General features: G+C 45.9%; 7 protein-coding genes and 1 pseudogene across 8 annotated transcripts; 4 read left to right on the top strand and 4 right to left on the bottom strand.

The window, feature by feature from the left end:
* Window positions 1-5654: 5654 nt before the first annotated feature.
* LOC123149114 (pentatricopeptide repeat-containing protein At1g71490) lies at window positions 5655-8223 on the bottom strand. The gene has a single exon (XM_044568648.1). The coding sequence runs from the start codon at window positions 8174-8176 to the stop codon at window positions 6092-6094; it is 2085 nt and encodes a 694-aa protein (XP_044424583.1). The 5' UTR covers window positions 8177-8223; the 3' UTR covers window positions 5655-6091.
* Window positions 8224-36855: 28632 nt separating this feature from the next.
* LOC123149113 (twinkle homolog protein, chloroplastic/mitochondrial) lies at window positions 36856-44482 on the top strand. Of its 2 annotated transcripts, XM_044568647.1 has the most exons (22): window positions 36856-37263; window positions 37700-37827; window positions 38265-38320; window positions 38545-38602; window positions 38683-38829; window positions 38976-39059; window positions 39138-39218; window positions 39301-39366; window positions 39480-39593; window positions 39749-39796; window positions 39891-39976; window positions 40085-40145; window positions 40579-40624; window positions 40700-40761; window positions 41297-41428; window positions 41510-41571; window positions 41796-41879; window positions 42965-43096; window positions 43279-43375; window positions 43466-43600; window positions 43691-43758; window positions 43978-44482. In XM_044568647.1, the coding sequence occupies exons 1-22, from the start codon at window positions 36993-36995 to the stop codon at window positions 44072-44074; spliced, it is 2115 nt and encodes a 704-aa protein (XP_044424582.1). In that variant the 5' UTR covers window positions 36856-36992; the 3' UTR covers window positions 44075-44482. The 2 variants fall into 2 exon arrangements, with proteins under 2 accessions (XP_044424582.1, XP_044424581.1); XM_044568646.1 differs by having other exon boundaries at window positions 36857-37263; window positions 40579-40761.
* A 1596-nt stretch (window positions 44483-46078) lies between these two features.
* On the top strand, window positions 46079-48190 carry LOC123149110 (patellin-4). Its single transcript, XM_044568642.1, has 2 exons — window positions 46079-47347; window positions 47444-48190. The coding sequence occupies exons 1-2, from the start codon at window positions 46217-46219 to the stop codon at window positions 47978-47980; spliced, it is 1668 nt and encodes a 555-aa protein (XP_044424577.1). The 5' UTR covers window positions 46079-46216; the 3' UTR covers window positions 47981-48190.
* A 189-nt stretch (window positions 48191-48379) lies between these two features.
* On the top strand, window positions 48380-50681 carry LOC123149112 (dolichyl-diphosphooligosaccharide--protein glycosyltransferase subunit DAD1). The gene is made up of 6 exons (XM_044568645.1): window positions 48380-48551; window positions 49344-49446; window positions 49533-49580; window positions 50113-50200; window positions 50280-50323; window positions 50418-50681. Exons 2-6 carry the CDS (start codon window positions 49366-49368, stop codon window positions 50499-50501), a joined length of 345 nt encoding a protein of 114 aa, XP_044424580.1. The 5' UTR covers window positions 48380-48551; window positions 49344-49365; the 3' UTR covers window positions 50502-50681.
* Window positions 50682-51590: 909 nt separating this feature from the next.
* LOC123149111 (tubulin beta-3 chain-like) lies at window positions 51591-54807 on the bottom strand. Its single transcript, XM_044568643.1, has 3 exons — window positions 54313-54807; window positions 53765-54034; window positions 51591-52570 (listed from the first exon to the last, which is right to left on the bottom strand). The coding sequence occupies exons 1-3, from the start codon at window positions 54704-54706 to the stop codon at window positions 51894-51896; spliced, it is 1341 nt and encodes a 446-aa protein (XP_044424578.1). The 5' UTR covers window positions 54707-54807; the 3' UTR covers window positions 51591-51893.
* Window positions 54808-84264: 29457 nt separating this feature from the next.
* Window positions 84265-130161, top strand: LOC123149107 (polyubiquitin 11-like; annotated as a pseudogene).
* LOC123149108 (agglutinin isolectin 3-like) lies at window positions 88260-89187 on the bottom strand. The gene has a single exon (XM_044568640.1). It carries the CDS (start codon window positions 89157-89159, stop codon window positions 88560-88562), a length of 600 nt encoding a protein of 199 aa, XP_044424575.1. The 5' UTR covers window positions 89160-89187; the 3' UTR covers window positions 88260-88559.
* On the bottom strand, window positions 92365-93229 carry LOC123149109 (agglutinin isolectin 2-like). The gene has a single exon (XM_044568641.1). It carries the CDS (start codon window positions 93186-93188, stop codon window positions 92613-92615), a length of 576 nt encoding a protein of 191 aa, XP_044424576.1. The 5' UTR covers window positions 93189-93229; the 3' UTR covers window positions 92365-92612.
* Window positions 130162-144179: the final 14018 nt, after the last annotated feature.

The following is a 144179-nucleotide window of genomic DNA, read 5'->3' as shown; positions in this document are numbered from 1 at the left end:
GGCCATGTCTGTACATGCTAGGCTCGTCAAGTCAACCTAAGTGTTTGCATGTGTAAATCTGTCTTACACCCGTTGTATGTGAACGTTGGAATCTATCACACCCGATCATCACATGATGCTTAGAAACAAACAAACTGTCGCAACGGTGCACAGTTAGGGGGAACACTTCTTGAAATTATTATGAGGGATCATCTTATTTACTACCGTCGTTCTAAGTAAACAAGATGCAAAAACATGATAAACATCATATGCAATCAAATAATAATAGTGACATGATATGGCCAATATCACATAGCTCCTTTGATCTCCATCTTGGGGCTCCATGATCATCTTGTCACCGGCTTGACACCATGATCTCCATCATCATGATCTCCATCATTGTGTCTCCATGAAGTTGCTCGCCAACTATTACTTCTACTACTATGGCTAACGCGTTTAGCAATAAAGTAAAGTAATTTACATGGCGTTTCTCAATGACACGCAGGTCATACAAAAATAAAGACAACTCCTATGGCTCCTGCCGGTTGTCATACTCATCGACATGCAAGTTGTGATTCCTATTACAATAGCATGAACATCTCATACATCACATATATATCATTCATCATTCATCACAACTTTGGCCATATCATATCACAAAGCACTTGCTGCAAAAACAAGTTAGACGTCCTCTAATTGTTGTTGCAAGTTTTACGTGGCTGAATTAGGGTTCTAGCAAGAACGTTTTCTTACCTACGTGAAAACCACAACGTGATTTATCAACTTCTATTTACCCTTCATAAGGACCATTTTCATCGAATCCGCTCCAACTAAAGTGGGAGAGACAGACACCCGCCAGCCACCTTATGCAACTAGTGCATGTTAGTCGGTGGAACCGGTCTCACGTAAGCGTACGTGTAAGGTTGGTCCGGGCCGCTTCATCCCACAATACCGTTGAAGCAAGATAAGACTAGTAGCGGCAAGAAAGTTGACAACATCTACGCCCACAACAAATTGTGTTCTACTCGCGCAAGAAGAACTACGCATAGACCTAGCTCATGATGCCACTGTTGGGGAACGTTGCAGAAAACAAAAAATTTCCTACGGTTTCACCAAGATCCATCTAGGAGTTCATCTAGCAACGAGTGATTAGATGCATCTACGTACCTTGTAGATCGTGAGCGGAAGCGTTCAAAGAACGGGGATGAGGGAGTCGTACTCGACGTGATTCAAATCACCGAAGATCCTAGCACCGAACGGACGGCACCTCCGCGTTCAACACACGTATGGAACAGCCACGTTTCCTCCTTCTTGATCCAGCAAGGGGGAAGGAGAGGTTGAGGGAGATGGCTCCAGCAGCAGCACGATGGCGTGGTGATGGTGGAGCTGCAGTACTCCGGCAGGGCTTCGCCAAGCACTATGGAGGAGGAGGAGGTGTTGGAGAGGGAGAGGGAGGCACCAAAGATCAAGGTAAGAAGTCCTCCATCTCCCCACTATATATAGGAGGGCCAAGGGGGGGGCGGCCCTAGGAGATCCAATCTCCTAGGGGGGTGCGGCCAAGGGGAGGAATCCCTCCTCCCCAAGGCACCTAGGAGGTGCCTTCCCCTCCTAGGACTCTTCCTTTTAGGGTTTCCCCCACCCTAGGCGCATGGGCCCTAGGGGGAAGTGGCGCCCCAGCCCACTTTGGGCTGGATCCCTTCCCACTTCAGCCCATGGGGCCCTCCAGGATAGGTGGCCCCACCCGGTGGACCCCCGGGACCATTCCGGTGGTCCCAGTACAATACCGGTGACCCCGAAACTTGTCCCGATGCCCGAAATAGCACTTCCCATATATAATTCTTTACCTCCGGACCATTCCGGAACTCCTCATGACGTCCGGGATCTCATCCGGGACTCCAAAAAACATTCGGGTTACTGCATATACATATCCCTACAACCCTAGCGTCACCGAACCTTAAGTGTGTAGACCCTACGGGTTCGGGAGACATGTGGACATGACCGAGATCGCTCTCCGGTCAATAACCAACAGCGGGATCTGGATACCCATGTTGGCTCCCACATGCTCCTCGATGATCTCATCGGATGAACCACGATGTCGAGGATTCAAGCAACCCCGTATACAATTCCCTTTGTCAATCGGTATGTTACTTGCCCGAGATCCGATCGTCGGTATCCCAATACCTCGTTCAATCTCGTTACCGGCAAGTCACTTTACTCGTACCGTAATGCATGATCCCGTGACCAGACACTTGGTCACTTTGAGCTCATTATGATGATGCATTACCGAGTGGGCCCAGTGATACGTCTCCGTCATACGGAGTGACAAATCCCAGTCTTGATCCGTGTCAACCAAACAGACACTTTCGGAGATACCCGTAGTATACCTTTATAGTCACCCAGTTACGTTGTGACGTTTAGTACACCCAAAGCACTCCTACGGTATCCGGGAGTTACACGATCTCATGGTCTAAGGAAAGGATACTTGACATTGGAAAAACTCTAGCAAACGAACTATACGATCTTGTGCTATGTTTAGGATTGGGTCTTGTCCATCACATTATTCTCCTAATGATGTGATCTCGTTATCAATGACATCCAATGTCCATAGTCAGGAAACCATGACTATCTGTTGATCAACGAGCTAGTCAACTAGAGGCTTACTAGGGACATGTTGGTGTCTGTTATTCACACATGTATTACGATTTCCGGATAACACAATTATAGCATGAATAAAGACAATTATCATGAATAAGGAAATATAATAATGATGCTTTTATTATTGCCTCTAGGGCATATTTCCAACACTAATCTCCTTTGGTTGTTCTCCTCCCAGACCACCTAGTACAGACCGATTCTACACCCCATCCTATCATTAGTTTTAGACGCCATTTGCACCACTACTGGCCGAGTCTCTGATAGTTGTGTCCTGCCCTCAGGATCGGCACCAACATTATTGTCTTCCCCTATGTCCTTTCCGCTAGCCACGACTCCACTGCATTGCTTATTCGAGGCTGTAAAGGTCAAACTTTCATGTACTCCTCCCCGTTTACCATTAATTTGTCTCAGAGGCCTTAAGACTCATTTGTCTCTCTCCTCCTCATCTACCATGTCTGCCCAACTCTTGCCTTTCTTCCTCCACGACGAGTCATCGCTCCTTCCTTTATTTCCTTTCCAAGAGCCAAAACTTCTAGATCCGGTGCTCCGACCTCCTGAGTCCACCCTGCCTGCACCCCACCTTCCTCTGCCCTCCACACCCCTACTCTTTTTGATGAACGCCTTGAGCCACGGCCCAAATTGCCGGCGACCACTCTTAGCAGGCTTCTCCCGGCACATCTTATCCACATGTCCAATAATGCCACATATATAGCAGAAATCAGGAAGAAACTCATACTCAAAAGGACGCCAGTTTTCCCTCCTCATCTTCACCATTTGAGATCTCCATCCCCTTGCTACCCTGAACTCCTTCATCCTCATCTTCATCAAGTGTTAAACCCCCTCATCAGCGGCACCTTGATGTTTAACCTCACTTTGACCCGCAGGAACTTCCCAAAAGCCCTCCCATCAGAGCGTGTCTCCACATCCAACACCTCTCCTATCACTGCACCAATGGCCTCTCCAGCTTTTCTGTTCATCTTCCCCAAAGGCAAACGAAGGATACGAACCCAGATTGGAATGGTGTCAAAAACATAGTCCTCGATCCTCTTCTTAGGCACACAGTCCTCAAAAACAAGTAGGTCATTCCCAAACTCCCACGGTCCTCCCTCCAGCGCCATATTCTTGCCTGATTCCTCACCAAAGGTGAAAATAAAGGTGTTCTCCCCAACCTCCTCGCAACCTAGACCGCGAATAGGACACCAGATCTGCCCCAACGTTTCTGCCATGGCATCCACAAACACAGGTTTCTCTGAAAGTAACTTGGCTAGGGCTTGCGGTTCAACAACACCAAACTTTCCAGAGCCTGCCCACCCAATCTTGATGCTCTTCTTCTCCTTCTCCGAGAGCCTCAAGTCCTACAACAATCCTTCCACCTTCTCCATCACCAGATCTACACAAGAAACACGCCCAACTGAATTTGACAGACGATGGACTAGGGACCGGGGTGTTGTACGATCGCACGCCCTAGATCGTGCAAAAGGCTTTTGGTGGATGGGTTGGGGAAGGAAAGAGGGGAGCACAATGGGGAACACACAAGAAGGATTGGCGGCGACAACAAAACCCTAGGTCGCCCACAAGTCGCCCGACGCAAGACCAACCGTCACACACGGGACGGACGCTGAAATTAAAATATGGGAGTGCAGAAGCCGAAGCTAATCGGTCATCATTGGCATAGTTATTGGAGGGTTAGTGGCAATTGAATTCGTATGAGCTTTTCTCTATTATAAATGCATGGGTAGAAATCTAGTTTACATAGATTTCAGTACAACTTACAGGATCTCTCTCGAATCTATCGGAGAGTGAGACTAGCAAGCTAAGTGAGTTCATAGTGGCCTATCAGATTCACTATTATTGTTTAGATTTGTTGTTATTTTAATGCGATGTAGATTTTCTCTCACAAAATTAAGATTAAATTTTACACATGTGTAATAATCTTTTAACTTAATAGATACAATAGTATAGTGGTTAGTACATTGTGGGGCCTAGAGCGGTCGCCCTCTTTGGCCGGCCCTATCTATAGGTTATGTTGTTATAACAATCCATGCATGTATTTCATCGGCGTGAAACTCTACATCAAATCTACCTGAGACATGAGTTTAGTTTCATTGTGCTAGGATCAATGTCTCTTCTCTTCTACTCCCTCCGTCCCATAATATAAGAGCGTTTTTTTACACTCTTATTATGGGACGGAGGGAGTAGTTGACTTATCTTGTGCTAGTTCTTGCTTCTAATATTTATAGTATTGTAGTTTGTTTAAAGTAGTATAAGGTTTTTAAAATCATTTTTCTCACATGTCCAGCGAACTAATGTTAATCAGAGTATCTAAGGACGTATCCATGCATCCTTCTACCCATGTGACTAGTGAGTCTCCAACCAAAGTGACCTTACGAGTTTTCTGTTTTCCATTCAGTGTGTTTGCCTACCACAAGGTAGACTACAACAAATGCATGGGTAGAATAAACCTTGAAATCACAATAAGAAAAAACACACACACATATATATGATATTCGCCTCAAAGATGTTGGTTGGAAATAGGAGAATTCTCCAAAAGTAGTCAAGAGGCGTGCAACTGAGCCCAGGGTTTTGCGGAAGCATTCTGATTTAGAGAAATACTTCCACCTGCATCAGAAGCCACCTGCCTAGTTACTTTGCCCAAATCAAATTATATTTGGACTCCCAGGATCTTGATCTTGCTAGAGAGAGAGAGAGAGGGAGCGGAAGCGGGAGAGAGAGAGAGAGAGAGAGAGAGAGAGAGAGAGAGAGGGGGGGGGGAGAGAGATTTTTATGACTAACAGGGTAGGAAGCATGTCATACATGCTAATGTCGCCCTGACGCCAGTACAGATTTCAGTGGGCACAACAGCTAGCCTTCGGGCCAGCAAATGTTAAAACGGGGTGTAAGAGGAGCAGCTCTTGCTAAAGCACCAGCTAATTCGTGTCTTCCCCAATTACTAGCTTAAATTTCCCTTGCAGCAGACAAGAATTTAGCCAAATCACATCAATATGACCTACAAAAGCACATGTTTCAAACTGAAATTCATTAGTACCATCTTTGGAAAGCCTCTTCTTTTTTGGGAACAGAAGCCTGGAGCAGCCAGACTTGCCTGAAAGTATTCACTGTGACAATGAGGCCATGGATGCAAAATCACGAGTGCTGCGAGAACAATACCTAACAAGCAGCGCTTGTCGAGAGGAAGTAACACTCAGGTGAGCATTGGACATAAGCACACTGCTTTGTAAAGGCCAATGTAGAGAAGACATATCAGTTAGGAACATGTCTTGTTCAGCAAACATTGAGGAGACCTCTTGTAGTGCCTTTCTCCCCAAGATTATCTGTAGATGTATCTGTTGCTTCAGTGTTTCTTCATGTTATCACCTCCATGCTTCAATGTGAAATACCACTAGAGTTAATTAATTAACTCTATTTTACAAGGAATCAAGACCTACCATTGCCTGGTTTACTCTATGAGTCCCTCTACCATTTCTAGATCACTGCAGCTATTTATATCCTTCATTTGCTCCGATAGTTCATCCAAAACTTCATAGATCTCTGGTGCTAGAGGGTTTGACCTATCTCCAACCAAAAAAGGGGTAAACCCATTACCGAGATCAGCCCATGCCAACCCAGGTGCTTTCATGACACCTGAGTCTCGCATCAGCTTCCTGACTTCTGCTAGCTCATCCCAACAACCTGCAGCTGCATACATGTTGGCAATTAGAACATAGTGACCAGCATTCTCTGTCCTCATCTCCAAGAGTCTCCTTGCTGCCCTTTCACCAATTATTATGTTACCCCTGTCATGACAAGCCCCAACTAACGCTGCCCACATCGCGGGGGTTGGAATGAAAGAGCTCCGATTGAGCATCCCTTCTGCCTTTTCTAATAGGCCAGCACGCGCATATAGATCAACCATGCAAGTATAATGCTCTGTCTGGGGCTTTATACCATATGAACTGGTCATCTTGTCAAAAAGCTCTTCTCCTTGAGTCACAAGTCCAGAGTGGCTGCAAGCAGAGAGGACGGTGACCATGATAATGCTGTCTGGCTCAATCCCACTATCAATCATCTGGTCGAAAAGCCTTAGCGCAACTGATCCTTTCCCTTGCATCCCGTATCCTGCTATCATTGAAGTGTAGGATATCATATCACGGTCCTCCATGGTATCAAAGACATTTTGCGCTACAGAGAGCCTGCCTGACTTGGAGTACATGTCAATAAGAGAGTTCCACAGCAATCGATATCCTTTAAACCCATGCTTAACAATGTGGGTGTGAAGCTCCCGCCCATGTTGCAGATTTGCAACACGGGCGCAGAGGGCAAGATAGGTGACAACAGTGACATAATTAGGCTGTACGCCAGTAGATACCATTTCACGAAGAAATCTGGAAGCCTCTTCTGCCCCATCTGACAATGCAAAACTAGCTATCATCGTATTCCATGTCACCACACCAGGGCGGCACCCCAGCATTGTAAACAGCCTGTGAGCGCAATCCATATCCTTGCACCTGGCATACATGGTGATCAAGGCATTGCTGACACTCTGTTCCCCGTCACAGCACATGCGTACTGCCAATCCATGGATCTCCTTCCCGAGCCTCAGCCAGCCAACCCGCGAGCACGCGTTCAGCCCAATCACCACTGTCACGAAATCCACCTCTGCTCCACCCCTTACCATCTCCCTGATCAGCGCAACCGCTGCCTTATGGTCGCGCATCTTAATGTACACCCCAGCGATCGTGTTCCACGTGACCGAGTTCACCTCTGCCTCCTCGTCTCGCATCTTCTGAAACAGCTCCACCGCCTCTTCCCATTGCCCGGCCGTAGCATACGCCGAGATCATCGAGTTCCATGACACGACATCCTTGTGCCCCATTCCGTCGAACACCCTTCGCGCAGCAACCAGGTCCCCGCACTTGGCGTACATGGACACCAGCGCGTTCTGGAAGAACAGGTGCCCGTCCATCCCGGCGGCCGCGGCGTGCGTGTGCACCGCCCGGCCCATCGCGAGGTCCCGGGCCTCGGCGCAGGCGCGGAGGACGGAAGGGTAGGTGAAGGCGTCGGGGGTGACCGCGGCGCTGCCGAGCATCTGCTGGTAGGCGGCGAGGGCCTGGCGCGGGAGGCCGTGGGCGAGGCACGAGGACATGAGGATGTTGTAGGGGACGGGGCAGGCGGAGCCGGCGGCGAGGGAGGCGGCGTCCGGCAGCAGGGAGGGGTGGGAGCAGTAGAGCGAGACGAGGCGGCGGAGGAGGAGCGGGTCCCGGGAGAGGCCGAGGGAGAGGGACAGCGCGTGCAGCTGCAAGCCCAGCCGGGGGCTGGAGCCGTGGAGGTGGAGGAGGGAGATGATGGGGCGGAGGAGGAGGTGGGGAGAGGGGAGGAGGCGGCGGAGCTGGGAGAAGGCGAGGACGGGGCAGGGGAGGAGGCGCGCGGCGGAGGGGGTGGAGAGGGAGCCGAGAAGGGAGGTGAGGGAGTCGGGTCCAGTCGGCGCCGGCGGAGGTGGCGGCGGCGGCCATGGCGATGGCGGGTGCGCCGCCGCGGCGGACATGAGAGCTGAGCTGATGCGGCGCGTTGCCTGGTTGGCTCTCGGTGTTGCCTGATCGGCCCGTACCATCACCGCTACTTGCAAGATCCAACGGCGCCGACGATGCGGTGACATTTTTTTTTCTTTTTGCTGCCCTTTCAAAAAAAATGCGGCCGGAAAATTACAGTTAAACAGATGTCTAATACTCCTTACAACATAAAAAATAAAACATTTTAAAAAAGAATAAAAATATATTGGTGTTTCAACTTTACGACATGAAAAGAGAGAGTATGAATGGAATATTCAAAGCAAGAACCTTTTTCCTACCACTTTGATTGCCTTAGTGCAATCTGATGTAAACCGATTCAGAATTGAATAAAGTGCCTTAGAGGGCGGTTTCTCAAAAAAAAAGCAAGAACCTTTTTCAATTAGCCAATAAATTAGCTATGGTCTTTTCAACATAAATTATTGCAATAATACAAAATATTGCAATAATCACGGCCCGGAAAAAAACACATACTTAATCATGGGGACTATTGGAAAAATCAAGGAGGCATTAGTCCGTACATCCAGCCCGTACCATTTATCCCGTGACTATCATTTTTGGTGCATGAACGGGTAGAGAACTAGAGATGGCACCGGAAGGCGTGGCTTGACATGTAGCACTAGCGGCTTCTCCATGAAGAGACCATGCTTGGACTCGCTGAGATGGATGGCCGAGGTTTGGTCCAGGTGAATCTGTGCAGTAACTTGGCAAAGAGCATGACGCTAATGGTTGTTCCAAGATCTACCGCCGGGCGGCCGCCGCAGCTACATTGACGTCTTCTTCCAGGCGACACGTCTTCTTCTAGACGGCGTTCTGTCCTGAAGCAAAGTGGTTCATCCTAAAATGGTCGGGTTCTGTCCCATGCCGATTCGGGTGAGGGAGGGAGGCATGGCTATCCTTTGTCACGTGGTAGCCAACGACCACGCCACGCCACCGGCTCGCGCAAGAGATTTCTGTCACTGGGTAATAACACCGCAAGATTGAACGCCAAAGCTAAGCACTTCTCCTATGGAAAGAAAGATCAATCTAGTAGGCCAAACCAAACTGATAATTCGAAACATCCGGAGCACCACGAGCTGACGCGCGTGCTCGGGAAGGGCGGCTTCGGCGTCGTCGTCAAGGCGCTAGCTGTTCAATCCGTTCACCCGACGACGGCAGCAGCAAGCAAGAGGAGGCTCCACCGCGGCCTGCTGCGTGAGGCGTGCTACGTCGCGGCAGGTGGTGAGCCTGCTGGCCCCTCCGGTGTCTGCGTGCGCGCCGGCCGCTACGGGCAGCCGAGCCCTCTGCTCATCAACCTGCCTCGCAGCCGGGAGCCGCTGGACGTCGTGATTTTAACCGTCGACTCAAGAGGTCAGTGCACTAATGCTGATTCAGCAATCTTGTTTTTTCTTCTTATTTGCTCTTTTTCTGCTTGTTCGCCATTGTTTCAGTCCGGGTGAAATTTCAGGCACTAATTAAGAAGGCAGTAGATGGTCTGAAATGGACCTTGTTCCGGATAACTTTGTGTTACTCTGCGTTCTTTAATTTCTATATATTACCTATTGTACTTTCCTTTTTGAGGGTTTTTTTTTACCACCTGCTGCTATACCCAGATGTGAATGCAGAGGAGATGACAGGGGCAGCACACCAAGACGACGAAGCACTGCTCTGACGATCGACTGCGCTGCAAATCTGCGTCTTCGAAACCACCATATTGCAGATTTTATAGCAATATATAGGAGGAGATTCGGTGTTTCATCTAGGATTGTATACGTAGTTTCCATGCTGTAGAACGGCAGGAATCAATTTTGTCAGGGTTGCCTGTCTTGCACACGTTGACATTGGCTACAGCTTCTTCCGAGTTATGAATGGACGAAATAGTGGTTACACTTACAATCTTCAGAATGATACCACCACACCGGAATAGAACTTCCACTTGCCTGTCTTGTTTTTACCACTTATCACCTGCGATGGGATAAAAGAATTCCCTGATAGCATTAAGGAATTTCTTATTTTACTGTCAAGATTGATGAAGGTAGCTGCCGGTGTCATGGGCTTCCTATTGTCTCAGTGTTTCATCATCAATCTAATGTCAGATATATATGGGTATGAATATTTTTTATTTTATTTTGGTATTCCTGAGATGATACTCCACATTGCAATCTTCAGAATGATACCACCACATTGGAATAGAACTTCCACTTTCAGTCTGTTTGCCTGTCTTGTTTTTTGTTTTTACCACTTATCACCTGTGCTGGGATAAAAGAATTCCCTGATATTCTACATAGTGTTAAGGAATTTCTTTTTTTACTGTCAAGATTTATGAAGGTAGCAGCCGGTGTCATGGGTTTCCTCTTGTTTTCAGTGATTCATCGATCTAATGTCAGATATGGGTATGAATATTTTTTTTCGGCATCCCTGAAATGATATGAAACACCCTCCATGTGAATGTCACGGTAGAATGGAGGTCTGAATTCAGCTGTTCATTTCGCATTGCTGACGTAAATTTGTTGAATGCTAACGGTCCCCAACTGTTTTTTTTTGTTTTGTTTTAACAACAGATAGAAAAACAGAGTTTATGTTGTTTGCCTCATCCCTTGCTCTGCTCCATCCGTCTCCTCTCCCCTCTCCACTCACAAAATCCTCTCCAAAACTTCAGTGAAGAGGAGCAACTCTCACCTTGTTCGTTGCCATGCCACCATCATCATCATAAGGAAGATCTATGGGGGTGTTTGGTTGCTTGGGTGGCTCTAGGCTGCATCGCATGAGGGATCCTGGGTGAGTCTAGCCTGGTTGAGCTGATGCAAAGATGAGTCGAGATGTATGTTTGGTGGATTGTATGATATAGGCGCACGAGAGATGCAATATATAGCAGACATTGTTTGGTAGGCTGCATTTGACCTTAATTATGTGAATTTTTTCTCTTCCAATAAAAGATGCGTTTAATGAGATGGATTTACACGGACTGCAGGTACTTACAGATCAAGGCTACGGCATGAGCTTACATTAGTTATCAAAAAAATTAAAGACGGCCAAAGACATGCATCCGCCCATAGATGAACATGCGGCTAGATCTACTAGAACATCCTACAAACTACTGACGAAATCGACATGCATCACCGCAAAAAGAGCTAAACCTGGATCTAGTCGCAGACTGCTACTATGGCGGGTGGCGTGGAGAGCTTGTCTGCACGGCCGGATGCGCTAGGCTATGGCAGAGCTCGCCAGCGTTGGGGCGGTGGTGAAACCCGACAAATCTAGGAGGGGAGGCGAGCCGCCAGTTGAAACACTGGGTTTAGGGTTTTGCGTGAGTGGCTAACATCCAGCCTCACGTCTCAATATATAGATGATCAGAATACAATTACATACGTATACAAATACATGTACATGTACAATACGCTAGACCCTATTTTACATGCCCCCTCAATCTGAACTACATACAAAATTCAGATTGGTTCTAAAACGGTCTAGCATCTGTCGAGTAGCGGGTTTAGTAAATACATCCGCTAACTGATCATCAGTTGATATAAACCTGACTTCCAGTTTACCAACAGCTACACGTTCCCTCACAAAATGGAAATCAATCTCAATGTGTTTGGTACGAGCATGAAACACTGGATTCGCCGTCAGGTAAGTTGCGCCTAAGTTATCACACCACAATATGGGTGTGCGCTGCCGTGTGACTCCAAGTGGCTTCAGCCTGCCCAAGTCTTTGATGCTTCCAATCTAAGTGGCTTCAGCAGGCTGTGAGAACTGTGTATATCCAAATGGCTTCAGCCGCGCCATTTGCTAATGCCTTATACTCTGCCTCGATGCTAGACCTCGAGACCGTAGGTTGCTTCTTGGAACTCCAAGATATAAGATTGGGTCCAACAAATACAGCAAAGCCACTAGTAGAACGCCGGTCATCAACACAAACTGCCCAGTCTGCGTCGGTGAATATACTGACTACAGTAAATCTGGACTTACGAATCCGTAGTCCCGTGTCTAGCGTACCTTTGATATATCTCAGAATACGCTTAACTGCTTCCCAATGAACCTGGGTAGGCTGAGACAGGAACTGGCACACTTTGTTCACGGCAAAGGAGATATCTGGACGGGTGAGTGTCAGATACTGCAGTGCTCCAACTACACTGCGGTACCTGAAAGAGTCATCGATACTCAGCAATGCTCCACTGTGACGCGAGAGGCTCTCGGATGTAGCAAGTTGAGTGGAAGTGGACTTGCAGTTCTCCATGTTGACGCGATGAAGAAGATCAAGTGCATACTTCTTCTGTGTCAATGTCATGCCCCCCTGAATGAAAGGATGCTTCCAATCCAAGAAGTACTCCAGCCTGCCCAAGTCTTTGATGGAAAAACTCGCAGACAAGGACTGCACAAGGCGATCCACCACATGAGGTGTAGAACCGGCAATCACAATATCATCAACATACACCAGCATGTAGATCTGAATAGCACCATGTGAAAATATGAACAAGGACGCATCCGCCTTGGAAGGAACAAAGCCAAGCTGTGAGAGACGCTGACTCAACCGAGCATACCAGGCACGCGGCGACTGTTTGAGCCTGTAGATGGACCTCTGGAGTTTGCAGACATGAGAGGGATGATAAGCATCCTCAAAGCCAGGGGGCTGCTGCATGTAGACATCTTCGGCCAAAAATCCGTGAAGAAAAGCATTACTCACATCAATCTGGCGAAGACACCACCCGCGGGAAACGGCGAGAGAGAGGACCAGACGAACCGTGGTAGGCTTCACCACGGGGCTGAAAGTATCTCCATAGTCTATCCCTTGCTGTTGAGTAAAACTGCGAGCAACGAGGCGAGCTTTGTGCTTGTCAACAGAACCATCCGGACGATGTTTGGTCTTAAAGATCCACTTGCAACCCACAATATTAACACCAGGAGGCCGAGGCACCAACACCCATGTGTTTGTGTGACGAAGGGCACCAAATTCCTCAGACATGGCGGCACGCCAAGCCGGTTCATCAAGAGCATCACGATGAGAGGTGGGTGCGGCGAAGAATGCACGCCGACGAGTGTCGTACCGCACCGTACCATCCGTGTATGTCTTGGCCTTACGCGTATGATCGCGGTGACGGGTGACCATAGTGTGCCCGGTAGCTGCATCACCGGTAGAAGGTGGCGGCGACGAAGGAGACCCGGCCGGTGGTGTCGCGGTTGAACGATCATCAGCAACAGGCGACACGGGCCGGGGGGACGCATTGGACTGGGCCGAAACAGGCGACGAGGGAGATCCAGGTGGAGACGGCAGCCCAGAGGATGCGGCTGGCGACTCGACGACAACCGAAGTAGGCGAGGCAGGCTGGGCCGACCCAGGCGAGGCGGGGAACGCAACGGGCAACCCAGTCGTGCCTGCGGTCGCGCCAGCGGGCGAGGCAGACGGGACCACGGACGCGCCAGTGGGCGAGGCCGACAAGGCTGCCTCGCGAGGCGTGACATGCACGTCGGGGCCATGCATGTCGATCGCGTCGGTGGATACAGGTGTGACGACGGGTTCCTGGGAAGAAATTAGAGCAGCATCTGCAGAAAACAAGTCAGGTGACAAATAGGACAGGTCGTATTTCCGCACATGGACATTCGAAACCGGTTCATTAGATGGAAACGTGAGAGCATGCTCAATGGAGGCAATGTCAACCGAGACACCCGGGCTGGAGTAAGGGAAAACTGACTCGTCAAAAACAACATCACGGGAGATGTAGATCCTACACGAGGTGCGATCAAGACACTTATAGCCCTTATGCAGAGGGCTATAGCCAAGGAAGACACACATCTTCGAATGGAACTCCAGCTTGTGAGCATTATACTTGCGGAGACTAGGCCAGCAAGCACACCCAAAAATCCTGAGAGAGGGATAATTGGGTTGAACATGAAACAGGCGGAACAGAGGCGTGTCTTTGTTGAGAACCGGAGTGGGCATACGGTTGATGAGATAACATGCCGTAAGAAAGGCCTCATCCCAAAACCGGAGTGGGAGAGACGAGTGTGCCAGTAAGGCAAGACCGGTCTCGACCAAATGACGGTGTTTGCGCTCGGCAATACCGTTCTGCTGAGATGTATGTGGACACGACACACGGTGAGAGATGCCCGTGCGTTGAAAATAGCGATGGAGCTTGTGGTATTCACCACCCTAGTCGGACTGAACAGCCTTGATTTTGCAATCCAAGAGGCGTTCGACATGAGCCTGAAAGTTATAGAAGACTTGGTCAACATCGGACTTATGTTTAAGCAAATAAATCCAAGTGAAGCGCGTGTAATCATCAACAAAACTGGCATAATACTTGTACCCCCCCCCCCGAAGACGCAATAGCGGGACCCCAAACATCTGAATGTATTAATTCAAGAGGTACAGTAGTGACATGATAAGACGTGGAATACGGTAGCTGATGACTCTTAGCACGCTGACATGCATCACACACTAATGGTGAAGTATTTGAACTAGAGCAGGGAAGATCATGACTCCGAACAATGGAGGTGACCACATTATTTGTAGGGTGACCTAGACGTTGATGCCATTGCGACGACGAAACACGGACACTGGATGAAGCATGGCGAGATGACGAAGCACGAGTAAAGGGAATCGGATAGACCCCCCCTCGACTGCTACCTTGAAGAATGACGCGCATGGTTGCTTTGTCCTTAACAAAGAAAAAACGACAGTGAAATTCAACAAACACGTCATTATCACAAACAAGGCGATAGACAGAAAGAAGATGCTCTCTGATGTGTGGAACATGAAGGATGTTGCGCAGTTTGAGAGATGAACCGGGTAAACGGGAATGACCAATGTGTGAAATAGACAAACCTGCACCATTGGCCACCTGAACCTGGTCCTTTCCATCATAGCGCTCATGAACCTGGAGGCGTTCAAGATCACTCGTCAAGTGATCCGTAGCCCCGGTGTCCAGCACCCAAGGATAGTCGACGGTGTTGGTGGAGGCCGAGTTGGTGGAGCGAGAGTTGTGGTCCTGGTCATAACGCTTGCGGCAATCATCGGCCTCATGCCCCAGTTTTTGCAAATTTGACACCGGGGGCGCCAGCGGTTGTTGCGAGCTGTTGGGGAACGTTGCAGAAAATAAAAAAATTCTACGGTTTCACCAAGATCTATCTATGAGTTCATCTAGCAACTAGTGATCTGAGTGCATCTACATACCCTTGTAGATCGCGAGCGGAAGCGTTCAAGAGAACGGGGATGATGGAGTCGTACTCGCCGTGATCCAAATCACCGATGACCAAGTGCCGAACGGACGGCACCTCCGCGTTCAACACACGTACGGAGCGGATGACGTCTCCTCCTTCTTGATCCAGCAAGGGGGAAGGAGAGGTTGATGAAGATCCAGCAGCACGACGGCGTGGTGGTGGATGCAGCAATGATCGCAGCAGGGCTTCGCGAGCTTCTGCGAGAGGGAGAGGTGTAGCAGGGGAGAGGCAGGCGCCAAGACTTGAGGTGCGGCTGCCCTCCCTCCCCCCTTTATATAGGCCCCCTAGGGGGTGCTCCGGCCCTAGGAGATGGGATCTCCTAGGGGGGCGGCGGCCAAGGGGGAGGAGTGCCCCCCAAGGCAAGTGGAGGCGCCCCCTCCCCTAGGGTTCCCAACCCTAGGCGCATGGGGGGCCCAAGGGGGGGCGCACCAGCCCACTATGGGCTGGTTCCCTCCCCACTTCAGCCCATGGGGCCCTCCGGGATGGGTGGCCCCACCCGGTACCCCCGGGACCCTTCTGGTGGTCCCGGTACAATACCGGTGACCCCCGAAACTCTCCCGATGGCCGAAACTGCACTTCCTATATATAATTCTTCACCTCCCGACCATTCTGGAGCTCCTCGTGACGTCCGGGATCTCATCCGGGACTCTGAACAACTTTCGGGTTACTGCATACTCATATCTCTACAACCCTAGCGTCACCGAACCTTAAGTGTGTAGACCCTACGGGTTCGAGAGACATGTAGACATGACCGAGACGGCTCTCCGTTCAATAACCAACAACGGTATCTAGATACCCATGTTGGCTCCCACATGCTCCTCGATGATCTCATCGGATGAACCACGACGTCGAGGATTCAAGCAACCCCGTATACAATTCCCTTTATCAATCGGTACGTTACTTGCCCGAGACTCAATCATCGGTATCCCAATACCTTGTTCAGTCTCGTTACCGGCAAGTCACTTTACTCGTACCGTAATGCACGATCCCGTGATCAACCACTTGATCACATTGAGCTCATTATGATGATGCATTACCGAGTGGGCCCAGAGATACCTCTCCGTCATACAGAGTGACAAATCCCAGTCTTGATCCGTGTCAACCCAACAGACACTTTCGGAGATACCCGTAGTATACCTTTATTGTCACCCAGTTACGTTGTGACGTTTGGTACACCCAAAGCACTCCTACGGTATCCGGGAGTTACACGATCTCATGGTCTAAGGAAAAAGATACTTGACATTGGAAAAACTCTAGCAAACGAACTATACGATCTTGTGCTATGTTTAGGATTGGGTCTTGTCCATCACATCATTCTTCTAATGATGTGATCTCGTTATCAATGACATCCAATGTCCATAGTCAGGAAACCATGACTATCTGTTGATCAACGAGCTAGTCAACTAGAGGCTTACTAGGGACATGTTGGTGTCTATGTATTCACACATGTATTACGATTTCCGGATAACACAATTATAGCATGAATAAAATACAATTATCATGAACAAGGAAATATAATAATAATCCTTTTATTATTGCCTCTAGGGAATATTTCCAACAGTCTCCCACTTGCACTAGAGTCAATAATCTAGTTACATTGTGATGAATCGAACACCCATAGAGTTCTGGTGTTGATCATGTTTTGCCCTAGGGAGAGGTTTAGTCAACGGATCTGCGACATTCAGATCCGTATGTACTTTACAAATACCTATGTCTCCATCTTGAACATTTTCACGAAGGGAGTTGAAGCGACGCTTGATGTGCCTGGTCTTCTTGTGAAACCTGGGCTCCTTGGCAAGTGCAATAGCTCTAGTGTTGTCACAGAAGAGTTTGATCGGCCCCGACGCATTGGGTATGACTCCTAGATCGGTGATGAACTGAAGGAAATATGCCCTAGAGGCAATAATAAAGTTATTATTTATTTCCTTATATCATGATAAATGTTTATTATTCATGCTAGAATTGTATTAACCGGAAACATAATACATGTGTGAATACATAGACAAACAGAGTGTCACTAGTATGCCTCTACTTGACTAGCTCGTTAGTCAAAGATGGTTATGTTTCCTAACCATGGACAAAGAGTTGTTATTTGATTAACGGGATCACATCATTAGGTGAATGATCTGATTGACATGACCCATTCCATTAGCTTAGCACCCGATCGTTTAGTATGTTGCTATTGCTTTCTTCATGACTTATACATGTTCCTATGACTATGAGATTATGAAACTCCCGTTTGCCGGAGGAACACTTTGTGTGCTACCAAACGTCAAAACGTAACTGGGTGATTATAAAGGAGCTCTACAGGTGTCTCCAAAGGTACATGTTGGGTTGGCGTATTTCGAGATTAGGATTTGTCACTCCGATTGTCGGAGAGGTATCTCTGGGCCCTCTTGGTAATGCACATCACATAAGCCTTGCAAGCATTGCAACTAATGAGTTAGTTGTGAGATGATGTATTACGGAACGAGTAAAGAGACTTGCTGGTAACGAGATTGAACTAGGTATTGGATACCGACGATCGAATCTCGGGCAAGTAACATACCGATGACAAAGGGAACAACGTATGTTGTTATGCGGTCTAACCGATAAAGATCTTCATAGAATATGTAGGAGCCAATATGGGCATCCAGGTCCCGCTATTGGTTATTGACCGGAGATTTGTCTCAGTCATGTCTACATTGTTCTCGAACCGTAGGGTCCGCACGCTTAACGTTACGATGACAATTATTATGAGTTTATGCATTTTGATGTACCGAAGTTAGTTCGGAGTCCCGGATGTGATCACGGACATGACGAGGAGTCTCTAAATGGTCGAGACATAAAGATTGATATATTGGACGACTATATTCGGACACCAGAAGGGTTCCGGGGAAGTTTCGGATAAAACCGGAGCACCGGGGGGTTACCGGAACCCCCCGGGGGGTTAATGGGCCTTATGGGCCTAATGTGGAGAAGAGGAAGGGGCTGCCAGGGTAGGCCGCATGCCCCTTCTCCCCCTAGTCCGAATTGGACAAGGAGGGAGGGGCGGCGCCCCCCCCCCCCTTTCCTTCTCTCCCTCCACCTTTCCTAGTTGGACAAGGAACGGGAGGGGAGTCCTACTCCCGGTAGGAGTAGGACTCCTCCTGCGCGCCTCCTCTAGGCCGGCCGCACCCCCCCCCCTTGGATCCTTTATATACGGAGGCAGGGGGCACCCTAGAACACACAAGTTGATCCACGTGATCTATTCCTTAGCCGTGTGCGGCGCCCCCAGCCACCATAGTCCTCGATAATATTATAGTGGTGCTTAGGCGAAGCCCTGCGACAGTAGTACATCAAGATCGTCACCACGCCGTCGTGCTGACGGAACTCTTCCCCGACACTTTGCTGGATCGGAGTCCGGGGATCGTCATCGAGCTGAACGTGTGCTAAAACTCGGAGGTGCCGTAGTTTCGGTGCTTGATCGGTCGGGCCGTGAAGACGTACGACTACATCAACCAAACGCTTCCGTTATCGATCTACCAAGGGTACATAGATCACACTCTCCCCTCGTTGCTATGCATCACATAATCTTGCCTGTGCGTAGGAATTTTTTTGAAATTACCACGTTACCCAATAGTGGTATCAGAGCCTAGGTTTTATGGTTTGATGTTATATGCACGAGTAGAACACAAGTGAGTTGTGGGCGATATAAGTCATACTGCCTACCAGCATGTCATACTTTGGTTCGGCGGTATTGTTGGACGAGACGACCTGGACCAACATTACGCGTACGCTTACGCGAGACCGGTTCTCCCGACGTGGTTTGCACATAGGTGGCTTGCGGGCGACTGTCTCGCCAACTTTAGTTGAACCAAGTGTGGCTACGCCCGGTCCTTGCGAAGGTTAAAACGGAGTCAAATTGACAAACTATCGTTGTGGTTTTGATGCGTAGGTGAGATTGATTCTTGCTTAAGCCCGTAGCAGCCACGTAAAAACTTGCAACAACAAAGTAGAGGACGTCTAACTTGTTTTTGCAGGGCATGTTGTGATGTGATATGGTCAAGACATGATGCTAAATTTTATTGTATGAGATGATCATGTTTTGTAACCGAGTTATCGGCAACTGGCAGGAGCCATATGGTTGTCGCTTTATTGTATGCAATGCAATCGCGCTGTAATGCTTTACTTTATCACTAAACGGTAGCGATAGTCGTGGAAGCACAAGCTCGGCGAGACGACAACGATGCTACGATGGAGATCAAGGTGTCGCGCCGGTGACGATGGTGATCACAATGGTGCTTCGGAGATAGAGATCACAAGCACAAGATGATGATGGCCATATCATATCACTTATATTGATTGCATGTGATGTTTATCTTTTATGCATCTTATCTTGCTTTGATTGACGGTAGCATTATAAGATGATCTCTCACTAATTATCAAGAAGTGTTCTCCCTGAGTATGCACCGTTGCGAAAGTTCTTCGTGTTGAGACACCACGTGATGATTGGGTGTGATAGGCTCTACGTTCAAATACAATGGGTGCAAAACAGTTGCACATGCGGAATACTCAGGTTATACTTGACGAGCCAAGCATATACAAATATGGCCTCGGAACACGGAGACCGAAAGGTCGAGCGTGAATCATATAGTAGATATGATCAACATAGTGATGTTCACCAATGAAACTACTCCATCTCACGTGATGATCGGACATGGTTTAGTTGATTTGGATCACGTGATCACTTAGAGGATTAGAGGGATGTCTATCTAAGTGGGAGTTCTTAAGTAATATGATTAACATGAACTTAAATTTATCATGAACTTAGTCCTGGTAGTATTTTGCAAATCATGTTGTAGATCAATAGCTCGCGTTGTTGCTTCACTGTGTTTATTTTGATATGTTCCTAGAGAAAATTGTGTTGAAAGATGTTAGTAGCAAAGATGCGGATTGGATCCGTGATCTGAGGTTTATCCTCATTGCTGCACAGAAGAATTATGTCCTTGATGCACCGCTAGGTGACAGACCTATTGCAGGAGCAGATGCGGACATTATGAACGTTTGGCTAGCTCAATATTATGACTACTTGATAGTTTAGTGCACCATGCTTAATGGCTTAGAATCGGGAATTCAAAGACGTTTTGAACGTCACGGACCATATGAGATGTTCCAGGAGTTGAAGTTAATATTTCAAGCAAATACCCGAGTTGAGAGATATGAAGTCTCCAACAAGTTCTATAGCTAAAAGATGGAGGAGAATCGCTCAACTAGTGAGCATGTGCTCAGATTGTCTGGGTACTACAATCTCTTGAATCAAGTGGGAGTTAATCTTCGAGATAAGATAGTGATTGACAGAATTCTCTAGTCACCATCACCAAGTTAGTAGAACTTCGTGATGAACTATAGTATGCAAGGGATGACTTAAACGAATCCCGAGCTTTTCATGATGATGAAATCGATGAAGGTGGAAATCAAAAAAGAGCATCAAGTGTTGATGGTTGACAAGATCACTAGTTTCAAGAAAAGGGCAAAGGGACTAAGTGCTTCTACTGCAAAGGGACTGGTCACTGGAAGCGGAACTGCCCCAAGTATTTGGCGGATAAGAAGGATGGCAAAGTGAACAAAAGTATATTTGATATACATGTTATTGATGTGTACTTTACTAGTGTTTATAGACCCCCTCAGTATTTGATACTGGATCAGTTGCTAAGATTAGTAACTCGAAACGGGAGTTGCAGAATAAACAGAGACTAGTTAAGGGTGAAGTGACGATGTGTGTTGGAAGTGGTTCCAAGATTGATATGATCATCATCGCACACTCCCTATACTTTCGGGATTAGTGTTGAACCTGAATAAGTGTTATTTGGTGTTTGCGTTAAGCATGAATATGATTTGATCATGTTTATTGTAGTACGGTTATTCATTTAAGTAAGAGAATAAATTATTGTTCTGTTTACATGAATAAAACCTTCGATGGTCATACACCCAAGGAAACAAGTTCATTGGATCTCGATCGTAGTGATACACATATTCATAATATTGAAACCAAAAGATGCAAAGTTAATAATGATAGTGCAACTTATTTGTGGCACTGCCGTTTAGGTCATATTGGTGTAAAGCGCATGAAGAAACTCCATGCTGATGGGATTTTGGAATCACTTGATTATGAATCACTTGATGCTTGCGAACCATGCCTTATGGGCAAGATGACTAAAACGCCGTTCTCCGGAACAATGAAGCAAGCAACAGATTTGTTGGAAATCATACATACTAATGTATGTGGTCCGATGAATATTAAGGCTTGCAGCAGGTATCATTATTTTCTGACCTTCACAAATGATTTGAGCAGATATGGGGATATCTACTTGATGAAACATAAGTCTAAAACATTTGAACAGTTCAAAGAATTTCAGAGTGAAGTGGAAAATCATCGTGACAAGAAAATAAGAGTTTCTATGATATGATCGCAGAGGTAAAATATTTGAGTTACGAGTTTGGCCTTCAATTAAAACAATGTGAAATAGTTTCACTACTCACGCCACCTGGAACACCATAGTGTAATGGTGTGTCCGAACGTCATAACCGTACTTTATTAGATATAGTGCGATCTATGATGTCTCTTACCGATCTACCACTATCGTTTTGGGTTATGCATTAGAGACAGCTGCATTCACGTTAAATAGGGCACCATCTAAGTCCGTTGAGACGACACAATCTGAACTGTGGTTTGGCAAGAAACCAAAGTTGTCGTTTCTTAAAGTTTGGGGTTGTGATGCTTATATGAAAAAGTTTCATCCTAATAAGCTCAAACCCAAATCGGAGAAAAATGTCTTCATAGGATACCCAAAGGAGACTGTTGGGTACACCTTCTATCACAAATCCGAAGGCAAGACTTTTGTTGCTAAATTCAGAGTTTTTCTGGAGAAGGAGTTTCTCTCGAAAGAAATGAGTGGGAGGAAAGTAGAACTTGATAAGGTAATTGTACCTTCTCCCTTATTGGAAAGTAGTTCATCACAGAAATCTGTTCCTGTGACTACTACACCAATTAGTGAGGAAGCTAATGATGATGATCATGTAACTTCAGATCAAGTTACTACCGAATCTCGTAGGTAAACCAGAGTGAGATCCACACCAGAGTGGTACGGTAATCTTGTTCTGGAAGTTATGTTACTAGACCATAACGAACCTATGAACTATGAGGAAGCGATGATGAGCCCAGATTCCGCAAAGTGGCTTGAAGCCATGAAATCCGAGATGGGATCCATGTATGAGAACAAAGTATGGACTTTGGTTGACTTGCCCGATGATCGGCAAGCAATTGAGAATAAATGGATCTTCAAGAAGAAGACTGACGCTGACAGTAATATTACTGTCTACAAAGCTCGACTTGTCGCAAAAGGTTTTCGGCAAGTTCAAGGGATTGACTACGATGAGACCTTCTCACCCGTAGCGATGCTTAAGTCTGTCCGAATCATGTTAGCAATTGCCGCATTTTATGATTATGAAATTTGGCAGATGGATGTCAAAACTGCATTCCTAAATGGATTTCTGGAAGAAGAGTTGTATATGATGCAACTAGAAGGTTTTGTCGATCCAAAGGGAGCTAACAAAGTGTGCAAGCTCCAGCGATCCATTTATGGACTGGTGCAAGCCTCTCGGAGTTGGAATAAACGCCTTGATAAGTTGATCAAAGCATATAGTTTTATACAGACTTGCGGTGAAGCCTGTATTTACAAGAAAGTGAGTGGGAGCACTACAGCATTTCTGATAAGTATATGTGAATGACATATTGTTGATCGGAAATAATGTAGAATTATTTTTGCAAAGCATAAAGGAGTGTTTGAAAGGAATTTTCAAAGAAAGACCTCGGTGAAGTTGCTTACATATTGAGCATAAAGATCTATAGAGATAGATTAAGACGCTTGATAAGTTTTTTCAATAAATACATACCTTGACAAGATTTTGAAGTAATTCAAAATGGAACAGTCAAAGAAAGAGTTCTTGCCTGTGTTGCAAGGTGTGAAATTGAGTAAGACTCAAAGCCTGACCATGACAGAAGATAGAAATAGAATGAAAGTCATTCCCTATGCCTCAGCCATAGGTTCTACAAAGTATGCCATGCTGTATACCAGATCTATTGTGTGCCCTACCACTGAGTTTGGCAAGGGAGTACGATAGTGATCTAGGAGTAGATCACTGGACAGCGGTCAAAATTATCCTTATTGGAATAAGGATATGTTTCTCGATTATGGAAGTGAAAAAAGGTTCGTCGTAAAGGGTTACGCCGATGCAAGTTTTGACACTAATCTAGATGACTCTAAGTCTCGTTCTAGATACATATTGAAAGTGGGAGCAATTAGCTAGAGTAGCTCCATGCAGAGCATTGTTGACATAGAAATTTGCAAAATACATGCGGATCTAAATGTGGCAGACCCGTTGACTAAGATTCTCTCACAAGCAAAACATGATCACACCTTAGTACTCTTTGGGTGTTAATCACATAGCGATGTGAACTAGATTACTGAATCTAGTAAACCCTTTGGGTGTTGGTCACATGGCGATGTGAACTATGGGTGTTAATCACATGATGATGTGAACTATCGATGTTAATCACATGGTGATGTGATCTAGATTATTGACTCTAGTGCAAGTGGGAGACTGAAGGAAATATGCCCTAGAGGCAATAATAAAGTTATTATTTATTTCCTTATATCATGATAAATGTTTATTATTCATGCTAGAATTGTATTAACCAGAAACATAATACATGTGTGAATACATAGACAAACAGAGTGTCACTAGTATGCCTCTACTTGACTAGCTCGTTAATCAAAGATGGTTATGTTTCCTAACCATGGACAAAGAGTTGTTATTTGATTAACGGGATCACATCATTAGGTGAATGATCTGATTGACATGACCCATTCCATTAGCTTAGCACCCGATCGTTTAGTATGTTGCTATTGCTTTCTTCATGACTTATACATGTTCCTATGACTATGAGATTATGCAACTCCCGTTTGCCAGAGGAACACTTTGTGTGCTACCAAACGTCACAACGTAACTGGGTGATTATAAAGGAGCTCTACAGGTGTCTCCAAAGGTACATGTTGGGTTGGCGTATTTCGAGATTAGGATTTGTCACTCCGATTGTCGGAGAGGTATCTCTGGGCCCTCTCGGTAATGCACATCACATAAGCCTTGCAAGCATTGCAACTAATGAGTTAGTTGTGAGGTGATGTATTACGGAACGAGTAAAGAGACTTGCCGGTAACGAGATTGAACTAGGTATTGGATACCGACGATCGAATCTCGGGCAAGTAACATACCGATAACAAAGGGAACGACGTATGTTGTTATGCGGTCTGACCGATAAAGATCTTCGTAGAATATGTAGGAGCCAATATGGGCATCCAGGTCCCGCTATTGGTTATTGACTGGAGATTTGTCTCAGTCATGTCTACATTGTTCTCGAACCGTAGGGTCCGCACGCTTAACGTTACGATGACAGTTATTATGAGTTTATGCATTTTGATGTACCGAAGTTAGTTCAGAGTCCCGGATGTGATCACGAACATGACTAAGAGTCTCGAAATGGTCGAGACATAAAGATTGATATATTGGACGACTATATTCGGACACCGGAAGGGTTCCGGGGAAGTTTCGGATAAAACCGGAGCACCGGGGGGTTACCGGAACCCCCCGGGGGGTTAATGGGCCTTATGGGCCTAATGTGGAGAAGAGGAAGGGGCTGCCAGGGCAGGCCGCGCGCCCCCTCTCCCCCTAGTCCGAATTGGACAAGGAGGAAGGGGCGGTGCCCCCCCCCCCCTTTCCTTCTCTCCCTCCACCTCTCCTAGTTGGACAAGGAACGGGAGGGGAGTCCTACTCCCGGTAGGAGTAGGACTCCTCCTGCGCGCCTCCTCTAGGCCGGCCGCACCCCCCCCCCCTTGGATCCTTTATATACGGAGGCAGGGGGCACCCTAGAACACACAAGTTGATCCACGTGATCTGTTCCTTAGCCGTGTGCGGCGCCCCCAGCCACCATAGTCCTCGATAATATTGTAGTGGTGCTTAGGCGAAGCCCTGCGACAGTAGTACATCAAGATCGTCACCACGCCGTCATGCTGACGGAACTCTTCCCCGACACTTTGCTGGATCGGAGTCCGGGGATCGTCATCGAGCTAAACGTGTGCTAAAACTCGGAGGTGCCGTAGTTTCAGTGCTTGATCGGTCGGGCCGTGAAGACGTACGACTACATCAACCAAACGCTTCCGTTGTCGATCTACCAAGGGTACGTAGATCACACTCTCCCCTCGTTGCTATGCATCACATGAACTTGCGTGTGCGTAGGAAATTTTTTGAAATTACCACGTTACCCAACATGAACTCCTTCACCCAAATTGCTTCATGCGCTGCCTCCGAGGCTGCCATGTACTCCGCTTCACATGTAGATCCCGCCACGATGCTCTGCTTGCAGCTGCACCAGCTTACTGCTCCACCATTCAACATATACACGCATCCGGTTTTTGACTTAGAGTCATCCAGATCTGTGTCGAAGCTAGCGTCAACGTAACCCTTTACGACGAGCTCTTCGTCACCTCCATAAACGAGAAACATGTCCTTAGTCCTTTTCAGGTACTTCAGGATATTCTTGACCGCTGTCCAGTGTTCCTTGCCAGGATTACTTTGGTACCTTCCTACCAAACTTACGGCAAGGTTTACATCAGGTCTGGTACATAGCATGGCATACATAATAGACCCTATGACTGAGGCATAGGGGATGACACTCATCTCTTCTATATCTTCTGCTGTGGTCGGACATTGAGCTGAGCTCAATTTCACACCTTGCGACACAGGCAAGAACCCCTTCTTAGACTAATCCATATTGAACTTCTTCAATATCTTATCAAGGTATGTGCTTTGTGAAAGACCTATGAGGCGTCTTGATCTATCTCTATAGATCTTGATGCCTAATATATATGCAGCTTCTCCAAGGTCCTTCATTGAAAAACTCTTATTCAAGTAGGCCTTAATGCTGTCCAAAAGTTCTATATCATTTCCCATCAAAAGTATGTCATCTACATATAATATGAGAAATGCTACAGAGCTCCCACTCACTTTCTTGTAAACGCAGGCTTCTCCATAAGTCTGCATAAACCCAAACGCTTTGATCATCTCATCAAAGCGAATGTTCCAACTCCGAGATGCTTGCACCAGCCCATAAATGAATCGCTGGAGCTTGCATACCTTGTTAGCATTCTTAGGGTCGACAAAACCTTCCGGCTGCATCATATACATTTCTTCCTTAAAATAACCGTTAAGGAATGCCGTTTTGACGTCCATTTGCCATATCTCATAATCATAGTATGCGGCAATTGCTAACATGATTCGGACGGACTTCAGCTTTGCTACGGGAGAGAAAGTCTCATCGTAGTCAACCCCTTGAACTTGTCGATAACCCTTAGCGACAAGCCTAGCTTTATAGATGGTCACATTACCATCCGCGTCTGTCTTCTTCTTAAAGATCCATTTATTTTCTATGGCTCGCCGATCATCGGGCAAGTCAGTCAAAGTCCATACTTCGTTTTCATACATGGATCCTATCTCGGATTTCATGGCTTCCAGCCATTTGTCGGATTTCATGGCTTCCAGCCTCGGTGTCGATGAGAACCTAAATGATGTACGCTTAGGCTTTTAGGGTGCCTCGGCGTCGACAAACCCTAAATGATGAAAGCTTAGGCTTTTAGGGTGCCTCGGTGTCGACAAACCCTAAATGATGAGACCATGATCTTGTTCCTTGACAATAACCAACTTTTTGACCAAACTTTTTTCCTATTTAGAGCGAAACATGGCCCACAACGATGAGGCCGGTGGTTTGGGCGGCAAGCAATTCTGGGAGCTGTCCCAGGATATGTCGTCATCATCATCGGACGACGAAAGTCTCCCGGCGAAGTGCGACTGGTGCCACGACAATCGAGGTCTGTGCGACATGCCTCACCTGGACGATGATCGGCACTTTAGCATTAATTTCGAGGAGACCTTCGAAGTTGAAACGGTACACAACGACGACAAGTGTTATTTTCATAATTAAGCATGACTTCAACTATTTCAACGTGTAATTTTCATCTTTTACAATTCGAGTATAGCTTATCTCATGCCATGCAAGACGCTATGTCTTGGAGAGGATGGATTTTGAAGACCATGAAATTTCTGAAACAAAGAAAATTCACCTAAGGACTCATCACGATGTGGACTTTGAAGTAAATCTATATAATTCTGAGAGCGTAACCCATTTTGGTTGCAAAAATTGGGAAGCATTTTGCAAGATGTATGGTTTTGATGAGGGTATGCTTATCACCATGGATCTTGATAATCCTGACATCAACCAAGACAATATGGACATTTGGGTCCTTGTTGATACGCCTCCAGTTCTACCGCTATGTGAGTTTCTCAAACATAGTTATTAGCTAATTTATATTTTTTATTTCAAAATAGTTGACAGCTTATTTCCATTGACAGCTTATTTTTATTGTTCAAAGAATGTGCGGGAGATGGTAGACAAAACCCACTACACCGATGGCTCCGAATTAACAACTTACAAGGAGAAAAATCATTTGGTCGGATTTTGTACTGACATTGAGAATTACAATATCCACAAACAAACTCCTCAACATTATGGTAAATACGTGCCACTAGTGCATGTGTTCAACTACGGTAACTACTATGAAGATACCCTGGTAAGATTTTTACTATTACGACATCCATGCATCTTTTGCATACTTCTAAAACTAGTATATCATTGCTAACTATGAAGTTATTACTATGTTTTTCAACAGATAATTCCAGAGAATTGTATGCCTCATTTGATGTATCAGAAAGGTAGTCTTAATGTTTTGAACATACAGCCAGGTCATCCTACGAATCTCAACTGTCCATACGAGATTTCTAAAAGAAGTGGAGACATGAAAATCAAAGGATGGAAAAAAGGTATGGACAGTCGTAAGGAGTTTCTTGGAAGCAAAAGGAAGCGAAGCGCAAGAATTGCAGACAAGATGTTCTCCATTCTCCATAATGGAGAGTCAGAGTCTATATTGTTTTATGCTATTTTAGCTTAAATAGGGTATTTAGGTCCTTCCTAATACTGATGATCATGTGCTGATGAACAATTAAGTAGGGTTGGTTCAAAGACTATCAAGATGATGATCGTATGACTTGTTATGAATAACGAGTAGAAGTTGTATGATGATGATTAGGGACTTGTTAGGATTAGTATTACTTCCGACAAACTCGATACTCGCGGTCTTGAGACTTGTAATGTTTTATCTTTGTTCGGTCTTTTGAATTCGGAGACTAATATGATGAATTGTATTCGGAAACTAATCTTCTATTGTATTTGATGAATCTGATGTTGCTGTGTGCTGCTGTCTATATTCTGTCTAATAATATATTTTATATTCTGTCTAATAATATATTTTGTAACCTGCGCAAAAATCAGAAAAAAAAACCAAATATTCATACTAATGGCGCATCACCACCAGGTGCGTCATTAGTATGCCAAAGGATACTAATGGCGCATCAACAGAGAATGCGCCATTAGTATGACAAAGTCATGCTTACGTATGGCCCCCCGGAGGGCACACTAATGACGCATGCTGTTACATACTAATGGCGCACTAGTTGGTGCGCCATTAGTATACCAGATACTAATGGCGCACCTGTGGTGCGCCATTAGTAAGATATACTAGTGGCGTGCTACTAATGGCGCACTGGTAATGCGCCATTAGTAGGCAAAACCAGTGCGTCATTAGTAGGCCTTTTCCTAATAGTGAGAGACGGACAATGCAAGATTTACCATGTGATAGTTTCCTAACTGGAAAAAAGCAATAGGAAACACACATAAAAACTAACGACAGTATTTAAAATGGAAATGTTACACGTGCAGGTGTATATGCTTTCAAGGGAAGCCTAACTATACAAAGATATTGCGACTATTTTTTCTAATCAAATTAGCAGTTTCCACGAAATAACCCATCTTATCCCTCCTGGAGTGATTCCTAATGGTAGTTACACTGCATCATAGGCAACTTGAGGGCAAGGATCTACCGGGGATATTGGTCTAAACCTCATTTTCACAGCTGATAGTTAAAGTAATTTTCTGCTGTGAGGTAATATATAAAGACAGATTGAGTTTATAGTATTGTAGCTCATCCCTTTAAAAAAAGTCTTGTAGCTCATAAACCCCCTGAAATTGGCGAAAAACAGCAAACAAACAACTGAAAGCACATAGATGGCAATCAATATCACCTTCAGGAAATGCATGTTACATGAAGCACATGTAACCAATATGTCAAAACAGATATGCACCGACATTTGTCCCCGAGTCCTTAACACTGAATGGGATACCATGTCTTAAGCTTCAGAATACATGTTTGGATACTTGTTCCGACCAATGAATGCATAAATGAATCGCAAATGGACCATGGAAGTCAAGTAGTACAGAACCTGCAGTATTCCACACTCCGGAAGTTAGGATTATATTCCAAACTTTAATTAAACATTACAATCGCCTAATAGTATGTAACACGACAAAAATAGTCTGACATAACTCCTTTTTTTACTTGATATTACAAACAAAAGATTGATGAAAAACAAACACCATGTGGTGTGTATCACCTACAAATTCAAGATGTTCCTGCGAGAAGGAACATCATAATCAGAACATTATTATTTTATAGAAATATACTCCCTCCGTTCCAAAATAGATGATCCAACTTTATACTAACTTTGTACTAAAGTCAGTACAAAGTTGAGTCATCTATTTTAGAACGGAGGGAGTAGTTCGCAACATTGGAATGCTCTGTACGAAGATTGTCTCTTACCTCCTTTTCTGTTTGATACTGCTGCAACATTGGAATTGTTAGATGAACTACCAACAAAAGCGTTGTCTCTCTTCAGATGAGGCACAGTTTGTAGAATGTAATCATGCTACCAACAGAAAGATTTAACCTGTTGTCAAATGCTCCAACTATTCGACTCTGCTGAAAGTTCTGGAAAAAAAAGATTGCAGAATGAATTGCCATAATATTCCAGCTAGCAAATCCCTACTTGATAAAATTTCCCAAAAGCGAAACCTTGCAGGTGCCACATCCAAACTGTAACATGTCATTGCAGAAATAAGTGTGCTGTAATAAGGAAGAAGAAAAATCAGCAAAACATTATAAGAAATCAATAGTCCAGCTTGCAAAAAAGAAAATTGTGTTCCTGTGAGTTACAATGTGCAAACATAGACGCATGTGAATGGGCTATAGATTTCGTGTGTAAACTAATGGCTGCATGTAGTGTGAATGGAAAACTGAATAAAGGAGCAGAAGTTGAATTTTGGTGCTCACCGGCAGATTGACTTGAATGAGTGATCCTAATTTATCCACAACGTTGACCACTCTACAATTTTAAAATATAGCCCATCAGGTCTCAGAAGCTAGGCAAAGGGGGGGTGAAGCTAGGCAAAGGGGGGGGTGGCATCGCCTCAAATTAATACTGGGAAGACGGGCAGGGATGGTAAGACGACGCACACAGGGAAGACGGGCAGGGCAACAGTATGCGTTTTCCCATCGAGGTCCAGATCCGAATTGCGGAGGATGAAAAGAGGTGCGACCATGAAGGATGGGGGAGGCGTCCAGCCGCGGCCTCTGCTCCTGTGCTCCTCTGGTTCGCTATGGCGGGGGCCCCTGACCACGCAGTGGTACCTGCCGTCGCTGATCGGAGCCTGGTGCCCCGGCAGTACGGGGGCGGTGCAAGCGGTTGGGAACACCCCGCCCGCGATAATTTTCTCACGGGCAAGAGATCCAATGGCGTCTATGGCTTCAGGGTCGGGTGTGCCCGATCTGGAGACCATGATGGAAGAGCTCGGATTGAATGAAGAGAATATTCAAGATGTGATTGTTGAGGATGACGATCTGCCGGAAGAATTTGTCAGATGGATGGCGATTGCTCCGGTACACATGGATAAAACTTACAGTTAGTACTGGTTCTACCGCAATATGAGGGCCGCGTGGGATCTTGCTCGAGAAGTTAAGACCCGCCCGCTGTAAGATAATCTATATACCATGCAGTTCATGTGCCTCGGTGACTGGGAGAGAGTCATGGAGGAGGGACCCTGGCAATACAAAGGAAAAGCAGTGGTGATCGAGCCCTATGATGGATTCACTAGGTCGTCGACGGTCGCGTTGGATAAGATGGAAATCTGGGCCCAAATTCATGATTTTCTTTATGGCTATTTCCCCTGATCAAATCACTTGCGGCAACCATTGGTGAATACATCTACCATGAACCGAGGTCTCAAGACTTCAAGGGGAATTTCGTGCGAGTCGGAGTAAAGATAAATGTTACCGAGCCTCTGAAGAATGCAGTCTCGATCGTCAAGAAGAAGAAACTGGAGATCTTCCGAGTCAAATACGAGAGATTACCGGACTGGTGCGCGGTCTGCGGTCACCTAGGTCACATACACAAAGAATGTGGGGATGGTGTCCATGCCCCCAAAGCCCTGGTTTTCAAACAATCGCGTGCCTCTTGGTTCTGTGGTCCTGGCCAGGGTCCGGGTGAGGGCAAAGCTGGACGTGGAGGCAGAGGTGCAGGTGACAGAGGAGGCCGTTCAAGTGGCCGGTCGAGTGGTCGCTCCGAAGGAGGCCGAGGCAACATGACAGACTCTCTTGGCGCATACCATGTTCAAGTGGACCCAAGCAGGATGGCTAGAGATGCAGACATGGAGGAGGTGAATATAAAGAGGAATGCGGGAGCCGAGCTGGGTGCTAAGGGTGCAATGCCTCAACAAATTTCTGAAACAACAGAGACCAACACGAGCTCACTTGCAATTGTTCCGGTGGGCTTGACGGCTGTGAGTCCACCACCGCGAAGGGACCTGAAGAGAACCAAGAAGACGGGTGAGGACTCCAAGGATGTAATCTTAGCAGTGAAGAATTTGGCGGGCTCCTTCGAGGAGCACCGCCGGGCCCAATGAGTGCGTTTTGTTGGAACTGTCGGGGCATGGGCAGTGCCGCAACAGTTCGAGAGGTTCACGAGTTTGCGAACAAATTTGCCCCTACCCTCTTATGTATTGTCGAAACTCAGCTAGAAGGCACGAGGGTAGAAGCGCTAGCAGGCACCTTTGGGTATGATAATAGTTTTGCGATTGACAGTCGTGGTAGAAGTGGAGGTATTGGAATTTTTTGAAACAATGTAATAAAATTGGAAATTCTTGGTTATTCGGATTACCATGTTGATTGCTCGGTTGAGGAGGTAGGCCATGATCCATGGAGAGTTACAGTAGTTTATGGTGAGGCGCAAACACATCTTCGATATAAAATGTTGGATACCTTGAAAAATATCAATACTTTGAGTAGCCTCCCTTGGCTCTGCATTGGTGATTTTAACGAAGTATTGCGTCCCGATGAACATGAGGGGGTGGGAGAAAGGAGCAACGCACAGATACAACACTTTCATGACACGGTTGACGTCTGCATGTTGCTAGACATAGGCTATTCGGGCCATTTTTGGACTTTTGAAAAGAAAGTAAGGGGATGATCATATACTAAGGTCCGGCTGGATCCTGCACTTGCCAATGCGGACTGGAGAGCAAGGTTTCCTCTTGCTGACTTGACACACCTCACAGCAGCATCTTCTGACCACAGTCCCATTCTAATGCGATTGAACAGAGAGCAGCCCAGCGGCCGACAGCCCAAACCCTTCCGATATGAGGTAATGTGGGAAGGGCATGAGTCGTGGAGCGACACCATTAATTCAGCATGGACAGACGGGGGGATCAGCAATAGAGTGGAGGAGTTGCGGGCTAAACTGCAAGCAATACCTCATGATTTGGGGCGCTGGAACAACGAGACCTTCGGGAACGTTCGGAAAGAGATTAAAAGGCTGAAAACATAGCTGGAGAAGCTTCGCGCTGACCCAAGTCGAACGGCTCCTTCCCATGTTGAGCTGAAGATAAACGAAAATCTAGTTGAACTTTACCATCGGGAGGAGATTCTATGGAGGCAGCGGTCCAGGATAGAGTGGCTAACGTCGGGCGATAAAAATACAAGATTTTTCCACTTGAGAGCAAGCATACGGAGAAAGAAGGATATGATAAAGGCCCTACAAAATTCCCTTGGTGTCATGTCAGATAATCCGAAGGAGCTGAAAGCATTGGTACAGGAATTTTATGAAACTCTGTATACTTCAGAGGGTGTAACAATATGGAAGCGGTCCTCAACTGTGTACCAACCAAAGTTACGATGAGATGAACGAGTTACTCACTGCACCATACAAGGGAGAAGAAGTTAAAGCAACCCTTTTTCAGATGTTTCCCACCAAAGCACCGGGACCCAACGGATTTCTAGCTCATTTCTATCAGCACCATTGGGATCTTTGCGGTGCCGAGGTTACAGAGGCGGTCCTCAGGATAATTTGGGGAGAGGATAGCCCCGAAAGCATAAATGACACGGTCCTGGTCCTTATCCCTAAGGTAATGAACCCTTCCATGCTCACTCAATTCCGACCAATCAGTTTATGTAACGTGTTATATAAGATTGCGTCCAAGGTGTTTGCGAACAGACTGAAGCAAATTCTTCCAGACATTATTTCAGAGGAGCAATCAGCCTTTGTGCCAGGCAGGAATATTACATACAATATCATTAGTGCATACGAGTGTCTTCACTTTATGAAACGCAGCCGGGCCAGGGTCAACTCCTTCTGTGCCCTAAAACTCGATATGATGAAGGCATACGATCGGCTAGAGTGGGAGTATCTACATGCAATGATGATAAAGCTTGGCTTTGCTACATCATGGGTCCAGATAGTAATGAACATGGTGAGGTCAGTTTCTTTTTTAGTGCTCTTTAATGGTGAGAGACTCGACACCTTTTACCCATCCAGAGGTATACGGCAGGGAGATCTGATATCCCCATATCTCTTTTTAATCGCAGCAGAGGGCCTTTCATGCCTACTGAAATCCAGTTCCTCGTCGTCTCAGCTAGAAGGGATCAAGGTGGCAGCCACGGCTCCAGTCGTGAACCACCTCCTTTTGTCGACGATAGCCTGTTGATGTTTAAATCGAGTGTTGAAGGGGCTGTTGCAGCATCAAACTTGTTGGAACGCTACTATATGGCATCAGGTCAGCGCATAAATCATGAGAAGTCTTCTATCTTCTTTAGCAGAGGTTGCCCTCAGGTCATGAGAGACAATATCAAGAACACTATGAACGTGCATAATGAATCTCTCAGTGACAGGTACTTGGGGATGCCTACTGATGTTGGGTATGCAAAGAATGGCACTTTCCGATATTTGAGAGACTGGGTGTGGGAGAAAATTAGAGGGTGGATGGAAAAACTTTTGTCTGCAGCAGGAAAGGAAGTGCTCATTAAGGCGGTGGCGCGATCTATACCGGTTTCTATGTCATGTTTCCGCCTCCCAAGGGGATTATGCGAGAACATCACCTCCCTGATCAGACAATTTTGGCGAGGAAGCGCAAGCCAAGTTGGGTAGCCTGGGACGAGATGACAAAGCCAAAACACCTTGACGGGCTCGGTTTTAGGGACTTGGATATCTTTAACCTTGCCCTACTGTCGAAACGGGCGTGGAAGTTGCTTCAGAACCCCACGTCGCTTAGTGCCCGCATCCTCAAGGGTGTCTATTTCCCGGAAGACTCTCTATTGTAGCTCGGCTGGGCAGTCATCCATCACAAATTTGGCGAGCTATCTTGGATGGCCGTGACATAATGGTGCAAGGACTAGTGAGGAGGATAGGAAACGAGGAAACCATGGATATATGGCATGATAAATGGCTACCCCGCACGGTGATGAAGAGACCGATAACATCTCTGGCCCATGATCCACCTCACCTAGTCTCAGAACTTATTAACCACACCACATGCTCTTGGAATGAACCGCTGGTTCGGGCAACCTTTATTCCAATCGATGCAGAGACAATCTTACAAATTCCTCTTTGCACTAGACAAATTGAGGACTTTTGGGCTTGGAGTGAGGACAGGAGGGGTATCTTCACTGTAAGAACTGCGTACCGTCTGATTCAACAGAAGAAACTAAGCAGAGAAGCCTGGCTGTATGAGCAAGGAGGGCCATCTCATTCACATGGAGATAGTGAGGGCTGGACTAAGCTTTGGGGGATTAGAGTACCCTCGAAGCTGAAGATTTTCCTATGGAGATTTGCAAAGAACACCACCCCGACCGTGGCACTTCTGCATCATCGTAACATGGCGGATACACCTGCGTGCTGCCTTTGCGGAGCTGAAGATACTTGGAGGCATGCTTTTCTTAATTGCACAATATCCCGAAGCACTTGGGCCATGTCTTCTGAGCAGATCATCGATGTGGTGAGCAGGAACGAAGAAACTGATGCAAAGAGCTGGCTTTTTGCCATGCACAATGCTCTACCGCATGAAGAGTTTACTACCCTGGTGGTTACACTTTGGGCATTGTGGGCTGCTCGACGTAAGGCGATCCATGAACACATTTACCAGAGTCCTTTTTCAGTCCATGCTTTTGTCCAGTCTTATATCAATGAGCTCAAGGCTGTTCATCCGGGCACGGCGAGGCAACCTGGCGCTCCTGTGCAGCGACCAACGGGCTGGATCGCTCCACCGGCGGGGCTGACGAAAATAAACGTTGATGCTGCAGTTGGGAGGGGAAGGAAACATGGAGCTGTTGCGGCGAGATCGAGGGATTGCGCTGGCCAGTTTTTGGGGCATCGGCTGTGGTCTTCGGTGGCATATCCGATCCAGCGACACTCGAATGCATGGCGGTCAGGGAGGCACTAGCCCTCGCTGACGATCTGAATGTTACAGACATAAAAGTGGCATCGGACTCGAAGGTGGTGGTTGACGACATCCGAGAGAAGAACCCAACGGAGTATGGAGCGGTTATACATGAAATAATAGAGTATAGTTCATCTTTCCACTTTTGTAATTTTTGTCATGAATTTAGGAGCTCGAATATCGAGGCTCACAAGATCGCGAGGCACGCTTTATCCCTTCCGGCTGGCCGACATGTTTGGTTGGGCCAGCCGGACGGACTCTCTTTCGTCCATGTAAACATTGTGACATCATAAATAAAGCTTCGGAGTTTGTCTAAAAAAAAGGCGGGATTAAGAGTAAATCTGATGGTCAAAAACGTCCTAAATTGATGATCCAAAGGCTGAAAATGTTAATAGCCTGAGAGGGCTGGAAAGGTGCTCAGTTATAATGTATGTAAATGTAGGGTATTCATGTAGGTTGACAATTAATTGCACGTGTATATATATTTAGCTAATGAATCCAAATACTCTCACTATCCTACTATCACCATGTTTCAACACAAAGAAGGAGAAAAGAGTCATTCGGGAAGCTCCCCACGTCCCTGGACAGTGGGACCCATGTGTAAGCACACGCCGGAGAACACGCGGCCGGGCGGCCGGCGCGTAAAACCCTAAACCCTTCCCTCGCCCTCCTCCCCCTCCTATCCAATCCAAAAATCCCCTCCTCTCATCGCCTCTCTTTTCTTCCTCCCCAAGACCTCCGACCCCCCATTCTCCGCTGCCCCCAGCCCATGCCCCGGGCCCCGAAACCCTAGCCCCCGACCCCGCCTCGCCATGCCACCGCGGCCGTCCCTCCAGTCGCTGCTCCTCATGGCCGCCTCCACCTCCACCTCCGCGGGCGCCGGGGGCTCGGGCCTCCTCCTCGCCGCGCGCCGCCGCTTCCCCGCCGCCTTCGCCACCGCGGGCGGCCAGCGCATCCGCCTGCTCCACTCCTTCTCCTCCCGGACCCGCCTCCCCCGGCGGGCCGAGCTCGCCTGCTGCTTCGGGACCGCCCCCGCCGAGGCCGTGCCCGCCGCCGCCCCCGCGACCCCGCGCTCCAGGAATGGTAATGCGACGCGTCCTACCACTCTGAGAGACCCGCTGGTTCTGCTTTGTGGCGCAGGAGTTCCTTCTTCTTCCGGCATCGCCAGGGAGCCCTGGCGCCGAGCGAGCATTGCTGGTTCAGTGCTTAGTGAAATTTCAGTAGCACCTTACATTTCTTATAGTTTTGGCTTGTGAGATTAGATGGTTCTGAAGCCTGCATTCTTATATATATGATATCAAGGGAGATCGTGCTCGAAAAAATCTTGGTTCGTGGCTTAGAAAAAGTGTTTTACTCTGTTTTACGGAATTTGAGCTCTCTCGGTTGTGAATAATCTGGCGTACCTGCTTTTCCCCATAGCTGCTGTTTGTCGCATTTCAGTGCTTTGCTAATGCTTCGTAATAACTGGATGTAGAATCCTTGTTGTTTTCACTGATGTGCTGTCATTTTGGGATAACAGTTCGTTCGATGGAGGAGAGAAGGGCCTGTGAAGAACGACTAGGGCAGGTAGTTGAGAAGATGAAAAAGGAAGGGATAGATATGAGCCAATGGAGGCTTGGCACTTTTCAACGGACGATTTGCCCACAGGTATGCCTTTTTCTGGTACCTAGAATTGTTGTTTCCATTTGCTTTTCTTTTCATGATGTATTTAGTTGGGTAAGCAAATAAGCTAAAAGGGTTATTGTTTCTGGATTGAGAACATCAAGAATTCACAGCTACAGTTACTTTGTGTGGATTGAGTACATCAAGAATTCACAGCCATAATTTGTATTGATCGGTTTAGTTAGCTTATTTCTGTTTCACATATCGTGCACATTGGAAGTATGTATTAACGAGCATGCCTTCCACAAAAAGAGCGTTCTTGAAATGAAGTGGCTGCACATTATGATCAATTTGATGACCAGCTTACAAACATGTTCATCTGTATATAATACAGATTAATATATGCTATTTTGGTGATCCATTGTACTTTATATTCTATCAAACAGCAAATGGTTAAGTATGATTTCCCTTCTGTTAACTAGTGCGAAGGGGGCTCAACCGAGGAACGAAGCCTCAGCGTCTTCATCCGGGAAGATGGGTGAGTTTTTATGTACAGCACACTTTGAGCTTGTTAGTTGGAGTTGTTTCTTAAGGTATACTCCCTCCGTCCCAAAATTCTTGTCTTAAATTTGTCTCAATACGGATGTATCACGTTTCAGTATTAGATACATCCGTATATAGATGAATCTAAGACAAGAATTTTGGGACGGAGGGAGTATGTACTGTAGGTTATCTGATCTCTGTTCTATGCTGTTTCTTCAGTACACATGGAAACTGGACTTGTTTTAGAGCAAATTGTGGATGGAAAGGCTATACCCAGGTGAGTTTACCAACAACTTAAAGAAAACCGAAAGTAATATAGCATCTTGATACCACTATTGTTCTGTCTTGCATCTGCAGCCTGATGGAGTTTCGAAGGCGTACCAAGCAAAGAAGGACCCGGGAAATGAAAATGAAAGTGACCAGGAAGTCAAAGCAAATCAGCCAGTCAAGGTTATCAGAAAACTTCGTGAAGAGGACCTGCGTCTCGAACCTCTTTGTGATGAGGTAATGGAAGTATTATCAAGTAGACGTTTTTGATTGGTATATTCTTCAAATGATACTGAAACCATCTTCATAATTCTCTTTTGCATTCTTTGTTTTATGCTGGCAAAAACTTTTGCACATGCCTGTAAGATGGTTATCTCTTGCAGCTTGTGACATACTTTTCAGAAAGAATGATATCGGCAAAAACACTTCGAAGGAACAACGTATCGCAACGTAAAAGGAATAACAAGGTATGACTGTACTGTTGATGCATTTTTACAATGGAAAAACATGCATTGGGATTCACAAATATGGTATTTCGTTTGCAGATTGTTATTGCTTTTACATATAGACGTGATAAAGTCCTTGTTGGCTGCAAATACAGGGAAGTCTCTAAGAAATTTTCACAGGTTTGTTCTGCTGTTCCTTTTTAGGTTGCATGCTTAATTTATATTTCTATGAATATTGTTCATACTCATTTTTTCTTAACAGGAGGCGAACACAGAGAAAATTTTGTATGGTCTGGATGATATAAAGCAAGCACGCGATATTATCATTGTATGTTCTACGTAAGCCATGCGACATTTTTCTTATTTATTTTTTGTTGCCAATCCATTTGAGCTTGAGTTCACAAAGTATTTACTAGCTTATTGTCCTTTCTGACATTGCAGGTTGAGGGTGAAATTGATAAACTTTCCATGGAGGAGGCTGGCTATCGTAATTGTGTGAGTGTGCCAGATGGTGCACCAGCGCAAGTATCAAACAAACTCCCGGATAAAGATCATGTTTGAACCATTTTCTGATACTGCTGCTAGTTTTTGTCACTAGAGTTTATGTTTGCCACTGTTATTTATTAGTAATAGCTCCTTTAATGTGAGCTGGTCTGTACTGGAAACCTGAACTGTGACCTAACATCTTCTTACATTCCCTGTAAAGCTAGGATAAGAAGTATTCATATCTGTGGAACTGCAAAGAGTATCTTGATCCGGTGCGCATTTTCCTCGTTTCAAAAGTTATTTGCAAACTCTATTGTTAAGATACAAGGTTTGGTGTACTGAATATGTTCGGATATATGGTATTAGGCATCTAGGATAATACTGGCAACGGATGCTGATCCTCCAGGGCAGGCTCTTGCTGAGGAACTTGCTCGACGTCTTGGTAAAGAAAGGTTTGTCTGCCATTGTGTTGCAATCATAAGCCTCCACAATTACTTTAATGACCTATGACTGCAGGTCCTCATTTAACTCGTTTTCCACATTTAATTTGATGCAATCAGGTGTTGGAGGGTCAAATGGCCAAAGAAGAATGAGACGGAATTTTGCAAAGATGCTAACGAGGTTTTTTATGGCATGCATATGCAACTTTGACTAATAAATAATATTGCTATCATTCTTTTGCTTGTCTTTCATGCTGAAAGATTTCTGATGTTAAAGTATGATCAGGGCGTAAGAGGTGTAAAAATGTCCTGCTCCTAATGTGACTCTCTAGCGATAAGCTTATGCTAACTTGTATCGAGAGTCTAAATGTTAACCTCCTCATCCTAGATTGTAGTATTAACGTATTATGATGCTTTCTGAAAGTAATCTACTTGTTGTTCTTAGTTAAAGCCTGTAAGGTTTTGTGTATGCAATTAATCTACATTCTGAAGAACCATCTGAAATATATAGCCACATTTAAGTTCAGTTCCTATTATCTTTAGCTCTGTTTTGGAACTTTGGGTGTTCTTACATGTCCTGTAGTTGATCCTTGTAACTCCCTTTTCAACTACAGGTACTTATGTTCTTAGGACCACAAGCATTGAAAGAGGTTATAGAAGGTGCCGAACTGTATCCTATAAGAGGTCTATTCAACTTCAAAGATTTCTTCCCTGAGATCGACAGTTATTATCTAGGAATTCATGGGGATGAGCTTGGAATTCCTACTGGTTGGAAATGTATGGATGGGCTCTACAAGGTATCTATTAGTTGTGTTTTTTATTTGTTTTTCATCCAATTTTGCTCGGTTCGAGCTGGCTTCGTCCCTTGCCAAGTTAAAGAGCTCCTTTGTTTTCTTTTGCACATAGAAGCTTGTTTTATGACCGCAATGGCTGTTGACATATGCCATGAAATCAGATCATTTAACCAATTTCAGTGAACTTCATACTGTGTAGTCATGTATTCTGACTCCTTAATACTTGTTGAAAACAACTGGGTGATTTCTTCCTGTCAAGAGTTCCTTTTCTTTTCTTTATTTGCACATCGAAGGTCTTTTTCTGACTGCAACATGAAACCAGATTATTTAACCAATTTTGGGAATAGCTGTTGACATGTGGCATGTAGTCATGTTTTCTGACTTGTTCATCTAGCTGAAAGCAATTATATGCTTCCAGCTTCAGTGGCTAGCGTGCTTAAAAAGATGGCCTGAACTGTAGCGCGTTGGAAGCGCTATAGTTGCAGACTTCAATACATTACCCACAATTTCTCATGTGATTTTGTTTATTTTCCTGCAGGTTGTTCCTGGGGAATTGACCATAGTAACAGGAGTACCAAATTCCGGCAAAAGTGAGTGGATCGATGCATTACTGTGTAATATAAACAATCAGGTTGGGTGGAAATTTGTACTATGCTCGATGGAAAACAAGGCAAGCCATTGTTTATTATCAATGCTATCTAGCCTTTCATTTCATTCGACACCTCGAAATAACGATGATTTTGGTGTTTAGGTCAGAGACCATGCCCGGAAACTATTGGAGAAGCACATTAAGAAACCTTTCTTTGATGCCAGGTAAGGATAAGAGTCTGCAAGTGTATCTCTGTTTGTGTCTGATCTCATATATGATACCTAGAATAAGCAACTGCCTTTGAAAGGACAGTTCCTTTTGAGGAAGAGAGTAAGCTCACGTGCTATCAACTGTGAAGTCAACAGAAGATTCTTTTGGAATAGATTCTACTCTGAACTTTGGCTATTTATTCTTGTTGGTTTAGCAATCCTTGTTTTGGTTTCTACAGATATGGGGGTTCTGTGGAACGGATGAATCAAGATGAATTTGAAGAAGGCAAAGAATGGTTGAATGAGTCATTCCATCTGATTAGGTATATACTAAGTTTAGTCACCTTGTTTTAAATAGTGGTAAGTCGTCTGTGTTTTTAAAGACAGTTTGGATCTGCCCATGAAACCCACCTTACGCAAATTTTAGAACTGGAGCTCTTCCTTCTGCCGGTTTTGTCCCGGTTGTCGGTTGATTCCATTCCCGAGACTGAACACACTAAGTAATAGGTCAGCAAGCGACCACCCCACCTTGCATCACTGTTTCAGAAAGCACCCTTGAAAGTGTTTTAACCAATACTGGTTTTAACATTTTAAAAATAAAATTATATATTTGTGAATTGTGATATGAACTATATACCAAACACAGAACAAAATGATCACTTATATAAACTTACCATACATTGTATCATATGTTTGTTCCATATGAGGACGTTGGCAAGGGTCTGGTCGATATTAGCTTGAAATTCCAAATGATGAGAGGAACTAAGCAACAAAGAGCGGCGGCATAAATAGCAAAAAGAAGCATGTAAACACTATAATCCAAATGTACTATATATGGAAAGGAGCAACGCATTGTAGTTATCATTCTCCAATTCCATTTCTAGAAAAAGATAAGCTTGGTTTGTCTGAGTTGCATGCTGTAATCTGTCAATATGAACTTTGGAATTTAAAATATTTTTTAGCGTCAAATTTTCTACTTATCTCGCTTTTTGTAGCAAAATTTATCTCGCTTCATTGGAGTCAAACTCAGTCACTTGTGTTTTGTGCTGCCTATATAGATTGTTGATGAAACGAAACGAAAACCAAAATTGTTTCCTTGTGGCTGCTTGAAAGGTCTCTGTAGCACTTCCAAGGCCTGCTAAACTGCTAAACCAATAACATATTGTCACAAGACTTGTTCTTCATCATCTTCGGCTACATTCGTAGCTGCCACTATTATCAATATTTATTTTCAGTCATCAGGACTGCTCTATTTAGAAGTGTGTGGTAGCATCAGTGTGTGTCTTGGCTTCTCTTCATAGGCACTTTACTCGGAAGGGATAGTAGTTGTATTTCTCTTGGATGATGTGCCTGTATTAAATGGTGGTTCACATTTCAAGTTGACGTTGAATATGTGTTGCTTAATCAGGTGTGAAGATGATTGCCTTCCATCCATCGATTGGGTTCTCAATCTTGCTAAAGCTGCAGTTCTAAGACATGGAGTACGTGGTCTTGTGATTGATCCTTATAATGAGCTTGACCATCAGCGCCCCCCAAATCAGTAAGCATTACCTAAACCTCTCATGAGCATGATTTACCGTTTACTAATAGCGGTTTCATACATTCATTGTAAAAGATAGGTAGCGTTTTTGCAAGTATGTCAACTATAACTTTGCTATTACCCAGCTACATATGTTTCCCTTCTGTTTTGGTGAGTTAAATCCTTTGCTATGTTATTAACAGAACCGAGACAGAATATGTCAGCCAGATCCTTACGAAGATTAAGCGCTTTGCTCAACATCATTCATGTCACGTATGGTTTGTTGCGCACCCTAGGCAGGTAATCAAATTTCACATAATCCCATATTGATCTTTGCCACACAATTGCACTATACAACGGGGTCTCATTTGGTGTTAATGTTTTAAAAAGCTTCACAACTGGACTGGCGCACCGCCTAATATGTACGACATCAGTGGAAGTGCGCATTTCATAAACAAATGTGATAATGGTATCGTCATACACCGGAACAGGGATCCAGATGCTGGCCCTGTGGATGTCGTGCAGGTTGATATTTGCACCTTTTCAACATATGCTTCATTTTAATGACAGTGCCTGACTCTTATCTGTTTTGCCGGGTTGGATGGCGAATCATAGGTCTGTATGAAGAAGGTTCGGAACAAAGTGATTGGGCAAATAGGGGATGCTTTCTTGACCTATGACCGGTATGCTCATCACAAAACTAATTGTTTCCATCATTTTCTAAACTGAGGTTTCTTGATGATCCTTCAGAACCATTTCAACATAATGATTTTTTCCTGCTTTGTTCCATAATTTCTGAAGTGCCTTCGTAAAGGGTCAAATTATGGTTTATGTAGTTTACCTCATCTTCAAACTGCATGGCTAAGTTAATAACCAAATCATCGTCGTATTTCCTGCCACAGGGTTACTGGTGAATACAAGGAAGCCGACGAGGCCATTGTAGCAAAGGTGGTGAAGCAGCAGATTCGTCAGAAATCGACGACAAGTTACCAACGCTGATTTACTTTTACTCGCTCTCCCGGACAGTTGACACGGTTGAGATATCATGGTTGTCGCTTCTGTGGATGGCGCAGTTGGCAGTTTGCCGTGTGATCGCGGCAAATCGGCTAACTTGATCGTTCATGCATTTGAGCTGATTCCTGGTGCGAAAAATGTGGTCGAAGGCTACTAACCTTTACTAAGACAGCCACATGCAGGCATTGCTGGGGTGTGGTGGTGTATAGCAAGCTAGATCATATTATTGTAATTAATCGTCGCACCAGGCGGAGGCCGTGTCGTGTCAGCAGCGAAAGCTCATCTCAACCGCTAGTAGGTTATTCTTTGTATGCCCTTCCGACGGTTGTAGCAGTTGGAGGTCCATGACACATTTATCCTTAGTATCAAGTTTGCATGCATCAGCAGAAGCCATGACTTGCGCATCGGAGGCCCATGTTTTGAATTGTCCTGCCACCCAGCACTTGCGCATCGGAGGCCCATGACAGAATTTCAGTGGCGTCAGGCTGCAAAATGGCCGTCGAAGCGATCAAAAAAGGCACATGTGCACAATATGGGGCCGTGGTGCATGAAATCATAGACCGTTTTAGAGTTTTTTCTTCTTGTTTGATTAATCATGAATAAAGGCTTTGCGAGTTTGTCTAAAAAAAAAACCCAGCACATGCCATCGACCATGTGGTGACCAAATCTATTTGGATCTGAGCTGGGACGACGAATGCTTCCAAAATCTGTGATCATTGGATCGTCGGTAACCAGCACTTCCTTCCCCGCCTAACTTTGCGCCGTTCGTTCGTGCTTCTCCCCCTGTGCCGCTGTCCGGCCCTTCGTTAACGGCCAGCTGGGGCTGGTCTTGCTTGCCAGGTGTTTCTGACGGGCAGCCAGCTGGACCAAAAGCAAGGCTGGTTCTGCCTGCTTGATTGGCAACGGCAATGGCCGTTGCTTTGCTCAACAGTCGGCCGCTTTGCTTCGCTGTACAGCCTACTCTCTTTTTTGGCAAACGGCGGTACACCCTACTGGAGCTGCTGCCGCAGCTGTATCTGTATGGGCCAACCGAAGGCGTACTTGTTCCTTCACCATTTTTTTTATTTTAATGTGTGTCCGTTTGTCCGTATCAAAACAACCACTATTTTATCTCTCCAGCTTGCAAAAGGCCATATGCAATGCACCACCGAATGCACAATAATCTTACACTATGAACATTTCATTTAAAAAATGCGTACTTGTTCCTGCCACCAATTAAAACAAGCACCACCTCTTTGCATGCATTTCATTTCTCCAGCTCACAAACTGGCTGTGACGCCGTAAACAACCCGCCACTAAATGCGATAATAATACAAATTTCATAATTAGTACTCCCTCCGTCCGAAAATACTTGTCATCAAAATGGACAAAAAAAGATGTATCTAGAACTAAAATACATCTAGATACATCCCTTTTTATTCATTTTGATGACAAGTATTTCCGGACGGAGTGAGTAATTAGTGTGTGAACAATATGACTTGGCCTAGAGCAAGAACAAGAGCGCCTGCTGTCAGGTCAAGCGCCAAGCTGTCAGTCAGTCAGATTTAACAACAACAGGTAATAAATAAAAAGTGCTGAAAAAAAGTAGGGGGACGGGCCCAGCAAACAAAAGCGAATCAATCAATGAAACAAGAGCGGACACAGAACAGAAACAGCCTAGCATCTTTCTTCTCATAAAAAAAAGGGGAAAAAAAACGCAGGCTAGCATGGCCTCTCTACTGCCTGCCTGTAGCCAGCAGCGAGGGAGCACTGCCGCGCGGAACAAACAAAAGCGGTTAGCAAGGAGGAGGTAGCCGTTGGCATGGGCCGCGGCCCACCCGGCTCCGCGCCGCAGAAGGAAAAAAGCGTAGACGGACTTCCCTCAAAAAAAAAAAAAAGCGTAGACGGACGACCCAACGGCTCCCCGTCCTACCTGGCGCCACCCCATTGGCCCCCGCCCCGTAGCCGTTGCGACGCCGCGGTGGCCGCTATATAGCGCCCCCTTCTTCCTCCCCGCTCCCCACACCACCGTCCACCAAAGCCACCTTCCCCTCTCCATCGCCTGTCTCTGACACCGCACTGGGAATATCCGGCTTTTGATTTTCTTTTCTAATTGTGTTGTGAAATCCTCTGTTGTTGTTGATCGGCATGGGCGTGGAGGTCGTCTCCGGCGGGGCTGTGGAGGCGGTGGCGCCGGCGAAGGAGGTGCGCGCGAAGGTGGAGGTGGAGGCGGGCGCGGCCGCCGTGGCCGTGGCCAAGAACATGTCGTTCAGGGAGGAGAGCAACCGGCTGGGCGACCTCAAGGATGCTGAGAGGAAGGCGCTCGCTGAGCTCCGGGCTAAGGTCGAGGAGGCCATCGTCGAGGGCAAGCTGTTCGACTTGGAGGAGGGGAGTAGCAAGGTGAAGGTGAAGGTGGAGGCCAAGAAGAAGGAGGGGAAGAAGAAGGAGGGCAAGAAGAAGAAGGCCGAGGAGAAGAAGGAGGGGGAGGAAGCCAAGAAGGAGGATGTGACCGCGCCGGCCGTGGAGAAGAAAGAGGAGGAAGCCAAGGAGGAGGTGGCCGAGCCGGCCGGGGAGAAGAAGGAGGAGGCCGTGGCGGAAGAGGAGAAGAAGGAGGAGCCCGAGCCAGTCAAGGAGAAGGAGGAGCCCGAGCCAGTCAAGGAGAAGGAGGAGACTGCCGCCGCGGAAGAGGAGGCCGTCGAGGGCGAGAAGGCGGCGCCGGCCGCTGCGGTCGTCGTCGTCGACAAGGACGTGGCGCTGTGGGGCGTGCCGCTGCTGCTGAGCAAGGGCGACGAGGCGACGGACGTGGTGCTCCTCAAGTTCCTCCGCGCGCGCGACTTCAAGGCGGGGGCCGCTTTCGAGATGCTCCGCCGCACGCTCCGGTGGCGCCGGGAGTGGAAGAGCCTGGCGGCCACCGCGGCCGACGGCGACGACGAGGAGGGCGACGCGCTCCCGGAGGGCGCGTGCCGCCTGGACGGCACGGACCGCGAGGGCCACCCGGTGTGCTACAACGCGCTGGGCGTGTTCGCGGACGAGGCCGTGTACAGGAGCGCGCTCGGCACCGACGGCGGCAAGAAGCCCGCCCGGTTCCTCCGGTGGCGGGTGCGCGCCATGGAGCGCCACGTGGCCGAGCTCGACTTCCGCCCCGGCGGCGCCGCGTCGCTGCTGCAGGTGACCGACCTCCGCGGCTCCCCCGGCCCCGCCAGGAAGGACCTCCGCGTCGCCATGAAGCAGGTGCTCGACCTCTTCCAGGACAACTACCCCGAGCTCGTCGCCCGGAACGTGAGTGCCCAAAACATTTCGATCTCATCCCCCCCAATCATGCCATGAAATTGCTTCGAGATCTGACTGAATTTTGGTGGCGCCGCCGTGCTGCAGATCCTGATCAACGTGCCGTTCTCCTACTACGCCTTCACCACCGTCTTCTTCCCGTTCCTGACGCAGCGGACCAAGAGCAAGCTGGTCGTCGCCCGGCCCTCCAAGGTCACCGAGACGCTGCTCAAGTACATCCCGATCGAGGCCATCCCGGTGAAGTACGGCGGGCTGAAGCGCGACGGCGACGCCGAGTTCACCGGCGAGCACGACGCCGAGATCGCCGAGGTGGTCGTCAAGGCGGGCGCCACCGAGACCATCGAGATCGAGGCCGCCGAGGGCGACACGACGCTGACCTGGGACGTGACGGTGCTGGGGTGGGAGGTGAGGTACACGGAGGAGTTCGTGCCGGCGGACGAGGGCGCGTACACCATCGTGGTGAGCAAGGGGCGGAAGGTGGGCGCCGGCGAGGAGGCGGTGCGCAACTCGTTCCGGGCCGCGGAGGCCGGCAGGGTGGTGATCACGGTGGAGAACGCGACCCGCGGGAGGAAGCGGGTGCTCTTCCGGCACAAGGCCAAGAGCGCCCTCGCCAAGAAGTGCTAAGAAAGAAAAAATGGAGATGTGCCAGACGTGTGTGTAACGAGGGGGAATTCGAATTCTTTGGGGGCTGAGATTTGTGCATGTCGTGTGTGAGTGTGCGGGATTCTACATTCTTTTGTGCAAGATAGTAGTACTAGTGGTTGTGTTCGGCGATTGTTACCGTGCCGTGGAATTATTTTATCCGAGACATATAAAAAGATTCAGTTCATTTTATCCGTGCTACAGAAGATTTCACCCTTTTTTTAGGAATACTGCAGATTTTACCTCTTTTATTCAGTAAATTTTTTGAGTAAATACTGCAGATTTTACCCCCCCCCCTTTTTAGTACCTGATTCCCTACAAAAAAAAAAGAAGTGTTTGGTGGGCTCGGCCCGCTAACGCATACTGCACTGCGCGAACCGATTACGGCCCAACTCGAGCCTCATCCAGCTCACCCCCACCATCCACCCCCCTACGCTTCTTCTCCACGAGCGCCGGCGGCGGAAACCCCCGATCTGCCTCCCCTTCGCCTTCCTTACCTCGAGGGCAGCTACCGGCGCGCCGCGGCAAGCCAGCCAGACCGTCACTGCTTGAGGTGAGTGGCGCTTCTTCTCCTCCCGTTCTCCGCACCCCACGCCTCTCCCTCCAGATCCCAGGCTGTTCTCCATCACCCTGTGGCCGGGCCCTTTGCGCAAGCTCTTCTTGCCTGCCGCGCTTGCCCTGCTCAGCTTTGAGATCTCTGTCACATGCGCTTATGTAATGACTAATGAGTGCCCTTTAAACTCTGAATGCTGGTTGAGATCTCTGCCTGATGCTGCTGTTTTCAGATTTCTATATTTTCAGATTGTTATGAATATGATGCTCTCTTCAAGGTTTACTATGTACTGCCTGTGTGGGCATGAAGGTTCTTAGCCAGACACCACAATGTAGCGCGGGACGGAGCAAAATTAAGGGGAAATGGCCATGACACCCCAACCAAACCCACAATCACTTGATTCGATTACAATTTGTGTTAACGTCGTTGCAAACCGACACATCTCTTCCGAATTCAACATTTGGTCATAGACTGCAACCACATCTAGATTCAACTACAGATCACCAATTAAAAGGTTTTTGTGATCTGAATTTTTTTTTGTGAGCCCACGAATCGACTCGCACTGAACTCGGGTATTGATTGATGTTACATTTCGTAGCAACCAAACAGATTTTGATTCTTGCCCATTTCATTACGGTAACAGTAGAAATCCATTGTTTGCATTACCATTCTGGAAAGAAATGGGTCCGAATTCCGGATGCATGCTGTCAGCTGCTAGGTTTTGATTAACATTGTTGCAGTGCAAGAGAATCTGATTGTGAATTATTTTTGTTTCTTACTGGTTAACTCCAGGCGTTCTGACGGATTCACGAGGATGCCGAAGGATACGGGTGATGCCAAGCTCCTGATCCAGTCCCTGAACAAGGCCTATGCCGCCACGCCCGCAAATCTCAAGGCAATTGCCATTCTCTCTCGTGTTACTGCCAACCTGTGGCCACTGTCGACTATCCGGTTGCTCATCATATTCTCATTTTTCTGCAGATCATTGATCTGTATGTTGTTTTCGCCATAGTGACTGCCCTTGTTCAGGTAAATTTTGATGCTTTATGTTCTACCGAAGATATATGATTTAGGATGGAGAAGTTAGAATCTTACTTGGACAACTTCGTTTTTTGAAGAAAGCAAGAATATATTCAAATTATGAAATATTTTGTTCTAGTATAGCATGAGGATTTAGGAAGTGTGATATTATTTTTGCTTATTATACCACATTTCTCAATTTTGAATAGGAGCAGGGTATCAGCTTGCAAAAATCTGCTCTACCTTCTACCTAGCCATCTGGTAACTGAATTCGTGTAGGCGTAAATGTCATGGATTGCTAAATGTTTGATTTAGCAGATGAAAGTGTTAGCCGTGGTTGTCTAGGTGTGATATAGGGTGTCTTACCCAGATTATTAATATTCAGTGCAAGTTTCCTTTAATCACGTGTGTTTGCTGACTAAGCAATAAGCATTAGCCTTGTGTTCAACTTATAAGCCATAAGTCTTCTGGTTCACCCATAACTAAAAAAAAGGCAAGCCATTTGAAAGCTATTAAAATGCTCTCTCATGTGGCAAACCAGGTTGCTTACATGGGAGTAGTTGGGTCATTTCCCTTCAACTCGTTCCTCTCAGGTGTCCTGTCATGCATAGGAACTGCAGTGCTTGCTGGTAAGAATTTCTTAACCCCCTCTCGATCCTGGTTACCCTTCCTTGGCTGCATGATATGTAACTGCCTACGTTTTTGCAGTGTGCCTCCGTATTCAAGTCAACAAGGACAACAAGGAATTCAAGGTAACTCTATTTTCACTGTTCGTGTTTTATCTGCTGCGATAGTTTGTTCTTTGGATTTCCAGCATGACGCTGTACGTCAAAACATTATCTGCAGGATCTTCCTCCAGAAAGGGCCTTTGCAGATTTTGTCCTGTGCAATCTGGTGCTCCACCTGGTGATCATGAACTTCCTCGGATAAGCCACTGTCCTACGAGTTTCTGAGATTTTGTAGTGTCCGTCCTAATGTTTGAGACTGTCATCATGTTAGATATTCATGTGGTATCACACAACTGTCGGCGTGATCCGAGAGTTTCTCTGTGAGCTATAATAATTTTGTGGATTTAGTATTAACAATGTATGAAAATGAGAACTTAATTTCTTTTGAGGGGGTGAAACTGGCAAGATCACTTCAATATGATCATTGTTCTTTACTATCCAAGCTGTTGAGGGAAATACTGATTGCCCGGATGGCCACAATACCTTCGAGCTCCAAACCTGAGGTTGCTAACATTGGCACCTGACTTCTGTACTTTGAGTTTCATTTCTGTCGAAGAGTGAAAATATTGTGTGGTACTGGATATCCAAGTTATTCGTTCAGTCCAAGATTACTTCAGTTTTATTACACCAAATTTTGGTATCCAGTTTTGCCTGTGTTGGATCAGTGTGTCTGCTGCTTTCCTGGTACCATGAGCCACCATGGTTGTGGTACAAGATTTCCTCTTCTTGAACAGTTGTGCAACTTCCTCGACCAAGCGCCATGAAGGGATACGTTTCCGGTGCACACTCGAACCAAACAAAGCTGGCATTTTTTTCATTCCCTCCTGTAATCTGATCTCAGTTGTGTTAACAAAGTTCAACCAAACAGAACAGATGCCACTTATAAGAAGGTTCTGTTTGATCGTTTATGCCACGCACCAGTTCTACTTTTGAAATGCCCTTGCATTTTTTTAAAGATTATTCACATGCATAAAGCAAAACAGATTCCACTTTCCTACAAGACCAAAACTACATTGTGAAATCAGATTTGCCAATCCAAAATGGCAGGAGATTCGTATAAGAAACAAAGCCTATTAACCTAAAAAAAGCTTGTTAAGGCAACTTGGCATTAAGAAATAATAACAGCATATATGTATATAATAGCGCTACAAGAACCAACCAAAGCATAATTGACTCGTCAGTTCAACTTTAAGCCTTCATTCCAAGATCAAATGAGCTTGCCTGTAGGTTGGAAGTTCATTCACCCAAAGCATGATAGACTCCAGTTCAAACGCATTGCAAGATCACAAGATGACAGAAGCATATTTGGCAACTTGACCCAAAAATACTGGACACAGAATAGAGGTTTTCAATCTAGTAGCACTACTGAATAACACACCAAGCAGTCACAGTCAAACCTTACACCAAATGCTCATCACGACATGAGCATACACGACGACCACAGGTCCACATAACGAAAAAATAAGTCTGTCTAGGCAACACGACGGACATTCAGAATGGAAAAAAAAATAGCATCTAGCTATCATCAGCTAACAGCACCACGAGCACGAGCGATATAAGGCATATCCATAGGAAGAATGGGAGGAGATATGGCTTAGGCGGCCTCCTCGTCCTCCTGCTCATCCTCATAGTCCTCTTCCTCCTCGACCGTCGCGTCCTGGTACTGCTGGTACTCGGCCACCAGGTCGTTCATGTTGCTCTCGGCCTCGGTGAACTCCATCTCGTCCATGCCCTCGCCCGTGTACCAGTGCAAGAAGGCCTTCCTCCTGAACATGGCGGTGAACTGCTCGCTGACGCGCCGGAACATCTCCTGGATCGATGTGGAGTTGCCGACAAATGTGGAAGACATCTTCAGGCCAGTGGGCGGGATGTCGCAGACACTCGACTTGACGTTGTTGGGGATCCACTCAACGAAGTATGATGAGTTCTTGTTCTGCACGTTCAGCATCTGCTCGTCCACCTCCTTGGTGCTCATCTTCCCACGGAACATGGCTGAGGCGGTGAGGTAGCGGCCGTGCCTTGGGTCAGCGGCGCACATCATGTTCTTTGAGTCCCACATCTGCTGGGTGAGCTCGGGCACAGTGAGGGCACGGTACATCTGTGAACCCCGCGAGGTTAGCGGTGCGAATCCAACCATGAAGAAGTGCAGACGTGGGAATGGGATCAGGTTCACAGCAAGCTTCCGGAGGTCTGAATTCAGCTGACCAGGGAAGCGGAGACAGCAGGTAACACCACTCATGGTTGCAGAGATAAGGTGGTTCAGATCACCGACTGCAATCAATAAAGAAAGATGAGAACCAAGTGAATAAATTTGTGAGCAGAAACAGAACAACAAATTAATTAATGTGGTATAGTACAAATGTTCATCTTTTCAGTCTGCCAATCATGAGCTTAAAAGGCTCCAGGTAACATGTGAAATCAAATACTGACTCTAGTAATACCACCAACAAGGCTAGCACAAGCAACAGCTTATGAACTAACTATCCTTCATGGTGTTAAAGGCAATGAGATTAGTGTATACATGTAGACAATCAGTGGCATAAAACATGTGTACCAGAAGATCGATACAAAACAAAGAGATAAAGGTGTAGTATATTAGCTGGTGCAGTATACTAAGAATGTTAATCTTCAGTTCACCAATCATGAGCTTACATGGACAGTAAACTGATTCAAGTAATACCACCTACAAGACTAACACAAACAACAGCTGAAGAAATAACATCCCTTTGTGCTGTTTGCAGATTGCATTTACAAACATCACGCAGAGTGGTACACAACAATGGAAAAGAAGAATCAGTTGTAGAGTGGTACACAACTTAGAACATAAAGAGGTAAGAACCAAGCAAACAATTTTAGCTAGTGCAGTGTATTAAGAATGTTACTCTTTTCAGTCCAGCAATCATGAGCTTAAAATAAAAGGCTCCATTTTACATGAGCAATCGAATACTGATTCTAGCAATACCACCTACAAAACTAGCACAGCACCAACTTAAGAAATAACTTTCCTTCATGGTGTTGAAGGTACTGAGATCAGTTTTTACATTTAGACAATCAGTGTCATAAAGCATATCTACCAGAAGATCCATACACAACAAACAGGTAACGATGTGTACATGTGCAAATGTATACTGTGACAACAAAATGCTGACAACCATGTTCACAAATTGCATTTAATGCACGCAACAATAGACTCGCATGGTAATCCAAAGACTAACTCATGGAAATGAAGAACTGGCCATACGCTACACAACTCGGAACACTAGCAGAAGTTAACACCTACTGAGCATCATGTGAAAGCAACACGTATGTGAGACTGACCATGAGTGAAGACATAAATGTAAACACTGACAGTGGACAACATAAGTAAGGACAACATAACAGTTCAGAAAGATGTCAATTACTGAGTGCTGATACACAACTTAAGAAAAATGCAGAAATGAACCTGGAGAACATTTCAGCACTTACAGGTGGGAGTGGTAAGCTTGAGCGTCCGGAAGCAGATGTCGTAGAGAGCCTCGTTATCAAGAACCATGCACTCATCCGCATTCTCAACAAGCTGGTGCACAGAGAGGGTAGCATTGTATGGCTCCACAACAGTATCAGACACCTTGGGCGATGGGAACACCGAGAATGTCATCATCATCCGGTCAGGGTACTCCTCCCTGATCTTGGAGATGAGCAGGGTACCCATTCCGGAGCCAGTGCCTCCTCCCAGCGAGTGGCACACCTGGAATCCTGCAGTGAAGAAGAGATGAACAATTACTTACGCATCTAAATCAGTGGCCACTGCTCAAGTAAGCAGAAAGTAGACATTCAGAGAGAAATTAACCGCACAAATTCCTAAATGGACTCGTAAATCCGTCGAATCTACGCCAAACATTTCAGATCTACAAGTTCACGGCGCCAGAAATGCGGAATAAATCACAGATCTACAGGCTAGATGCGTCTAGGCAGAGAGAGAGAGGGGGGAAGCCCTCGCTCAGATCCGGCGGCGGGGGGTGGGGAGCACGTACCCTGGAGGCAGTCGCAGTTCTCGGCCTCCTTGCGGACGACGTCGAGGACGGAGTCGATGAGCTCGGCGCCCTCGGTGTAGTGGCCCTTGGCCCAGTTGTTGCCGGCGCCGGACTGGCCGAAGACGAAGTTGTCGGGGCGGAAGATCTGGCCGTAGGGCCCGGAGCGGAGCGAGTCCATGGTGCCGGGCTCGAGGTCCATGAGCACGGCGCGGGGCACGTAGCGGCCGCCGCTGGCCTCGTTGTAGTAGACGTTGATGCGCTCGAGCTGGAGGTCGGAGTCGCCCGCGTACTTGCCCGTCTGGTCGATGCCGTGCTCGTCGCAGATCACCTCCCAGAACTTGGCCCCGATCTGGTTGCCGCACTGGCCGCCCTGGATGTGGAGGATCTCCCTCATGGCGTCGGGAGGGAGGGGGCGGCGGCGGGGCTAGGGTTAGGGTTCCGGCGAGGCGGGGTGGGGGGTTTTGGAGCGGGGATGGCGGAGTGTTCGAGTGAGGGGAGCGGGGTGGCGACCGGGGGAGTTTTTATCTGAGGACGCGTGGGTGAGGGTAGCAGCGTGGGCGCATTTCGAAATTTGTTCGCGTACGTTTTTTCAGCCTTCTCGTGACAAGCGTCGTCTGTTTGAAACCTTGGATTTCCTTCTATTTTATTTGGGAAAAACATACTTAAAATGTGTACTTTGTGCGCTTACTTTTGGAAAAAAAACGTCCCTCAATTTTGTTTGGGAAAAACATACTCAAAACGTAATAGAAAATACATCGACGTCCCTGGACCAAGCCCTCATCATACCGAAGCCGGCCTGACTTGTCGATGGTAGAAGTCTTCATGCACGTGTCCTCAAGGATCGGCGCCGGAGCCGCAGTCGTTGTCGTTACACACTTGAATCAATCTGAAGAATCTAACACAAATCTGGCTGTCGTGTACGCACGATGAGATACTCTAACCTTGCCGCCCCTGGGAGTTGGCAACAATCTACACCAGAGCTTCATCTAATCGTTGATGGTGGAGGTTGGGCCCTCCCGCATGCCGACGGTGCTGCTGTCCCTAGTCCCGGCTCCTCTTCTTCGTTGAGCAGACCCCTTTTCGCGGTGCCGTGGTGAGACGGCGAGGAAGCTTCAAGATCGTTTTGGCGCAGGGTGGTGGTCTGTTTGATGGCGTGCTCCGGAGCGCCCGTGGTGAAGGTTGGGATCGGGAGAAATCTCTGTCGGTCGAGACGACACAGATACGGTGGTGCGTGAGGGTGCCACCGGACCTTCCTGGAGGGCATCGGGGGCTACCCTTCCTCTCCCCTCGCCGTGTACCGGGGGAAACTCTCGGCAACAGCGTCGTCATCGTCACATCCCTTCCTGGAGGTGTTGATTGGTACCGGCACTTCGGAGTATAGGAGCTTGGTGGAGGTTCCCCGGTGGGCGCGATGGGGGCGAAGCTTCTTCGTTTTTGTTGATCCGCCGGTGTCGGCGTTTATTTCTTTTGTTTTTCTCTTCGTTTCTTTTGGGCGTGCCTGTGCTGCTTCCATCCCAACACCTATCGTTGATTGTATCGTTGACGGTTGCTTTGTAATACAAAGCGGGGAAAAACCCTATTTCGTCAATCCGTCCTGATGGATGAATTTGAGGAGAATCAAAGGTCGAAATAATGACTCGGAGAATAAGCGTCATCATTCGTCTGAGCGCCCCCACCCCCCTGCGAGGACTAACTCTAACGTACCTACTAATCCAAGCAACGGCACCAGGATTCCCTTCCCATTCACCAGCCATCGAAGCGGCGGGCATAAAGGAGGCAAATCCATGGGATCACCGACGGAGGAGATCGAGGGGTCGTTGCCCTAATCACCTAAACCTTCAGCTGGGAGCCATTGGATCTAGATCTTAGATTGAAAGCACACTTAATAAGGCTCCAAAACAGCCTAACAACAAAATATCTGGAGAAAGTGGTCTACAATGTTCTCATCATGACCACATAACATACAATATGTACTTCCTTTCCACCATCTTTTTAGGCCTCCTTTAGTTCATAGGGTAGGAAAATCGTAGGGATAGAAAAGTCATAGAAAATGAGATGACATGTATCTCAAATCCTATGAGTAGGAATATGAAAGAAGATGCCCTTTGATTCACATCATAGGATTTTTTTTTCATTGAGTCTAATGTTTATTTTTCTATGAAATGTGGAGGATAGGAAGAATTCCTTCATAATAATAGGATTCCATTCCTACAAACCAAAGGGCACTAAAAGAATTTTTTTCTATAAAAATTCCATCCTATGAAATTCCTACAAGATTCCTCTAAACCAAATAATAATTTCTGGTTTAGAGGAATCCTTCTGTAAGGCATCAACCACAGAAAATATTGTGATCAAGGATCACAAATCGTTTTCATGAGACCGACGAGGCGGAATACCAACAATCCCTAGACGCCACTAATAGTCTACCCCTCTCGCTGCTACTGATGTCTACTACACAAGGTTCTTCTTGTAGACGTTGTTGGGCCTCCAAGTGAAGAGATTTGTAGGACAATAGCAAATTTCCCTCAAGTGGATGACCTAAGGTTTATCAATCCGTAGGAAGCATAGGATGAAGATGGTCTCTCTCAAGCAACCCTGCAACCAAATAACAAAGAGTCTCTTGTGTCCCCAACACACCCAATACAATGTTAAATTGTATAGGTGCACTAGTTCGGCGAAGAGATGGTGATACAAGTGCAATATGTATAGTAGATATAGGTTTTTGTAATCTGAAAATATAAAAACAGCAAGGTAACTAATGATAAAAGTGAGCACAAACGGTATTGCAATGCGTTGAAACAAGGCCTAGGGTTCATACTTTCACTAGTGCAAGTTTTCTCAACAATAATAACATAATTGGATCACATAACTATCCCTCAACATGCAACAAAGAGTCACTCCAAAGTCACTAATAGCGGAGAACAAACGAAGAGATTATGGTAGGGTACGAAACCACCTCAAAGTTATTCTTTCCAATCAATCCGTTGGGCTATTCCTATAGGTGTCGCAAACAGCCCTAGAGTTCGTACTAGAATAACACCTTAAGAAACAAATCAACCAAAACCCTAATGTCACCTAGATACTCCAATGTTACCTCAAGTATCCGTGGGTTTGATTATACAATATGCATCACACAATTTCAGATTCATCTATTCAACCAACACATAGAACCTCAAAGAGTTCCCTCCTACCTCTTGAGCACTGCGTTGGTTTTCCCCAAGAGGAAGGGATGATGCAGCAAAGTAGCGTAAGTATTTCCCTCAGTTTTTGAGAACCAAGGTATCAATCCAGTAGGAGGCTACGCGCGAGTCCCTTGTACCTGCACAAAACAAGTAAATCCTCGCAACCAACGCGATAAGGGGTTGTCAATCCCTACACGACCACTTACGAGAGTGAGATCTGATAGATATGATAAGATAATATTTTTGGTTTTTTGTGATAAAGATGCAAAGTAAAATAAAGGCAAAGTAAAAAAAGCAAAGGAAATAACTAAGTATTAGGAGATAAATATGATGAAGATAGACCCGGGGGCCATAGGTTTCACTTGTGGCTTCTCTCGAGAGCATAAGTATTCTACGGTGGGTGAACAAATTACTGTTGAGCAATTGACAGAATTGAGCATAGTTATGAAAATATCTAGGTATGATCATGTATATAGGCATCACGTCCGACACAAGTAGACCGACTCCTGCCTGCATTTACTACTATTACTCCACTCATCGACGGCTATCCAGCATGCATCTAGAGTATTAAGTTAATGAAAACAGAGTAACGCCTTAAGCAAGATGACATGATGTAGAGGGATAAACTCATGCAATATGATGAAAACCCCATCTTGTTATCCTCGATGACAACAATACAATACGTGCCTTGCTGCCCCTACTGTCACTGGGAAAGGACACCACAAGATTGAACCCAAAGCTAAGCACTTCTCCCATTGCAAGAAAGATCAATCTAGTAGGCCAAACCAAACTGATAATTCGAAGAGACTTGCAAAGATAACCAATCATACATAAAAGAATTCAGAGAAGATTCAAATATTGTTCATAGTTGTTCATTGCTCGATTGGCGAAGCGTCTGAAGACATCCTGCACTTCAGTCTTGTAAAGGATTATGTGCACCCAAGTATATCTAGAATAATCATCAACAATGACAAAGCCATAGAGACAAGCAGTAGTAGTAAGAGTTGAGTAATGAGTGGGACCGAAAAGATCCATGTGAAGCAGTTCGAAGGGTCGAGTAGTGGTCATGATTGTCTTCGAGGGATGTTTGGCCCTCGTCATCTTTCCTGCCTCACAAGCACCGCATAAGTGATCTTTCTTGAACTTGATGCCCTCGATGCCTATGACATTCTTCTTCTTTGCCAGGGTGTGGAGGTTCCTCATGCCAGCATGCCCAAGCCTCCGATGCCAGAGCCAGCATTCTGAAGCTTTTGCTAGAAGACATACGGCAAGCTGTGGTCCTGCTGAGAAATCTACCACGTACAAATCATCTTTTCGATACCCTTCAAATACTAGAGACTTGTCAGATTCCATTAGAACAAGGCAACGATATTTTCCAAATATTACGATCATGTTTAAATCGCAAAGCATTGAGACAGACATTAAGTTGAAGCTAAGGGATTCAACAAGCATGACTTTATCCATGTGTTGATCCCTTGAGATTGCAACTCTACTTAGACCCAATACCTTACTTTTATCAGTGTCAGCAAATGTGATGTGGCTCTTGTCGGATGGACGTAAGGTTGAGTCCATAAGAAGGCTTCCTTTTCCAGTCATGTGATTTGTACACCCACTATCAATAATCCATTCTGAAGACGCTGGTGTCGTACCCTACAGTGCAGTTAGGGGGATAGGCTTCACGAAGAACATTGTGAAGCAAAAACATTTGACGAACCAGTGGGTTATGAAAGCTTAGATCCAGATTAGGACTAATAGGGAGAGTAGCAAGCGATTCAGGAACGAAGTACATAGTAAGACCATTCGGACATTTGATCTTGCGCCCTACAAGATGTTTAAGGTCCCCAACAATAGCGTCAGACGATTTTGGTTTTCTGCTGGAGACCTTTCCCTGCAAAAGAGAGTTAAGCTTTCTTAGCCACCCACATCTTCAAGGGTGGCTTAGAAGCAATAAGTCTAAGTGCAGCATCTGAGAACTCTGGCTTTGGAGCCCTAGCAAACAGTCTTGCAGGCGGACAATAGTACTCATAAGAATAAGCAGAATAGTTCTTGGTCTTATGAACATGGCGGTTTGATGAACCGCTCTCATATTCATATGCCTGAGTATGGTTTCCCTGCAAAACATTTGCGTTAGTGCGACTTAGGTGAGTCCTCTATCTGTATGAAGCCTTTGTACCATATGAAGCCTTTGGTCTGAGGTTTGTCTTCTTCACGTGAGGTGTCATGATGACATTCACAGGAAGATTCTCCAGACACCTTTTCGAAACCCAGATCTTCTTCATAGGCGGTCCATTCCTGCAGTTAGTACCAATGTACCTGGCAAACACTTCACCATTCTGATTCTTAAACAATTTATAGTTTGCATCAAAGGATTCATCAATGACAATGGGGTTAGCACAAGTGAACCCAGATAGAGTGGATGGATCTGCTGAAAATTCCTTTGCAGCAACCCATGTGGTTTTGGGGTACTGCTCAGGTTTCCAGTAAGAGCCATCAACATTCATTTTCCTTACGAACCCAACACCCTCTTTCCTCGGGTTTCGGTTCAAAATCTGCTTTTTGAGGACATCACATAGTGTTTGATGCCCTTCAAGACTTTTGTACATCCCTGTTTCAAGCAATGTCTTCAACCTAGCATTCTCATCAGCAATAGCAGTGGAATCCTCAGCAGAGGGGTTAGTTCCCACATCAACAGTTGAAGATATTGCAACAGTAGCAGCAGTAGAACATTCAGCAACAGTAGTAGCATTATCACGCTCAATGCATTTAAGACATGGTGGTTCAAATCCTTCCTGAGCGGAGCTGATCTGTTCGGCGCGAAGTGACTTGTTTTCCTTTTGAAGATCTTCATGAGCCGCTCTCAATTTCTCAAGATCTTGCTTCCTTTGAAAACAATCATAGGAAAGCTTTTCATGAGTTGTTGAGAGAGTTTCATGACGACTTTCAAGTTCCTCATACTTAACGTGAAGATTTTTTATGTCTTCAATTAAGGATTCAGATCGAGTCATTTCAGCACCTAACAGATCATCACTTCTGTCTAACAGTTTTTGAATATGTTCCATAGCTTTCTGTTGTTCAGTTGCAATTTTAGCAAGTGTTTTGTAGCTGGGTTTTGAACCACAATTAGAGTCATCGTCACTAGATGTTTGATAGTGAGTAGTGCGTGTGTTTACCTTGGCACCGCGTGCCATGAAGCAGTAGGTAGCAGCGGAGTAGTCCTTGTCATTTGCATCGGTGTCGGTGATGAAGTCATTGTCTTCAGTGTTGAAGATGGACTTGGCAACGTATGCTGTAGCCAGACTTGCGACGCCTGAATCGGACTCCTCCTCAGACTCTACCTCCGCCTCCTCAGAAGCGGACTCCTCCTCTGAATCCATTTCCTTGCCAACAAACGCACGTGCCTTGCCAGATGAGCTCTTCTTGTGTGATGAAGACTTTGAGGAAGACTTGGAAGAAGACTTTGTGTATTTCTTCTTCTTCTTGTCGTCAGAGTCATATTCCTTGCTCTTCTTCTTCTTTTTGTTTTCATTGTCCCACTGTGGACACTCAGAGATGAAGTGGCCAGGTTTCTTGCACTTGTGACATGTTTTCTTCTTGTAGTCGTGAGCAGAAGCTTCATCATTCCTTGAGCTTGATCAGGAAGACTTGCTGAAACCTTTCTTCTTGGTGAATTTTTGGAACTTCTTCACAAGCATAGCAAGTTCCCTTCCAATGTCTTCAGGATCATCCGAACTGCTGTCAGATTCTTCTTCAGATGAGGAGACAGCTTTTGCCTTTAAGGCACGAGTTCGCCCATAGTTTGGACCGTAGATATCTCTTTTCTCAGAAAGCTGAAACTCATGTGTGTTGAGCCTCTCAAGTATGTCAGACGGATTGAGTGTCTTGAAATCAGGACGTTCTTGAATCATCAGGGCTAGGGTGTCAAACGAACTATCAAGTGATCTCAGTAGTGTCTTGACGACTTCATGTTTGGTGATTTCAGTAGCGCCGAGGGCTTGAACCTCATTTGTGATGTCAGTGAGTCGGTCAAATGTGAGCTGGACATTCTCATTGTCATTTCGCTTGAAGCGGTTGAAGAGGTTGCGAAGGACACTGATTCTCTGATCTCTCTGGGTTGAGACGCCTTCATTGACCTTAGAGAGCCAGTCCCAGACCAGCTTAGATGTTTCCAAAGCACTCACACAGCCATACTGTCCTTTGGTCAGATGACCACAGATGATATTCTTGGCAGTAGAGTCCAGTTGAACGAACTTCTTGACATCAGCAGCAGTGACACCTTCTCCAGCCTTGGGAACGCCGTTCTTGATGACATACCATAGGTCGACGTCAATGGCTTCAAGATGCATGCGCATCTTATTCTTCCAGTAGGGATATTCAGTTCCATCGAAGACGGGGCACGCAGCGGAGACTTTAATTATCCCTGCAGTCGACATAGCTAAAACTCCAGGTGGTTAAACCAAATCACACAGAACAAGGGAGCATCTTGCTCTGATACCAATTGAAAGTGCGTTATATCGACTAGAGGGGGGTGAATAGGCGATTTTTATGAAAGTCTTCAAAACATGGAAGTTATGAAGACAAACGATAGAAATAAACCTATTACCCTGCAGTGGAAGGTAGACTACGCTAGGCAAGCCATAGTCAAGTATTCAATAGAGTGAAAGCACAATAACTAATAGCAGCAATGTAGTAAGGATCAGGTAGGACTATATAGTGAAGCCACACAGAACACATAGTCACTCAGTGAAGACAAAAGATAGTGCGAACATACAATGACTTCACAAGGAGTAATAGTAAGTAAAGGGAAGGGAAGATGAAACCAGTGACTCGCTGAAGACTATGATTTGTTGGACCAGTTCCAGTTGCTGTGACAACTGTACGTCTGGTTAGGGCGGCTAGGTATTTAAACCTTAGGACACTGTAACGCCCGGATAATTTGGCTACAGTAAAACTCTCCTAATGATGCCGTGACATCTGCGATTACTGTTACTAATCTCGGGATAATTCGAAACCGCGTCAAATTCTAACTTAAATTTAAAGTCGACAATAAAAGTTTTCAAATATTAAAAATAAAATGTTTGGGCTATGTCTATTATTGCATCGGTAATTATGGTGAAGTAAACGCGTTTTTATAAAAAGCCTAGATGCTTTTAAATGAATTAAAACAGAAAAGAATAGATAAAAAGAAAAAACAAAAGGTAAAACAAAAAGAAAAGACGGAAGGAAACCCCCATCTGGGCCTCGGCCCGACAGGCCGATGGGCCGCCAGACCAGCCCACTCGCCCGGCCGGACCCTCCCACTCAACCTTATCCCCCTGAAACCCTAACCACCACCCGGCCACCGCTCGCCCCGGCCTCCCTCGACTCGCCGCAGACCACACGCCTGACGCCGCCGCCCAGAGCACACGCGCCCGTGCGTGTTCGGGCGGGCACCCACGCCCAAACCCGCTAGGCCTCCTCTGGCCCTATGACAGTGGGGCCCCACCCCCAGAACAAAAATGATAAAAAAGGAGTTTAAAATAAATAAATAAATAAAATAATTAATTACTTAATTAAAGAATTAATTAACTTAATTAATATTGATTAGATTAACCTAATTAACTTAACCTAATTAATCTGTTAATTAAACCAATTAATTAGGTTAGTTAGTTGTCGGTCAATGACATGTGGGCCCCCTGTTCAGTTTGACCAGTCAAACTGTTGACTGGGTTGACCCAGTCCATGACAGGTGGGCCCTGTTAGACCCTGTTGACCAGTCAACAGTTGACTGGTCAAATGCTGACTGGACCACCCCTTGACCCCACCTGCCAGCCACACATACATTCTGTTGGGTACAATTCTGTGTACCCATAGCAATTTAAGATTTAATTTTCGAATTAAAACAATTTAGAAAATAATTTAAAACTTTTAAAATTAATATAAAATAAACCGTAGCTCGGATGGAAAAACCTTGTACATGAAAGTTGCTCAGAACGACAAGACGAATCCGGATACGCAGCTCGTTCGTCCACCACACATCCCTAGCATAGCAAGCACGCAACTTTCCCCCTCCGACTCCTCTGCTCGAAAACGCGAAACACCGGGGATAATTTCCCGGATGTTCCTCCCCTTCACCGGTACCACCTCGTACCGCGTAAGGCCACACCTAGCATCACGCTTTGTCATGTCATGCATCGTCATGCTTTTGTTTGCATTATATTTATTGTTTCTTCCCCCTCTTCTCTCGCTAGACATCGAGACCGACGCCGCTGCTACCCAGTACGACTACGGTGTTGACGACCCCTCTCTCTTGCCAGAGCAACCAGGCAAGCCCCCCCCCTTGATCACCAGATATCGCCTACTCTCCTCTATACTGCTTGCATTAGAGTAGTGTAGCATGTTACTGCTTTCCGTTATTCCTATCCTGATGCATAGCCTGTCCTTGCTACTACTGTTGTTACCATTACCTGCTATCCTATTGCTTAGTATAGGATGCTAGTGTTCCATCAGTGGCCCTACACTCTTGTCCGTCTGCCATGCTATACTACTGGGTCGTGATTACTTCGGGAGGTGATCACGGGCATATACAATATACTTTACACAGTCACCTTACCTGTGATACTGTTCGGAGATGGGGGCTGAAGGGGCAGGTGGCTCCATCCAGGTAGTGGTGGGCCTGGGTTCCCGACGGCCCCCCGACTATTACTTTGAGGCGGAGCGACAGGGCAGGTTGAGACCACCTAGGAGAGAGGTGGGCCTGGCCCTGGTCGGCGTTCGCAGATACTTAACATGTTTAACAAGATCTTGGTATTTGATCTGAGTCTGGCTACTGGCCTATACGCACTAACCATCTACGTGGGGACAGTTATGGGCACTCGACGTCGTGGTATCAGCCAAAGCCTTCGTGACGTCAGCGACTGAGTGGCGCGCGTCGGATTGGACCGTAAGCCTGCTCTTGTATTAAGGGGGCTAGTTCTGCTTCCGGCCGCGTTCGCAACGTGCAGGTGTGCAAAGGGCGATGGGCCCAGACCCCTGCGCCATAGGATTTAGACCGGCATGCTGACCTCTCTGTTGTGCCTAGGTAGGGCTGCGACGTGTTGATCTTCCGAGGCCGGGCATGGCCCAGGAAAGTGTGTCCGGCCAAATGGGATCGAGTGTGTTGGGTTATGTGGTGCACCCCTGCAGGGAAGTTAATCTATTCGAATAGCCGTGATCTTCGGTAACAGGACGACTTGGAGTTGTACCTTGACCTTATGACAACTAGAACCGGATACTTAATAAAACACAACCTTCCAAGTGCCAGATACAACCGGTGATCGCTCTCTTACAGGGCGACGAGGGGAGGATCATCGGTTAGGATTATGCTATACGATGCTACTTGGAGGTCTTCAGTCTACTCTCTTCTACATGCTGCAAGACGAGGCTGCCAGAAGCGTAGTCTTCGATAGGACTAGCTATCCCCCTCTTATTCCGGCTTTCTGCAGTTCAGTCCACATATAATAGCCTTATTCCAGTTGATACCAATGCATACATATGTAGTGTAGCTCCTTGCTTGCGAGTACTTTGGATGAGTACTCACGGTTGCTTTCTCCCTCTTTTCCCCCTATCCCTTCTACCTGGTTGTCGCAACCAGATGTTGGAGCCCAGGAGCCAGACGCCACCGTCGACGACGACTCCTACTACACCGGAGGTGCCTACTACTACATGATGCCCGCTGACGACGACCAGGAGTAGTTAGGAGGATCCCAGGCAGGAGGCCTGCGCCTATTTCGATCTGTATCCCAGTTTGTGCTAGCCTTCTTGTGGCAACTTGTTTAACTTATGTCTGTACTCAGATATTGTCGCTTCCGCTGACTCGTCTATGATCGAGCTCTTGTATTCGAGCCCCCGAGGCCCCTGGCTTGTACTGTGATGCTTGTATGACTTATTTTATTTGTAGAGTTGTGTTGTGATATCTTCCCGTGAGTTCCTGATCTTGATCATACACGTTTGCGTGTATGATTAGTGTACGATTAAATCGGGGGCGTCACAGACACACAGTCCCGGACACCCAGTCCTGAACACGCAGCTCAGGACACCCAGTCCTCACCATATTCCCCTTGAGCTAAGGTCACACAGACCTCTCCCAATCACTCTGGTAAGTCTTCAAGGTAGACTCCCAAACCTTCACAGACTCCGTTCACCGGCAATCCACAATGTCTCTTGGATGCTCAAAACGCGACGCCTAACCGGCTGGAGGATGCACAGTCCTCAAGTGTAATAAGTCTTCAGATCACACAGACAAGAAGACTTAAGTGATGCCTAATTCTCTTTGGCTCTGGGTGGTTAGGGCTTTATCCTCGCAAGGAATTCTCTCTCAAAGTCTTTGAGGTGGGTTGCTCTCAAACGACAAAAGCCGTACTCTGAATCTGAGAAGCCAACCGTTTATGGTTGTAGGGGGTGGGCTATTTATAGCCACTTGGCAACCCGACCTGATTTGTCCGAAATGACCCTGGGTCACTAAGGAACTGACACGTGTTCCAACGGTCAGATTTCAAACTCACACGTCAACTTTACTTGGGCTTCAAGCAAAGCTGACTTGCCTGACTCTGGACAAGATTCGCTCTCAAAGTCTTCACTCGAAGACATAGGTTTTGTTTAAGCATCACTTCAGTCATTCTGACTGGTTCTCTTGGACCCCATTTAACAGTACGGTGGTTCCTATGACTCAACACAGAAGAAAGAAAACTACGAAATTTCTAAGTCTTCGAGATCCATAGGCTTCATGTGGTGTCTTCTCTTGTCATAGTCTTCAATGTGAGTATCTTCATATACCACCTTTGACTTCAATGTCTTCATACATTTTTAGGGGTCATCTCTGTTGGGGAACGTAGCAGAAATTCAAAAAATTTCCTACGTAACACCAAGATCTATCTATGGAGAGACCAGCAACGAGTAGAAAGGGGAGTGCATCTACATACCCTTGTAGATCGCTAAGCGGAAGCGTTCAAGTGAACGGGGTTGATGGAGTCGTACTCGTCGTGATTCAGATCACCGATGATCCTAGTGCCGAACGGACGGCACCTCCGCGTTCAACACACGTACAGCTCGACGATGTCTCCCACGCCTTGATCCAGCAAGGAGAGAGGGAGAGGTTGAGGAAGACTCCATCCAGCAGCAGCACAACGGCGTGGTGGTGATGGAGGAGCGTGGCAATCCTGCAGGGCTTCGCCAAGCACCTACGGGAGAGGAGGAGGTGTCACGGGAGGGAGGGAGGCGCCAAGGGCTCAGGTATAGATGCCCTCCCTCCCCTCCACTATATATAGGGGCAGGGGAGAGGGGGGAGGCGCAGCCTTGCCCCCTACTCCAAGAAAGGGGTGCGGCCAAGGAGGGGGGGAGGAGTCCATCCTCCCCAAGGCACCTCGGAGGTGCCTTCCCCCTTGAGGACTCTTCCCTCTAGGGTTCCCTAGGCGCATGGGCCTCTAGGGGCTGGTGCCCTTGGCCCATGTAGGCCAAGGCGCACCCCCTACAGCCCATGTGGGCCCCCGGGGCAGGTGGCCCCACCCGGTGGGCCCCCGGGACCCTTCCGGTGGTCCCGGTACAATACCGATGACCCCGAAACTTGTCCCGATGGCCGAAACAGGACTTCCTATATATAAATCTTTACCTCCGGACCATTCCGGAACTCCTCGTGACGTCCGGGATCTCATCCGGGACTCCGAACAACATTCGGTAACCACATACAAACTTCCTTTATAACCCTAGCGTCATCGAACCTTAAGTGTGTAGACCCTACGGGTTCGGGAGACATGCAGACATGACCGAGATGTTCTCCGGTCAATAACCAACAGCGGGATCTGGATACCCATGTTGGCTCCCACATGTTCCACGATGATCTCATCGGATGAACCACGATGTCAAGGACTCAATCAATCCCGTATACAATTCCCTTTGTCTAGCGGTATGGTACTTGCCCGAGATTCGATCGTCGGTATACCGATACCTTGTTCAATCTCGTTACCGGCAAGTCTCTTTACTCGTTCCGTAACGCATCATCCCGTGATCAACCCCTTGGTCACATTGTGCACATTATGATGATGTCCTACCGAGTGGGCCCAGAGATACCTCTCCGTTTACACGGAGTGACAAAATCCCAATCTCGATTCGTGCCAACCCAACAGACACTTTCAGAGATACCCGTAGTGTACCTTTATAGCCACCCAGTTACGTTGTGACGTTTGGCACACCCAAAGCACTCCTACGGTATCCGGGAGTTGCACTATCTCATGGTCTAAGGAAATGATACTTGACATTAGAAAAGCTTTAGCATACGAACTACATGATCTTGTGCTAGGCTTAGGATTGGGTCTTGTCCATCACATCATTCTCCTAATGATGTGATCCCGTTATCAACGACATCCAATGTCCATGGTCAGGAAACCGTAACCATCTATTGATTAACGAGCTAGTCAACTAGAGGCTTACTAGGGACATGGTGTTGTCTATGTATCCACACATGTATCTGAGTTTCCTATCAATACAATTCTAGCATGGATAATAAACGATTATCATGAACAAGGAAATATAATAATAATCAATTTATTATTGCCTCTAGGGCATATTTCCAACAGTCTCCCACTTGCACTAGAGTCAATAATCTAGTTCACATCGATATGTGATTAACACTCAAGGTCACATCCCCATGTGACTAACACCCAAAGAGTTTACTAGAGTCAATAATCTAGTTCACATTTACCATGTGATTAACACTCGATGAGTTCTGGTTTTGATCATGTTATGCTTGTGAGAGAGGTTATAGTCAACGGGTCTGAACCTTTCAGATCCGTGTGTGCTTTACAAATCTCTATGTCATCTCCTAGATGCAGCTACCACGTTCTATTTGGAGCTATTCCAAATAACTGTTCTACTTGGAGCTATTCTAAATTGTTGCTCCATTATACGTATCCGGTATCTCTACTCAGAGCTATCCGGATAGGTGTTAAGCTTGCATCGACGTAACCCTTTACGACGAACTCTTTTACCACCTCCATAATTGAGAAAATTTCTTAGTCCACTAGTTACTAAGGATAACTTTGACCGCTGTCCTGTGATCCATTCTTGGATCACTCTTGTACCCCTTGACTGACTCATGGTAAAGCACACTTCAGGTGCGGTACACAGCATAGCATACTGTAGAGCCTATGTCTTAAGCATAGGGGACGACCTTCGTTCCTTTCTCTCTATTCTGCCGTGGTCGAGCTTTAAGTCTTAACTTCATACCTTACAACTCAGGCAAGAACTCCTTCTTTGACTGATCCATCTTGAACACCTTCAAGATCACGTCAAGGCATGTGCTCATTTGAAAGTACTATTAAGCGTTTTGATCTATCCTTATAGATCTTGATGCTCAATGTTCAAGCAGCTTAATCCAGGCTTTCCATTGAAAAACACTTTCAAAATAACCCTATATGCTTTCCAGAAATTCTACGTCATTTCTGAATATGTCAACAACATATACTCATCAGAAATTCTATAGTGCTCCCACTCACTTCTTTGGAAATACAAGTTTCTCATAAACTTTGTATACACCCAAAATCTTTGATCATCATCAAAGCATACATTCCAACTCCGAGATGCTCACTCCAGTCCTCAGAAGGATTGCTGGAGCTTTGCATACTTATTAGCATATTTCAGGATAGACAAAACCTTCCGGTTGTATCACATACAACCTTTCCTCAAGAATCGTCGAGGAAACAATGTTTTGACATCCTATCTGCAAGATTTCATAAATAATGCAGTAATTGCTAATATAATTCCAACAGACTCTTAGCATCATTACGAGTGAGAAAGTCTCACCGCACTCAACTCCTTGAACTTGTCGGGAAACTTCTTAACGACAAGTCGAGCTTTCTTCAATGGTGACACTTACCATCATTGTCTGTCTTCCTTTCAAAATCCATCTGTACTCAACAGCCTTACGACCATCAAGTAGTTCTTCCAAAGTCTACACTTTGTTTTCACATATGGATCCTCTCTCGGATTACATGGCCTCGAGCCATTTATCGGAATCCGGGCCCACCATCGCTTCTCCATAGCTCGTAGGTTCATTGTTTGTCTAGCAACATGACCTTCAAGACAGGATTACTGTACCACTCTGAAGTAGTACGTATCCTTGTCACCCTACGAGGTTCGGTAGTGACTTGATCCGAAACTTCATGATCACTATCATAAGCTTCCACTTCAGTTAGTGTACGTGCCACAGGAACAACTTCCTGTGCCCTGCTACACACTTGTTGAAGTGACGGTTCAATAACCTCATCAAGTCTCCACCATCCTCCCACTCAACTTTTCGAGAGAAACCTTTCCTCGAGAAAGGACCCAATTCTAGAAACAATTCATATTGCTTTCGGATCTGAGACAGGAGGTATACCCAACTGTTTTGGGTGTCCTATGAAGATGTACTTTATCCGCTTTGGGTTCGAGCTTAATCCTGAAACTTTTTCACATAAGCGTCGCAGCCCCAAACTTTTAAGAAACGACAACTTAGGTTTCTCTAAACCATAATTCATACGGTGTCATCTCAACGGAATTACGTGGTGCCCTATTTAAAGTTAATGTGGTTGTCTCTAATGCTTAACCCATGAACGATAGTGGTAATTCGATAAGAGACATCATGGTACGCACCATATCCAATAGGGTGCAACTATGACGTTTGGACACACCATCACACTATGGTGTTCCAGGCTGTATCAGTTGTGAAACAATTTCCACAATGTCTTAATTCTGTGCCAAACTCGTGATTCAGATATTCATCTCTATGATCATATCATAGATCTTTTATCCTCTTGTCACGACGATCTTTCAACTTCACACTGAAATTACTTGAACCTTTCAATAATTCAGACTCGTGATTCATCAAGTAAATATACTCAACATCTACTCGAATCATCTGTGAAGTAAGAACATAACGATATTCACTGCATGCCTCAGCACTCATTGGACTGCACACATCAAAATGTGTTACTTCCAACAAGTTGCTATCTTGTTCCATCTTACTGAAAACGAGGCTTTTCAGTCATCTTGCCCATGTGGTATGATTTGCATGTCCCAAGTGATTCAAAATCAAGTGAGTCAAAACGGTCCGTTTGCATGGAGTTTCTTCATGCATATACACCAATAGACATGGTTCGCATGTCTCAAACTTTTCAAAAACGAGTGAGCCCAAAGATCCATCAATATGGAGCTTCTTCATGCGTTTTATACCGATATGACTTACGTGGCAGTGCCACAAGTAGGTGGTACTATCATTACTATCTTTTGGCATGAACATGTGTATCACTACGATCGAGATTTAATAAACCATTCATTTTAGGTGTAAGACCATTGAAGGTATTATTCAAATAAACAGAGTAACCATTATTCTCCTTAAATGAATAACTGTATTGCGATAGACGTAATCCAATCATGTCTATGCTCAACGCAAACACCAAATAACAATTATTTAGGTTTAACACCAATCTCTTTGGTAGAGGGAGCGTGCGATGCTTGATCATATCAAGCTTGGAAAAACTTCCAACACATATCGTCAGCTCACCTTTAGCTAGTCTCCGTTTATTCCGTAGCCTTTTGTTTCGAGTTACTAACACTTAGCAACCGAACCGGTATCTAATACCCTGGTGCTACTAGGAAAAGTACACATTAACACAATGTATATCCAATATACTTCTATCGACCTTGCCAGCCTTCTTATCTACCAAGTATCTAGGGTAATTCTGCTCTAGTGGTTGTTCCCCTTATTACAGAAGCACTTAGTCTCGGGTTTGGGTTTTACCTTGGGTTTCTTCACTAGAGCAGCAGCTGATTTGCCGTTTCATGAAGTATCCCTTCTTGCCCTTGCCCTTCTTGAAACTAGTGGTTTCACCAACCATCAACAATTGATGCTCCTTCTTGATTTCTACTTTCGCGGTGTCAAACATCGTGAATACCTCAAGGATCATCATATCTATCCCTGATATGTTATAGTTCATCACGAAGCTCTAACAGCTTGGTGGCAATGACTTTGGAGAACCATCACTGTCTTATCTGGAAGATCAACTCCCACTCGATTCAAATGATTGTTGTACTCAGACAATCTAAGCACAAGCTCAACAATTGAGCTTTTCTCCTTAGTTTGCAGGTTAAGAAAGTCATCGGAGGTCTTATACCTCTTGACATGGGCACGAGCCTGAAATCCCAATTTCATCCCTCAAAACATCTCATATGTTTCGCGATGTTTCAAAAACGTCTTTGGTGCCTCAACTCTAAACCGTTTAACTGAACTATCACGTAGTTATCAAAACGTGTATGTCAGATGTTCGCAACAACCACAGACAACGTTCGAGGTTCAGCATACTGAGCGGTGCATTAAGGACATAAGCCTTCTATGAAGCAATGAGGACAATCCTCAGTTTACGGACCTAGTCCGCATAATTGCTACTATCAACTTTCAACTAATTTTTCTCTAAGAACATATCTAAACAGTAGAACTATAGCGTGAGCTACGACATAATTTGCAAAAACCTTTTGACTATGTTCAGGATAATTAAGTTCATCTTATGAACTCCCACTCAGATAGACATCCCTCTAGTCATCTAAGTGATTACATGATCCGAGTCAAACTAGGCCGTGTCCGATCATCACGTGAGACGGACTAGTCATCATCGGTGAACATCTTCATGTTGATCGTATCTTCTATACGACTCATGTTCGACCTTTCGGTCTCCGTGTTCCGAGGCCATGTCTGTACATGCTAGGCTCGTCAAGTTAACCCTAAGTGTTTTGCATGTGTTCCGAGGCCATGTCTGTACATGCTAGGCTCGTCAACAACCGTTGTATTTGAACGTCTGAATAAAACACCCGATCATCACGTGATGTTTTGAAACAGCGAACTGTCGCAACGGTGCACAGTTAGGGGAGAACACTTCTTGAAATTGTTGTAAGGGATCATCTTATTTACTACCGTCGTTCTAAGCAAATAAGATGTATAAACATGATAAACATCACATGCAATCAAATAGTGACATGATATGGCCATCATCACTTTGCTCCTTTTGATCTCCATCTTCGGGGCTCCATGATCATCATCGTCACCGGCATGACACCATGATCTCCATCATCATGATCTCCATCATCGTGTCTTCATGAAGTTGCCTCGCCAATTATTACTTCTACTACTATGGCTAACGGTTAGCAATAAAGTAAAGTAATTACATGACGTTTAAGTTGACACGCAGGTCACAAATAAATAAAGACAACTCCTATGGCTCCTGCCGGTTGTCGCACTCATCGACATGCAAGTCGTGAATCCTATTACAAGAACATGATCAATCTCATACATCACATATATCATTCATCACATCCTTTGGCCATATCACATCACATAGCATACCCTGCAAAAACAAGTTAGACGTCCTCTAATTGTTGTTTGCATGTTTTACGTGGCTGCTATGGGTTTCTAGCAAGAACGTTTCTTACCTACGCATGAACCACAACGTGATATGCCAACTGCTATTTACCCTTCATAAGGACCCTTTTCATCGAATCCGATCCGACTAAAGTGGGAGAGACAGACACCCGCCAGCCACCTTATGCAACTAGTGCATGTTTGTCGGTGGAACCGGTCTCACGTAAGCGTACGTGTAAGGTTGGTCCGGGCCGCTTCATCCCACGATGCCGCCGAATCAAGATAAGACTAGTAACGGCAAGCATATTGAACAATATCGACGCCCACAACTACTTTGTGTTCTACTCGTGCAAAGAATCTACGCAATAGACCTAGCTCATGATGCCACTGTTGGGGAACGTAGCAGAAATTCAAAAAATTTCCTACGTAACACCAAGATCTATCTATGGAGAGACCAGCAACGAGTAGAAAGGGGAGTGCATCTACATACCCTTGTAGATCGCTAAGCGGAAGCGTTCAAGTGAACGGGGTTGATGGAGTCGTACTCGTCGTGATTCAGATCACCGATGATCCTAGTGCCGAACGGACGGCACCTCCGTGTTCAACACACGTACAGCTCGACGATGTCTCCCACGCCTTGATCCAGCAAGGAGAGAGGGAGAGGTTGAGGAAGACTCCATCCAGCAGCAGCACAACGGCGTGGTGGTGATGGAGGAGCGTGGCAATCCTGCAGGGCTTCGCCGAGCACCTACGGGAGAGGAGATGTGTCACGGGAGGGAGAGGGAGGCAACCAAAGGCCTTAGGTCTGATTGCTCCTCCTTTTCCCCACTATATATAGGGCCAAGGGAGAGGGGGAGGGCGCAGCCTTGCCCCCTCCTCCAAGGAAGGGGTGCGGCTAAGGATGGGGAGGAGTCCATCCTCCCCAAGGCACCTCGGAGGTGCCTTCCCCCTTTAGGACTCTTCCCTCTCCAAGTTTCCTTGCGCATGGGCCTCTTGGGGCTGGTGCCCTTGGCCCATGAAGGCCAAGGCGCACCCCCTACAGCCCATGTGGCCCCCCGGGGCAGGTGGCCCCACCCGGTGGGCCCCCGGGACCCTTCCGGTGGTCCCGGTACAATACCGATGACCCCGAAACTTGTCCCGATGGCCGAAACAGGACTTCCTATATATAAATCTTTACCTCCGGACCATTCCGGAACTCCTCGTGACGTCCGGGATCTCATCCGGGACTCCGAACAACATTCGGTAACCACATACAAGCTTCCTTTATAACCCTAGCGTCATCGAACCTTAAGTGTGTAGACCCTACGGGTTCGGGAGACATGTAGTCATGACCGAGATGTTCTCCGGTCAATAACCAACAGCGGGATCTGGATACCCATGTTGGCTCCCACATGTTCCACGATGATCTCATCGGATGAACCACGATGTCAAGGACTCAATCAATCCCGTATACAATTCCCTTTGTCTAGCGGTATGGTACTTGCCCGAGATTCGATCGTCGGTATACCGATACCTTGTTCAATCTCGTTACCGGCAAGTCTCTTTACTCGTTCCATAATACATCATCCCGTGATCAACCCCTTGGTCACATTGTGCACATTATGATGATGTCCTACCGAGTGGGCCCAGAGATACCTCTCCGTTTACACGGAGTGACAAAATCCCAATCTCGATTCGTGCCAACCCAACAGACACTTTCAGAGATACCCGTAGTGTACCTTTATAGCCACCCAGTTACGTTGTGACGTTTGGCACACCCAAAGCACTCCTACGGTATCCGGGAGTTGCACAATCTCATGGTCTAAGGAAATGATACTTGACATTAGAAAAGCTTTAGCATACGAACTACATGATCTTGTGCTAGGCTTAGGATTGGGTCTTGTCCATCACATCATTCTCCTAATGATGTGATCCCGTTATCAACGACATCCAATGTCCATGGTCAGGAAACCGTAACCATCTATTGATTAACGAGCTAGTCAACTAGAGGCTTACTAGGGACATGGTGTTGTCTATGTATCCACACATGTATCTGAGTTTCCTATCAATACAATTCTAGCATGGATAATAAACGATTATCATGAACAAGGAAATATAATAATAATCAATTTATTATTGCCTCTAGGGCATATTTCCAACAATCTCTAGTAGGAAAACCGAATCAATGAAGGACTTCTACCTGTGTTATCCTGCAATTCTCACAAACACATTAGTCCCTCAACTAGGTTTGTCTTCAATACTCCAAAACCAACTGGGGTGGCACTAGATGCACTTACACTTTGGGGGATACCAAACCGTCTTGTGCCTAGCGAAGAAACGTCTGAGAAACTCAAGACACACGATTAGTCCGCAAACGCATTGTCATCAATCACCAAAACACCTTAGGGATAAATATGCCCTTACAGTTGTCAATCCCTACACGGCCACTTACGAGAGTGAGATCTGATAGATATGATAAGATAATATTTTTGGTATTTTTGTGATAAAGATGCAAAGTAAAATAAAGGCAAAGTAAAAAAGCAAAGGAAATAACTAAGTATTAGGAGATTAATATGATGAAGATAGACCCGGGGGCCATAGGTTTCACTTTTGGCTTCTCTCGAGAGCATAAGTATTCTACGATGGGTGAACACATTACTGTTGAGCAATTGACAGAATTGAGCATAGTTATGAGAATATCTAGGTATGATCATGTATATAGGCATCACGTCCGAGACAAGTAGACCGACTCCTGCCTGCATCTACTACTATTACTCCACTCATCGACCGCTATCCAGCATGCATCTAGAGTATTAAGTTAACGAAAATAGAGTAACGCCTTAAGCAAGATGACATGATGTAGAGGGATAAACTCATGCAATATGATGAAAACCCCATCTTGTTATCCTCGATGGTAACAATACAATACGTGCCTTGCTGCCCCTACTGTCACTGGGAAAGGACACCGCAAGATTGAACCCAAAGCTAAGCACTTCTCCCATTGCAAGAAAGATCAATCTAGTAGGCCAAACCAAACTGATAATTCAAAGAGACTTGCAAAGATAACCAATCATACATAAAAGAATTCAGAGAAGATTCAAATATTGTTCATAGATAGACTTGATCATAAACCCACAATTCATCGGTCTCAACAAACACACCGCAAAAAGAAGATTACATATAATAGATCTCCACAAGAGAGGGGAGAACATTGCATTGAGATCCAAAAAGAGAGAAGAAGCCATCTAGCTACTAACCATGGACCCGTAGGTCTGAAGTGAACTACTCACACTTCATCGGAGGGGCTTTGGTGTTGATGTAGAAGCCCTCCGTGATCGATGCCCCCTCTGTCGAATCTCCGGAACAGGCCCCAAGATGGGATCTCGTGGATACAGAAAGTTGCGGCGGTGGAATTAGGGTTTTGGCTCCGTATCTGATTGTTTGGGGGTACGTAGGTATATATAGGAGGAAGGAGTACGTCGGTGGAGCAACAGGGGGGCCACGAGGGTGGAGGGCGCGCCTGGGGGGAGGCGCGCCCCCCTACCTCGTGGCCTCCTCTTTTGTGTCTTGACGTAGGGTCCAAGTCTCCCGGGTCTTGTTCGTTGAGAAAATCACGTTCCCGAAGGTTTCATTCCGTTTGGACTCTGTTTGATATTCCTTTTCTTCGAAACCCTAAAACAGGCAAAAAACAGCAATTCTGGGCTAGGCCTCCGGTTAATAGGTTAGTCCCAAAAATAATATAAAAGTGGATAATAAAGCCCAACAATGTCCAAAACAGTAGATAATATAGCATGGAACAATCAAAAATTATAGATACGTTGGAGACGTATCATGTCCCAAAGTTTCTACCAGAGAGTCAAGACGAAAACGTGTGCCAACCCCTATGCATAGGTTCATGGGCGGAACCCGCAAGTTGATCACGAAAACATATATCAAGTGAATCAATAGAATACCCCATTGTCACCACGGGTATCCCACGCAAGACATACATCAAGTGTTCTCAAATCCTTAAAGACTCAATCCGATAAGATAACTTCAAAGGGAAAACTCAATTCATTACAAGAGAGTAGAGGGGGAGAAACATAATAAGACCCAACTATAATAGCAAAGCTCGCGATACATCAAGATCGTACCACCTCAAGAACACGAGAGAGAGAGAGATCAAATACATAGCTACTGGTACATACCCTCAGCCCCGAGGGAGAACTACTTTAGACTCTTTAGAGTTTTTTCGACCTTTCTTTAGAGTCTTCGTGTTTGTTTTGGGGCGGTGGAGCGGCGACGTAGCCCCAGGGTAGGGATAATGTTCTCCCTATCTTATCTGTGTTCTATTGGTGTGTGTTTCGCTGGCGGAGGGCATATGGAGCCATGTCTCGACAGGTCTTTTTGGTCCCCACTCGGCTTAGGTTTCCGGTGGATTTGTTGGGATTCAACGACGTTGCCTTCAAAGTTTTTACAGGCCCTTACCGACGTTTTTTCCCCCGGGGCGGTGATTTGCTTTGTGGATCGCGGCCACCGGCCTTTCCTGGTCTACATCGACGACTTTCCGCCCACTGCTTCTATGAGCTCCTGGTTTCAAAAAGTCTGCTCCACCGCGGAGGCCCAGATGCGGCAGCAAACTATGCTCATGGTGCGTCGCCGGTGGATGGAGGAGGAAGAAGACTTCGACACCCCCAAGATTTTGGGTATATGTCTTTTTCTTGTAAGGGTGTTGTATGGCCTTAAGCCATTTGAAAAAAAAAGAAAGAAATATTGTGATCAAAGCTCCAGTTATGTAACTTGGCATGTGATATTTTCAGAGGTGATCTACCCAGGTGTGATGCAGCAGCGATTCATATACTCCTACCACCAGGCGCCAACACACATCACGTGTGCCAGCAGCCGTGAGCACCAATCACGGCAATCGGGGCATGTACAATGGGGGCAACACCTTGGTGCTGCCCCAGCTGCCAACGCTGCATCACCGGACCACATTTTTTTTCCTTAGTTCTCTCTCTTACTTTACCAGTGGGCCTTCACACATGCAGTACATTTCTCCCTCTACTTTTGATCAAGGCAGCAGAGTCCTCTGCAAGAGACCGCTTTACTTTGACAACACTACTGTTGAAGGGAGAGAGGGATTGATGGAATAGTTTGTTGTATTGCTTGAGCCTCGTGGGCATATATATAGGAGTACAATCATCTACTTGGAGTACAAGACAAGTTGGAACAAATCCTAGTCTATCTCGTCTTTCCTAATAAACATTATACTCAACACCCCCTGCAGTCACAATGGTAGCGACGCAGACGGTGAGACTGTAGAAGAATTCGAAGACAAGCTGACGGACCCCCCCCCCCCATAGTCGTAACGGTCGATGCATTGCGGAGTCGTGGCTGGAGTGAAAACCGATGAGGTTGCACAAGCAGGCGGTAGCCCTTTGTGTCGTTTGTCAATGTAGCCGAGAGCGTGGGTGGTGGAGCCGTGGTCGAGGTAGCCGTGCAAAGAATGTCGTGGTCGATGTCGAGTCAGGGTGGCCGATGTCGAGGAATTCGCCATGGAGCCGCAGGCGCAAGGGGGCGCCGAGTTAGCATGGGCGCAGTGGTGTCGAAGTAGTGGTGCGCCGGGAAGAATATGTGGTTGACGACGCGTCGCAGCGGGTTTGCCAAGCCCGGGGAAACATCGTGGACGAAGGCACGCACCAGTGTTGCCAGCACCAGGCATGCGTAGACGGACGAAGACAAAGTTGACGAAGCACCGACCAGGCTTGCCAGGCCCGGGGACACATCGTGGATGAAGGCATGCATCGGTGTTGCCAGCACCAGGCATGCATAGACGAGGGACACACACGAGCTGTACGCCATGTCGGAGAATTCGGAGGGGCCAGCAGAGAAGAAGTCGACGACGATTGTGGCGTCCATCGGCGCGGGGTAAATGTCACCAACGGTGGTCGGAGTAGACGAAGTGGTCGGGATAGATGACGGCGACGCTAGCGACGGGCTGGTGCGTGGACAAAGACGAAGGGGGCGGACGAGCGGCGGCAGCTACGAAGGTAGAGGCGGCGGCTACAAAGGTAGCGGCATCGGCAGCCAAAGAAGAGCGGCGGCGGCGGCGAGGTTAGGAGTGCGGCGGCGGTGCTCGAAATAGGCGAAGAACCCTGACAGCGTGACGAAGACCGTCACGGATGGTGGCGTTCCCGCGCTAAGGAAGACGGCGCGACGCATACCATGGGAGGTCGACGCGCTGTGACGGCGGAGCAGACCGCGGGCCGCGGTGCTAAGGCCCGAGGGGGCGACGCAGCGGCACCAGGCGGGTCGGGGTGACGGCGGGGACCGTGGGCCGCAACGCTGCGGCCCGAAGGGGCGACACAATGGCGGTTCGTGAGTCGGTGCAACCACGAGGACGGCCTCGAGGCGGCGGCGGGGACCGCGTATCGCGTCACTATGGCCCGAAGGGGCGACGCAGCGACGACGCACGAGTCGATGCAGCCGCAAGGAAAACCACAGGGCGGCGGCGCTGCGGCCCGACGGGGCGACGCGGCGGCATCCCGATGCTCGATCGGTGGAGAGGCGCGTTGAACTCCGGGACGATCTTCACGGGACCTGCGGAGGCGCGTGTAACCGACGGGCCAGGTCGGTCACGCGGTGGAGATGAGGTGGATCGCGGCGGCGAGCGGGTGATCAAGCCGATCGCGCGCGACGTCGGGGACACCGCTCGGTGGAGGCGTGGTGGCGGCGAAGTCCGAGATGAAGCCGGCGACGACGGACGACGTGTGACATCGTGCGGACGAGCTTGTCATCACCGGCGCCCGGGCAGCGAGGCCCGAGCGACCAACGAAGCAACGACGCATGAGTCGAGGCAGCCGACGAGACTGACACAGCCGTCCCGATGCAGCCGAGGACGAGGCCGGCGAGGTAGACCGTCGGGCCGCCGTGCAGACGCAGCGGAGACGGGTGATGTGGATCGATGGGCGGGCCGACGTGCGAGCGACGACTATGATTGGCCGTCGCATGGCGCGAGGCCGCCGGATCGAGGCGATGCAGGTGTCCCGGTCGGAGTAGGGCGACGGACGGACCGGCGCGTGGACGGCGGCTGGCCCTGACGGGCCGCCGGGTCGGAGGAGAGGTCCGCTGGTCGCGCCCGGGTCGGAGTAGAGGCGCTCGGGGTCGACGATGGCGGTGGGCGACGCAAACCGATCAAGAATAGATCGGAAAACCAAAAAAAAAACCGCGCAATCAAGATGACTGGCGGGAGAGAGAAAACCCTAAAGCAAGGCTCGGGGAAAAGACTCTCTAGGGCAGCAGGTCAACACGACCGGCGGACGGACCCTAGGTACGGGCGGCGCGGCCCCCAGCGGCGGTCATGGAGGCCGACCGCCTTGGGGGTGGCGCGCGGGTGCGGAAGCGGCGACGGCTAGAGTTTAGGATCGACTTGCGATAGATACCATGTTGAAGGAAGAGAGGGATTGATGGAATAGTTTGTTATATTGTTTGAGCCTCGTGGGCATATATATAGCAGTACAATCATCTACTTGAAGTAAAAGACAAGGTGAAACAAATCCTAGTCTATCTCGTCTTTCCTATTCCCTCCATTCCACAATGTAGTGCTTCCTCTATCTTCGTGCTTCAACTTTGACCGTTAATTTAACTACCAAGATCGATTGCGGCGGGAGCAAAAACTATATTAGTGGATTCGTATTTGAAAGAAGTTTTCAATTATATAATTTTTTTCTCCCGCCGCAGTTGGTCTCGTTGGTTAAATTTATGGTCAAAGTTGAACCTTAAAAAGCGTGGGCGTACTATATTTTGGAATGAAGAGAGTAATAAACATTATACTCAACAACTACTTTTCCTCTCTCTCTTCCACATCGGCTGTTTGTCTGACATGAATCGATGAAGCACAACTACTTTTCCTCTCTCTTCCACATCGGCTGTTTGTCTGACATGAATCGGTGGAGCAGCTGTCCACGCTGCCCTCAGGCAGTCACTGAACTGTATCCATCAACCACCTTCCAACGAACAAGGGAACACCGGGTGTGGACATCATCCGTGTCCCCAAGCTTTCTCTCCCATCTGCAACTGCAAGCTAGGCATCGCATCGGACTAGATCAGATCCCACTGTTAATAGCCTATCCTCTCCACTATATTTCCTTTTTGCGGGGCCCGTATCCCCGTTCTGTCGAAAAATGCAGTTGCTTGTAATTCAACGAAAGATATGACCAGGTCTCAGTTGAGTAGGACTTAATCAAGTCTTAGTGTAGTGCTATAACACGTAAGAAAAATAAAGAAAAAAAACTGAAAAGCAACGTAGTAACATCTTATGAATATAGGCGTGCCTGGGTTTATTGATCCAGGCGTTGAAACGCTTGTTCAATGCCACACGGGAACCGCACGGGCCAATTCAGCACTAATTAAAAGCACTTGTTACGCATCGGTTGATCGGTTTCATCTTAACCTGCATATAAAATCGGCTTAATCTCGCCTTGCAGCTCCACACACTCACTCCGTGGTCTCCTGACGATCTCAACCGACCGAACACCCGCAGCGATCAAGCGGTACAGAGGCGTCGGTCCAAGAAAAATGGCGATGGCACGCGCCGTCCTGGTCGCCGCGCTCGTCCTCTGCGCCGCCGCCGCGCTGGCGCACGCCGGCCGCGTCATAGAGGAGGGGGGCCTCGAGGCGGCGTCGTCGTGGCTGCAGGCGCCGGCCGAGGCTCCGTCGGCGTACGCCGGTGGCGTGAAACTGGGAGGCCTCGGAAGCGCCGGAGGGTTCGGTGGCGTCTTTGTCGACTTGCTGTGGTACGTGTTCAAGTGGGCCAAGGACGCCTTCGCCGCCGCCCTCGGATGGAAGGTCTAATGAAGTCGGCCGGCGTTATCGGTCGTGCTCTCCGGCAGCCTGGTCTGTCCCTTGGACGGAGAAGAAAATAATGGCCGTGCACGCATGTGCTGGCCTCCTTGACTTTTTTTTTTTTGAACAAATGGCCTCCTTGACTGATTGTTCCCTTCCACAGTACAGCACCCTCCTTCTCGCTTGCATGCTTTGTCTTTCCGGCGTTGTTGTCACTCGTCAGTGCCGATCATGGATAAGATGATCTCGTTTTTTGTTTTAACGTGCACGGCAAGAGCACCCCTGATTTCGTTAAGATTTCATCGAGAGAAAAACCAAAAACAAAATGACCAGAAAACTTGGCCAAAAATCACACACACCGCACAATTGATCAAGGCAAAATCATAAAAAGAAAAAACGCACGCATGGTGAAGGAACAATCATGTAAAAAAACCCGCAACCATGGCGACATCAGCCAACTCGGACTCCACCGCCAACAATAAGAGGATCATGTAACGCTACGTCCCACTTTGTTCCCAAACTGGTTTCGCGTCAGCTCTGCTGCACTTTGTATGTTGTGAGCTTGAGATGTTGTTCCATCGTGTTGTTTTCTGAAATTTCACTCACGTAACTGAGACGTTACTTACGTAAACGCTAACAAGGTCCACCAAAACCGATATGACAGAATATCTGCATAGGGGCGGTTATTATCCAACCACATACACCAAATGCCCGCTTCTAGTTTTTTTTTCTATAACTGGATTACTCAAAACAGTAGAAGATAAAAAGCACAGTTCTTAAGCAAATGAAAGATAAATATCTGATGCAACAATTTTTAAAAAATATTACTGTACTCATCGTCTGAATCCATCGTGTTTGCTTCAAAGCAAACAATGAGAACATCAATTTTTTTGGGCAATGGCATTTGACCGAACACTTGCCAGATGTGACTTACACCATGGAGGGCGTCAACATATGGCGGAGGATACCTGGGCAGCCGCCAGATCCAGGGTGGAATGGCAACATAGTCGAAGGCAGGAAGGCGTCTGGGTGGAGAGTCGGAGATCCAACACCCTGGGCGGAGGCTGGGGTGGTACAGTGGGGTCGTGGTCGCCAACGGAGCGGATACAGAGGATAGTGAAAAGGGGCAGAATGGGAAAAGGTACTCCAGGTGGGTATTTTGGGATGGGCCCGGCGTGTCGAAATCCGACATTGCGGAGATTTGGCAGTCCACAAACCTCTATACATTTAGTGCTGGTTCGTGGGATTTTAGACATCTGCATCAGTCCAGACATATTTGGTGAACGACGTTGGATAGCAAAAAAAATGTTTGGACAACCCGCGGTCAGGACATTTATGAGCGGTTTGGTGGATCACATGGGAGTTGGCCTTACACAACAGGTCCGTTAATGATGATGCGATGAAGGAGCATATGCGAATTGCCGGTTTGGGCTCGTCATAGCTATACCTCGCGTATTGCAAGATGTAGCTATAGCTCGCCTCTCGCGTCTGCACCGCTCATTGCTTGTTGGCTGACCTAGTAAGGAAGGCGTTGATGAGCGGTGTTCTTCCTCCCCTACCTTCGTTTTCGTCGGTCGGTTCTTCCCTTTTTCCCTTCAATTTTCTTTGTTTCTTTCTCGGTTTTCTTTTGTTCTCCTTTTCTTTCTTTCTCGTTTTCCCTTTTCTTTTCCCTTTTTCCTTTTTAACGCATGTCTATTTTTCACACATATTGCACATCTTTATATAGCAAGACCATTTTCTATACAGATTAACATCTTTTAAATACATAACTAATATTGTTTTAAATATATTTATTGATGTCTAATATTTTTTTCTTACACATTGTACATTTTCATATAAACTAGGAATATTTTACACATTGTATATTTTCATATAAACTAGGAATATTTTTTATATATGTTTAAGATTTTTTATTACAAGATCAACATTTTTTTCAAATATATGTTTGATGTCTACTACTTTTCATACATATTAGACATTTTTATACACTTTTAGTATTTTTCAAATGCAGCTTAACATTTCTTCAAATATAAGTTTTGATGTCTACCTTTTTTCATACGCATTATACATTTTTCTATACACCTGAACATTTTTATAGATGTTTAATAATTTTCAAATACATGTTTTTTTCTTCTAAAACACATGTTTTAAATATTTTCTTGATTACATGATAATTTTCTTTCAAATAAGTGTTGAAACATTTTTTAAATGACACACAGCATTTTTGTTAAACTATATGAACGTTTGTTTACATTGTATAAACATGTTTTCAGGAACATCTTTTTTTTGAAATTTGTGAACTTTTTTTAAGCTACACTAACCAAAGAAATTATACTGCTTTAACTTTTCCTTAAATTCATGGGTTTATTATTATTTTTTGTATATGATGGTTTAAATTTTTGCAACATATGAATTTTACAACATTTTCAAAAATATGAACAAAATAAAAAAACGAATGTAAAAAACAGAGAAGAAATCAAACTCACCTGGGCCGGCCCATAGCGATGGGGCAAGACATAAACGGGCGCGGCCTTATGGAAAGTCCACCTCGGTGCTTGGAGACCCGTCGAGGCGCTTCGAGATACTGCATGGTGGGGACGGACTCCGCAACCGCCTCTCCGGCCCGTTCCGTTCCGTTCAGGCCGAGCCAGACTCCTTTGCCCAACCTATAAATTTCTCCACAGGGATAGGCTCCCTGTATCCCAATCCAATCGCAAACCCCCCCTGATTCCGTCGAGAAAAAAGAATCTTCCGCGGCGCAGGCGATCAATCCCCGTCAAGGTATGCGCCCGTCACCTATTAACACTTCCCCCAATCTATCTGTCTGTTCATGTTGTGTGATTGATTTAGATGAATATATGTGCGATTAGATGACGAGCTCGTGATTTCAATCGGATGCTATTGCTGTGCCGTGATGGTTCATCCAGAGTTGTTGATTAGACTTTTACCGATTAGTGTTAGATCTGCCGTTCTAGATTCTTGTTTGATATGCTGCTTCAGATTTTTTTCTCCTCATCTGGCCCATGGTTTTAAGTTGAATCTCATTAGTATTCATCCATTATTTGCCTTGCTGTTTTACTCTTTCTGCTAATTTGGATTGACGTAGTACTGCGTCTCTATGTTAGCCTTACAGTAGATGCGCTTTAGTCAAACTGGCTTGTTTATTTGAACTGGAAATTGATCCTAACAGTTAGATTATTATCTTCCGACCCCCTTTGATGTACTTGCTCAGTTGCTCTGCTGATGTTATATCTGTTAACATTCAACTCCAGATTTACTATTATTTGTAAGATCATGATTATGTTGATACGTTGATCCCTTCATATACGCCTCTATCATGTTGACTTATCTGCTTTGTAATTTTCCAGCTATAAGAGCCTGCTTAACCTACACTGGAATTAGGTCATAGGAGATGGTTCCAGTTCCGTGTCTTAATATGCTTCTGTTCATGATTATTGCTCCACGGTTTGTCAGATTAACTACTTCCTCCAATTCATAATAAGTGTTGCAAACATTAGCTCAAAACTGAGGCACTTATTTTGGAACGGAGGGAGTAGTAATCTATCAGAAATTTAGATGATCGCAGTCTGTGTTTGTTTCTTTTGTTGATCTGTTCATATATGCCTTCGACTTCTTGTCTGAACTTTTCTGTCTCGTCACTTTGTTGATCTTGTTCGTATATACATATAACTAGGTTACTTATGTTTTTTTTTGGCAATTTTGAACTATGCAGATGCAGATCTTTGTGAAGACCCTCACCGGCAAGACCATCACACTTGAGGTAGAGTCCTCTGACACGATCGACAATGTCAAGGCGAAGATCCAGGATAAGGAGGGTATCCCGCCGGACCAGCAGCGTCTCATCTTCGCTGGCAAGCAGCTTGAAGATGACCGCACCCTAGCTGATTATAACATCCAGAAGGAGTCGACCCTCCACCTGGTGCTCCGCCTCCGTGGTGGCATGCAGATCTTCGTCAAGACCCTTACTGGCAAGACCATCACCCTGGAGGTGGAATCTTCGGACACCATTGACAACGTGAAGGCGAAGATCCAAGACAAAGAGGGCATCCCCCCGGACCAGCAGCGCCTGATCTTTGCTGGCAAGCAGCTCGAGGATGGTCACACTCTTGCGGATTACAACATTCAGAAGGAGTCTACTCTCCACTTGGTGCTCCGCCTTCGTGGTGGCCAGTGAGTTCCTGGCACCCTTTGAGTTTACTATGTGCAAGTCTGTCATGTGTCGTTTGTGAAACTCTTAGTTTGTGAGTACATCTGTTGGCGCCTTATGGCAGTGTGATCTCTGTTATGAATCAAGTGAAACCCGAATCTCGTTAATACGTGATAACACTTACCGTGAGATTACGGTTGCTTTGTTTTTTTCTCTTATCATGTTATAACCCATTTTTGCTCACCATAAATGTTTAGAACTTAGATTCTGTGGCGTTTCCACTGAACTTCTTTGTGTGTGAAATCAAGAGCTTCTTATATTAATAAGAAGCAGGATTACATTCCTGCCTTACACAAGCTGGAAGGAAGTTAGGGATATAGTTTATCCATAAAAAGCGCCTCTCATTAGACTATTTGGAAGTAAATACTAGCCAAGATTCCTTAAAACTCCCGCAAGGCTCTTGAACTTCGGCCCTGTTTGGTTTATAAGTCCTAGGACTTTTTTTAGTCCAACTTATAAGTCTCAAGTCCCTAAAAAGTCCATATCTGTTTGGTTCCTGGGACTTAACATGGACTAAAAGACCATATTACAACTATAAGTCCCTACAAGTCCTTCCTTGAGAGTCTTATTTCATAAGTCTCAAATGCCCACTTAAGTCCCTATAAGTCTCTCCTGTTTGGTTTAGATGGGACTTATAGAAACTTTTTTAAGTCCCTAAACCAATAAGTCCCTGGAAACAAACACTCTCTTCATTCAGAGTGGTAGCAATCTCTGACCGATCGGCATCGGCGGAGTTCCACTCGTTCACCACAAGCTGAGAATCAGTTTACACGATCAATTTCCTGTAACCTAGATCATAGGCCAGTTGCACGCCATCTCTAACAGCATACGCTTCCATAGTAATTGCGTTAATCCTGTTTCATACCAGATTGCCCGAATAAGCTCACCTTGGCTCGATGATTGCGGACACAAGTCCTGTTCCACCTTGATGGGATTCTTCAAGGAACGAGGCATCCACATATATTTTTAGAAAAGGATCATCAGGCGGCTTCCACTTCTGTATCCCCTTCGCAGGCCTCACGGCTTGCTTTTTTCCTGCAACAGAGAGGTCCACTGCTATATCGATTGCGCATTTGACAGACTGCATGATTGAACGTGGTTGTTCTCCATGCGTACGGGCGTTCCCTGAACTTGTCTGTTATCTTTTGTTTGCTGGTCTAGTCCCAAACATCTGAGATTTCTTGTAGATTCAGAGGGAGAGTTCCACTTGCAGATTTACCTGTGCCATAACTTCCTGCGATAATGTCGAGATCTGTCTTCTTGTGATGTCAAAATCTGTTAGATATCAGACTATTCTTTTTTCTTTTTAAAAAGAAGTTCCGGCTGCATATTTATACCTGCAGTGCAATATTGTGCACTTTTGCTGTCTTCTCCAAATGACCAAAAAATGATCATATCGAAGGCGTAAACACCGGATGTTTGTATACACTGCGAAAACACACATAGTGTGCTTGGGATCCAGTGTTCCACGATAGAGAAGAAAAATGTTCCAGTTTTTTTTTGTTCACCATGATCGTTTCCTTCCCTTCATAGTTTTACTGTATTTTTTTCCAGCAAGTTAATAACCATGAGTATAACACATTAATTATTCAATATTCCAGGGTCGCAACAAAATGTACTGGTTGACAAAATGCTGGCTGGTGCTGGTGCATCCATCGTGTTCTCTAGGCATCGACCAAACATCACGTGCAGGTTGCCGTACGTCATAAGTCGCCTCCTCCCGCAAGAAAAGCTTAGGGTTCTTTTGTCTCCCGCCGGCGCTGCCGGTCCGCCTCGTCTCTGGTGGTCTTAGAGCCATGTCGACATGGTGGATTCCGGCCCTTGCCGGCGGGAGGGCTCTGTTTTTAGACGTTCTTTCGAATCTTGTTAGGGTTTGTGTCCTACTCCGAAAGACGAGATGGAGGCGGCTCCCTGAAGATGGAATAAGATTCCCCTCCCCCCCGAGCCCTCATCCCGGTGGTGTGTCTAGCATCGTCGGTGGGCGTGTGGTGGTGTGTCTCTGGCGGATCTGTCCTTGGTGGATTTGCTCGGATCTGGTCGTAGTTCGTCTATGTTTGTGTTTCTTCAGGCTGGGCCATTCCGATCTACGCTACTCTTCATCGGCGGCAGTTGCTGTTCTGGTGCGCTGGTCCTATGGGGCCTTAGCATGACGACTTTCCGACTGTCTACTACAACAAGTTTTGCCCGACAAGCGTCTTCGGCTCGCTTCAGTGCTTGTAGTCGTCGGTAGGTGGTCTATGAATCTGGATGTAATTTTTATTTTTTGCGATGTTCATTATACCGTCATGATTGAAGATGAATAGATCGGAAATTGTATCGCAAAAAAGAAGTAGCAAACTTAAACAAGTGGCAATATATAGTATCACCAGATCATACAATAACATTACACGATGTCAACAAAACATAATACTAGGACAAATGTCGATTATTAGGACAAATGTCCACAACTTGACATACTTAGCAGGTAGAAGTAGAACTTAATTTGGGACAATAATATTAGCTATTGCCACTTATTATTACTCCTCGTTGCAATGCTTATACTTTCTCATTGCAACACTTATACTCCCATGGCAACAATTCAAGGGTAGCACGCACTTGAGTATGTCAACCAGGAAGGAAGGAGCGTACCACAGTAATACTAGTTGCATGCACCGCTCTGGCAGCCGGTACCACAGTAATCCTTGCCAAGCCCACAAGACCCATACAGGCTGCAACAATAGTTGTTGGTGCATGCTGCACCATTGGCCTTGTTGCCACACGGCTTGTCCGTGCTGCAAGCGCCGTTTTGGCAGCCAGTACCACAGAACTCCGGTCCTAGGCCACAATAACCATACCGGCTGCAACAGAGGTTGTTGGGGCATAGCTTACCATTGTCCCGGTGGCCACACTTGAGATCAGCCCAGCAAGGACCGTTCTGGCAGCCGTTGTTGCAGTATTCACTGCCGTAGCCGCAACGACCACCCGAGCTACAACAGTGGTTGTTAGGGCACAATGTGCCATTGGCCTGCGTGCCGCAGATCTTGTTGTCGTAGCAGGCGCCGCTCTGGCAGCCGGCGCCAGCGCTGCAGTAGTCGACGCCTAGGCCGCAGTACCCATCCTTGCTGCAGCAGAGGTTGTTGGGGCACTCCATGCCGTCGGCCTGCTTGCCGCAGCGCGCCGGGCAGGACTGCAGTTGGGCATGGGTGGTCACCGCAGCAAAGGCAAGTGCGAGCACGCACAACAAGAGGAGGCCCTTCATCGCTAGGATGTGTGCTTTACTGGATGTTTTGAGGATGTGTTGATGGAAATGCCAAATGCAAGGCTCCTTTATATAGGAGTCCAAGTCGTTGGGTGGTGAACCAAACCTAGCTAGGCATTGATCCCAGTGTATTCAAATCTTACGATTTTCTTTAACTCACGATGACTTGGAAAATTCAGTGTGTGAACCGTCCAGACGAGCCATGGATTTAACACATGACGTGGAAATCAATTGGTAAATACGTTGTCAGTTTGTGAACGGTCAAGACGAGCCATGGATTAACTCGTGACTTGGAAATCTGCTTGTACAACATGTAGGTACGTGCTCCTACAAACCGAGGTCCGGTTATCGCATGCATGCATCTGAGTGAGTGTACTTGCATAACATTTACTATGGCAAGCCGATACAATGTGTGAAAGATCAAGACGGAGATGCATTCCTGACCGTGAACAAAAAACGAGACTGCGAGGACCTGACGGCTGAAGTCTGTATATCATAAGCATATATTACTTTAAAAAAAATCTCCATGCTATAAGGTAAATCGACTATCATGAACACAAGATTGAACAATCAGCAGCATGAACAAAAAGTACGTATCATATACCCTCCCGATAGCAGTGCAAAGCGCGGGGAACCACTTTCCACCTTCAATCGCCGCTGGCCAGCCTGTGGGACCTTCCTCCCTTCGTCTGTCGCTCCGTCGGCAAGAGGTGCGGGGAACACCGATGCTTCGACGCCGACCCGTTGACAGGTTATTAGGATTAGTTTTCGTGGCGGCAGTTGAATAATTTTTCCTTGACTTCCCCTGTCTCGGCGATGTTCTACATGGAGGCATCGGCGAGTCGGTGCCGCATGTCCCTTGATGGTCATCCGGATCATCGAGGCTAGAATTTCCATGTCTAGGACTGCGGGTGTAGTTCCTTTGAAGCGGACTGTTGGTGTAGTTCCTTGGAAGGGTGATGATGGCGGCCTGAGCAAGAGGATGGATATCTCGGTGTTGGGTTGGCGGATGGCGTCAGGCAGTCTCACTGCTCTTCTTTGAATTCCTCGAGTGAAGACGGCGGTGCGGAAGTCCGGCAGGTGACATGGTGATGTGTCCCGGCTAATGTGTCACATTGGAAATTGTTCTGCGGCGCGGCGAACATGTTATTTGGCTCACAGAGCGGCTACGTGGCAATAGCGCTCCTTTGGATTTGGGTGTGATGTACCTTCATATCCTTCGCCTCTGTAGGTATTTTGTGGGTGGCGGGTGTCGGCAGCAGATAATTTCTTTTCTATGTGCATAGGGATCTCCAAGGACATGATTGCATTTTCTTTTCTTTTGGGGTTCCTTTCTGCAATTTTACTGGGGCAAATGTTCTTCTGACTTTGTCTTGTTGAGGTGCACGTATGCCGTTGTAACCGTAATTTTGTATGGACACGTAGCTACCTTTCTCAACAGGAAGTATCATTCCATGAACAGAAAACAACACTACATAAGTAATAGAAAAAGGAAAAGTAAGAAAATGATGATAATGCTTACCTCTATTTTTGAAAAAACTCATACAAAAAACTACAATGAAAAAACTTCCACTATAAATTATAAAAAAAGTTGAAATAACAAAAATTTAAAATAAGAATCAGATATCACTATAGAGAAGTTAGGCGCAGAGACATTTAGTTCATGGTGAATACCTTATGTGCTAGTGTAACAATAACGTGGAGTTTACTACTCATGTGATTTACCTCTTGTTTTCTACAACGATGATGAGTAGATAGGGGATCTCGGCTGGCAGCCCGAGACCTCTGGGGATGGGAACCGTTTTTCTTTTCCATTCTAGCCTCTACAGGCATTCAATCTAGTTATGCCGAGACTTGTTATGTCATGGATGTATTATGTTATGACTTGGATGTAATATTTTGGAGTTTTTCTCATGTGAGAGTTATTTATATATGCTGCTTCTTCATAGTTATTTCTTTTGCATGATATTTCACCGATGTAAACCTAATATCATATAACCATGCGTTGAGATTATATCATGACTATATATACTGCTTCTTCATAGACCATTGAAGTTATATGGTACGAGGAGGTATCAGATGCACTGATATTCTGGATTTGGCAGTGTCTCATCTTTGCCGGCAAGCAGCTGGAAGATGGCCGTACCCTAGCTGATTATAACATCCAGAAGGAGTCGACCCTCCATCTGGTGCTCCGCCTCCGTGGTGGCATGCAGATCTTCGTCAAGACCCTTACTGGCAAGACCATCACCCTGGAGGTGGAATCTTCGGACACCATTGACAATGTGAAGGCGAAGATCTAGGACAAAGAGGGCATCCCCCTGGACCAGCAGCGCCTGATCTTTGCTGGCAAGCAGCTCGAGGATGGTCGCACTCTTGCGGATTACAACATTCAGAAGGAGTCTACTGTACACTTGGTGCTCTGCCTTCGTGGTGGCCAGTGAGTTCCTCGCACCCTTGGATGTTTGATTCACAAGCCTGTTGCGCCCGGTGGCATCTTGCCTTATCTCTTATGTGCAAGACTGTGTCATGTGTCGTTTGTCAAACTTGTGGTAGTGTGATCTCTGTTATGAATTAAGTGAAACCTGAATCTTGTTAGTACCTAATATGTGATAAAACTTATCCTGTGATTACGGTTGCTTTGTGTTCTTAATCTGAATGTTCTTATCCTGTGATAACCCATTTTTGCTCACCATGAATGTCCGGAACTTAGATTCCGTGGCGTTTGTATTGGGCTTGTATGTTCTCTAAGTTGTTTGAACTTAGATTCAGGGTAAAGAGTTTCACTTGCAGATTTTCCTATTCCATAACTTCCTGCGATGTTATCGAAATCTGTTTAGAGGACCTTGTGGCTGCATATTTAAATCCGGAGTGCAATATTGTGCACTTTTGCTGTCTTCTCCAAATAACCAAAATGATCATATCTAAGGCATAAACACCGGATGTTTGTATACACCGTGACAATGCACATAAAGTGCCCTGGATCCAGTGTTCCATGGTAGTGAAGACGTTCAACTCGTATGTTTACCTTAGAGAAGAAAAATGTTCTGTGAGGTTTTTTTTGTTCACCATGATCCTTTTATTCCCTTAAAAGGTTTATATTGAATTTCTTTCTGCTTTTTCCCAGCAGTTAAACGTGAGTATAACACAATAATTATTCAATATTCCAGCGTCCCAACAAAGAAAACTAAAACAAGTGGCAATATATAGTATCACCAGATTGGCAACAAAACGTAATACTTAATAGAACAAATGTTGACAGCTTGACAACCATACTTAGCTGGTACAAGTAGAACTTAATTTGGGACAATAATATTAGCTATTGCCACTGATTATTACTTGTTTCAATGCTTATACTTCTGCATTGCGACGCTTATACTTCCATGGCAGCAGTTAAAGGTAGTGAGTACTTGAGTATGTCAGCCATGAAGGAAGGAGTGTACCACAATATTACTAGTTGCATGAGCCATTCTGGCAGCCGGCACCACAGTAATCCTGGCCGAGTCCACAAGATCCATACTGGCTGCAACAATAGTTGTTGTTGCATGGTGCACCATTAGCTTTGTTGCCACACGGCTTGTCAGTGCTGCAGGCGCCGTTTTGGCAGCCAGCACCGCAGTACTCCGGTCCTAGGCCACATGTACCATTTGGGCTGCAGCAGAGGTTGTTGGGGCAGGGCCTGCCATTGGCCAGGTGGCCACACTTGAGATCCCAGCAAGGACCGCTCTGGCAGTCGTTGCTGCAATATTCCCTGCCGTAGCCGCAACGACCACCTGAGCTACAACAGTGGTTGCTAGGGCACAATGCGCCACCGGCCTGCGCGCCACAGATCTTGTTGTCATAACAGGCGCCGCTCTGGCAGCCGGCGCCAGCATTGCAGTAGGTGACGCCCAGGCCGCAGTACCCATCCTTGTTGCAGCAGAGGTTGTTGGGGCACTCCATGCCATCGCCCTGCTTGCCGCAGCGCTGGGCGTCGGTGGTCACCACAGCAAACGCAAGTGCGAGCGCACACAGTAAGAGGCCCTTCATCGCTAGGACGTGTGCTTTACTGGATGTGTTGAGGATGAGGTGTTGATGGAAATGCCGAATGCAAGGCTCCTTTATATAGGAGTCCCAAGTCGTTCGGCGGTGAACCAAACCTAGCTAGGCATTGATCCTAGTGTACCCAAATCTCACGATTGTTTTGAACTCATGGCTTGGAAATCGGTTGGTATATACGGTGTCAGTGTGTGAACCATCAAGACAAGCCATGGATTTAACACATCACGTGGAAATCAATTAGTAAATACGTTGTCAGTTTGTGAACGGTCAAGACGAGCCATGGGTTAACTCATGACTTGGAAATCTGCTTGTACAACATGTAGGTACGTGCTCCTACAAGCCGAGGTCCGGTTATCGCATGCATGCATCTGAGTGAGTGTACTAGCATAACATTTACTCTGGCAAACCGATACAATGTGTGAAAGATCAAGACGGACATGCATTCCTGACCGTGAACAACTACAGAGATGGCGAGGATCTGACTCGGTGAAGTCTGCATTGCATCAGCATATATTACATTTTAAAAAAATTATCCATACTATAATGCAAATCGACTATCATGAACACAAGATTGAACAATCAGCAGCATGAAAAGAAGTACTCCCTCCGTTTCTTTTTAGTCTGCATATAAGATTTGATCAAAGTCAAACTTTCTTAACTTTGACTAAGTATATAGAAAAAAATAGTAAGATTCATAATATGAAATCAATATTGTTAGATGCATCATGAAATAAACTTTCATACCATATAGCTTTAGTATTGTAGATGTTAGTATTTTTTCTATAAAGTTAGTCAAACTTTACAAAGTTTGACTTTGACCAAATTTTATATGCAGACTAAAAAGAAACAGAGGGAGTATCATATACCCTCCCGATAGCTGTGCAGAGCGCAGAGAACCACTTTCCACCTTCAAACCCTAATGGCCAGCCCGTGGGATCTTCCTCCCTTCGTCTGCCGCTCCATTGGCGAGAGGTGTGGGGAACACTGATGCTTCGGCGCCGACATGTAGATAGGCTAGGATTAGTTTTTTGTGGCGCCAGTGGCTCTAAGGTGAATAAAGTTTCCTCAACTTCCCCCGTTGGCGCTGCTCTACATGGAAGCATCGGCGAGTCGGTGCCGCGTGTCCCTTGCTGGTCATCCCGATCGTCGTCGAGGCAAGGTTTTCCATGGTTGGGCCAGCGGGTGCAGTTCCTTTCAAAGGTGACGATGGCGGCCTGAGCGAGAGGATGGATATCTCGGTGCTGGGTTGGCGGATGGCGCTAGGCAACCTCACTTAGGGGTGGAAAGTGGTAGTGGATAATCCGAAATATCTGATATTCGTATTCGAGAAAATGCCTATTCGTATCCGAAACATCCGCATCCGAACCAAAATGGAAATGGAAATTGTCCGTATCCGAATTTATTAAACAAATATAAAATAAAATATGGTAGGAGATTTTGACACAAATATGGATATGGAAGTGGATATATCCGTATCCGAAGAAGATTATGGGAGGTATTTTTTTAAATTCTAGGCCCAATATTCCAATTATCCAACATAAAAGCCAAATAAGTAGTTAAATTTTACTCTTTATATGATTAAACTTATAAATTATTATGCATTACAATAGTATTTATTCATAAACCTATTTATCATTGACTTATTGTATGTCGCAAGTTGATTATTTTAGGTCACATAGCTATCGACTAATTTACTTAAGCAACATGTTGATATTATTCATATCCGTTCCGAATCAAGAAAATATCCGATACGTATCAGTATTCAAATAATATCCGAACCGCATCCGTATCCGAGAACATCCGTATTCAGATTCATATTCGTTTTGAAAATACGAAAATGGAAGTGGTAAGAGCACTATCCGATCCGCATCCGATCCGTTTCCACCCCTAACCTCACTACTCTTCTTTTCATGCTGGAGCCAGAGCTCCGATCCGCCTCAGGCCCCAAAGGCCCAAACCAACTATGCTACACTTACGGACATATCCCACGGAAAGCAAGTTACGGACTGATTTGGCAATGGTTAATTGTAAAACAAAGGGCGGCAGGGCCCACACTATAAATCAGGGGGGGGGGGGGGAAGGGATTGGTTAGGAGGTACTCCCTCCGTATGGAAATACTTGTCATCAAAATGAATAAAAGGGGATGTATCTAGATGTATTTTAGTTCTAGATACACCCCTTTTTATCTATTTTGATGACAAGTATTTTCGGACGGAGGGAGTAGTCCGTAAGCTAATTTTCCTGTGTGCTGCCCGTAAGTGTAGCATTTTTGGGCCCCAAACCGATCCGCCCGAGCATGAGCTCTAGGTTCGGCCATCTCCGCAACGCGCACAACCGTCCCTGCAGTGGAATTGTCACGGCAGATGTCCTAGCAGAAGGACTTAGTCGCAGGGCCATCACAACTAGGAAGCTTAAAGGGGTTAATCGGGACAAAGGACACGAGAGGTTTTATACTAGTTCGGCCTCTTACGATGAAGGTAAAAGCCTACGTCTAGTTGTGTTGGTATTGCTGGGGTTTCGATCACCAAGAGGCTAGTTCATAAAATGTGTCCGGCTCGGCGACTTCTTTTACATGCCTTTCCTTACAAGTCTTTCCTTACATATGACGGTTTACAATATTGGGCCTTAAGCCACCTCCGGGCCTTTAGGCCTTCTATAAGGTTTAATAAACTATCACCTTGAGTGTTTACTGGGCTTCCTTGGTGACCCGCCATTGGGGCTGACCCGACCCCTATTGGGCGGGTCATAACTGATAGTTATATCCCCAATATTAGGCCCCAGGTTGACTTTGAACTTTGTTCCTTGTCAATCTTCAATACTTAGACAAAATCCATCTTCTTATCCTCGCAGAGGTTTTTGTAACCCGCCATGACATCATCTCTGGAAAACCCAAAAAACTTTTATGATGTCATCTTCCAACGGATCTTCATCTTTAGTGCCTTCCGAGAATCGAGGCGTCCATCCAGTTAGATAACCATTATTTTGGGCCTTCCTCGATTTTTGCGCCCGCCTGTTCGCTTTTTTCCTTATAAATAGGCATGCGGCCGGTTTTTCTCATTCTCCTCTCTTCTTCATCTTCTTCCTCTCGCAACCTCCGCTGCTGCTCGAGCTCCGCCGCCGCCGCAGTGCTCATCGTCGTCCTCAAGCTTGGCCGCTACATCACCCTGAACTGTCCAGAGAAACGGCGACGACCCTCCGCAACAGATCTGCATCCGTAATTCTTGCCTTCTCAAACTTCTTAGATATGCATTAGGGTTTGCGAGTTCATCGGTGTTCTTCACTGTTCATCATGAACTTATCTAGTAGTTCTTCCTCCACAGCCTCTCTTGATTGAAAAGGAACACTTAGCTCGTGTGGCAGTGGTTTTACACCCATTTTAGATGTTAGTAGATCCCTTTCCTTTGCACAGACACCTTTCTTAGAGCTGATGAACTCATCTGGGCTACAATTTTAGTTCTAGGAAGTTCTTCATTTTGAACAGCCATTTGATCTGGAATAATATCAAGCAGTTTGGGAAACTTGTTTATCTCAACACTTAGCTGAATCTGCCTTCTGAAAAAATCTATAGTCATGGCGGCTTACTGTCCCGGCTTACTTTTCCTTATATGTCATTAGCCCTTATTTAAGCCGCCATTACTCCCCTGTACCATTATCACTTAATTTTCAACTTTATCATTGAATTGAGCCGACATGTTGCTGTCCTTTCAGCTCGTTTGAACATCATGCCATCCAAAGTGCCGACTGTTTGCAACTGGGTTCCCTCAACCATGACTGAGGACAACTTGAAGGAGTTTTTCTCCATAGGATTTTTGCCAGGAAAAGATGTCATGTCTTATCGTGCACCTGACCCGGAGGAGGATCGGCCTAATCCAAAACATGGTGAAGTTATCGTCTTTTCTGATCACATGAACCGTGGATTTTTCCCACCCGGCTCAAAGTTCTTCAGAGATGTCCTTCACTTTTTCAAACTCCATCCTCAAGATATCGGGCCCAATTCTATATCCAATATCTGCAACTTCCAAGTGCTCTGTGAGGTGTATCTTCAGGAAGAGTCGACAGTAGAACTCTTCAGAGAGTATTTTTATCTGAACTGCCAGAACAAGTACACCAATGGCTCTAGCTTGGAACTTGGAGGCATCTCGATTCAACGCCGACAGGTGATACGTCTCCAACGTATCTATAATTTTTGATTACTCCATGCTATATTATCTACTGTTTTAGACATTATTGGGCTTTATTATCCACTTTTATATTATTTTTGGGACTAACCTATTAACCGGGGGCCCAACCCAGAATTGTTGTTTTTGCCTGTTTTAGGGTTTCGAAGAAAAGGAATATCAAACGGAGTCCAAACGGAATGAAACCTTCGGAAACGTGACTTTCTCATCAGATAAGATCTAGGAGACTTGGACCCTCCGTCAAGAAAGCCACGAGGCGGTCACGAGAGTGGAGGGCGCCCCCCTAGGGCACGCCCCCTGCCTCGTGGGCCCCTCGAAGCTCCACCGACGTACTTCTTCCTCCTATATATATATCCACGTACCCCCAAACGATCAGATACGGAGCCAAAAACCTAATTCCACCGCCGCAACTTTCTTTATCCACGAGATCCCATCTTGGGCGCTGTTCCGGAGCTCCGCCGGAGGGGGCATCGATCACGGAGGGCTTCTACATCATCATCCAAGCCCCTCTGATGAAGTGTGAGTAGTTTACTTCAGACCTACGGGTCCATAGTTAGTAGCTAGATGGCTTCTTCTCTCTTTTTGGATCTCAATACAATGTTCTCCCCCTCTCTCATGGAGATCTATTCGATGTAATCTTCTTTTTGTGGTGTATTTGTTGAGAACGATGAATTGTGGGTTTATGATAAAGTCTATCTATGAATAATATTTGAATCTTCTCTGAATTCTTTTATGTATGATTGGTTATCTTTGCAAGTCTCTTCGAATTATCAGTTTGGTTTGGCCTACTAGATTGGTTGTTCTTGCCATGGGAGAGGTGCTTAGCTTTGGGTTCGATCTTGCGGTGTCCTTTCCCAGTGACAGAAGGGGCAGCAAGGCACGTATTGTATCGTTGCCATCGAGGATAACAAGATGGGGTTTTTATCATATTGCATGAAACTATCCCTCTACATCATGTCATCTTGCTTAAGGCGTTACTCTGTTTTTAACTTAATACTCTAGATGCATGCTGGATAGCGGTCGATGAGTGGAGTAATAGTAGTAGATGAAGGCAGGAGTCGGTCTACTTGTCTCTGACGTGATGCCTATATACATGATCATACCTAGATATTCTCGTAACTATGCTCAATTCTGTCAATTGCTCAACAGTAATTTGTTCACCCACCGTAGAATACTTATGCTCTTGAGAGAAGCCACTAGTGAAACCTATGGCCCCCGGGTCTCTTTCTCATCATATCAATCTCCATCACTTTATTATTGCTTTGCTTTTTACTTTATACTTTGCATCTCTATACCAAAAATACAAAAAATATTATTTATCATCTCTATCAGGTCTCACTTTCGTAAGTGACCGTGAAGGGATTGACAACCCCTAAGCGCGTTGGCTCCATTGAGCTATTGTTTTTGTGTAGGCACGAGGGACTCGAGTGTAGCCTCCTACTGGATTGATACCTTGGTTCTCAAAAACTGAGGGAGATACTTACGCTACTTTGCTGCATCATCCTCTCCTCTTCGGGGAAATCCAACGCAGTGCTCAAGAGGTAGCAAGAAGAATTTGTGGCGCCGTTGTCGGGGAGTCTACGCAAAAGTCAACATACCAAGTACCCATCACAATCCCTATCTCCCGCATTACATTATTTGCCATTTGCCTCTCGTTTTCCTCTCCCCCAATTCACTATTGCCGTTTTATTCGCCCTCTCTCTCTATCCTCCTCCTCCCTCTCTATTTGCCTCTTTTTGCCCGTTTGCTTTCTGTTTGCTTGTGTGTTAGTTTGCTTGTTTGTCACGATGGCTCAAGATAATACTAAATTGTGTGACTTCACCAATACCAACAATAATGATTTCCTTAGCACTCCGATTGCTCCTCTTACCGATGCTGAATCTTGTGAAATTAATACTGCTTTGCTGAATATTGTCATGAAAGATCCGTTCTCCTGCCTTCCTAGTGAAGATGCCGCTACCCATCTTAATAGCTTCGTTGATTTGTGTGACATGCAAAAGAAGAAAGATGTCGATAATGATATTGTTAAATTGAAGCTATTTCCTTTTTTGCTTAGAGATCGTGCTAAAGCTTGGTTTTCGTCTTTGCCTAAAAATAGTATTGATTCATGAAACAAGTGCAAAGATGCTTTTATCTCTAAGTATTTTCCTCTCGCTAAGATCATCTCTCTTAGAAATGATATTATGAATTTTAAGCAACTGGATCATGAACATGTTGCACAAGCTTGTGTGAGAATGAAATTAATGATACATAATTGCCCTACTCATGGTTTAAATTTGTGGATGATTATACAAAATTTTTATGCTGGATTGAATTTTGCTTCTAGAAATCTTTTAGATTCGGCCGCGGGAGGCACTTTTATGGAAATCACTTTAGGAGAAGCTACTAAACTCCTAGATAATATTATGGTTAATTATTCTCAATGGCACACTGAAAGATCTACTAACAAAAAGGTGCATGCGATAGAAGAAATTAATGTTTTGAGTGGAAAGATGGATGAACTTATGAAATTATTTGCTAATAAGAGTGTTTCTTCTGATCCTAATGATGTGCCCTTGTCTACTTTGATTGGGAATAGTAATGAATCTATGGATGTGAATTTTGTTGGTAGGAACAATTTTGGTAACAACGCGTATAGAGAAAATTTCAATCCTAGGCCTTATCCTAGTAATCCCTCTAATAATTATGGTAATTCCTACAACAATTCTTATGGAAATTATAATAAGATGCCCTCTGATTTTGAGTCTAATATTAAATAATTTATTACTTCGCAAAAGAATTTTAATGCTATGATTGAAGAAAAATTGCTTAAGATTGATGATTTGGCTAGGAACGTTGATAGAATTGCTCTTGATGTTGATTCTTTGAAACTTAGATCTAATCCATCTAAGCATAATATCAATGAGTCTCTCAAAGCCATGAGAATTTCCATTGACGAGTGCAAAGAAAGAACCGCTAGGACGCGTGCTATGAAAGATGCCTTTATTAAAGCGTGTTCTTCTAGTTCCTATGAAAATAATGATGAAGATCTAAAAGTTATTGATGTGTCCCCTATTAAATCTTTGTTTTGCAATATGAATCGTGATAATGATGGGACTGAATATGATCCACCTTTACCTAGAAGGCGTTCTAAGAATTCAGAATTTGTTGATCTTGATGCTAAATTTGATAAAAGTGGGATTGAAGAAATTAAAACCCTAGATGTTGCTAAACCCACTATTATGGATTTCAAGGAATTTAACTATGAAAATTTCTCTTTGATTGATTGTATTTCCTTGTTGCAATCCGTGCTAAATTCTCCTCACGCTTATAGTCAAAATAAAGCGTTTACTAAACATATCGTTGATGCCTTGATGCAATCTTATGAAGAAAAACTTGAATTGGAAGTTTCTATCCCTAGAAAACTTTATGATGAGTGGGAACCTACTATTAAAATTAAAATTAAAGATTATGAGTTTTATGCTTTGTGTGATTTGGGTGCTAGTGTCTCTACTATTCCCAAAACTTTGTGTGATTTGCTAGATTTTCGTGATTTTGATGATTGCTCTCTAAACTTGCATCTTGCGGATTCCACTATTAAGAAACCTATGGGAAGAATTAATGATGTTATTATTGTTGCAAATAGGACTTATGTGCCCGTAGATTTTATCGTTCTTGATATAGATTGCAATCCTTCTTGCCCTATTATTCTCGGTAGACCTTTCCTTAGAATGGTTGGTGCAATTATTGATATGAAGGAAGGAAATATTAGATTCCAATTTCCATTAAAAAAGGGCATGGAACACCTTCCTAGAAAGAAAATTAAATTACCTTATGAATCTATTATGAGAGCCACTTATGGATTGCCTACCAAAGATGGCAATACCTAGATCTATTATTGCTTGTTATGCCTAGCAAGGGGCGTTAAACAATAGCCCTTGTTGGGAGGCAACCCAATTTTATTTTTATTCCTTGCTTTTTTATCCTGTTTAGTAATAAATAAATTATTTAGCCTTTGTTTTTTTTGTGTTTTTGTGTTTAATTAGTGTTTGTGCCAAGTAGAACCGTTGGGAAGACTTGGGGAAAGTCTTGTTGAACTTGCTGTAAAAAAACAGAAACTTTAGTGCTCGCGAGAACTGCTGTAATTTTTATTGAAGAGTGATATTTAGTTAATTCTTTTTGAAGATTATTAATAGATAAATTACTCACGTCCAGCAATTTATTTTAGAATTTTTGGGGTACCATATCTTGCGCTAGCTACAGATTACTACAGACTGTTCTGTTTTTGACAGATTCTGTTTTTCGTGTGTTGTTTGCTTATTTTGATGAATCTATGGCTAGTAAAATAGTTTATAATCCATAGAGAAGTTGGAATACAGTAGGTTTAACACCCATATAAATAAATAATGAGTTCATTACAGTACCTTGTATTGGTCTTTTGTTTTCTTTCGCTAACGGAGCTCACGAGATTTTCTACTTTAAGTTTTGTGTTGTGAAGTTTTCATGTTTTGGGTAAAGATTTGATGGATTACGGAACAAGGAGTGGCAAGAGCCTAAGCTTGGTGATGCACATGGCACCCCCAAGATAATCTAAGGACACCTAAAAGCCAAAGCTTGGGGATGCCCCGGAAGGCATCCCCTCTTTCGTCTACTTCTATCGGTAACTTTACTTGGAGCTATATTTTTATTCACCACATGATATGTGTTTTGCTTGGAGTGTATTTTATGATTTGAGTCTTTGCTTATTAGTTTACCACAATCATCCTTGCTGTACACACCTTTTGAGAGATCCATACATAATTTGGAATTTGATAGAATACTCTATGTGCTTCACTTATATCTTTTGAGTTATATAATTTTGCTCTAGTGCTTCACTTATATCTTTTAGAGCACGGTGATGGATTTGTTTTATAGGAACTATTGATCTCTCATGCTTCACTTAGATTATTTTGAGAGTCTTAATAGCATGGTAATTTGCTTAATAATAATATGCTTGGTATTCAAGATTTGTAAAACTTTCTTTTGAGTGCGTTGAATACTAAGAAAAAAATTGATGCTTGATAATTGTTTTGAGATATGAGGATGGTGATATTAGAGTCATGCTAGTTGAGTAATTGTGAATTTGAGAAATGCTTGTGTTAAAGTTTGTGATTCCCGTAGCATGCACGTATGGTGAACCGTTATGTGATGAAGTGGGAGCATGATTTATTTATTGGTTGTCTTCCTTATGAGTGGCGGTCGGGGACGAGCAATGGTCTTTTCCGACCAATCTATCCCCCTAGGAGCATGCGCGTAATACTTTGCTTTGATAACTTCTAGATTTTTGCAATAAGTATATGAGTTCTTTATGACTAATGTTGAGTCCATGGATTATACGCACTTTCCTCCTTCCACCATTGCTAGCCTCTCTAATACCGCGCACTTTTCGCCGGTATCATACACCCACCAAATACCTTCCTCAAAACAGCCACCATACCTACCTATCATGGCATTTCCATAGCCATTCCGAGATATATTGCCATGCAACTTTCCACCGTTCCGTTCATTATGACATGCTCCATCATTGTCATATTGCCAGCATGATCATGTAGTTGACATCGTATTTGTGGCAAAGCCACCGTTCATAATTCTTTCATACATGTCACTCTTGATTCATTGCATATCCCGGTACACCGTCGGAGGCATTCATATAGAGTCATATTTTGTTCTAAGTATTGAGTTGTAATTGTTGAGTTGTAAGAAAAATAAAAAGTGTGATGATCATCATTTTTATAGCATTGTCCCAAGTGAGGAAAGGATGATGGAGACTATGATTCCCCCACAAGTCGGGATGAGACTCTGGACGAAAAAAAGAGGCCATAAAAAAGAGAAGGCCCAAAAAAATGAGAGAAAAGGAGAGAAGGGACAATGTTACTATCCTTTTACCACACTTGTGCTTCAAAGTAGGACCATGATCTTCATGATAGAGAGTCTCTCATTCTGTCACTTTCATATACTAGTGGGAATTTTTCATTATAGAACTTGGCTTGTATATTCCAATGATGGGCTTCCTCAAAATGCCCTAGGTCTTCGTGAGGAAGCAAGTTGGATGCACACCCACTTAGTTTCTTTTGTTGAGCTTTCATATACTTATAGCTCTAGTGTATCCGTTGCATGGCAATCCCTACTCACTCACATTGATATCTATTGATGGGCATCTCCATAGCCCGTTGATACGCCTAGTTGATGTGAGACTATCTTCTCCCTTTTTGTCTTCTCCACAACCACCATTCTATTCCACATATAGTGATATATCCATGGCTCACGCTCATGTATTGCGTGAAGATCGAAAAAGTTTTGAAAATGTCAAAAGTATGAAACAATTGCTTGGCTTGTCATCGGGGTTGTGCATGATTTAAATACTTTGTGTGGTGAAGATAGAGCATAGCCAGACTATATGATTTTGTAGGGATAGCTTTCTTTGGCCATGTTATTTTGAGAAGAAATAATTTCTTTGTTAGTATGCTTGAAGTATTATTATTTTTATGTCAACATGAACTTTTGTCATGAATCTTTTGAATCTGAATATTCATACCACAATTAAGAAGATTTACATTGAAATTATGCCAAGTAGCACTCCGCATCAAAAATTCTATTTTTATCATTTACCTACTCGAGGACGAGCAGGAATTAAGCTTGGGGATGCTTGATACGTCTCCAACGTATCTATAATTTCTGATTGCTCCATGCTATATTATCTACTGTTTTAGACATTATTGGGCTTTATTATCCACTTTTATATTATTTTTGGGACTAACCTATTAACCGGAGGCCCAGCCCAGAATTGTTGTTTTTTGCCTGTTTTAGGGTTTCAAAGAAAAGGAATATCAAATGGAGTCCAAACGGAATGAAACCTTCGGAAACGTGACTTTCTCATTAGATAAGATCTAGGAGACTTGGACCCTCCGTCAAGAAAGCCACGAGGCGGTCACGAGGGTGGAGGACGCCCCCCTAGGGCATGCCCCCTGCCTCGTGGGCCCCTCGAAGCTCCACCGACGTACTTCTTCCTCCTATATATATATATATCCACGTACCCCCAAACGATTAGATACGGAGCCAAAAACCTAATTCCACCGCCGCAACTTTCTGTATCCACGAGATCCCATCTTGGGGCCTGTTCCGGAGCTCCGCCGGAGGGGGCATCGATCACGGAGGGCTTCTACATCATCATCCAAGCCCCTCCGATGAAGTGTGAGTAGTTTACTTCAGACCTACGGGTCCATAGTTAGTAGCTAGATGGCTTCTTCTTTCTTTTTGGATCTCAATACAATGTTCTCCCCCTCTCTCGTGGAGATCTATTTGATGTAATCTTCTTTTTGCGGTGTGTTTGTTGAGACCGATGAATTGTGGGTTTATGATCAAGTCTATCTATGAATAATATTTGAATCTTCTCCGAATTCTTTTATGTATGATTGGTTATCTTTGAAAGTCTTTTCGAATTATCAGTTTGGTCTACTTGTCTCGGACGTGATGCCTATATACATGATCATACCTAGATATTCTCATAACTATGCTCAATTCTGTCAATTGCTCAACAGTAATTTGTTCACCCACCGTAGAATACTTATGCTCTTGAGAGAAGCCACTAGTGAAACCTATGGCCCCTAGGTCTCTTTCCCATCATATCAATCTCCATCACTTTATTATTGCTTTTCTTTTACTTTGCTTTTACTTTATACTTTGCATCTATATACCAAAAATACCAAAAATATTATTTATCATCTCTATCAGATCTCACTTTCGTAAGTGAACGTGAAGGGATTGACAACCCCTAAGTGCGTTGGTTGCGTTGAGCTATTGTTTTTGTGTATCTACGAGGGACTCGAGCATAGCCTCCTACTGGATTGATACCTTGGTTCTCAAAAACTGAGGGAAATACTTACGCGACTTTGCTGCATCATCCTCTCCTCTTCGGGGAAATCCAACGCAGTGCTCAAGAGGTAGCAACAGGGCGCTGTCTTCCCCCTAATAGTCTTGCCGAGTCATCCTAAAGACTAGAATCAGACTTGGTTCTATTGTCAAGACACCTCACCAGCGAATGAAAAGCCACTGCCGGGTTACCGTGCCGAGCGTCTTGACTCCAAATTCGCGCTCCCTGACAAGCTTACTGCTGCTGAACGCAAGAAGCTGATCCCCTCAATCAAAAGGATTAATGCCTTATTGGGGAACAACTTAACCGGTATTGATTTGACCCGCTGCTGGGTCGCATGGTGGGTCATCCCTCTAAGTCATCGGTCAAAACTGATGTGTGAATATGGTGGAGGTCCAAATGATTCTCTTCGTTATAGCTCCGTCCCATCACCCAAAGAAGATATTGTTGCAATGTCAACCCTTCTGGTAAACGGAAAATATGAAGACTGCAGTAAGGTTGGGTTAAACCCCTTCTGCAAACTTAACCCGGCGCCAGAGGTAAAGAACCGCCGATCTCTTTCTTTGTATTTTTCTCAACTGTGTTAAGTATCTGCATGGCCTTTCATCTTGCTTATTTATGTACATGCCAGATCTGATTTCTGGAAAGCCAAATATGACCACGAAGCCGCCAAGAAGGCTAGAGCTGCTGCTATAAACACCAAGAAACCCACCCGGAGGGCCAATAAGAAGAAAAGCACTGCTGAGGACCTGATGAGGCTTGATGACACTTCTGAGTCGGAGGTAGCCATTGACTCCCTTGGCCAACTTTTTAATAATCTTATTAACACTGATCATTACCAGGATGACACAGGGGCTAGTCAGGCCGTGGAAGAAGAGGTAACTATTTCCTCTGACTCAGCCCATTTGCCAAGACAAAAACTTCGAGTCGTAACCCAGAAAGTAAGGTTTTCACACCCTTTGGCTTATCTGGACCCTCATTTTCTTTTGAAAAAACAGCAACATGAGAGCCGCCATCAGGCCCGGAATGATGATGATTCGCCTGCTGTCCTTCCACAGACCCCTCAAAAACGCCCGAATGAGGTTTATTTCATTGTCTTTGAATTTCTGTTAATGGATCCTTTCCGTTGCATTACCTAGCTTTGTTTTATCTTTGCAGGAGGTGTCTTGTTCTTCTGGCGACTCGTCTCAGACCCAATTTCCGGCCTTTAAGACTGCCCCTGGGTGGAAAAATCCTCTTTCTTCCGTGTTTTTCAAACTGTCTCTTTATACTGACGGTCCTATAATATTTCTCTTAGTGGTCAAGCTAAGTCTAAGAAGGCCAAGGTAACTAAGCCGGTGGAAGACCCGCCAGTCCTTGCACCTGAACTGGCAAGGCCACCTTCTCCTCCATTAACTGAAGCTCCAGAAGACCCGCCTGTCAATGATGAAGTAAATCCTCCTAAGCCGTCAGTTGATGATACCACCGTGAATCCTTCTGCAACCGGACCATCCAGCTCGGCCAACCTGCCATCACCGTCTGCATAAGACGTTCTGATCACCGGGAGCCGCTTTGTTGAACCGGGAAATCCCACCGTGTTGGCTCGCCACACGGCGAAACAAGAGGCGTTGGAGAAACAGAAAGTGTGTTTTGACATTTCACACTATGATCATCTGAATGCCAACGACATATTATCTGGTTATCTCAGCCATGTGCACTCCAGCCGTGACTCAGAGATCAAAATGGTCAAGTAGTTGTAGCTGAAATATGAGGTATGTTCTTTCGGCTTACTTATATTCTGCCAGCCCCCAAGTCTTCAGATTATGAGAGAACCGGAATGATCTGTAGACTTTATGATATAGGCTAAGACTTTTTCCTTTTAGATTTTCCTGGAGTTCAATAAAATAGAACAAAGCTTCATCCGTAGTCCCCAAGGGCCGGTTCATTTGACCATAAATGAGCCGGTACTTTGATTTTTCATAATTGTCTTGTACCGTATCCAAAAAACATTGTAATCCGGCTTAACCTTGAGAAACTTGCTGAATAGCATGCATTAGCCCCCAAGTGCCAAGTGTTGTTACTTTGTAAAGTACTTGGGACTCAAAGTATGTTTTAGAGTCATAAGAAATTGTTTTGGCATACATTAGCCCCCAAGTGTCAAGTGGTTTTGCAATGCAAAGTACTTGAGACTTGAATCTTGAATCTTGACTTTTGAACTTTAACTGAAATCTTGACTCATCTGGGTATGTTTTATAGAATGCCTTATCTAGATTAAGCTCGTAATTAACTGATGCGAAGACCCGGCTGGCGGATTAGGAGGCAGAGATCAAGTCTGCTGACTCCAGACTGCAAGTAAGTCTCTCTGAGACGGAAAAATTAAAAACCAGCTTTACTGCCAAGAAGAAAACCTGGGCTGAATAAAAAACGCTTCTGACACAACGTGTTGAGAAGGCTGAAGCAGCCCTTGAAAAGGTTACGACGGAGCTGACCGGTTTAAAGAACCGGGTGTCACAAATGGTGTCCGCCATCTTTGGTAAGCCATCTGTATTGACCTTTTTACCTTCTTTTGACCCGGACTGCAAGCCGCTAGCTGACCCTTCGCGTTCAAAACATAAGCAGGCCCTCGAAGCAAGAATCTGAATCAAGACCACGTGATTAAGCTGAAGGCGGTCTATACCTTAGTAGAGCAGTTGTACATTGGCGCACAATGAGCACTCGCCGCTATCTCTCCTGCCAATCAAGGACCCAACCGGCTCAACGATGTTTTAAAGAAGCTGTCAATCTTGCCCGCCGGGTTCCAAGAAGTCAAGCGCTCTTGTGCTAGAGCTGGAGCTTTGACTGCCCTAAGCCGCCCCAAGGCTTGGGTGTCAGATCTAGACCCAGCGGATGTAGCCAGAGGGTATCCTACCGTGAAGGAAGACAGATCTCCCTTTGAACAAGACGACTTCATGGCTTGCGTGCGCGGAGTTCGACCTCAGGCGACTATTCTTGAAGATGAAACCAATATCGACAAATATCAGCCGGGTTTTGATGTGGAAAATAAGAAGATGGCAACTCCCTCGTACAAGGTGACAGATTTGATCCCGCTTGTTCGTGAACATACATTTGCTCTAGAAGTTGATCCGGCCGGCCTGATTGACGAAGATGCATAATTTATTGCCGTGAACGGTTTTGATTGGTCAAAACCAAGCTTCCAATCAGCAGAGGGCGGTGAACCGGCGAGGGAGGAGTGATGACCATCTTCATGGGCTTGTAAAAGCCTTGTAATAGATTAGTTTTGAAAACACTGCATATTCTGCGTATGCCATCGCGCATAAGACACGTGTGTTACTCTGTGCTTGCTGATGTTAATATATATACATCATATTTATGATTGTCCCTGCAATACTTCAACTCTGTTCCTGCAGATAAAAAGGAAAAATTGGCTTGGCGGCTTAGTACCAAACGGGCCAGAACACCCGGTTTATAGCCAATATTTTTATCATAGTAAAAAGCAGAACCAGATGTAAGAAGAAAACAAGACTGAAATAACCTTTGATTAATACAGAAAGCAACTGTTCATAAACAATAGCCACACCTGTACCTTCGATCTCCGGACCACCGGTTTAAATGACTGGGTGAAGTTGATAATCCAGTCTTTTTTGAGAAGTCAATCCTTCTGAATACTTAATGAGTATTATGCCCTGGCGTCTTGTTGTCAAATAGTCCAGCCGGTGAAAAGACCATGCTGATTATTTGCAAAATTGAGACAACTAAAAACCAATAAAGCAAAAACAGGTGGTAACCAAAATTAACCTTGTAATTAAAGGTTGGGGGTTTTTGATTCGAATACGATCAGCAAACCAGACCAAAGGAGTTAAGCTAAGGTTCGAATACGACCATATAGCCCCCAGTAGCTTTGGCGTTGCACCGATCAAGAGGGTACCGACAACTATGTTCTCTTTGGTTCGAATACGACCTATGTTTGAACAGGAAGCCCCCAAATGACCTTGAGAGGTTTTTAACGACCCTGATTCGAATACGATCCAAGTCGGACCCAAAAGGGGTTAAGCTGTGATTCGGATACGATCAAGAAGCCCCCTAGTGAGTTTGGCTTTGAGCCGATCAAAAGGGTTACGACAACTATGTTCTCTTTGGTTCGAATACGACCTATGTTTGAACAGGAAGCCCCCAAGTGACCATGATAGTTGCAGCTAGATTCAAATACGACCGTAAGCTAGGCCAAAAAGGTTAGACTTGATTCAAATATGATCAGCTCCTTAACAGTCATTGGAAAATAGTAAAAAACAACAAAGATGCGTAATCTTTAAAAGAAAAGAGACCGATGGTCCTGCTTTATTACTTATCATAGTATATACAACGTTAAAGTATGTACATGATGAGAGCCAGTGGCTCATGTGTAGTATGGCCGAAGTTGAGCAATGTTCCATGGCCGGCGGGTCTCCTCTTCCAACTTACGTGAGTCTTTGTGCTCTCGAACGTCAATGAGGTAATATGACCCGTTGTTTAAGTTCTTGCTGACCACAAAGGGTCCTTCCCAAGGCGGGGATAACTTGTGTGCATCTGACAGATCCTGGATGAGCCGGAGCACCAGGTCGCCTTCTTGAAAGGCCCTGGACTTAACCCGGCGGCTGTGATAACGGCGCAGGTCCTATTGATAAATTGTTGATCGAGCTGCTGCTAAGTCTCTTTCCTCATCCAACAAGTCAAGTGCATCCTGTCTGTCTTGTTCATTATTAGCTTCAACATAAGCCGCCACACGGGGCGAGTCATGACGGATGTCACTAGGCAACACTGCTTCTACTCCATACACCATGAAGAAAGGTGTGTAACCTGTAAACCTGTTAGGTGTGGTGTTGATACTCCATAGTACCGAGGGTAATTCCTCTACCCAACAACCCGGCGTTCGCTGCAAGGGGACCATAAGCCGGGGCTTGAGACCTTTTAAGATTTCCTTATTTGCTCTCTCAGCTTGACCATTGGATTGAGGATGAGCTACAGAAGAAACATCAAGCCGAATATGCTCACGTTGACAAAACTCCTCCATAGCCCCTTGAGATAGATTAGTGCCATTGTCAGTGATAATGCTATGTGGAAAACCAAAACGTAAGATCACCTTTTTCATGAACTGAACCGTCGTGGCCGCATCACACTTACTCACCGACTCCGCCTCAACCCACTTTGTGAATTTGTCAACTGCCACTAAAAGATGTGTCTTTTTTATCCTTAGACCTTTTGAAAGGTCCAACCATGTCAAGCCCCAGACCGCAGACGGCCAAGTGATCGGAATCATCCGTAGCTCTTGAGCCGGCACATGTGCTCGTCGTGCGAATTTTTGACATCTGTCACATCTACTGACCAGATCTTCTGCATCAGCGTGAGCCGTCAACCAGTAAAAACCATGACGAAAAGCCTTAGCCACCAGAGACTTTGACCCGGCGTGATGACCACAATCGCCTTCATGGATCTCACGAAGTATTTCTTGGCCTTCTTCAGGGGAAACACACCGCTGAAACGCTCCAGAGATGCTGCGATGGTATAGTTCTCCGTTAGAAATCGTCATTGACTTAGACCGCCGGGTTATCTGTCGGGCCAGGGTCTCATCTGCTGGCAGCTCGCCCCGGGTCATATAATCCAAGAACGACACTGTCCAATCTGGGATGACATGAAGAGTCGCCACCAACTGTGCCTCTGGGTCAGGAACAACTAGATCTTCTTCTGCAAAACATCCAAAAAGGTGTTAAGTGGCACCGGCTTACGCTGAGATCCCAGCCGGCTTAGAGCATCGGCTGCTTCGTTCTTCCTACGGTCAATGTGTTCCACCTGATATCCTTTAAAATGTCCTGCAACAACATCAACTTCACGACGATAAGCCGCCATGAGAGGGTCTTTGAAATCCCACTTGCCTAATACCTGTTGAGCCACTAAATCTGAGTCGCCAAGACTCCGGACCCGGCTCAGGCTCATCTCTTTGGCCACTCGAAGACCATGGAGCAAGACTTCATATTCCGCTGCGTTGTTAGTGCAAGGAAACATCAGCCGCAACACATAACAAAATTTGTCACCTCGAGGGGAGGTTAAAACAACTCCAGCCCCCGAGCCTTCCAACTGTCTGGACCCATCAAAGTGAATAGTCCAATATGTGTTGTCTGGTTTCTCCTCCAGCGTCTGCATCTTTGTCCAGTCATTAATAAAGTCAACCAGCACCTGAGACTTGATCGCAGTACGTGGCACATACTTCAACCCATGAGATCCAAGTTCAATGGCCCACTTGGCGACTCGTCCAGTAGCCTCTCTATTCTGGATGATGTCCCCAAAGGCGCAGAGCTAACCACAGTGATCGGGTGACCCTGAAAGTAATGCTTGAACTTCCGGCTTGCCATGAACACCCCATACACGAGCTTCTGCCAATGTGGATATCTTTGTTTAGATTCAATTAGTACCTCACTGACATAATAAACCGGCCGTTGAACCGGATGTTCCTTGCCAACCTCTTTGCGCTCCACCACAATTGCCACACTAACAGCCCGTGAGTTAGCGGCTACATATAACAATAGCGGCTCTTTCTCCATTGGAGCAGCAAGAACAGGTGGCTCAGCAAGCTGTTTCTTCAGATCCTCAAAAGCAGAGTTCGCGGCATCACTCCAAACAAAATCATCTGTTTTCTTCATCATTTGATACAAAGGCATCGCCTTCTCCCCTAACCGGCTTATGAACCGGCTTAAAGCAGCCACACGACCCGCCAGCCGTTGAACGTCATTGATGCATGTTGGTTTGGCCAGGGATGTGATTGCCTTAATCTTCTCTAGGTTAGCTTCAATACCTCGGTTGGACACCAAAAAACCCAAGAGCTTGCCGGCTGGGACTCCAAAAACACACTTAGCTGGGTTAAGCATCATTTTGTAGACCCGGAGGTTATCGAAGGTCTCTTTCAGATCTGTGACCAAGGTTTCCTCTTTCCTGGACTTTAACACTATATCATCCACATAAGCATGAACATTACGCCCAATCTGATTATGAAGACAATTCTGCACACACCGTTGATAAGTCGCCTGGGCACTCTTAAGCCCAAAAGGCATAGACACAGAGCAGAAAGCTCCAAACGAAGTGATAAAAGCTGTCTTCTCCTGATCTATGACTGCCATCTTGATCTGATGATAACCTGAATAAGCATCCCAAAAACTCAAACGTGCGCAACCCGCCATAGCATCGATGATCTGATCAATAAGGGGGGGAGCAAAAGGGTCATCCGGACAAGCCTTGTTTAAATCAGTGTAATCCACACACATACGCCAGGTGTCGTTCTTTTTGAGTACAAGCACCGGGTTGGCTAACCACTCTGGGTGAAAGACTTCCACCTCTTCTCCAATGGCCTTGTGCCTTTCCTCGTTGAACCGTCAGAGAAATTGTCTAACCGGTTTAAACTTTGGATCAATATTGAGAGTGTGCTCTGCGATTTCCCTCGGGACACCCGGCATGTCGGAAGGTTTCCATGCAAAGATGTCCCGGTTCTCACGGATGAACTCGATGAGCGCACTTTCCTATTTCGGATCCAAGTTTGCACTGATGATGAACTGCTTGGATGAGTCGCCAGGCACAAAGTCAACCATCTTGGTGTCATCAGCTGATTTGAATTTCAACACCGGCTCATGCTCCGTTGTTGGTTTCTTTAAAGACATCATGTCTGCCGGGTCAACATGATCCTTATAAAACTTTAACTCCTCGGTTGCACAAACAGACTCAGCATATGTAGCATCACCTTCTTCACACTCCAGGGCTATTTTCCGACTTCCATGTACTGTAATGGTGCCCTTATAACCCGGCATCTTGAGCTGCAAATACACATAACACGGCCGAGCCATGAACTTGGCATAAGCCAGCCGTCCAAACAGAGCATGACATTGGCTTTTGATCTTAACCACCTCAAAGGTTAATTTTTCTTCTCTGGAGTCATATCCACCCCCAAAGGCTACTTCCAGTTCAATCTTACCAACTGGGTATGCCGACTTGCCAGGTACCACACCATGAAAAACAGTGTTGGATTGCTTAACACTCTTATCATTCAACCCCATCCGACGGAACGTCTCATAGTAGAGGATGTTGATGCTGCTGCCTCAATCCATGAGCACCTTAGTGAATTTATATCCACCAACCTAAGGCGCTACTACCAAGGCCAAGTGACCCGGATTATCAACCCGGGGTGGATGATCCTCTCTGCTTCACACAATAGGCTGTTCGGACTGAAGGAAATATGCCCTAGAGGCAATAATAAAGTTATTATTTATTTCCTTATATCATGATAAATGTTTATTATTCATGCTAGAATTGTATTAACCGGAAACATAATACATGTGTGAATACATAAACAAACAGAGTGTCACTAGTATACCTCTACTTGACTAGCTCGTTGATCGAAGATGGTTATGTTTCCTAACCATAGACATGAGTTGTCATTTGATTAACGGGATCACATCATTAGGAGAATGATGTGATTGACTTGACCCATTCCGTTAGCTTAGCACTTGATCATTTAGTTTGTTGCTATTGCTTTCTTCATAACTTATACATGTTCCTATGACTATGAGATTATGCAACTCCCGTTTACCGGAGGAACACTTTGTGTGCTACCAAATGTCACAACGTAACTGGGTGATTATAAAGGTGCTCTACAGGTGTCTCCAAAGGTACTTGTTGGGTTGGCGTATTTCGAGATTAGGATTTGTCACTCCGATTGTCGGAGAGGTGTCTCTGGGCCCTCTCGGTAATGCACATCACTCAAGCCTTGCAAGCATTACAACTAATAAGTTAGTTGCGGGATGATGTATTACGGAATGAGTAAAGAGACTTGCCGGTAACAAGATTGAACTAAGTATTAAGATACCGACGATCGAATCTCGGGCAAGTAACATACCGATGACAAAGGGAACAACGTATGTTGTTATGTGGTCTGACCGATAAAGATCTTTGTAGAATATGTAGGAGCCAATATGAGCATCCAAGTTCCGCTATTGGTTATTGACCGGAGACGTGTCTCGGTCATGTCTACATAGTTCTCGAACCCGTAGGGTCCGCACGCTTAAAGTTCGGTGACGATCGTAATTAGGGTTTTTGTGTTTTGATGTACCGAAGTTTGTTCGGAGTCCCGTATGTGATCACGGATATGACGAGGAGTCTCGAAATGGTCAAGACATAAAGATTGATATATTGGAAGCCTATATTTGGATATCGGAAATGTTTCAGGTGAAATCGGGATTTTACCGGAGTACCGGGGGGTTACCGGACCCCCCCCCTCTGGGGGGGGGGGGTTATTGGGCCTACAAGGGCCATAAGGGAGAAGAGGAGGGCCGGCCAGGGCAGGCCGCGTGCCCCCTCCCCCCTAGTCCGAATAGGACAAGGAAGGGGGGGGGGCGGCGCCCCCCTTTCCTCTTTCTCCCTTCCCCCTTCCTTTTCCAACAAGGCAAGAGGGGGGATTCCTACTCCTGGTGGGAGTAGGACTCCTCCAGGCGCACCCTTAGGGCCGGCCGCACCTCCCCCTCTCCCTCCTTTATATACGGGGGCAAGGGGGCACCCCATGACACACAAGTTGATCTTCGTGATCGTTCCTTAGCCGTGTGCGGTGCCCCCTTCCACCATATTCCACCTCGGTCATATCGTAGCAGTGCTTAGGCGAAGCCCTGTGTCGGTAGAACATCATTACCGTCATCACACCGTCGTGCTGACGAAACTCTCCCTCAACGTTTTGCTGGATCGGAGCTCGAGGGACGTCACCGAGTTGAACATGTGCAGAACTCGGAGGTGTCGTACATTCGGTACTTGGATCGGTCGGATCGGGAAGACGTACGACTACTTCCTTTATGTTGTGTCAATGCTTCCATTGCCGGTCTACGAGGGTACGTAGACAACACTCTCCCCTCTTGTTGCTATGCATCACCATGATCTTGCGTGTGCATAGGAATTTTTTTGAAATTACTACGTTCCCCAACAGTGGCATCTGAGCCTAGGTTTTATGCGTTGATGTTGTGCACGAGTAGAACACAAGTGAGTTGTGGGCGATATAAGTCATACTGCTTACCAGCATGTCATACTTTGGTTCGGCGGTATTGTTGGATGAAGCGGCCCGGCCGACATTACGCGTACGCTTACGCGAGACTGGTTCTACCGACGTGCTTTGCACACAGGTGGCTGGCGGGTGTCAGTTTCTCCAACTTTAGTTGAACGAAGTGTGGCTACGCCCGGTCCTTGCGAAGGTTAAAACAGCGCCAACTTGACAAACTATCGTTGTGGTTTTGATGCGTAGGTAAGAACGGTTCTTGCTAAGCCCGTAGCAGCCACGTAAAACTTGCAACAACAAAGTAGAGGACGTCTAACTTGTTTTTGCAGGGCATGTTGTGATGTGATATGGTCAAGACATGGTGCTAAATTTTATTGTATGAGATGATCATGTTTTGTAACCGAGTTATCGGCAACTGGCAGGAGCCATATGGCTGCCGCTTTATTGTATGCAATGCAATTGCGCTGTAATGCTTTACTTTATCACTAAGCGGTAACGATAGTTGTGGAAGCATAAGATTGGCGATACGACAACTATGTTACGATGGTGATCAAGGTGTCGCGCCGGTGACGATGGTGATCATGACGGTGCTTCGGAGATGGAGATCACAAGCACAAGATGATGATGGCCATATCATATCACTTATATTGATTGCATGTGATGTTTATCTTTTATGCATCTTATCTTGCTTTGATTGATGGTAGCATTATAAGATGATCTCTCACTAAATTTCAAGATAAAAGTGTTCTCCCTGAGTATGCACCGTTGCCAAAGTTCGCCGTGCCCAGACACCACATGATGATCGGGTGTGATAAGCTCTACGTCCAACTACAATGGGTGCAAGCCAGTTTTGCACACACAGAATACTCAGGTTAAACTTGACGAGCCTAGCATATGCAGATATGGCCTCGGAACACTGAGACTGAAAGGTCGAGCGTGAATCATATAGTAGATATGATCAACATATTGATGTTCACCATTGAAAGCTACTCCATTTCACGTGATGATCGGTTATGGTTTAGTTGATTTGGATCACGTGATCACTTAGAAGATTAGAGGGATGTCTTTCTAAGTGGGAGTTCTTAAGTAATATGATTAATTGAACTTAAATTTATCATGAACTTAGTACCTGATAGTATCTTGCTTGTCTATGTTTGATTGTAGATAGATGGCCCGTGCTGTTGTTCCGTTGAATTTTAATGCGTTCCTTGAGAAAGCAAAGTTGAAAGATGATGGTAGCAATTACACGGACTGGGTCCGTAACTTGAGGATTATCCTCATTGCTGCACAGAAGAATTACGTCCTGGAAGCACCGCTAGGTGCCAGGCCTGCTGCTGGAGCAACACCAGATGTTATGAACGTCTAGCAGAGCAAAGCTGATGACTACTCGATAGTTCAGTGTGCCATGCTTTACGGCTTAGAATCGGGACTTCAACGATGTTTTGAACGTCATGGAGCATATGAGATGTTCCAGGAGTTGAAGTTAATATTTCAAGCAAATGCCCGGATTGAGAGATATGAAGTCTCCAATAAATTCTATAGCTGCAAGATGGAGGAGAATAGTTCTGTCAGTGAACATATACTCAAAATGTCTGGGTATCATAATCACTTGACTCAACTGGGAGTTAATCTTCCTGTTGATAGTGTCATTGACAAAGTTCTTCAATCACTGCCACCAAGCTACAAGAGCTTCGTGATGAACTATAACATGCAAGGGATGGATAAGACAATTCCCGAGCTCTTCGTAATGCTAAAGGCTGCAGAGGTAGAAATCAAGAAGGAGCATCAAGTGTTGATAGTCAACAAGACCGCCAGTTTCAAGAAAAAGGGCAAAGGGAAGAAGAAGAAGGGGAACTTCAAGAAGAACAGTAAGCAAGTTACTGCTCAGAAATCCAAATGTGGACCTAAGCCTGAAACTGAGTGCTTCTACTGCAAGCAGACTGGACACTGGAAGCGGAACTGCCCCAAGTATTTGGCGGATAAGAAGGATGGCAAGGTGAACAAAGGTATATGTGATATACATGTTATTGATGTGTACCTTACTAGAGCTCGCAGTAGCACCTGGGTATTTGATACTGGTTCTGTTGCTAACATTTGCAACTCAAAACAGGGACTACGGATTAAGCGAACACTGGCAAAGGACGAGGTGACGATGCGCGTGAGAACTGGTTCCAAAGTCGATGTGATCGCGGTCGACACGCTACCTCTACATCTACCTTCGGGATTAGTTTTAGACCTAAATAATTGTTATTTGGTGCCAGCATTGAGCATAAACATTATATCTGGATCTTGTTTGATGCGAGACGGTTATTCATTTAAATCAGAGAATAATGGTTGTTCTATTTATATAAGTAATATCTTTTATGGTCATGCACCCTTGAAGAGTGGTCTATTTTTGATGAATCTTGATAGTAGTGATACACATATTCATAATGTTGAAGCCAAAAGATGCAGAGTTGATAATCATAGTGCAACTTATTTGTGGCACTGCCGTTTAGTTCATATCGGTGTAAAGCGCATGAAGAAACTCCATACTGATGGACTTTTGGAATCACTTGATTATGAATCACTTGGTACTTGCGAACCGTGCCTGATGGGGAAGATGACTAAAACGCTGTTCTCCGGTACTATGGAGAGAGCAACAGATTTGTTGGAAATCATACATACAGATGTATGTGGTCCGATGAATATTGAAGCTCGTGGCGGATATCGTTATTTTCTCACCTTCACAGATGATTTAAGCAGATATGGGTATATCTACTTAATGAAACAAAAGTCTGAAACATTTGAAAAGTTCAAAGAATTTCAGAGTGAAGTTGAAAATCATCGTAACAAGAAAATAAAGTTTCTATGATCTGATCGTGGAGGAGAATATTTGAGTTACGAGTTTGGTCTACATTTGAAACAATGCGGAATAGTTTTGTAACTAACGCCACCAGAACACCACAGCGTAATGGTGTGTCGAAACGTCGAAATCGTACTTTACTAGATATGGTGCGATCTATGATGTCACTTACAGATTTACCGCCGTCATTTTGGGGTTATGCTTTAGAGACGGCTGCATTCACGTTAAATAGGGCACCATCGAAATCCGTTGAGACGACACCTTATGAACTGTGGTTTGGCAAGAAACCAAAGTTGTCGTTTCAGAAAGTTTGGGGTTGCGATGCTTATGTGAAAAAGCTTCAACCTGATAAGCTCGAACCCAAATCGGAGAAATGTGTCTTCATATGATACCCAAAGGAAACTGTTGGGTACACCTTCTATCACAGATCCGAAGGCAAGACTTTCGTTGCTAAGAATGGATCCTTTCTAGAGAAGGAGTTTCTCTCGAAAGAAGTGAGTGGGAGAAAAGTAGAACTTGATGAGGTAACTGTACCTGCTCCCTTATTGGAAAGTAGTACATCACAGAAACCGGTTTCTGTGACACCTACACCAATTAGTGAGGAAGCTAATGATAATGATCATGAAACTTTAGATCAAGTTACTACCGAACCTCGTAGATCAACCAGAGTAAGATCCGCACCAGAGTGGTACGGTAATCCTGTTCTGGAAGTCATGCTACTAGATCATGATGAACCTACGAACTATGAAGAAGCGATGGTGAGCCCAGATTCCGCAAAGTGGCTAGAAGCCATGAAATCTGAGATGGGGTCCATGTATGAGAACAAAGTGTGGACTTTGGTTGACTTGCCCAATGATCGGCAAGCAATTGAGAATAAATGGATCTTCAAGAAGAAGACCGACGCTAACGGTAATGTTACTGTCTACAAAGCTCGACTTGTTGCGAAAGGTTTTCGACAAGTTCAAGGGATTGACGACGATGAGACCTTCTCACCTGTAGCGATGCTTAAGTCTGTCCGAATCATGTTAGCAATTGCCGCATTTTATGATTCTGAAATTTGGCAAATGGATGTAAAAAATGCATTCCTGAATGGATTTCTGGAAGAAGAGTTGTATATGATGCAACCAGAAGGTTTTGTCAATCCAAAGGGAGCTAACAAAGTGTGCAAGCTCCAGCGATCCATTTATGGACTGGTGCAAGCCTCTCGGAGTTGGAATAAACGCTTTGATAGTGTGATCAAAGCATTTGGTTTTGTACAGACTTTTGGAGAAGCGTGTATTTACAAAAAAGTGAGTGGGAGCTCTGTAGCATTTCTAATATTATATGTGGATGACATATTATTGATTAGAAATGATATAGAATTTCTAGATAGCATAAAGGGATACTTGAATAAGAGTTTTTCAATGAAAGACCTCGGTGAAGCTGCTTACATATTGGGCATTAAGATCTATAGAGATAGATCAAGACGCTTAATTGGACTTTCACAAAGCACATACCTTGACAAAGTTTTGAAGAAGTTTAAAATGGATCAAGCAAAGAAAGGGTTCTTTCCTGTGTTACAAGGTGTGAAGGTGAGTAAGACTCAATGTCCCACCACCGCAGAAGATAGAGAGAAAATGAAAGATGTTCCCTATGCTTCAGCCATAGGCTCTATCATGTATGCAATGCTGTGTACCAGACCTGATGTGTGCCTTGCTATAAGTCTAGCAGGGAGGTACCAAAGTACTCCAGGAGTGGATCACTGGACAGCGGTCAAGAACATCCTGAAATACCTGAAAAGGACTAAGGAAATGTTTCTCGTATATGGAGGTGACAAAGTGCTCATCGTAAATGGTTACGTTGATGCAAGCTTTGACACTGATCCGGACGATTCTAAATCGCAAACCGGATACGTGTGTATACTGAACGGTGGAGCTGTCAGTTGGTGCAGTTCTAAACAAAGCGTCGTGGCGGTATCTACATGTGAAGAGGAGTACATAGCTGCTTCGGAAGCAGCAAATGAAGGAGTCTGGATGAAGGAGTTCATATCCGATCTAGGTGTCATACCTAGTGCATCGGGTCCAATGAAAATCTTTTGTGACAATACTGGTGCAATTGCCTTGGCGAAAGAATCCAGATTTCACAAGAGAACCAAGCACATCAAGAGACGCTTCAATTCCATTCGGGATTTAGTCCAAGTGGGAGACATAGAAATTTGCAAGATACATACGGATCTGAATGTTGCAGACCCGCTGACTAAGCCTCTTCCACGAGCAAAACATGATCAGCACCAAGGCTCCATGGGTGTTAGAATCATTACTGTGTAATCTAGATTATTGACTCTAGTGCAAGTGGGAGACTGAAGAAAATATGCCCTAGAGGCAATAATAAAGTTATTATTTATTTCCTTATATCATGATAAATGTTTATTATTCATGCTAGAATTGTATTAACCGGAAACATAATACATGTGTGAATACATAGACAAACAGAGTGTCACTAGTATGCCTCTACTTGACTAGCTCGTTGATCAAAGATGGTTATGTTTCCTAACCATAGACATGAGTTGTCATTTGATTAATGGGATCACATCATTAGGAGAATGATGTGATTGACTTGACCCATTCCGTTAGCATAGCACTTGATCGTTTAGTTTGTTGCTATTGCTTTTTTCATGACTTATACATGTTCCTATGACTATGAGATTATGCAACTCCCGTTTACCGGAGGAACACTTTGTGTGCCACCAAACGTCACAACGTAACTGGGTGATTATAAAGGTGCTCTACAGGTGTCTCCGAAGGTACTTGTTGGGTTGGCGTATTTCGAGATTAGGATTTGTCACTCCGATTGTCGGAGAGGTATCTCTCGGCCCTCTCGGTAATGCACATCACTCAAGCCTTGCAAGCATTGCAACTAATAAGTTAGTTGCGGGATGATGTATTAGGGAACGAGTAAAGAGACTTGCCGGTAACGAGATTGAACTAGGTATTAAGATACCGACAATCGAATCTCGGGCAAGTAACATACCGATGACAAAGGGAACAACATATGTTGTTATGTGGTCTGACCGATAAAGATCTTCGTAGAATATGTAGGAGCCAATATGAGCATCCAGGTTCCGCTATTTGTTAATGACCGGAGACGTGTCTCGGTCATGTCTACATAGTTCTCGAACCCGTAGGGTCCGCACGCTTAAAGTTCGGTGACGATCGTAATTAGGGTTTTTGTGTTTTGATGTACCGAAGGTTGTTCGGAGTCCCGGATGTGATCACGGACATGACGAGGAGTCTCAAAATGGTCTAGACATAAAGATTGATATATTGGAAGCCTATATTTGGATATCGGAAACGTTCCGGGTGAAATCGGGATTTTACCGGAGTACCGGGGGGTTACTGGAATCCCCCCCGGGGGGTTATTGGGCCTACATGGGCCATAAGGGAGAAGAGGAGGGCCGGCCAGGGCAGGCCGCGCGCCCCCTCCCCCCTAGTCAGAATAGGACAAGGAAGGGGGGGGGCGCCCCCCTTTCCTCTTTCTCCCTTCCCCCTTCCTTTTCCAACAAGGCAAGAGGGGGGAGTCCTACTCCCGGTGGGAGTAGGACTCCTCCAGGCGCACCCCTAGGGCCGGCCGCACCTCCCCCTCTCCCTCCTTTATATACGAGGGCAAGGGGGCACCCCATGACACACAAGTTGATCTTCGTGATCGTTCCTTAGCCGTGTGCAGTGCCCCCTTCCACCATATTCCACCTCGGTCATATCGTAGCAGTGCTTAGGCGAAGCCCTGCATCGGTAGAACATCATTACCGTCATCACGCCATCATGCTGACGAAACTCTCCCTCAACGTTTTGCTGGATCGGAGCTCGAGGGACGTCACCGAGTTGAACGTGTGCAGAACTCGGAGGTGCCGTACGTTCGGTACTTGGATTGGTCGGATCGGGAAGACGTACGACTACTTCCTCTATGTTGTGTCAATGCTTCTGTTGCCGGTCTATGAGGGTACGCAGACAACACTGTCCCCTCTTGTTGCTATGCATCACCATGATCTTGCGTGTGCGTAGGAATTTTTTTGAAATTACTACGTTCCCCAACACGGACCACCGTAAGTAACATGGAATCGCCGGCTCAACGGCATTGACGGCCCTCTTGTGAAGCTTCTGGTCCCTCTTACATAAGCCAGTGGTGAACACATGATATTGCCCACTATTCAACTGTTTTGGGTTGCTCTGATATCCGGACTGTTGCTGCTGATTACCTTGGCCGGGTTGTGAATTATAGCCTCCCTGGTTACCTGGATGGCCCTGACCGTGAAATCCTCCTCCACCTGAACCGGCGCCCGGGCCATGGAAACCGCCCCCACCTGAACCGCCGCCTGGGCCGTGACCTCCATCAAATGCATTTGAACTTTTAAACGCCTTCAGGATTGTACAATCCTTCCACAGGTGGGTGCCTGGCTTCTCCCGGGTGTCGTGTCTTGGACAAGGTTCATTCAATAGTTGCTCAAGGGTGGGATCTGACCCGCCCGACCGAGGGGGTTGCCTGCCCTTGCGCCGTTGATTGCCGCCCTGTGCATTGGTGTTAGCGACAAATTCATCAGCCTTACGTTTATTACCTCCTTGATTTGCCGGGTTATGCTGGTGACCCTTGCCGTTGTCGTTCTTCTTTCCCTTCCCTATCTTTTCTTTGTCAGACACCGGGTCTTTGGTACTATCAGAATCAACATACTTGACGAGAGACGCCATCAACTGGCCCATGTCATTGCAGTCACGCTTGAGGCGCCCCAATTTCTGCTTCAGAGGTTCAAAACGGCAATTTTTCTCCAACATCAAGACTGCTGAGCCGGCATCCATCTTATCAGATGAATGTATTATCTCCTTGACCCGGCGCACCCAATGGGTTGTAGATTCACCGTCCTCTTGTTTACAATTAGTCAGGTCCACAATCGACATGGGTTGTTTACATGTGTCTTTGAAGTTCTGAATGAACCGGGCCTTCAACTCCGCCCATGAGCCGATAAAATTGGGTGGCAACCCCTTCAACCAAGTACGAGCTGTTCCATCCAACATCATAGTGAAATACTTGGCCATTGCCGCGTCGCTGACCTCCAACAACTCCATAGCCATCTCATAACTCTCAATCCAAGCCCCAGGCTGCAAGTCGGCCGTGTAATTAGGCACCTTACGAGGCCCTTGAAGTCCATTGGCAAACGCTCATTACGTATGGCCGACACCAGGCAAGGGACACCTCAGGTTCTTGTGGCCACTCCTGCCTCAACCGAGGTTGCTGGATAAGCCGGAAAAGTTTGATGAGCCGCCTGCTCCGCTGCCAGTTGAACTGCTCGCTCAGCCTCTTGTCGGATCCTCTCCTGATCCGCCAAGTTAAGGGCTCCAGCCTGTATCGGCTCATGCCTGTGCGGCCGGTTGCGGCGTTGAGCATTGCTTGACATGTCAGCTGAGTCCATATGCCTACTGTAGCTTGGGCTCCGGCTCGGGCAAGGAGTTGAATGGATCCTGTCTCGACTATAGGAGTACTCATCTTGCTGTGCCAGAGCTGTTTGAAGAAGTTCTCTCACCCTTCGCGTTTTGATTGCCGCCGGCGATTCGCCTTCCATCGGGAGAGCCGCCAAACGAGCCGACGTTGCAATGAGGTTTTCCAAGGGATTGGAGAAGTGACCCAGCGGTGTTGGTACATAATGAGGCAGAGCGGTATGTACATGAGGTGGTTTCATGGCGCGCGGTTGAACCAGTGCCCCGGGCGTCGTGATCCGATTTGCCTCCGGCGGGTTGCTTGCCCCAGCCCCGGGTGTATGAAAAAAGTTCCTAGGATCGAGCGTCAGAGGTAGACGTGACTGAGTTTTCTGATGCCTTCTTCTCATAACCTCGTTTGACGCGTTCAGATCCACCGAGAGCCGGAAAGTCTCCGCTTGAAGCTGTTGAGCACGAACGTCCAAAGCCGCCCGCGCCGCTGCCATCCTGACCTCCTCTGCTGCTAAATTTTCTTTAGCTTGTACCATCTCTTCACGTACGCGTGCCACCTCTGTGTCATGCTGGGCCTTATCTGCCAGCTCTTCCACGGCAGTCAACAGAGTCGTCAGTTTATCCATGAGGCCCATTAGAATCTGAGCCGTGGGGCGCATAGGGTCTCCTGACCCGGCTGTGGCCGACCCGGTAGTTGTCGCCGCTGCTGCTGTGGAGTTCTGCCCGGGCTGTGTTCCTGCCATGAAGACTCCGGCCCAATTCGGCGGCTCAAGGGGGTCTGGAATACTGCTGCCATCGGAACAGCCCCCGAGCATGCCATCCTGCAGCTGATACAAAGAGTCTGTCTCGCCTGTTCATGATGTATCGTCAGAACAGACGGCCGTCTCACCGCCATCCACCGATCCTTCAGAATATTCATCGCTGTGGACGCAGCCTACGAAAACATGCTTCACGACAGATTGAACACGGGTGGTCCTCGCGCGCTGAGCCGTTTCGACGAGGTTGGTGTGGACGTCCGGCTCAGGGCCCGACTCGCCGATCCGGCCGACAAAGACATGAATTCCGCCGAAGGGGACCCGGTACCCGTACTCGATTGAGCTGGCCTCGGGGCCCCAGCCTTCGTCGTCGATGTAGAGCTTGCCGCGACGACTCTTGGTCATCCAGCCCACAACGTATCCCTTGAGCCCTTTGAAGTTGCCCTTCAAGAACTCAAATCCACCGTGCGCTGGCCCCACGGTGGGCGCCAAGTGTCGTGGAATTGTCACGGCAGATGTCCTAGCAGAAGGACTTAGTCGCAGGGCCATCGCAACTAGGAAGCTTAAAGGGGTTAATCGGGACAAAGGACACGAGAGGTTTTATACTAGTTCGGCCCCTTACGATGAAGGTAAAAGCCTACGTCTAGTTGTGTTGGTATTGCTGGGATTTCGATCACCAAGAGGCTAATTCGCCGGCTTGGTTATCGATCTCTTGTTTCTTGCCCTAAGGCACCACCGGGTCGTCCCCTTATATACACGGGTTGACGCCTGGTGGCTTACAGAGTCCCGGCCGTCTCATAAAACGTGTCCGACTCGGCGACTTCTTTTACATGCCTTTCCTTACAAGTCTTTCCTTACATACGACGATTTACAATATTGGGCTTTAGGCCACCTCCGGGCCTTTAGGCCTTCTATAAGGTTTAATAAACTATCACCTTGAGTGTTTACTGGGCTTCCTTCGTGACCCGCAATTGGGGCTGACCCGGCCCCTATTGGGCGGGTCATAACTGATAGTTATATCCCCAACAGCCCCGCTAACCAAAACCCAGGAGAAGGGACGGGCTACCTCCACCCACACCGCACCGCCAAGCACCAACCGCCGCCGTTGAAGCCGTTGCAGACGTGTCACCGGCCAGTGCACCACCCCTGGCCGCTCATAGCCACCCGAGCCCATGGGATCAAGCCCCCACGAGCGGATCCACCCACAGCCGCCAGCTCGCACCATCTGCAGCCCGCATCACCTGTCGCCGCTGGGATCTAGATCCAGGCGCTGCCCGGTCTAAAGGCCCGACTGCTGCTAGCACGCCCCACGCCCCCACCAGGGAAGAACACGCAACCGCCCTGCCGCCGAGCCCCACGCCCAGCCCTGCGCCCCTGTTGGCCAGCAGCAGTACGCGCCGCCACTACTGAGCGAGGAGCCGCCACCCACACTAGTCGGGCTTTGCCCGGCGGCGCGCCCAGGCGGTGACAGGGGGAGGAGGCCGGGATGAGGGGAGAGCTAGAGAGAGAGAGGCCCGTCTAGTAGCCTCGTGGGGCGGTACAGAGGAGTAGGAGGGGGTCGGGAGGTAGATTGTTGCCTATGTTGGTTGTGTGCCGTTGGAAATGTCACCAATGTACATGTGTTGATCTGTGTACGGTGTACCATTTCAGTTTATAGCTTTTTTTCGACTTCTGAGTGTAATACAACCCAGTTTAGCTAAATGACAGTCGACTGATTTTCTAATTGGGGCAAGTCAATTTTTGAGAGTTCGTCGGAGTTCGCCGGAGAGAAGGAAGGAGAAGGAAGGGGCTCGCCGGTGGGCTACCCCATTATCTATCTCAGGGTTTAAGATGGGGTCGGTGGTGCACTTCGGCGGAGAAAAAAAATCCAAACGCGGGCGGGGCTAGAGGGGTGGCTGGGGGCGGCGGCTAGATCAATGGTGGGGGATGGTTCTGGGGAGGGGGTGGGGGGTCAGTGAGGCGGTCACGGGCAGCGGTGGTCAGCGGTTCGGTCGGCGGCATGTTTGATGGTCTGGGAAGAAGAAGAAGGTCCATACGCCGTACGATCTTCATCCAACGGTCCACACCAGTCGACTAAGCCTAACTAAAAAACCAGTCGATTAACGTGTAGCCGCACCCAATGCAGCCTAGTACCGGGTGGCTGCTTTTGGTTGGAATCCTGGAACTGTAATATCATATCACGCTGGTTTCATTGTGAGAAAATGGAACCAGGGAGGCTGCCACCGTATTCATCATCTGAGAAAAAGGGAAGTGAAACAAAACCGATGTATGCGTGGTTGTGTTTGTTCGAGCGTTTCTTTTTAGTGTTGCGGTTCGTGTTTATTCGAGCGTTCGGTCCCCTGTTCAATGCGGAGCCAGGAACGCACGCACGCATTAATCCTTTCGGCAGTTTCGGCCGTTCGTCGGGTCGAGGCGAATGTATATAAACCGGTCGAGCAAGTCGCGTTGTGCATCTACGAACGCGTCTCCGTCTCAGTCAGTGTGATCTCGAGCTATCGACTGACCACCGACAGTTTCCAGGCGCCGGTCGGAGGGGAAACCGATGGCTCGCGCCGTCCTGGTCGCCGCGCTCGTCCTCTGCGCCGCCGCCGCCCTGGCGCACGCCGGCCGCGTCATACCAGAGGAGGAGCGGGTGTCCCGCGGCCTCGAGGCGTCGTCGTGGCTGCAGCCGCCGGCCGAGGCTCCGTCGCCGTACGCCGGCGGCGTAGAACTGAGAGGCCGCGGTAGCACCGGAGGCTACGGCAACGTCGTCGTGGACGTGCTGTGGTTCGTGATCAAGTGGGCCAACGACGCCTACGCCGCCGCCGGCAGACGCAAGCTCCAATGAAGCCGGCGGCCGGCGTTCGTCCTAGCTGCGTCCGTCGCGCTCTCTGGTCACCTCCTCTGTCCCTAGAACGGAGTAAGAACGTAATAACGCTGCACGCATATAATGCGTACGTCCATGTCATCTGTCGGTGGAGATTCAACAATAAGAGGATGATACTTCCCACTCTGTTCCCGCTCTGGTTTATCTAGTTTGCTCACGAAGTCCTGCACTTTGTAGTACGTTGTGACCATGAGATGAGATGTTGTTCGTGCAGTCTTCTGAAATTTCACCCCGCTTACGCAAGAGAGCTTCTCACGATGAGTCGATGACGCGCTTCTCTCTGTTCCTCCTGTTCTGCGATGCAGGTTACACATGCACAGTGCTTAGGTTGGGCTTTATGTCTGGGCCTAATTGGCCAGCATGGATCGATAAAGACCACCTCGCAGCTGCAGTTCTCTCGTTGGAGACTTCGTCGAGACTGCTTCGTGGTCGTGGTAGGGACGGACTCCGCAACCGCCTCTCCTGCCGGTACGTTCAGGTGTATCCTTTCTCCCATCCCATGTATAAATTCCCCACAGGCATCGACCCCCTTGCAGCCAATCCACTCGCCCGCTGATTCCGATCGAGAAAATCCGCCGCCGCAACACAGCGATCGATCTTTAATTATTAGCTCGCGCGACCCGTCCCGTCCGTCAAGGTATGCGCGCGCCACCGATTCCCTGTTCGTTCATGTTGTGAGATTGATTTAGGTGTTTTTCTTGATGCGGCCAACGCGATTAGATAATGAGATTCGTGTCGATCGCTCTACCGTGTCGACCTAAGATTTTGTTTCTATGCTGATAGATTGATTGAAAGATAATCGAGTTTTTGTTGAGGACGAGCGAGTGCATCTCGATCAATCATACTCGTGTAGATTTCAATCAAATGCCTGTGGGGGCTCATCTAGGGCTCAAGATGGCAACGGGGACGAAACCCATCGGCTTTTGCCTTCCCAAACCCATCCTTACGAGAAAATCGTAAACCCGTCCGCATCCCTATCGTCATGCGCGGGGTTAGTTTTCTGCCCGTCCTCTTAACCCATCGGGTTTCGGGGAACCCACGGGGAACCCACAAGAAAATCAAAATATTTAAACAAACATAGTGGCGACAAAAAATAACATTTCAGCAGCAAAACAAGCACATTTCAGCATCATAACTTGAGCAAATTTCAACAAAAAACAATAGTACATGGTTCAACAGCTATATAGAGTGTATTTCAGCAGCATGATACCACATTTCAGCAACAAAAATGATCAGATTTCAGCAAGAAAGATGATAAGCCACACATGGTTCAACAAGATGTGCAATTACATAAGTTTTAAAATAGAATTCTTGGTTTGGCCTTCGAACGTTGGGGGGTGGGGGCTCAGTCGCTCAGGCTCGATAGCTTTGGTTTGGGCCGCACCGGATCAGTGCTTGATAAAAAAAATGTATTTTGCCGGGTTTGCCGGGTTTCGGGTTCGGGGACTGCCGAAACGGGTGCAAACCCACGAAATATGTCGGGTTGTATAATATGTCCAACTATAGCCCCACAAGGATGAAAATACATCCATCCCCGTCCCCTAATAAGGTAAAAACCCGCGGGGACGAGGGTTTCGGGGCCCCATTGCCATCTTGATCTAGGGCTGCTCAATAGATTTGGGCCGGTTAGTTCTGGGCCTGCTGTTTATTGCGGCATCAGATATTAATCCACGATCTGGCTTTATAATGGACCCTTCTTGCAAAGATCTGCTTAATTTATACTGGAAATAGATCCTAACAGAGATTATTGCCTTTTCACTTTTGCTATGCGGTTGTTATTTGTTTTTTTGTTAATTCTGAACTGCGGATTTACTATCTGTTACTCCCTTGAACTAAAATGCTCCGTTTGCAATTTTCAGTTATGCATACATATCACATCATTTACATTAGTGCCCTTTGTCTCGTGGCTTTGCTAATCGGTTTAACTATTCATGTAAGCCTCTTCCTTGGTGACTTATCCTGCTTTGTTGTAATTCCCACTTATGCAGATGCAGATCTTCGTGAAGACACTCACCAGCAAGATCATCACGCTTGAGGTCGAGTCCTCTGACACAGTCGACAATGTGAAGGCGATATTCCAGGATAAGGAGGGTATCCCGGTGGACCGGCAGCGCCTCATTTTTGCTCGCAAGCAGCTTGAGGATGGTCGGACACTTGGTGATTACAATATACAGAAGGAGTCCACCCTCCACCTGGTGCTCAGGCTCAGGGCTGATATGCATTTCTTTGTGATGACACTCACTGGCAAGATCATCATGTTTGATCTGTTCTCCGACACAATTGATAATGCAAGGCGAAGATCCAGGATAAGGAGGGTGTCCCGCCGGACCAGCAGGGCCTCATCTTTGTTGGCAAGCAACTGGAAGATGGCCGGACCCTGGCCGAATATAACATCCAGAAGGAGTCGACACTCTACCTTGTGCTGAGGCTTATGCAAATCTTCATGAAGACCCTCACCAGCAAGACAATCACCCTTGAGGTTGAGTCTTTTGACACGATTGACAATGTCAAAGCGAAGATCAGGGACAAGGAGTGCATCCTGCCAGACCAGCAGTGGTTGATATTTGCCCGCAAGCAACTTGAGGACCATCACCTTGGAGGCGGAATCGTCGGACACCATTGACAACGTGAAGGCGAATACCCAAGACAGGGAAGGACAGCTCGATGACGGACGCACCCTTGCTGATTACAACATTCAGAAGGAGTCTACACTCCACTTGGTGCTCCGTCTTCGTGGTGGACAGCGAATTTCTTTGGGCTCCTGAAAATTTGGTTCGCATGTCTGTTGAGCCTGGTGGCCTCTTCTTTCGTCAACGTCTTCTTTTGTTACGTGAAGTTTGTGTCATGTGTCGTTTCTGCACCTCTTTATCCGTGTGCAATTTGTGAGAACATCTGGTGCTGCCTTTGAGCAGATGCTTGGTCTATGTTATGAATAAGTTGACCTCAGTCCTCTTGATATTTGATGACCTGTGTTGTGTTGGTCCTGTGGTCGTTTTTGCTATCAAAGATCATAACTTCAGATTTGGCATTTCCATGTTTGCTGGTCAGTTCCAAACATCTAATTTATGAATAGGTGTACCCTGAATTCTTCTTGATACGTGAACATCATCATAGATGTTCAGGTCGTGGCGTTTCCAGTCTGCCACTGAACTTGCCTGTGTTGTTGTTTGCAGGTCTAGCGATGCACACCGGCGTGATTTCATCTGAAACTAAATAAGTTGGGTGATTGTTGTATTGGCCGATGTTCAGATCGTCTATATAAAGCCGCTGTTCAGCGAAATCTGCAGATTGCAGGTTTCCTTTTCCCGCACTAGGGCATCAACACTGCCCATCAAAACGAACTCCCAAAACATTCGTGGACGCTTTCTCAAAATAGGCTCACACCCTGCTTTATACATAATGCAAACATCATAGTACACGGCGAAACATTACAAGGTAATGAGAAGACCCTCTTACAAAGCAGATCTTTGTGTAAGGCACTCACCGCCAAGACCATCATTACAACCCCCCCGACCAGCAGCGGCTGATCTAGTGCCGTTACTGAGAATCTTTATTCCTGTGCCACCTGTGAGAACATTAATAAGTGAACCTGAATCTTAATTCTTGTTAACCTGAAATGTTCTTATCCTGTGATCACGCTTGTGCTGGTCCTGTGATAGTTTTTGCTCATCATAGATATTTAGAACATCAGATTATAGTGCCGGTGCGCCCTGGCGTTCCACTCAACCTTGCTGTTCTCTTCTTGCTTGCCGGTCTGGTCCCAAACGTCTGATGCATTCATTTTTGTATGTTCTGCCATGTTCAGAAGGTAGATTCAGAGCAGCTGTTTAGTGGATAGTGTAGGTTTCCACCTGCAGACTGCCGCCGATTTGCAGCCGCTTTTTCTCTTCGTTCCTCCTGTTCTGCGACGCAAGTTTTTTCCCCTCTTGTTCCGAGTCATTTTTTTCCAAGTGTTTTTTTAGAATCTTTCTGAGTCTGTTATGCGGTGCAAGTTACAGATGCACACTGCTTAGAGCATCTCTAGTAGACCCCTTAAAAGCGGTTAAGGCATTTACACTTTCGGTCGACAAAATGGTCCCTAGCAGATCCCGTAATGTTTTTAAGGGGCACCGAGACTCCATACCTCATATGTATATATTGAAAGGCAATATACAGTTCAACCCGTAAACGGTCAAACCTCGTCGGAGCAGATGCACTGCCGCGGAACTGGCTAGAATCAAAACGAAACTCGCCGTAATCCGTCGCCGCATGTCGGAATTTTGTTGCTGCCGGTCCAAATTGTGGCCGGCTCGACCTTCCCCGCCAAGGCGAGGCCGGCCACCGGCGGGGTGGAGCAGGCTGTCGGCGACCCAACTCAATGTGGGGCGGCGTCGGAGAAGGGCGAGAGAGGCGCAGCCGGGGCGGGCATGGCCGGGGTGGAGCGCGGCGGCGGCGGCGGGCGTGGCCGGGGCGTGCATGGCCGCTGCTAGACGGGCGGAGGAGAGTGGCGTCCGGGGGTGGGCACGGCCGAGGCATCGTGCGGTCGAGGGGAGCGCGGCCGGCACGGTTGCTTGCTGTATTGTTCCAGATACCGTTCGTAATATGGTATCTGTTCTTTTCGGCCCAGTTTCAGACCATAAAAACGGTTTAAAGGGCCCTTTAAACGTGTTTCCAAGGGTTGGCTTTTAAGGGATCTACTAAAGATGCTCTTAGGGCTCCCGTATGGTGATTCGTATATGACGCTTAGGTTGAAAGCTATCGACATAGCGCCCCCCCCCCCCCTCCCCCAGCGCTGGAATTTCTACGGGCCGGCCCATTAAATTCGAGATTACCCCCAACCGGTTTTGGGAAGATTCTAGGGCGTTCCCTGAGCCGGTTTTTTGTGTTTTTTCTTTTAATTTTTATTTCTTAGTTTTTTTAATTTTCTGTATTCCATTAGTTTTTTTCTTTTCTTTTCATTTATTGTCTTTTCTTTTCTTTTTTCTTTTTATTTTTCTTCTTTACTTTTTCACCCTTTTTTCACGAACTTTCTTTTCAAATCCACAGACATGTTTTTTGTTCATTGAATTCAAAAAAATGTTCCTCGAACTTAAATTTTGTTCATCGGGATTTAATTTTTTTCCATCAAAATCCTAAATGCATTCACCATAATCAATTTCTATTCATTGTTTAAAAATATGTTCATAAAATTCGAGATTTGTTCATTTATTTCAAAACAAATTCATCAAATTCAAAATTTGTTCATCCATGTTTTTTCAAAAAAAATGTTCATCTAACTGAAAAATGTTCACCATATTCAAAATTTGTTCACAATAATTTTTAAAAATGTTCATCAATATCCAAATTCACTAGCATGTTTTTGAAATAACAAACATTTTTTGAAATCACGGGCATTTTTTAAAATGCATGAACATTATTCAAATTTAAGGACATTTTTTGGCTCCATGAACTTTTTAAAAATTCTCATCAAATTTTGAATTTGGAAAAGTTTTTAAATCTCAAATTATTTAAAAAACAAAAAACAGAAACGAAATAAGACAACTATGGGGCTTCCCGCTGCTACTCATGGGTTGGCCCAAAGTGGGCGCGCGGGGGCAGCGGCGGGTGCGCCCGCGTGCTGCGCCATATAGGAGGGGAAATTCCTACCCAAATTCTTCCTGGCGCACGCACATCATCTGGGTGAAACGGGCGGACAGTCTTGCATGCATCCGTGTGTTAATTTTTTTTTGTCTTTTAGTGCATGTGGCTGTTAGTATTAAATGTGAACACGCTGATTACCTCATTTCGAAAAGAACAGATTCACGCATATTTATTTTGAAGTTTAATTTTTTTTAAAGTCATATCTTTCAAACCGTTTGTCGGAATTCAGATCCGTTTTCACTGCTGGAACTCTTGCGACGAGATCTTTGAAACTAGATCCCGCATGGGTATATTTCGACGAAATTTTTTAGATACCAACTTTGATGCTATATGATGCAACTTTATTATTGTATTGTGCAACTTTAGTACTACATCGTGCAACTTTTTCCAAAACTATTTTTTGGATATGCATGATTCAACTTCCTATGAGAATGAAATCTAGCAACCACGACCATTTTGTTGTGCAACTAGTCTACTGTCCCGACCAACTACCTAGTAGTCAATGTGCATCCCTCCTTCGTACTCGTGGATGTGTAATTTTTCACTGTTCGCGCACCCTACCCCCACCTTCCCCTGCAAGCGATATGTGCAACTTAGTCTATTGTTCAAGCCAACTGTCTATTAGTCAATATGTAACTCATTGCCATCCCTATTTGTGGACATGTATTTTCAATTGGCGGGGCGATAAATAGAGTTGCACGTCGTCTGCTAGGTAGTTGGCCATGGCAACATATGAAGTAGCACATCTCACAGGCAGAGACAGTTGAATGGTGAAAAATTGGCATTCATGAGGGCAGTGAAAAGTTGCATATAAACAGAGTGCTAAAGCTACAAATCTCACTAGCGAGGGTGGTTTGGGTCGGGTGCTAGCAGGGAAACTACACATTCATGGGGGTACGAGAGAAAGTTGCACATCACTGTTAGACAGTTGGCTGTGGCAGTATCCCAAGTTGCACATCACTGTTAGGCTGCTGGCCGATGCAGCAAACAGTGAAACACATCCACGGGCGGAGGAAATTTGCACATCAACTACTATGCAGTTGGCCCTGTGCAACAGACGAAGTTGCACATCTCACTAGAAGGATGTAGTTTGCGGGTGGAGGTACTGTTGGGGATATTACTATCAGCTGAGACCCACCCAGGAGGGGCCGGGTCAGCCCCAATGGCGGGTTACGCAAGAAGCCCAGTAAACATCCAAGATTGTAGTTTATTAAGTATTATAGAAGGCCCAATGGCCTGAAGGTGGTTTAAGGCCTGATATTATGAACCGCCATATGTAAGGAAAGACTTGTAAAGAAAGGCATGTAAAGAAAGTCACCGAGCCGGACACGATTATGAGCTGGCCGGGACTCTGTAGGCCACCAGGCGTCAACCCATGTATATAAGGGGACGACCCGGTGGCGGCTTAGGGAGGAGAGAACAAATCCATAACCAAGCCGGCGAGTTGAGCCTCTCGGAGATCAAAACCCTAGCAATACCAAACCCAACTAGACGTAGGCTTTTACCTTCATCGTAAGGGGCCGAACTAGTATAAAAACTCTCTTGTGTCCTTTGTCCCGATTAACCCCTTTAAGCTTCCTAGTGCGATGGCCCTACGACTAAGTCCTTGCTCTAGGACATCTGCCGTGACAATTCCACGATAGTTGGCGCCACCGTGGGGCCAGCGCATGGTGGATTTGAGTTCTTGAAGGGCAGCTTCGAAGGGCTCAAGGGATACGCTGTGGGCCGGATGACCAAGAGTCATCGCGGCAAGCTCTACATCGACGACGAAGGCTGGGGGCCCCGAGGCCGGCTCAATCGAGTACGGATACCGGGTCCCCTTCGGTGGAATTCACGTTTTCATCGGCCGGATCGGCGAGTCGGGCCCTGAGCCGGACGTCCACACCAACCTCATCGAAACGGCTCAACGTGCAAGGACCGCCCGTGTTCAATCTGTCGTGAAGCATGCCTTCGTAGGCTGCATCCACGGCGGTGAATACTCTGAAGGATCGGTGGAGGGCGGTGAGACGCCCGTCTGTTCTGACACTGCATCATCAACGGGCGAGACATACTCTTTGTACCAGCTACAAGACGGCATGCTCGGGGGCTGTTCCGATGGCAGCAGTATTCCGGACCCCCTTGAGCCGCCGAATTGGGCCGGAGTCTTCATGGCAGGGGCACAGCCCGGGCAGAATTCTACCGCAGCGGCAGCAGCGGCTACCGGGTCGGCTGCACCCGGGTCAGGAGACCCCGCGCGCCCTTCGGCTCAGATTCTAATGGATCTCATGGATAAACTGACAACTCTGTTAACCGCCATGGTAGAGCCGGTGGACAAATCCCAGCACGACGCAGAGGTGGCACGTGTGCGTGAGGAGATGGTGCAAGCTAAGGAAAATCTAGACGCAGAGGAAACCCAGATGGCGGCAGAACGAGCGGCTTTGGATGCTCGTGCTCAACAACTTCAAGCGGAGACTTTCCGGCTCTTGATGGACCTTAACGCATCAAACGAAGTCATGAGGAGGAGGCATCAAAAAACTCAATCACGTCTGCCTCTGACGCTTGATCCGAGGAACTTGTTCCATACACCCGGGGCCGGGGGGAGCAACCCGCCGGAGGCAAACCGGATCACGACACCCGGCGCACTGGTTCAGCCACGTTCCACAGAGCCACCTCATATAATTACCTCTCCACCTCATTACGTGCCAACACCGCCAGGTCACTTCTCCAACCCTTTGGAAAACCTCATCGCAGCATCGGCTCGTTTGGCGGCTCTCCCAATGGAAGGCGACTCACCAGCAGCAACTGAAACACGGAGGGTCAGAGAACTTCTTCAAACGTCTCTGGCGCAGTGCTACGTCTTGAGCATGCGTTGGTTTTCCCCGAAGATGAAGGGATGATGCAGCAGAGTAGCGTAAGTATTTCCCTCAGTTTTGAGAACCAAGGTATCAATCCAGTAGGAGGCCACGCTCAAGTCCCTCGTACCTGCACAAAACGATAGCTACTCGCAACCAACACGATTAGGAGTTGTCAATCCCTTCACGATCACTTACGAGAGTGAGATCTGATGGATATAATATTTTTGGTATTTTTGGTATAAAGATGCAAAGAGAAAAGTAAAGGCAAAGTAAAAAAGCAAAGCAAGATTAAAGTGATGGAGATTGATATGATGAGAATAGACCCGGGGGCCATAGGTTTCACTACTGGCTTCTCTCAAGAGCATAAGTATTCTACGGTGGGTGAACAAATTACTGTTGAGCAATTAACAGAATTGAGCATAATTATGAGAATATCTAGGCATGATCATGTATATAGGCATCACGTCCGTGACAAGTAGACCGAAACGATTCTGCATCTACTACTATTACTCCACTCATCAACCGCTATCCAGCATGCATCTAGAGTATTAAGTTAAAAACAGAGTAACGCCTTAAGCAAGATGACATGATGTAGAGAGATAAATTCATGCAATATGAAATAAACCCCATCTTGTTATCCTCGATGGCAACGATGCAATACGTGCCTTGCTGCCCCTTCTATCACTGGGAAAGGACACCGCAAGATCGAACCCAAAGCTAAGCACTTCTCCCATGGCAAGAACTACCAATCTAGTTGGCCAAACCAAATGGATAATTCGAAGAGACTTGCAAAGATAACCAATCATACATAAAAGAATTCAGAGAAGATTCAAATATTATTCATAGATAGACTTGATCATAAACCCACAATTCATTGGTCTCAACAAAAACACCACAAAAAGAAGATTACATCGAATAGATCTCCACAAGAGAGGGGGAGAACTTTGTATTGAGATTCAAAGAGAGAGAAGAAGCCATCTAGCTACTAACTATGGACCCGAAGGTCTGAGGTAAACTACTCACACTTCATCGGAGAGGCTATGATGATGTAGAAGCCCTCCGTGATGACGGCCCTCTCCGGCGGAGCTCCAAAACAGGCCCCAAGATGGGATCTCGTGGATACAGAAAGTTGCGGTGGTGGAATTAGGTTTTTGGCTCCTGTTCTGATCGTTTGGGGGTATGCATGTATATATAGGAGGAAGGAGTACGTCGGTGGAGCATCGAGGGGCCCATGAGGCAGGGGGGCACGCCCTAGGGGGGGCGCCTCCCACCATCGTGACCTCCTCTTTGACTCCTTGGAGTAGGGTCCAAGTCTCCTGGATCACGTTCGGTGAGAAAATCACGTTCCCGAAGGTTTTATTCCGTTTGGACTCCGTTTGATATTCCGTTTCTTCGAAACACTGAAATAGGCAAAAAAACAGCAATTCTGGGCTGGGCCTCCGGTTAATAGGTTAGTCCCAAAAATAATATAAAAGTGGAAAATAAAGCCCAATATAGTCCAAAACAGTAGATAATATAGCATGGAGCAATCAAAAATTATAAATACATTGGAGACGTATCAGGCATCCCCAAGCTTAATTCCTGCTCGTCCTCGAGCAGGTAAATGATAAAAAGAGAATTTTTGATGCGGAGTGCTACTTGGCATAATTTCAATGCAAATCTTCTTAATTGTGATATGAATATTCAGATTAGAAAGATTCAATACAAAAGTTTATATTGACATAAAAATAATAATACTTCAAGCATACTGACAAAGCAATTATGTCTTCTCAAAATAACATGGCCAAAGAAAGTTATCCCTACAAAATCATATAGTCTGGCTATGCTCTATCTTCACCACACAAAGTATTTAAATCATGCACAACCCCGATGACAAGCCAAGCAATTGTTTCATACTCTAACTTTTTCAAAACTTTTTCAATCTTCACACAATACATGAGCGTGAGCCATGGATATAGCACTATAGGTGGAATAGAATGGTGGTTGTGGAGAAGACAAAAAGGAGGGTAAGATAGTCTCACATCAACTAGGCGTATCAACGGGCTATGGAGATGCCCATCAATAGATATCAATGTGAGTGAGTAGGGATTGCCATGCAACGGATGCACTAGAGCTATGAGTATATGAAAGCTCAAAAAGAAACTAAGTGGGTGTGCATCCAACTTGCTTGCTCATGAAGACCTAGGGCAATTTGTGGATGCCCATTATTGGAATATACAAGACAAGTTCTATAATGTAAAACTCCCACTAGTATATGAAAGTGATAACATGAGAGACTCTCTACTATGAAGATCATGGTGCTACTTTGAAGCACAAGTGTGGTAAAAGGATAGTAGCATTGCCCCTTTTTATTTATTTTCTCTTTTTTGGGGGGCCTTCTGTTTTTTCTTTGGCCTTTCTCTCTTTTTTTGGGGGGACAATGCTCTATTAAATGATGATCATCACACTTTTATTTATTTACAACTCAATGATTACAACTCGATTCTAAAACAAAGTATGACTCTATATGGATGCCTCCGGCGGTGTACCGGGATATGCAATGAATCAAGAGTGACAAGTATGAAAAAATTATGAACGGTGGCTTTGCCACAAATACTATTCAACTACATGATGATGCTAAGCAATATGACAATGATGAATGTCTCATGATGAACTAAATGATGGAAAGTTGCATGGCAATATATCTCGGAATGACTATGGAAATGCCATAATAGGTAGGTATGGTGGCTGTTTTGAGGAAGGTATATGGTAGATGTATGATGCCGGCGAAAGGTGCGCGTATTAGAGAGGCTAGCAAAGGTGGAAGGGTGAGAGTGAGTATGATCCATGGACTCAACATTAGTCATAAAGAACTCATATACTTATTGCAAAAATCTAGAAGTTATCAAAGCAAAGTATTACGCGCATGCTCCTAGGGGATAGATTGGTAGGAAAAGACCATCACTCGTTCCCGACCGCCACTCATAAGGAAGACAATCAATAAATAAATCATGCTCCGACTTCATCACATAACGGTTCACCATACGTGCATGCTACGGGAATCACAAACTTTAACACAAGTATTCTTTAAATTCACAACTACTCAACTAGCATGACTTTGATATTATCACCTCCATATCTCAAAACAATTATCAAGCATCCAACTTTTCTTAGTATTCAATGCACTCAAAAGAAAGTTTCACAAATCTTGAATACCAAGCATATTATTATTAAGCAAATTACCATGCTATTAAGAGACTCTCAAAATAATTTAAGTGAAGCATGAAAGATCAATAGTTTCTTTAAAACAAATCCACCACCGTGCTCTAAAAGATCTAAGTGAAGCATATAGAGCAAAATTATAATGCTCAAAAGATATAAGTGAAGCACATAGAGCAAAACTACATAGCTCAAAAGATATAAGTGAAGCACGTAGAGTATTCTATCAAATTTTAATTCATGTATGGCTCTCTCAAAAGGTGTGTACAGCAAGGATGATTGTGGCATACTAAGACACAAAGACAAAAATAATACAAGACGCTCCAAACAAAACACATATCATGTTGGTGAATAAAAATATAGCTCCAAGTAAATTACCGATGGAAGTGGACGAAAGAGGGGATGCCTTCCGGGGCATCCCCAAGCTTTGACTTTTTGGTGTCCTTGTATTATATTGGGGGTGCCATGGGCATCCCCAAGCTTAGGCTCTTTCCACTCCTTGTTCCATAATCCATCACAAGAATTCACCCAAAACTTGAAAACTTCACAACACAAAACTTAAAGTAGAAAACTCGTGAGCTCCGTTAGTGAAAGAAAATAAAAGACCACTTCAAGGGACTGTGATGAACTCATTCTTTATTTATATTGGTGTTAAAACTACTTTATTCCAACTTCTCTATGGATTATAAACTATTTTACTAGCCATAGATTCATCAAAATAAGCAAACAACACACGAAAAACAGAATCTGTCAAAAACAGAACAGTCTGTAGTAATCTGTAGCTAGCGCAAGATCTGGAACCCCAAAAATTCTGAAATAAATTGCTGGACGTGAGGAATTTATCTATTAATCATCTGAAAAAAGAATTAACTAAATATCACTCTCCAAATGAAAATGACAGCAGTTCTCGTGACGCTAAAGTTTCTGTTTTTTACAGCAAGTTCAACAAGACTTTCCTCAAGTCTTCCCAACGGTTCTACTTGGCACAAACACTAATTAAACACAAAAAACACAACCAAAACAGAGTCTAAATAATTTATTTATTACTAAGCAGGAGCAAAAAGCAAGGAATAAAAATAAAATTGGGTTGCCTCCCAACAAGCGCTATCGTTTAACGCCCCTAGCTAGGCATAAAAGCGAGGATAGATCTAAGTATTGTCATCTTGATTCTTAATTCTTTTAGCGATGTTATGCTCGAATCCAGGAGGTTCCTTACATTTCCCTTCATATTCAGAGATCTTGAGATCTAAAAAATCCAACCGCTTATTGCAAAGAGTAATCAACATATTCATGCGGTGAAGATTTACGCTAACACTCTTAAGAGGTTCAAGAGATTTCTGTAAAATCTTAGTTACTTCGCAAATTTTCTCAAAAACTTGCGTTTTCTCTTGGGTATGATGGGGCCCCTCTTGTTGAGGTAAAGTTCCTACTATACCTTCTATAATTTCATGCGCGATACTGGGATCAATTTCAATAAAATTGCCTTTGGCAACCCAATCCAAAAGTTGTCTATGAGACATATTAAGCCCAACATAAAAGTTGCGAAGCAAAATTCTGAAATTTATTTCTAGGGTGCATTTACGATAATATTCCATCATTGTAAACCAAGCATCCTTTAAGTTTTCTCCTTGCTTTTATTTGAAGTGAAGGACTTCAAACTCAGGGGACAAAGGAGCAGAAAGAGGACTAGCCATGATGACAAGCAAACAAACTAGCACACGAGCAGACAAGAGCAAACGGGCAAAAGAGGCAAATAGAGAGGGAGGAGGAGAAGGAGAGGGCGAATAAAGCGGCAAGGGTGAAGTGGGGGAGAGGAAAACGAGAGGCAAATGGCAAATAATGTAATGCGAGAGAGATAGGGATTGTGATGGGTACTTGGTATGTTGACTTTTTGCGTAGACTCCTCGGCAATGGCACCAGAAATCCTTCTTGCTACGTCATGAGCTTGCGTTGGATTTCCCCGAAGAGGAAGGGATGATGCAGGAGAGTAGCGTAAGTATTTCCCTCAGTTTTGAGAACCAAGGTATCAATCCAGTAGGAGGCCACGCTCAAGTCCCTTGTACCTGCACAAAACGATAGCTACTCGCAACCAACGCGATTAGGGGTTGTCAATCCCTTCACGGTCACTTATGAGAGTGAGATCTGATAGATATAATATTTTTGGTATTTTTGGTATAAAGATGCAAAGTGAAAAGTAAAGGCAAAGTAAAAAAGCAAAGCAAGATTAAAGTGATGGAGATTGATATGATGAGAATAGACCCGGGGGCCATAGGTTTCACTAGTGGCTTCTCTCAAGAGCATAAGTATTCTACGGTGGGTGAACAAATTACTGTTGAGCAATTGACAGAATTGAGCATAGTTATGAGAATATCTAGGCATGGTCATGTATATAGGCATCACGTCCGTGACAAGTAGACCGAAACGATTCTGCATCTACTACTATTACTCCACTCATCGACCGCTATCTAGCATGCATCTAGAGTATTAAGTTAAAAACAGAGTAACGCCTTAAGCAAGATGACATGATGTAGAGAGATAAATTCACGCAATATGAAATAAACCCCGTATTGTTATCCTTGATGTCAATGATGCAATACGTGCCTTGCTGCCCCTTCTGTCACTGGGAAAGGACACCGCAAGATCGAACCCAAAGCTAAGCACTTCTCCCATGGCAAGAACTACCAATCTAGTTGGCCAAACCAAACGGATAATTCGAAGAGACTTGCAAATATAACCAATCATACATAAAAGAATCCATAGAAGATTCAAATATTATTCATAGATAGACTTGATCATAAACCCACAATTCATCGATCTCAACAAACACACCGCAAAAAGAAGATTACATCGAATAGATCCCCACAAGAGAGGGGGAGAACTTTGTATTGAGATTCAAAGAGAGAGAAGAAGCCATCTAGCTACTAACTATGGACCCGGAGGTCTGAGGTAAACTACTCACACTTCATCGGAGAGGCTATGATGATGTAGAAGCCCTTCGTGATGATGGCCCTCTCCGGTGGAGCTCCGGAACAGGCCCCAAGATGGGATCTCGTGGATACAGAAATTTGGGGCGGTGGAATTAGGTTTTTGGCTCCTGTTCTGATCGTTTGGGGGTACGTATGTATATATAGGAGGAAGGAGTACGTCGGTGGAGCACCGAGGGGCCCACGAGGCAGGGGGCGCGCCCTAGGGGGGCGCCCCCACCCTCGTGACCTCCTCTTTGACTCCTTGGAGTAGGGTCCAAGTCTCCTGGATCACGTTCGGTGAGAAAATCACGTTCCCGAAGGTGTTATTCCGTTTGGACTCCGTTTGATATTCCGTTTCTTCGAAACACTGAAAATAGGCAAAAAAATAGCAATTCTGGGCTGGGCCTCCGGTTAATAGGTTAGTCCCAAAAATAATATAAAAGTGGAAAATAAAGCCCAATATAGTCCAAAATAGTAGATAATATAGCATGGAGCAATCAAAAATTATAGATACGTTGGAGACGTATCACGCAGTAGGATGCGTACTCCTACAGTCGAGACAGGATCCACTCAACTCCTCGCCCAAGCCGGAGCCCGAGTTACAGTAGGCATATGGAGTCCGCAGATATGTCAAGCAATGCTCAACGCCACAACCGGCCATACAGGCATGAGCCGGTGCAGGCTGGAGCCCTTAACTTGGCGGATCAGGAGAGGATTCGTCAAGAGGCGGAACGAGCAGCTCAAATGGCAGCAGATCAGACGGCTCATCAAACCTTTCTGGCTTATCCAGCAACCTCGGTTGAGGCAGGAGTGGCTACAAGAACCGGAGGCGTGCCTTGCTTGGTGCCGGCCATACGCAATGAACGTTTGCCAAAGGACTTCAAGGGGCCTCTTAAAGTGCCTAATTACACGGCTTACCTACAGCCGGGGGCTTGGATTGAGAGTTACGAGATGGCTATGGAATTGTTGGAGGTCAGTAATGCTTTAATGGCCAAGTATTTTGCCATGATGTTAGATGGAACAGCTCGTACTTGGTTAAAGGGATTGCCACCCAATTCTATCGGCTCATGGGCGGAGTTGAAAGCCTGGTTCATCCAGAACTTTAAGGACACGTGTAAACAGACTATGTCGATTGTGGACCTGACCAATTGCAAGCAAGAGGATGGTGAATCCACAACCCATTGGGTGCGCCGAGTCAAGGATATAATACATTCATCTGATAAGATGGATGCCGGCTCAGCAGTTTTAATGTTGGAGAAAAATTGCCGTTTTGAACCTCTGAAACAGAAGCTGGGGCGGCTCAAGCGTGACTGTAATGACATGGGAATGTTGATGGCGGCTCTCGTCAAGTATGCTGATTTTGATACTACCAAGGACCCGGTGTCTAACAAAGAAAAGGCAACAAAGGGAAAGAAGAACGACAACGGCAAGGGTCAACAGCATAACCCGGCGAATCAGGGAGGTAATAAACATAAGGCTGATGAGTTTGTTGCTAACACTAATGCACATGATGGTAATCAACGGCGCAAGGGCAGACAACCCCCTCGGTCAGGCGGGTCAGGTCCCACCCTTGAGCAGTTGTTAAATGAACCTTGCCCAAAGCACGGCACCCGGGAGAAGCCATCCACCCACCCGTGGAAAGATTGTACGATCATGAAGGCGTTTAAAAATTCAAACATGTTTGATGGAGGTCACGGCCCAGGTGGCGGTTCAGGAGGAGGCGGTTTTCACGGCCCGGACGCCAGTTCAGACGGAGGAGGTTTTCACGGTCAAGGTTATCCTGGTCACCAAGGAGGATATAATCAGCAACCCGGCCAAGGTAATCAACAGCAGCAATCCGGTTATCAGAGCAACCCGAAGCAGCTGAGTAGTGGGCAATACCATGTATTTTACCACCAGTTTATGTAAGAGGGACCAGAAACTTCACAAAAGGGCCGTCAATGCCGTTGAGCCGGTGATTCCACGTTATCTACGTTGGCCCGAACAACCTATTGTGTGGAGCAGAGAGGATCACCCGCCCCGGGTTGATAATCCGGGTCACTTGGCCTTGGTAGTGGCACCTCGGGTTGGTGGATACAAGTTTACTAAGGTACTTATGGATGGAGGCAGCAGCATCAACATCCTCTATTATGAGACGTTCCGTCGGATGGGATTGACTGATAAAAATCTTAAACAATCCAACACTGTCTTTCACGGTGTGGTACCTGGTAAGTCGGCATACCCAGTTGGTAAGATTGAGCTGGAAGTAGCCTTTGGGGATGAGTATGACTCCAGAGCGGAAAAATTAACCTTTGAGGTGGTTAAGATCAAGAGCCCATATCATGCTCTGTTTGGGCAGCCGGCTTAT

This window comes from Triticum aestivum, chromosome 7A, assembly GCF_018294505.1.
Source record: "Triticum aestivum cultivar Chinese Spring chromosome 7A, IWGSC CS RefSeq v2.1, whole genome shotgun sequence".
Lineage (NCBI taxonomy): Eukaryota > Viridiplantae > Streptophyta > Magnoliopsida > Poales > Poaceae > Triticum > Triticum aestivum.
The sequence above is the reverse complement of the archived record's forward strand: the minus strand, read 5'-3'. Positions and strand labels throughout refer to the sequence as shown.

What these genes read in the sequence shown, in the direction of transcription:
- LOC123149114 (XM_044568648.1), bottom strand. Translation starts at nt 8,176, where the DNA reads ATGTCCGCCGCGGCGGCGCACCCGCCATCGCCATGGCCGCCGCCGCCA.
- LOC123149113 (XM_044568646.1), top strand. Translation starts at nt 36,993, where the DNA reads ATGCCACCGCGGCCGTCCCTCCAGTCGCTGCTCCTCATGGCCGCCTCC. An exon ending in GCAAAGAGTATCTTGATCCG is followed by an intron (nt 39,797 to 39,890) that starts GTGCGCATTTTC and finishes ATATGGTATTAG; the next exon opens with GCATCTAGGATAATACTGGC. An exon ending in GAGTCATTCCATCTGATTAG is followed by an intron (nt 41,880 to 42,964) that starts GTATATACTAAG and finishes TTGCTTAATCAG; the next exon opens with GTGTGAAGATGATTGCCTTC.
- LOC123149110 (XM_044568642.1), top strand. Translation starts at nt 46,217, where the DNA reads ATGGGCGTGGAGGTCGTCTCCGGCGGGGCTGTGGAGGCGGTGGCGCCG. An exon ending in CCGAGCTCGTCGCCCGGAAC is followed by an intron (nt 47,348 to 47,443) that starts GTGAGTGCCCAA and finishes GCCGTGCTGCAG; the next exon opens with ATCCTGATCAACGTGCCGTT.
- LOC123149112 (XM_044568645.1), top strand. Translation starts at nt 49,366, where the DNA reads ATGCCGAAGGATACGGGTGATGCCAAGCTCCTGATCCAGTCCCTGAAC. An exon ending in CCACGCCCGCAAATCTCAAG is followed by an intron (nt 49,447 to 49,532) that starts GCAATTGCCATT and finishes ATTTTTCTGCAG; the next exon opens with ATCATTGATCTGTATGTTGT. An exon ending in TAGTGACTGCCCTTGTTCAG is followed by an intron (nt 49,581 to 50,112) that starts GTAAATTTTGAT and finishes GTGGCAAACCAG; the next exon opens with GTTGCTTACATGGGAGTAGT.
- LOC123149111 (XM_044568643.1), bottom strand. Translation starts at nt 54,706, where the DNA reads ATGAGGGAGATCCTCCACATCCAGGGCGGCCAGTGCGGCAACCAGATC. An exon ending in GAACTGCGACTGCCTCCAGG is followed by an intron (nt 54,035 to 54,312) that starts GTACGTGCTCCC and finishes TCTTCACTGCAG; the next exon opens with GATTCCAGGTGTGCCACTCG. An exon ending in CAAGCTTACCACTCCCACCT is followed by an intron (nt 52,571 to 53,764) that starts GTAAGTGCTGAA and finishes TATTGATTGCAG; the next exon opens with TCGGTGATCTGAACCACCTT.
- LOC123149108 (XM_044568640.1), bottom strand. Translation starts at nt 89,159, where the DNA reads ATGAAGGGCCTCCTCTTGTTGTGCGTGCTCGCACTTGCCTTTGCTGCG.
- LOC123149109 (XM_044568641.1), bottom strand. Translation starts at nt 93,188, where the DNA reads ATGAAGGGCCTCTTACTGTGTGCGCTCGCACTTGCGTTTGCTGTGGTG.